This window comes from Microtus oregoni, unplaced genomic scaffold (assembly GCF_018167655.1).
Source record: "Microtus oregoni isolate MIOR12 unplaced genomic scaffold, Mior012 000054F_ref0000373, whole genome shotgun sequence".
NCBI classification, from domain to species: domain Eukaryota; kingdom Metazoa; phylum Chordata; class Mammalia; order Rodentia; family Cricetidae; genus Microtus; species Microtus oregoni.
Window position 1 is genome coordinate 10,687,993 of NW_024543830.1, and position 134,416 is coordinate 10,822,408.

General features: G+C 40.0%; 1 protein-coding gene and 1 non-coding gene across 4 annotated transcripts; both read left to right on the plus strand.

The window, feature by feature from the left end:
* The first annotated feature begins 10,962 nt into the window (after nucleotides 1-10,962).
* Nucleotides 10,963-11,034, plus strand: Trnam-cau. Its single transcript has one exon. It is a non-coding gene; the product is annotated as a tRNA-Met (tRNA).
* Nucleotides 11,035-16,074: 5,040 nt separating this feature from the next.
* Nucleotides 16,075-107,173, plus strand: Trim33 (tripartite motif containing 33). 3 transcript variants are annotated; one of them, XM_041637894.1, is made up of 20 exons: nucleotides 16,075-16,721; nucleotides 50,972-51,090; nucleotides 51,652-51,796; nucleotides 52,127-52,259; nucleotides 64,898-65,014; nucleotides 68,700-68,814; nucleotides 71,322-71,468; nucleotides 71,708-71,825; nucleotides 73,641-73,915; nucleotides 74,669-74,833; nucleotides 78,411-78,608; nucleotides 85,515-85,647; nucleotides 86,931-86,994; nucleotides 90,231-90,387; nucleotides 93,268-93,617; nucleotides 95,256-95,379; nucleotides 97,284-97,358; nucleotides 100,084-100,236; nucleotides 101,756-101,806; nucleotides 101,886-107,173. In XM_041637894.1, the coding sequence occupies exons 1-20, from the start codon at nucleotides 16,196-16,198 to the stop codon at nucleotides 102,096-102,098; spliced, it is 3,378 nt and encodes a 1,125-aa protein (XP_041493828.1). In that variant the 5' UTR covers nucleotides 16,075-16,195; the 3' UTR covers nucleotides 102,099-107,173. The 3 variants fall into 3 exon arrangements, with proteins under 3 accessions (XP_041493828.1, XP_041493829.1, XP_041493830.1); XM_041637895.1 differs by lacking the exon at nucleotides 101,756-101,806; XM_041637896.1 differs by lacking the exon at nucleotides 74,669-74,833.
* Nucleotides 107,174-134,416: the final 27,243 nt, after the last annotated feature.

Below are 134,416 nucleotides of genomic sequence, written 5' to 3' on the forward strand. Positions count from 1 at the left end.
GACACATGGCTAACATAGACAAGAATAATGGGCTAGTTTAAGATGTAAGAATTAATTAACAAAACAATCCTGATCTACTTGGTCAATCAGTTTATGATTAATGTAAAAAAAAAGAAGAAGAAGTTATACTGAAATCTATTTTGTGGGTTTATCTTTTCTCGAGTCTGGTACTGAGGTGATTTGTGTCTAGACTTAGCATCGGCTTTAGGAGAGTGAGGCCTGTGACCTGAACTTTAAACAGAGAGCCAAGAAGGTAGCTGAAGTCTTGGTTCGCAAAGCTATTAGTCATCTCACTGCATCAGAGTTCTTGAGAAAGATGAATTTTACCTGAATCAGAGTTCTTGGAAAGGATGAATTTTACCTGAATTAATGATTAAAAATGATAGAGACTTACTTATTAGCTCCCTAGACAGCCAACCCCCAGATCTTCCATGGTCTGCTGTTAGGTCTGGACCTGTCAGGCTGCAGAAGAGCCTGTGGTGTAGGCAGCTTGAGGCAGTCGATTCCCAATGTCCTGTCGTCTACAATCTGAAGAGAGTCTCAACAGCAGTTGAGGTGAAAGGCAGCTTGCTCAGTGGCTCGTGCTGCCACGGATGAAGCAAGCTCAGGTTAGTTCTTCTGCTCCCATCTTCTTCTTTGGAGGAAACAGGGGTGGTGTCGGGAGCTGACCTGTCTCTCTGTTACAAAGTCTTTTTAATTAAACGTTTTAAATGTTGTACTCTCTAGATCTCTGAACACTCGATGGCTGTCTGTTGAGTGTATCTGAGTTAAGACTACAAAGGCACTAGGACAGCGTCTGCCTGGAGAGCTGGATCCAAGCTGAGAGGTTGTGGAGGAGTATTTTACCCAGAATCCTCCAGCCTGACAATAACTGGTTTTTAACTTAGCAGGTCAGATTTATGCTTGTGAAGGGCAAAGAAGTAAAAAAAAAAAAAATCCCTTTTGCAATAGAAGCTTAACACTAAAAACTGACAACAATGAAGTGAAGAACAGTTTACAGGAAGGGCTGGGTGGTGGAAATCTCTAAGTTAGCTGTTTTGAATCTGAAAGAGATCCATATAACCTTAACTTTTTAAAAAATATTTATTATTTATTATGTATACAATAGCCTATCTGTGTGTATGCCGAAGGCCAGAAGAGGGCACCAGACCTTATTACAGATGGTTGTGAGCCACCATGTGGTTGCTGGGAATTGAACTCAGGACCTTTGGAAGAGCAGGCAATGCTCTTAACCACTGAGCCATCTCTCCAGCCCCTAACCTTAACTTTTTATCACTATATAGAATATATTTTAAAGCAGAGTTAGGTGAAAATCTCTAAGTTAGCTTTTGTTAATCTGAAATAGATCTTTATAACATTAAAATTTTATCACTATATAGAATATGTTTTAAAACAGAGTTAAATCACATATACAGTATGTTGTAATAGAGCTAACCATATATTTTTAACATAAGTACAAACCAGTTTAAAATATTTGAGACGAACCAGGCAATGGTGGCACACGCCTTTAATCCCAGCACTCGGGAGGCAGAGGCAGGCAGATCTCTGTGAGTTCAAGACCAGCCTGGTCTACAGAGCTAGTTCCAGGACAGGCTCTAAAGCCACAGAGAAACCCTGTCTCGAAAAACCAAAAATAAATAAATAAATAAATAAAATATTTGAGACGTTCTTTTTTAGTTTAGATGGAGATACAATGACCAGAGCTTGTTGGAACATTTTTAACACTAATTTTAAAACATTTAACCATAATCATATGAATATACATGCACAGTTGAATTTAAGATGCATACACATATATTAAATAGGAGATGAGTAAAGAAGAACGGAGAACCAGTGAGTATTGAACCAGACAAAGCTGGCTTTTCCATCTCTGTCTTGCACATTGTAACAAGCAGACAGGGCATTTAAAGAGAGAGAGAGAGAGTAGATAGAGTAGACAGACATATGCAGGTCTTTGGAGCATAAAAGAGGATTTGTTGCAGGTGGAAGAGAGCAGATCTGCTATAGAGTGGGTGGGTGGGGGGTGGGGTCCCTGTGTGAACTGGGTGCTCTGGCAGGCCCTGCCAAAAAAGCACATCACTGTGCAAACATGCCACATGCAATAGAGTCAGTGTAAGAGAAATTCCACACAAAAATATAAGTAAGAGGCAAGAGACAAGGTGAAGACAATTCTTAATAAAGATGGCGACTAGGTCATCTGAACTGTCTTGCCCTTAGTCTAGATGGTGGTGGTCACATGGTTGCCCTTAATAAAGATGGCAGTTAGGTCATCTGGTCTGTCCTTTGCCAAGATGGCACCGCCTATGCGTTGTGACTCCTTCCCTTTTTCTGTCCACTGGCAGAAGTTAGAAAGGTCCCATAAAGGGGCCTGGAGAGATGGCTCAGAAGTTAAGAGCATTGCCTGCTCTACCAAAGGTCCTGAGTTCAATTCCCAGCAACCACATGGTGGCTCACAACCATCTGTAATGTGGTCTAGTACCCTCTTCTGGCCAGCAGGCATACACACAGACAGAATATTGTATACATAATAAATAAATAAATATTAAAAAAATATTTTAAAAAAAAAGGTCCCATAAAGTTTTGGGCTATAAAGAGCCGTTAGGTGGTCAAATTGAGTTGTTATTCTACAGAGATGAGTGATTAAAACACATCCCAGAGGAGTGGATGGCCTTATACTTTTTTGTCCGCTTGTTTCCCATGAGGAAAGCAGAAAGATTTTAATGATGATGGCACAAGTCATTTTATGGTTATTCAGCCAAAAAAAAAAAAAAAAGAAAGAAAAGACACCCCCCCCCCCAAAAAAAAAAACAAGGGCCAGGGCGCTGGGGCCCCCAAAGGATGTGAGGCCAAAAGACAAGAAGGCATGAAGGCTGTAGGGCTGAGCCCGAAGGATGGTTAGGTCTGAGAAGGCGGGGACCTGTGTGCAGGGGTCTGAAGCACACTGGGTCTGAGAGACAAAAAGCCTCGATTGTGGGAATTTCCCCAAGGTGATTGTTGGCAAATGCGGACCCGGAGAGGGGATCTCACCGATCGAGCTGATGCTGTGTGGAGAATCCTACTGGATTAGTAGTTAGAAAGTGGGCTGTAGGCGGAGGTCAGGGTCCCTGTTTGCCTCAGGCTGCCTGCCTGTGGGTGGGAGGAACCATGGGGAGAGCCTGGCAGTCCTAGCACCAAATGTAATGATTTGCCTGGGAGAGGGACCTTGATGAGTGAGAGTCAGAGACTTCATGGCAGGCAGGAGACTAATGCCATGCTTAAGTGAAGAGCTTTATTGAGATAAAGGAAATTGGGAAGGGGAGAGAGAGAGAGAGAGAGAGAGAGAGAGAGACCTGCTTGCCTCTTCAGAAGAGCAGTGGGAAAGAGTGGGAATGGGTAGCCTTTGTCTCTTAAAGGGACATTTTGCACCTTCATACAGACTACATAGTGATGTAGCAGTCACAGGACCCTGGGCTGGCCAGGGTACTGCCCGAGGGCATCCTGCCAGGTGACAAGAGGCCAGCATAATGCCAGAATCCTAACACTCTGCCTTCATCCTTCTCACCTCAGGGGAGGTGTGGACAGGTCCATAGTGCTGTGCATGTTCACTGGGAGGACAAAGCTTTGTTAGTGTGATGCTTCCTCTGAGGCAAGTGGATTTTCCTTCTGCTCCCACCCTGAGCGCCTTCTTTTCCATCTCTCTTCTAAAGAGGTAGCCTCTCATTTCCCTGTCCCCCTCTTCTCTCTGGTTCTTTTTCTCGTTCTCTGCCTCTCTCTCTCCTCATCCCCCTTCTCCCTCCCTCTCCCCTTTCCTTCCATAACCCACTAAATAAATATCCAACCTCACTGTGCATGGTGTGCCTATCCGCCTCTATCTCTTACCCGCTGCCCGCAGCTGCCACTCAGGGAATGGCACCATTTCATTTTTACCATTACAGTTAGCAAGTTAAATGTCGACACCTTCTAATTATTTTTGATGGGATTGCTCATACTGACATAGTCAGGTACCAGAACTTGGTTTCATCCAGGGCAGGCCCCTGTTTCTCACTCATCCTTGTGTTGTTCTAATATCACCAGGATCTTGCTGTCTCTTTGATGAACTGAATGTCATCTACTCTTTCTTTGAAGGAGCACTGCAGTTTGAAGGCCTTCAGTAGTAGGGTGTGGGGGTGCCTTGTGTCTCCTGAGCCTGCAGCTGGGTCAGAGGACAGATAGCATGCCAGTGGGGGTGGGCCTGGACCCTCTAAAAGAGTCTTTTGTTTGTTTTCAAGCAGGGTTTCATAACCTGGCCTTGGCTGCTGAAGCTTGCTGTGTAGCCCAGGCTGGCCTCTGAACTCAGAGATCCAGCCTACATCTCCCAAGAACTGGTATTAGAGGTGGGTCCTTGGGCTGGAGAGATGGCTCAGCGGTTAAGAGCATTGCCTGTTCTTCCAAAAGTCCGGAGTTCAATTCCCAGCAATCACATGGTGGCTCACAACCATCTGTAATGAGGTCTGGTGCCCTCTTCTGGCCTGCAGACAGAATATTGTATACATAATAAATAAATATTACAAAAAAAAAAGAAATGTACATATTTAGCTTATCATGGCTGGCTCCTACATTTCCTCCTTCACAAGCACAGATGATAGGACCCAATCTTGGGTCCTGTTTGCCCCTGGTTTCAAGGAGGCATGGAACTATTAAATTAATAAATTTATATAAAAAAAAAGGTGTGTCCTCCATGCTGAGTTAAAGAGGATTTTTTTTCTTTTTAAAGATTAAGTAGCCTTGCTGGGCGGTGGTGGCGCATGCCTTTAATCCCAGCACTCGGGAGGCAGAGGCAGGTGGATCTCTGTGAGTTCGAGGCCAGCCTGGTCTACAAGAGTTAGTTCCAGGACATGAACCAAAAAGCTACAGAGAAACCCTGTCTCGAAATTCAAAAAAAAAAAAAAAAAAAGATTAAGTAGCCTTAAACTTGCCCTGTAGTGAAGGATGACCTTGAATTCTTGATTTTCCTGCTTCTATCTCTAGTCCTGTGATTATTATAGTCATGTGTACCATGTGCCTATTTTCATATGGTCCAGGAAACCGAGCTAGGGTTTTGTGCATATTAGGCAAACTAGTTGGATTTCTGTCCAATAATAGGTTCTCTTACAGAATATGTTTCTCCACCAATGCAATAAACCAGATCAAGCCTAATTGAATGGAAGAGCTGGGCAGTGGTGGCGCACACCTTTAATCCCAGACCTTGGGAGGCAGAGGCAGGCAGATCTCAGTGAGTTCAAGGTCAACCTTATTTACAAAGAGAGTTCCAGGACAGCCAAGAGAAACACCATCTTTTAGAAAAGAAAAAAAAAAAAGCAGAACAGGTTTATTTGAACAAAGCAACTCCTGGCTGGGTTGTCCAGTCTCCAAGGAGAAGCCACACACCCAAACTAAAGCAGGAAGATTATGTAGCTTGTAGGTGAGGAGTGATGACTTGTCTGGGTTTGTGCCCAAGTATGGTAAAAAGTTGAATGCTTAGTTAGGCAGGGACTTGGGCTGCTGGTAGCAACAGGGGAGGGAGTTGCGACTATTGAGTGGCCCAGAATCTGGAACTGGGCTTTTTGGTGCCATTTGTTTGTTGGAGATTCTCCGAGAGGATGGGATTTGGAGAGAGAGGGGGAGAGGGAGAGGAATGGGGCTTTCTGAATCAAGTAGAAGTGAGTTGGAGGTTCCAACCCAACACAACTCTATTAACTAACTTGTTATATCTCCACTATGGGCTTACAATTTTTATTTTTAATTTTTATTCATTTATTGATTTTTTGTTTTTCAAGACAGGGTTTCTCTGTAGCTGTTGGAACCTATCCTGGAACTAGCTCTTGTAGACCAGGCTGGCCTTGAACTCTCAGAGGTCCACCTGCCTCTGCCCCCAGGAGTGCTGGGATTAAAGGCGTGTGCCAACACCACCTGGCTCATGGGCTTACAATTTTTATTTTATTTATTTATTTTTTTAAATTTATTTATTTATTATGTATACAACATTCTGCCTCCATGTATGCCCACACACCAGAAGAGGGCACCAGATTTCATTACAGATGGTTGTGAGCCACCATGTGGTTGCTGGGAATTGAACTCAGAACCTCTGGAAGAGCAGCCAGTGCTCTTAACCACTGAGCCATCTCTCCAGCTCCTACAATTTTTATTTTTTTATTTTTATTTTTTAATATTTATTTATTTATTATGTATACAATATTCTGTCTGTATGTATGTCTGCAGGCCAGAAGAGGACACCAGACCTCATTACAGATGGTTGTGAGCCACCATGTGGTTGCTGGGAATTGGACTCAGGACCTTTGGAAGAGCAGGCAATGCTCTTAACCGCTGAGCCATCTCTCCAGCCCCCGGCTTACAATTTTTAAACTTGTATTTATGTTTATTTAATTACCCATTTATTTATTTATGTGCTGGCGATTGAACCCAGGGCCTCCAAAGGCTAAATATCAAAGCACATCTTGTGTTTTACCACAAAACCACATCCAAATCATTCATTTTTCCCACATTTATTAATTTAGTGTATGATGAGTGTGTGGGATGTATATGTGTGTAGGTGTCGTGTATGTGTGTATGCGTGTGTAAGGCAAAGGATAAATTGTGGGAGTTAGTTCTTTTCTTCTACTATGTGTATTTCAGGGACTGAACTCAGAACTCAGGTTGTCAGTCTTGGCAGAAAATGCTTTTACTCTCTGAGCTATCTCAATAGCTACTTGATGATTTTAAGAAGGGAGGAATAAACCTATTAACTCTATCTTAATATATGCGCATGTGCGTGCATGTGTGTACATGGGCATATGAGTGCCCGTGTGTGGGTGCCTTTGGAGGTCAGAAACGGGTATCAGATCCACTGGACCAGGCTGTACTTGCATGTTTGTTGACCGATCCTGTGGGTGCTAGGAAATAAACTCCAGTCCTCTGCAAGAGCAGCCAGCGCTCCTAACTGCTGAGCCATTTGGCCAGCCTTGACATTTTAGGTACTCAAATCCACTTTTTGTCAAGTTCAGACTTTTCATATCCCAAGTTTACGAAAACTATCTATCTCAATTCTCTTTTTGCATTTTAATGTTCTATCCTCTTACTCTAAACCTTTTTTCCAGAGAGCGGAAGCATTTGGTGAAGCAGTGAGATGGTTAATGTTTTATATATATTTTTGCTGTGTAGAAAAAGCCAGCTGTTTGATCACATATTTTATAATTTAACTCTCCTCATGATCTGACAATAATGTATAGGCAGCTCTCACAGCAAACTATCCTAAAACTTTTATTTTTAATTAATTAATTTTGCATGATCAAGGATCAAACATAGGACCTTAACTCTACCACTGAGTTACATGCCTAGTCCTTTTTATACTTTTTATTTTGAGACAGGGTCTGCCTAAGTTGTTACGCTGGCTTTGAGCCTTGGCTTCTCCCGCCTTAATCTTCTAAGCGCTAGGATTACCAGTGTGCCACCATTCCTAACTTCATGATTTTAGTTTTTTAACTTAATTTTTTTTAAACGTCTACGAGTATTTTGCCTGTGTGCATGTCTGTGTGGCACATGCATGCCTGGCATCAGCTGAGGCCAGAAGAGTACAGAACAGATGTCTGTGAACCATCATGTGGGTGCTGGGAGTAGAGCCTGGGTCCTCTGGAAGGGCAGCAAGTGCTCTGGACGGTTGAGCCATGACTATTTTTCACAAAAGCACAGGCTGCTACCTATCTCTAGGTCGGGTGCTGGCAAACTTCTCTTTGGCAGAGGCCTAAAACAGAAGATACGTTATTCGAAAGACAAAATCAAGATAGGACTGGAGAGAGATGACTCAGTGGTTAGGAGTTCTGGCTGCTCTTCCAGAGGTGCTGAGGTCAAGTTCTAGCAACCACATGGTGGCTCACAATCATCTATAATAGATCTCTCTTCTTGCATGGAGGCGTACATGCATAGCACTCATACATAAAAGAGCACCTGCTGCTTTTCAGAGAACCTAGTTTCAGTTCCAAGCACCCACATGGTGGCTCACAGTTACCCTTAAATCTAGTCCCAGGAGATCTGATGACCTCTTCTGACCTTCATGGACCCATGCAGGCAAAACACTAACATACATTTTTAAAAATGTATATTCTATAGTAAATATATACTAAGTGTATAATGGCTAATCTTGAGTATACCTTGATTGTACTAAACACCGAGGAGGCAAGTGAAGGGAAAGTTTCTGTTGTAGGGCCCATGGGTCTACCCCTCCTCTTGGGGTTCATCTTGAGGACAGTTCTGGCCAGACATCTTGTTGCAATTTCTGGCTAAACATCCTGTTTGTTCCTGTGCTCCCTCTGCCCCCCTGGTTGTTAGCTATAGGGCCATTGTTTATTCCATTTTGGGCTTGGTAATTTCCCACCTGCCTAGGAGGACTTCCATTGTGCAGCAGTTAGGTATATAAGGGATTTCCTAAACTTGAATCAACAGCATTTGACATTATCTCCTCACGAATGACCCATGTCTCTTGTATGTTCTTTTAATCTCCAGGCCCTTGCCCAGCTAGCGAACGGTACAGTAGCGTGAACTGTACCAAAGAGAGTAACGCAGGCGTCACATTCTGTATCCTGATATTAAACCTCTTTGCTGATGCAGCCAATCAAGCCAAGCTGAACTAAGAATGAATAAATCCAGGTTTAATCTGAGCAAGAGCATTCCTGGGAGGCCCCACAAGAAGAGAAACCTACTAAGAGAGAAAAACCAGGAGAGGAAGTCTGTGGGCCAGACCTTAAATACCCTCTGGGGGTGCAGCCGCTGTTTGGCAGGCTTCCTTTGGGTGGAGTTTGGAATGCCCCCTCCCCACCCCGAGCTAGAGATTTCAGAGTGCTGATAAAAAAATGCTTTAATTCATTGATTTATTCCAAATAATATGTTATCGCAGGACAGAGGTAAAAGTCCTTGCATGATTGGAGGAAATAGATTGCTAGCTCATTCAAGTCATCCTTCGGCTATATCTTGTCCTAATCCCCTTCCTTCCTTCCTTCCTTCCTTCCTTCCTTCCTTTTCTGCTTCTTGTCCCAGGTTATAAACCACTTTAACATGCCTACCCCACAGTGATGAAAACCTCCCCAAGGCCAGCCTTGTCTACAAAGTGAGTTCCAGGAAAGACAGGGCTGTTAAACAGAAAAACCTTGTCACACACACACACACACACACACACACACACACACGCAAAAACCAAGATAACAATAATAATAGTAATAATTAATAATAATCCTTTCTCTCTAAAGTTGTGTATGTAGATATTTTGCTTACAGTGACAAGAGCCTGTTTAGCATGAGGAAAATCAAAGGTCCGCCTTTTTATTATGTGTGGTGTTGGGTACTGAAGCATTACAACTTACAAGGATGGAAAGGGATCCTGGCAGTCAGGAGCCAAGGAATACTGAGTGTTACAGCTCAAATGGAAAAGTATTCTGACAATTGGGAGCCAAGGAATAGCCAAGGGTAGCAGCTTACAGTCAAGCTCCAGAGAAAGGTTTTCCCAATATAACAACTCTGCTCCAACAGGGGAGGGGTTCCCCAGCGAAGTTGTAACAGTTCTTTCTGCCCTGGTCGCCCAGAGTATATGAGTCTACTCTGCTAGGGGGAGGTTTCCCCAGCAAAAGTGTTACAGCCTTGCTTGGCTCTGTTCTGCTCCAGTGTAAAGTTGTTACTTCTCTCCTCTGCTCCATTCTGGTGTAAAAAGGTCTCCCCTGAACCTCATTCCAGAGACTTATTGGGAGGGAAGAATCCAGGAGGGCGGCTGCCTCTGCCTCTCTCAAGGCAGATGCAAACGGTACAGGTACATGACTTGGTTTATGTGGGTCTTCTTAGTGGAGAGTTTTTCCAAGGAGATTATCAGGGTGGGAATTGGTCAGATTTCAGTCCCTTGAGCTCAGGTGGGTTAGATCTTGTGCTCAAGGACGGGTTGGTTTTCCACTTAGTTGGTCAGGGGCATATTTGGCTCTAGTTTCTGGATCAAAGTGTGTTTCTTTGTAGGCTTTTGGCTTTAATTTCAAGTTAGGGTATGTTTCACGGGCTCTGGTTCCAGGACCAAAATGTGTTTCTTTGGCTCTGGTTGCGGAACCAAAGTGTGTTTCTTTGGCTGGCTCGTTTTTCCTATAGGCATGGTAGCCTGTGCCTCTAGCATGCTAGGTAACTGCCTTACGAGGAAGTTACAGTCCAAATTCCCATAAAATTGTTATATTGTTATTGACAAATAGTTGTGCGAAATTTTCTGGTTCCCTCCATTTTTTTTCTTTTTCTTTTTTTTTGACCATAAATGGTATGAAGGTTTATTTTTTTTATTGATATTTATTGAGCTCTACATTTTTTCTCTGATTCTCTCCCTGCCTCTCCTCTCCCCCCTTTAGCCCTCCCCCAAGGTCCCCATGCTTCCAATTTACTCAGGAGATCTTCTCTTTTTCTACTTTCTACTTCCCATGTAAAAATTATATCTATGTAAGTCTCTCTTAGTGTCCGCATTGTTGTCTAAATTCTCTGGGATTATGGTTTGTAGGCTGGCTTTATGTTTAAAACCACCTATAAGTGAGTACATGTGATAATTGTCTTTCTGTGTCTGGATTACCTCACTCAAAATAATGTTTTCTAGCTCCATCTATTTTCCAACTGGTGCTGGCATCTTTCTCCTTCAGCTGCTTCGTGGTATCTCTCTGACTCCGCCTACTTTCGCTCTACTTCTCTGTTCGGAATTCCCACCTTGTTCTATTCTGCCCTGACTATAGGCCCAAAGCAGCTTCTTTATTAACCAATGGCAATAAAACATATTCACAGCATACAGAGGGGAGTTCCACATCAGATTGAGTTTAGTGACGTTTGAGAACGAAAGCTAACAAACAAAGTTGATCAAAACAGGAGCGTCTCTGAGGGAACACTGATGGAGACAAGACACCAAGCTTGAGTAGGTGGTGATGGGAATGGTCAGTCCAGCTAAATAAGAAAATGTACAATAGTAGGTAGCAGAGTGGCGCAGCGGAAGCGTGCTGGGCCCATAACCCAGAGGTCGATGGATCGAAACCATCCTCTGCTATCGGAGGCTTTGTTTGGGCTGGAGAGATGGCTCAGTGGTTAAGAGCATTGCCTGCTCTTCCAGAGGTCCTGAGTTCAATTCCCAGCAACCACGTGGTGGCTCACAACCATCTGTAATGGGGTCTGGTGCTCTCTTCTGTCCTGCAGGCAGACACAAAGACAGAATATTGTATACATAATAAATAAATAAATATTTAAAAAAAAAAAGAAAAGAAAATGTACAGATTCTCTATGGCAAGGGGTGTGTGTGTGTGGCACACTGAAGCTGTTGAAGGCCAGTAAAGCTACAGGGAGGGAGCCAGGGGCAAACTGAGTATGGCGGCGTGGCTAGAAAGTCTGGGCCAGATGATACAAGCTCCTGGAAGAATTAACAAGTTTTCTTTTGTATGTTAAGAGGAATGGGAAGACATGGGGATGGTGGTTGGGGAAGTAGAGAGCACTTTCTTTTTTCTTTCTTTCTTGGTTTTTCGAGACTGGATTTCTCTGTAGTTTTTTTGGAGCCTGTCCTGGAACTAGCTCTTGTAGACTAGGCTGGCCTCGAACTCACAGAGAGCCATCTGCCTCTGCCTCCCAAGGGCTGGGATTAAAGGCGTGCACCACCATCACTGGGCTCTTTACTTTTTCTATGGCTGGTTGTATAGCTAGGTGGCTGGTCCCTCGAGTCCTCCTCTCCTCCTTTTCTCTCTCCTTGATCCTTCTTCCCAGATTTCTCCTCCTACTTATTTTTTCTACCTACCAGTCCCTTCTATCCTTTCTCCTGCCTCGCTATTGGCCATTCAGTCTTTAGTAGACCAATCAGGTATTTTGGGAAGGCAAAGTAACACAGATTCACAGAGTTAAACAAATGCAACATAAAAAAATGCAACACATCTTTGCATCATTAAACAAATATTCCACAACACAAACAAATATAACACATCTTCAACTAATATTCCATAACAACTTTCTTCCTAAAGAATTATTTACTCCAGCTTGGACAAGGATTTCAGAGGAGACAACATAAAGAAGAAGCTAGTAGTATCTGAGGGTAGAAAGTTGACTTAAGATGGTGACTGCAGGGGCTAGAGAGATGGCTTAGAGGTTAAAGACAGTGACTGTTCTTCCAGGGGTCCTGAGTCCAATTCCCAGCAACCACATGGTGGCTCACAACCATCTAAAATGAGATCTGGTGCCCTGTTCTGGCATGCAGGCATACATGGAGGCAGAACACTGTATTGTATATGTAATAAATAAAATCTTAAAAAAAAAAAAAGATGGTGACTGCAGAAATGGATACAAACGGAGAGATTTGGACAAATATTTGAGAAGTCAAATTAGAAAGAATCAATACTTTTTTTTTGTCCTAATTGAGATAGGGTTTCTTCTACATTAGCCTCCCAAGTGCTGGAATTACAAGCATTAGCCTGCCATTCCTGCAGGAGATTGGATAAGAGGAGTCAGAAGTTGCATGTTGTAAGCATGACCCATTCTATAGCTAATATAGGAAAAAAGTATCATTTAAATTTTTTAATTTTATTTTTTAAATGTTTATTTATTACATATACAGTGTTTCTGCCTGTATGCCTGCATGCTAGAAGATGGCACCAGATCTTATTAAAGATGGTTGTGAGCCATCATGTGGTTGCTGGGAATTGAACTCGGGACCCCTGGTAGAGCAGGCAGTGCTTTTAACCTCTGAGCCGTCTCTCCAGTCCCATTTAAATTTTTTTTTTTTTTGATTTTCGAGACAGGGTTTCTCCATAGCTTTTTGGTTCCTGTCCTGGAACTAGCTCTTGTAGACCAGGCTGGCCTCGAACTCACAGAGATCCGTCTGCCTCTGCCTCCCGAGTGCTGGGATTAAAGGTTTGTGCCACCACTGCCTGGCCCATTTAAAATTTTTTAAAAGTTTAACAGATGAATGCTTGCTTGAAGGTACACACACACACTGTGTGCATGCTTGTGCCTCCAGAAGTCAGAAGAGGGCCTCATATCCCCTGGAACTTCAGTTAAAGACTACTGGGAGCTGAATCATGGTCCTCTGGAAAAGCATACATGCTCTTAACTGACGAGCCATCTCTCTACTTCCTTTAATTTTTTTTTTTTTTTTTTTTTTGGTTTTTTGAGACAGGGTTTCTCTGTGGTTTTGGAGCCTGTCCTGGAACTAGCTCTTGTAGACCAGGCTGGTCTTGAACTCACAGAGATCCGCCTATCTCTGCCTCCCGAGTGCTGGGATTAAAGGCATGCGCCACCACCGCCCGGCTAAGATTTTTTTTTTTTTTTGTTTGTGTGTGTTTTTCGAGACAAGGTTTCTCTGTAGCTGTGGAGCCTGTCCTGGAACTAACTCCTTGAACTCACAGAGATCTGCCTGCATCTGCTTCCCGATTGCTTTGGCTTTGGTAGCACCCAAAGGCATGCGCCACCCCTGCCCGGGTTCTTCTGAATATTCTTTTTTTTTTTTTAAATAGTAGGGCCATTGTAAAGGTTTTTAATAATAAAATTCAAACCTCTTAAGCCATTAAATAACCATTAGGCTAGGGAAGAACTTTCTGAACAGAACAATAATAGCACAGGACTAGCTCCAAGTTTCAACAGATGGAGATTACATGTAATTAAAAGTTTCTAAACCAGCCAGTGGTGGCACACTCCTTTAATCCCAGCACTCGGGAGGCAGAGGCAGGTGGATCTCTGTGAGTTCGAGGCCAGGCTGGTCTACAATAGCTAGTTCCAGGACAGGAACCAAAGCTACAGAGAAACCCTGTCTTGAAAACCAAAACAAACAAACAAACAAAATATTCAGAATAAATAATTGGAAATATGTAAAGTATAACCCTAGTGCTTATCACTGTATTTTGTTTGGATTGTCTTTCTTTTCCTTCCTTCCTTTCTCTTTCTTTGTCTCTTTCTCTTTTATTCCAAGACAGGGTTTCTCTGTGTAACTGGATGTCCTGGAACTCACTCTGTAGGCAGGCTGGCCTCGAACTCAGAGATCTGTCTGCCTCTGCCTCCTGAGTGCTGGGATTAAAGGTGTGTGCTACCATGGCCCAGCAATTGATGTTTTTTAATATAAATTTAGAAACCACCTTACTGTTTAGAAATAGATAGCCAATGTATTATAATACACTCATAATAAAATCTACTTATTGTCTAAATTAGGACACATCTTACTAATTGCAAGAATTACAGATAATATGTTTGAAAGTACTTTGTAAATTGGAAGTTTCTGCTTAAATACTGTTGTTTTTATTATTGGAATAACCAATGTGCCCCTCAATGATCTTGGAAATATGGAAAAGCTGATAGTAATTAGATGCAGAACTCATACCTGTTCTCATTCTCTTGGTCTTAGTGGTTCTCAAGTTTAGTGTCAGAACTCTGGAAGTACTCTTTGCAAGCAAGCCACAGTGACAAACTTACCCCAATGAGGCCACGGCTCCTAATCCTTTCAAGCAGTTCTGCTCCCTGCGGATCACCCATTCAAATAAATGAGCCCACGGAGGCCATTTCTAGTCAAACCATCACAATAGTGTTATCTCCTGTTCTTCTCCTTTCCTGGCTCAAGCCAGTCCAGCCACACCGACTCCAGGCTGCTCCTCTACGAAACCAGGATTCTCTATTTGCCTCAGGGCCTTTGTATAGGCTACCTGTTCCTCTATCTGGGATACCCTTGAGCAAGCAGGCTCACCTTATCAACAGAGCCACACTTAATCAGCACTAATCCTTCAAACTCCTTATTTTCACTCCACACCACGCATCCACGACACACTACCCATGTCCATCCATTAGATTTGTCAACTTCTTGAAGGCAGAGAGCTTCTTTGTTCTAGTCTTGCAGAAACCCTAGGGTTTATATCTTAACACATAAGGGGTCAGTAGCGATTTTGAAGGGCTTAATGAAGAACGTTAGTCTGTAAACGTAAGGACTCCAACAAAAAATATTTCCTGTAATATTATCTATTGTTCAGGACGGATTTCTGCACCTAACATTAAAACAGCTGTTGCACCTATATACGTTCCCCCTCCACCATTTCTCCCTACGAAGCCAAGCTGGCCTTGAATTCAGCCTGCCTGCAAGTGACTACAGGTGGCCACTATCGTGTTACACCTGTACTGGCAGAACTGGGAAAGTGGAGGTCTGATGCCAGCCTGGGGCTGAGAGGCCCGATCTCAAACAAACAAACAAACAAGCCTTTCAGAAAGCTACGACTGAGACGGTGAGAGGACAGTCAGCCAGCTCACCCGGGGACGCCGAGTGAGCCTCTCAGGATAGAATATTGGTTAGAAACGTGGTCTCCTAAACTGGCACATCAGCCACAGGGACTTTTCAACATCCATCTGCTCTCCAACTTCCTGATTCTGTTCTGGGGTGTGGCCCTGGCATCTCCGTTTAGAAAAAGCTCGTTTGATTGGCTTCCAGGTATGTAGCAACGTTGGAGAATCACCTTAAGAAGCTAAAAATAGCTATTAGGAGACTTCTTTCTCACCGGAGGAAGCCGATACCTTTGGGGTGTGTGTGTGTGGGAGAAGTGGGGGAGTGGGGGTTCTGCCCAGCTGCTCTCCGGAGTCACAGCCTTCTAGAGAACACGGTCCATCAACACCTAGCAGAGACCCAGGTGGTCCGCACCTCGTCGCTGGAGGCCGCCGCGTCCAAGCGCGCGACAGATGAAGCTTCCGCGGAGGCGCGCCCGTCGCTGGGGACGGCGTCGCCCCGGAGACGCTCGTTCGGGGACGAACGCGGGCTAGCCTCCTACCCTTGCACGCTTTCCCTCCCTCCTCCCGCACCGCTGCCCCTTCGGCGCTAGCAGCCAAACGCACGCCACAGAGACCCAGTGCCACTAACTTCAGGCTTTAAAAGCTCCTTACGAGCTCCCGAGCCCCGGCTCTGTCGCAACGCGCCGGCCCGAGGCGCGGACTGGCTTCGCCGACCGTTCCGCGCGCGCGCACGACCGAGTTCCCGCCTCCCTCCGGAGGACGTCGGGGCGTGCGTGCGCGCGTCCGCCCCTCCCGCCGCGCGACGCGAGGGCGGGGGCGCCGCGTGCGCGCGCGCGCCCGTGTGTTCGCTTGCTCGCTACCTCGCTCGCTCTCGGCGGCCGCTCTCGCTGTGGTTGCGGCTGGGGCTGGGGGCGGCGGCGGCGGCGCGAGCGGCGGGCGGCGCGGGGCGGTCCGGCGGGTTCAAAGAGGAAAACATGGCGGAAAACAAAGGCGGCGGTGAGGCAGAGAGCGGCGGCGGGGGCAGCGGCAGCGCGCCGGTAACCGCCGGGGCCGCCGCGGGCCCGGCGCAGGAGGCGGAGCCGCCTCTCGCCGCGGTGCTGGTGGAGGAGGAGGAGGAGGAAGGCGGCAGGACTGGCGCGGAGGGCGGTGCGGCTGGGCCCGACGACGGGGGGGTGACCGCGGCCTCCTCCAGCTCGGCTCCGGCCGCCTCGGCTCCCGCGGCCTCTGTGGGCTCCACGGCTCCCGGGGGCACGGCATCGACGCCGGCCCCAGCTGCAGCGTCGGCTCCGGCCCCGGGTCCCTCGTCGGGGCCGCCGCTCGGGCCACCAGCCTCGCTTCTGGACACCTGCGCCGTGTGTCAGCAGAGCTTGCAGAGCCGGCGTGAGGCGGAGCCCAAGCTGCTCCCCTGCTTGCACTCCTTCTGCCTGCGCTGCCTGCCCGAGCCCGAGCGCCAGCTCAGCGTGCCCATCCCCGGGGGCACCAACGGCGACGTCCAGCAAGGTGAGTAGCAGGCCGCACCCTGGTGCTGGTCTGGTGACGGGGGCGGGGGTCCTGAGGCTGCTCGGACGGTGCAGTGCCGAGAGGTTGCGGAGGCGAAAGCCACGGCCCCGGGGACGGTTACCAGAGAAGCTGCACCGCCGGAGATACGGGGAGGCAGAAGGGAGGGGTGCCGGCCGCGAGGGGCTGGGGGAGGGGATGCTGCGAGGGAGGTTTGAGGCGCTTCTGCAGAGGGTGGACTAACAGAGACAGAGAAGGGGTCTGCAGAAGCCGCCCCGAGAAGTGTTTTTTGGGGGAAAGGGCCTGTACGGGCGAGTTGGACGAGATGGGGTTGGGATGGATTGCTTCCGAGAGGGGAATTGGCCTGCTCTCGGTTAGGAGGAAGAATTACCGATTGAATGATAATAAAAGACATTGGAGACTTTGGGCAAAAAGAGCGCCCCACGCTGACATTGTGACGAGGAGCTCGGTAAGTGATGATAATTGTGAGGGGCCTGCCTGGCTAGGGGAAGTCCTTGGATTTGAGGATGAAGAAATAAACTTGAAAGGGAAGAGAGTGGTAGGAAGAGTTGGGCTTATGTTGTTTGTTATGCATTCTTAGACCCAAGTATTCAGGGCGCTGTGCTATGACTGAATAAAATACTCAGGATTTCATTAAGTCTAGTAGGGGAAACCTTTGTAACCTGCAGCTGTAGAGGTGGGTGCCATGGTTGGGTGTAATGGAGGGAAGGTGTAGGAAGCTCCCCGGTAAAGGAAGTCCTGGAGCATGTTTTTTGCTGGCTTGGATGATATTCCCGGCACAGGGCACTTTCTACAACCCTTTAAAGGACATGTGAAGTGATTGGTGGAAGTTAGATTGTACTAATGGGCTCAGTTGTTAAGGGATCTATCCTTCCAGTTTCTGAAACTGTTAGGTTTAGTTTGTTATGGATTTGAGATGCAGTATTGGAATTTTTCTTTTTCCTAGAAAGATCTCTTGTGTAGTACTCTAGCAGGCTGTAGGTACCCATTATGGAACAATGTTTCTATATAAAAATTAATAAATACATTAATGGGGTAGATACACCCTGCAATTAAGTGAGTTAGGCTTTATGACATGCTTGCTAAAAGCCTTAAAATTTCAAAGCTTTTAAAATTGATTTTGGAATTGCCGGGAAGGAATTGTGGATTATACCAAAGGGTGGATTGGGGTTTATCACATAGACTAGAGGACCTTTCTGAAGGGTCTCTTGTAGGCTGGTCTCAAACTCTAGTGTCTAGAATGGCCTTGAACTTCTGATCCTACTGCTTCTGCCTTCTAAATTCAAGGATTATAGCCATGCGCACCTCTACTCCTAGATTTATGCAGTGCTGGCTGTAGTTGGAATTTTCTTTGGGGTGCCAACCAGTTCCCAAATAAAGACACAGAGACTTCTTAATTATGAACGCTTGGCCTTAGCTTAGACTTGTCCCACTAGCTCTTTTAATTTAACAGTTTCTATTCATCTACATTTTGCCTCGGGGCTTTTTACCTTTCTTTCCTTCTGTATGTCCTACTTGCTTACTTTCTCTGTGTCTGTCTGTCTGGCCCCTATCCACTCCCTCACCCCAGCCTAAATTCCTACTCGTACTTTCTTTCCTTGGAGGGAAGTCTCACCTATGCCTCTTCCTCACTGTTGACTGTTGAGCTATTTATTAGACCTAGTCAGGTGTCTTAAGCAGGCAAGGTAAGACAGCAATGCATCTTTAGGTAGTTAAACAAATACTCTGCAACAGCTGGTGATGGACTCTGGGGTGTTATGCATGTTAGGCAAGCATTTGACAAACTGAACTAGCACAGCTTCTGAAGAGTTTTTGTATCAAGAGGAAAAAACATTCAGATTTGTGATCCAGAAGAATGACTAGGGCACTTGGAGGAACAAGGAGAGGCAAGGCTGCAGGCAGGGAGACCTGATAGAATCTTGACAATGATTTTAGGTGAGAAATTGTTTGGAATAGGTACTAAAGTCTGATACCAGATATTACACAAGGGTACATTTGGTATTAGGGTAGGCATTGGCTTGGTAGATGTTGGCTTTCTGAGAAATGCTGAATTTGGGTTTTTCCCTTGGCCCATTTCCTAAATATTTGGAGAGATAAATCTCCCTCCCTCCCTCCCTCCCTTCCTCTCCTTTCCTTTTTTCCTCCCCCCCCCCTCTCTCTTTGAGAGACAGGGTTTCTGTGTGTAGCCCTGTGTGAACCAGAATGGTCTTAAATTTAGAGGGCCTTCCTCTACCTCCTGAGTGCTGGGATTAAAGGCGTGCACCACTATTGCCTGGCCAAGAATAAAGTTCTGAGCAGAGTGTGATAGCATATATATATAATCCCATCTCTTAGGCTGAGGCACTGGAATTGCTGTTGCATTCAAGATGAGCCGGGTTTACACAGTGAGTTCACAATGAAACCAGATCTACAAATACAACAACAAAACAAACTAAAATTTGAGTTTTGATTGATGGAGATACTAAGTGAAAATAGATGTAAGAGGATAACTGCTTATGATTCTTGAGAGCATAATAGGACACATGAGATTCAGTGGACACATGAGATTCAGTGTTCTTGTGAAAGCTTGTGTTAGGGGAGACATTTAGAGGGAACCAAAGATGCAAATGTATCTGACTGATTAGCTGAGGGACTGAAGTTACAAAGTTGGCTCTCTGAAATATGTTCAGAAGACAGAATAATCTGTAAGTTCTTCAATTCTCTTCTCTCTTGCTTTTGAACTAAAAAAAGTGGAAAGGAATAAACACACTCTCATCTAAGTAATGCTGCTTTCTAAGTAGTTTTGCTGAGAAGTATCTAAAACAAATTGAATACTAAATCAGCCATTTTTAGGCAGACAGCCTAGAAGATATTTTGTCAGTAGTAACTTTAATATGTACCCTTTGCATTTCATAGCACAGTTAAAAATGTGATTTTTTACTTGCTCATCTATTTCCTATTAGACTATTGCAGAATATATGTTCAATAAATATGTCTTTTGAGCAAATAAGAATAATCTAAAAGCCAGGGGGTGATGGTACACGCCTTTAATCTCAGCACTTGAGAGGCAGAGGCAGGTGGATGCCAGCCTGGTCTACAGAGTGAGTTCCAGGACAAACCAGGATTGCAAAGAGAAACCTTGTTCCAAACAAACAAACAAACAAACCATCTTCCTAATGCTTCAGCCTTTTAATACAGTTCCTCATGTTGTGATGACCCATAAAATTATCTTTGTTGCTACTTCATAACTATAATTTTAATATTGTTATGAATTTGTAACATGAATATTTCTGGCGATAGAGATTAATAAAGGTCATGACCCACAGTTTGAGAAACATATTTAGAGGGGCAGGAGAGATGGCTCTGGTTAAGAGTACTGATTACTCTTAGAGATGACCAAAATTGGATTCCCAGCACAATGGGAAGCCATCCGGGCTTACAGCTTCCTGTATTACTGCCTATAGCTCTAGTGTGGACACACAGACACACAACAAATCTTTAAAGATATGAATCATCTGCAGAGCTTTATTAAATGTTGACTTAGGGATTTTTTTTTTTTTTTTTTTTTTTAGAAATGTGTTCCATTTGAGGTATGTAACTGTACCTTTTTAAAAAAGAATTATATGTGGGGTGTTTTGCCTGTATGTGTGTGCCTGGTGCCTTTGGCCAGCAAAGGGCATGAGATCCAATAAAACTGACTGGGAGCTACCATGTGGGTGCTGGAAATTGAATCCAGGTCCTCTTGAAGAGTAGCCAGTGCTTTTACTAGCTAAGCCATCTCTCCATTTCTTTTATTTATTATTATTACTGTTTTTTAATTTTAATTACCTTTTTTATTTTCAAGGGGGGGAGTTTGGATTCAGGGCCTTATCATTTGAGGCAAGCTCTCTACTACTAACTATACCTCCACCTCTTGTATCTGCCCTTTTATTGCTGGTTTTGAAACAGGATCTCATGTAGCCCAGGCTGGCCTCAGACTTGCTATGTAACTGAGTATGGATGGTCTTTAACTCCTGATCTCCCAAGGACTAGAATTATAGGCATGTGTCACCAGATTGGGCTTTGTACACACACTTTTAACATGGTCCTCTTGTGGTTCTAGTGCAGGTAATAATCTACCATACTTGAAGAACTTGGATTTGAAAATTTTAATTTTTATCTTGTGAGTGTTTTATGTGGGTGTGTTCACCATGTGCATGCAGTGCCCATGGAGGTCAGAAGAGGGCATTGGATTCCCTGGAAATGGAGTTACAGAAAGTTATGAGCTGCTAAGTGGATGCTGGGACTTAAACCCGTGTTCTCTACAAGTGCAGTAAGTGCTCTTAACCCTGAGCCATCTTTAATTTAGTGTTAGCGCATTGGAAAATCAAGCCAGCTCATGCTTGTTGAATCTCAGTACTGAGCTTTTAAAAGTGCTTTTGTGGTTTTAAAAATGTTTGGTCTTGGGGCAGGGCAGTGGTGGTGCATACCTTTAATCCTAACACTGGGAAAGCAGAGGCAGGCGGATCTCTGTGAGTTTGAGGCCAGCCTGGTCTACAAGAACCAGTTCCAGGACAGGTTCCAAAGCTACAGAGAAACCCTGTCTGGGGTGGGGGGGGGGCAAAACCAAAATCCGCCCCCTTCTCCCAACAAGGTGTCTTTGTGTAGACTTGGCTGTCTTGGAAGTTGATGTATAGACCAGGCTGCCCTTAAACTCACCTCTGCTTCCCAAATGCTGGGATTAAAGGTGTGTGCCGCCAGATAAACTTGGGTATATTTGTGATAGCACAACGACGGTGCCGCTGATCCCTGAAGTATAGGGAGCCACTTGATGTGGGTGTTGGGAGTTGTACTTGGGTCCTCCAGAGGAAGAGTATGTACACATAACAGCTGAGCCCCTGTTAATTTTTTTAATTTTTTTTTTTTTTTTTTTGATTTTTTGAGACAGGGTTTCTCCGTAGCTTTTTGGTTCCTGTCCTGGAACTAGCTCTTGTAGACTAGGCTGGCCTCGAACTCATAGAGATCCGCCTGCCTCTGCCCCCCCAAGTGAATTTCTTTTTATTTATTTATTTATTTATTTATTTATTTATTTTTTGGTTTTTTGAGACAGGGTTTCTCTGTGGTTTTGGAGCCTGTCCTGGAACTAGCTCTTGTAGACCAGGCTGGTCTCGAACTCACAGAGATCCGCCTGCCTCTGCCTCCCGAGTGCTGGGATTAAAGGCGTGCGCCACCACCGCCCGGCTAATTTTAATATTTTGAGATAGTGTTTTATATATCAGAGCCTTGAATTTAGTTGAGCATGGCTTTGAACTTCTGATCTTCCTGCCTCTAACTCTTGAGTACTGAGATTACAGGTGTATGTTCCTACTCCTGGTTTTTATGGTGCTGAGGATTGAATTTAGGGCTTGATGCTTGTTAGGCAAAAATTTTACCAACTTAGAATTTTAGCCCTGTTTTTGCAGATATGGTCTCGCAACTTTGCCCAGACTGTCCTTGAATGGGCTCTAGGCTCAAGTAATTGATCCTTCTGGTTCAGTTTCTTGGGAAATTGGGATTCTTGCCTGGCTAAACAGTAGTTCTTAAGGGGTGGCCCACAGAATGTGAGTACAGTTATCTTTGAGAACCTCTCATGGTATGCAGGGTTAAAGCATTTTATTGTAAATAACCGCAGTTCCTCATTTGCTTTAATTAGTGTGCTGACACAGTAACGGTAAAAGAGCAGTAATGGGTGAAACTGCTGGTCTATAGCAGAAGGCTTCATGCCTTACTGCTGAGCTGTGCCCCTGCCCAGCCTAAGTCATTGTCTCTGAACTGCCATTTGTTAAGAGTTCTGAGTTAAGTTAGCTGCATTTTTTTAAAATAGAAAATATTTTTTTTTTTAATTAAAAATGACTGACAGACGATGTTTTCAGGCATGTGTGTTTGGCAGCCATTATCTCAAGAATGAATGAATTGAGCCTGTCACTTCCAGGAAAACAAGTTGCAAGTATATGTTTGCCAAGGATAAAAATTGAGTGAGCTTTTAAATAAAAATTGGAATTTGGAAAAACAGTATCTGTTGCTATGAGCCTGACAGTTTTTCATTACTTAAATCCTTTTCTGATGAGATTGGTAGAATGAGTGTGTGAGCATGTATCTATATTGGATAATAAAATGTCAGCATTTGGAAGATCTATAGAACTCAGTGAATGAGTATTATCCAACTGATTACTGTAATGCTGTAATATGCTTAGGAAAGAGATTCAAAACACAACAGGCTACAAGTACGTGGTTTTAATATGAGAGAAGTTAAAGTATACATGTGAGGTTTAGGAGTCCACATTACTACAGACACTTAGGAAATGTGCCTTTGAGATTTTTCTCTCATGTGAAAGAAATGAGAGGTTTTCTACAATTATTTGAAAAGACTACTAAATGTAATCTTCCTTTTTTTTTTTAAAGTATATAGTTATATGTGGTCAGGTTTTTATGTGCTTCAAAGAAAAAAAATTAAAAACAGATTAAATGAGGTTGGCTTGGTGGTGCATTTCTGTAGTCCGTGTTGCTTGAGAAACTGTTAGAAGACTGCCTAAGTCTGCAAGTTTAGGGCCAGTCTGAGTTCAGCCTAGTGGAACTGTGGAAGTTTATATCAGGCCAGCTTCTGCTAGCAGACTTTAGAGGAATTGAAAATAACACACTGCCACTCTTAACTATGTATGTATGTATATGTGTTTGTATTTATTTATTTTGGTGGTAGAGATTGAATCCATAGCCTGGGACATGCTAGGCACATGCTTTATCACTGAGTTATATAGCTCTAGCTTGTGTGCACACATGTGCGCACACACACATACACATGAAAACTTTCTGATAGAATTTTTTTTTTTTGATTTTTCGAGACAGGGTTTCTCCGTAGCTTTTGGTTCCTGTCCTGGAACTCACTCTGTAGACCAGGCTGGCCTCGAACTCACAGAGATCCGCCTGCCTCTGCCTCCCAGGTGCTGGGATTAAAGGCGTGCGCCACCACCGCCCGGCTAGAATTCTTTTTTGTAATGTGTGTGTGTGTGTGTTTGTATGCATGGGTACATGTATATGCAGGTATATGTTCACATGTGGGTGCCTGCCCATGGAAGCTTGAAGTTTATTTTGGATGTCTTCTTTGAATACTCCACTTTACTCAGGCAGGGTTTCTTGCTGAACCTGGAACTTGCCACTTTCAGCCAATCTGACTGGTGGTTCCCCTGTCTCTGACACTGAAGTGTTGAGATTACTTGGCAGCAATCAGGCATACCCTGCTTCCCCCCCTCCCCTTCCCTCCCCCCTCCCTTCCCCTCCTCTCTCTCTTCTCTTCTTTTTTCTTCTCTTCTCAAGACAGGGTTTCTTTGTGTAGTCCTTGCTGTCCTGAAACTCACTGAGATCTTCTTGCCTCTGCCTCCTGAGTGCTGGGATTAAAGGTGTGCACCACCACCACCCTGCTGGATCTTTCTCTGTAGACCAGGCTGCCTCTGCTCTCTTCTTTCTAGCCCTCCAGCACTCTTCCCCTGCCTCTGACTTCCAAGTGCTTGGATTAAAGATATAATAATGTTCAGCACTGCACTGGTCTGATTTTTTAAAATGTTGGTTCTGGGGATCTGAACTCCAGTCCTCATGCTGGTACAGCAAGTACTTTGTATACATTAGCCATCTCCCCATTCCCTAATGAATTGATAAATATTTAAAATTTTTAAAAAAGTTTTATTTATGTGCATTGTTTTGCCTGCATGCGTATCTGTACAAGGGTGTTCGGTACCCTGGAACTGGAGTTGCAGACAGTTGTGGCTGCCATGTGGGTACTGGGAGTTGAACTTCAGTCTTCTGGAAGAGCAGCAGCAGTCAATGCTCTTAACCACTGAGCCATCCCAATATTTAAAATTTTTTAATATTTTATTTAAATAGCTATAACATAGGCAAAAGTGCTTTGAGTTCTTTAAAAACTAGAATACAAGGATTCTGAGATCAAAATAACACCCAGTTTTTTTTTTTTTTTTTTTTGGTTTTTCGAGACAGGGTTTCTCTGTGGCTTTGGAGCCTGTCCTGGAACTAGCTCTGTAGACCAGGCTGGTCTCGAACTCACAGAGATAACACTCAGTTCTTTAAAGGACAATATGAAAATGATAATTACAGTCTTTGGGATAGTGAGAAAGAGTAGGAAGCTACAGGTTTATTCACTTACAGCTTTGAGATTACATAATGTAAAAATGAAGTCAATGCTTCTTTCCTGGAGTTAGCCTTTTCATAAATAGTTCACCATAGACCTACTATCTTGTTCACTTTATGGTTACGACTTTTCTATCACTGTATTTTTGCTAGTGTCAAGTTCAGAGATTAGGCTTAGGGTGATGGATAAATTAACCTCTGTCTCTTCTATGAGTCACAAACTGCCAGTCTGTCCCTAGTCATTAGACTCAAGGGACAGTGGGACAGACTGCAAGGATGAATGAACACAGTTGCATTCTTTGTAGAGAAGTGCTTAGTCTTGGCTTAGCGATGAAAACACGTGCACTACATGGTACTAATGAACAACTCCTAATCCCATGACCTTTACATGTTATGTTAGAGAAATGCTGTACTGCTGAGCGACACCACGGCTCCAGGAATACTTTTTGAATATGACTTATGCTCCTTCTATGAATTGTCTGTATATTTTCTATTTTTCTTCAGACTGCTTTGTTTTTGCAAGAATTCTCAGTGGATTCTGTACATTTTTTTGTTGAATATGTAAATTGAAGATTATTTTGAGCCTATGTATTTTGATATGGTAACCAATCCCTAAGGTAGATCTTTTTGTGGTTTGTCTACAGTTTCTCTACGCTGATCCCTTTGACCATGAGAACAGGACAGTTAACAGTGACAGCACAACCAGCTGGACACCAGGTGTCCCGTGCCGGAACCTAAGGGGGACATTTCTCATTCAGACCACCACATCAACCAAATGGGAAACTCATCAGCTACATAAAGCAGAGTAGTGAGTAGTCATTTAGTGGATAGAGTGCTCAGAATATGTGTAGGGGAAGATGGTGAGAGCAGAATTGTAGTCAGGGAAGGACAAGGAAACAAAGGAAATAGAAAAAGAATAGACCCAGCTGTGGTGGTGTATGCCTGCAATCATCAGTGGTTAGTTGGTTAGTGGCAAGAAGATCAGGTCTTCAACATCTTCCCTAAGTACATAGCAAATTTAAAGGACAGCGTGAGCTATATGACATATGCAACCTTCTCTCAAAAAAGCAAATCCTCTACGTACCTCAAGAATTTGTCAGTTTGGCTCAGTGCTTCTAGTGAGATTGTAGTCAAAATCACTAGGCTACAGTTAACTGAAATTGATTAGGCTAGAAGATGCACAACCTCATATGGCAGGAAACTTCTTTTCTATATTGGCCCCTTTCCAAGAACCGAAAACATAACAACTTTCCCCCAAGAACCAAAGATGCAGAGTATAAGGAAAATAGTTGTGTGCCTTAAGTGACCTGGCCTGAATCACAGCAGAATTTCTTTCTTTTCTTTTTTTTTTTTCGAGATAGGGTTTCTCTGTGGTTTTGTAGACCAGGCTGGTCTCGAACTCACAGAGATCCGCCTGCCTCTGCCTCCCAAGTGCTGGGATTAAAGGCGTGCGCCACCACCGCCCGGCTCACAGCAGAATTTCTTTTTTTTTTTAAATATATTTATTTATTTATTTATTTATTTTTTATGTATACAATATTCTGTCTGTGTCTATGCCTGAAGGCCAGAGGAGGGTGCCAGACCTCATTACAGATGGTTGTGAGCCACCATGTGGTTGCTGGGAATTGAACTCAGGACCTTTGGAAGAGCAGGCAATGCTCTTAACCACTGAGCCATCTCTCCAGCCTCGCAGAATTTCTTAAAAATAAAAAAAATGAAAATGACCTTAAGGTCTACCTTAGAGACTGGTTACCATACCAAAATACATAGGCTCAAAATAATAAACAAAAAAAGGTTGCAAATTATTCTAAAAATGATTCTGTTCTTTTTTGGTTTTGGATTTTTGACATGGTTTCTCTGTATAGCTCTGGCTGTCCTAGAACTCACTCTGTAGACCAGGCTGGCCTCAAGCTCCAAGATCCATCTGCCTCTGCCTTTCGAGTGCTAAAGGTTAAAGGCGTGCATCACCACTGCCAGGCCTCCATTCTTAGTAGAGTATTACAAATAATTTTACTAGGTTATTTAAGAAATTTCTGTCAATAAAAATTATAGAAATTAGTTTTCTTTTGTTACATGAATTCCTTTCATATCTTTGATAATTGCCTTAAGGCCTAAAACTGTACTCCCTGGTACTATGGCCCCATATTTGGATTTGGTGGGAAGTATTAGGTAACAGTTATGAGTCAGGTCGGTGCGGTATGTCATGAGGGATCTGAAAGAGTGCTCAGGTTTTTATTTGAACAGTACAAATGACTGCTGAGTAAAATTTCTGCCTGTTACCCATTTGTGGTTTATTAGTAGGATGCTAATAACCAGATTATACAACATATTTTTAGGAACAAGCCTCATATAATAAGCACTAGTGTACAGGGAGGATGTCATTATATGGAATACAATAGATATGAGGCAGGGTGCTTAGAATTATTTCACTGTGCTTGTACTTATAAATCTGAGGAATCAAAAGTAGCAAAAACACTGCATCTCAGTGTTGTCAGGATATTAAGTTTTCTGTTTTGTACTTAGTATTACCTTCATGTATTGTGAAGCATATTATAGGGGGGTGTGTAGTAAACCTTGAGCCCATTGAAACTTGCTGAAGTGATTATTGATCAGATTATTTTTAAAAATGGTGATATTTTGTGACATTAAGTCAAATATTCACAGAAATGTTCAGAGTAGAGGTTAGTTATAATTGAAATTTGCTGCTTCTGCCCATAGTGTTGGCTTGGAGGTGATCCCTTTTGCTAATATGCATATTGTGATTGATTTTGGTCCTTCTTTCACTTGCAGCTCAGGCTGGTTTTACATCTATCCAACTTTTTCTCTTGTTTGTCCCTTATAAAATAATATGCTTAGCCGGGTAGTGGTGGCACACACCTTTAATCCCAGCACTCGGGAGGCAGAGGCAGGCAGATCTCTGTGAGTTCGAGACCAGCCTGGTCTACAGAGCTAGTTCCAGGACAGGCTCCAAAGCTACAGAGAAACTCTGTCTTGAAAAACAAAAATAAAAAAATTAGATGCTTTTAAGATAGTGTCTGAATTAATAATGGCAGGAAAAATTAACTGTGGACAATCAGTGGATTATTAAAATACTTCCCTTGCATTCATCTAGATCACTTTGTAAATAACATGAAGTCCAAGCCAGATATGGTATTGCTTCTCTCTCTCTCTCTCTCTCTCTCTCTCTCTCTCTCATCTATATGTGTGTGTGTATGTATTGCATTTGGAAATTTGAATGAATTTGATGCCATCTTGGGTTACATAATCAAGTTCTTCTGAAAACAAAACAAGGAAATTTGTCAGTTTCAATGTAAAATATTTTCATGTTACCTTATTGCTTATAAAGATCTTCTCAAAGGTACAATAATGTTATTTTTCTAATGCTAAGAATCAAACCCAGGATTTTTTCCATGTCATGACCATCTCTCCCTATTCACTCATTTATTCCCCCTTGGAAAAAAAATGCCAGGCTTCACTGTAAGCCCACTTACTTTAACAAACAAGGCCACTGAAGTAGACTGATAAAATCATACTTAAATATTGCTCTTACATGTTGGAGATACTAACCTTCAATATATATATTGAAGAAATCCAGCCTGAAATTGAGAAGTGGGTATTGGAGCCCATGGACTGAAGTTGCAGACTGAAGTGAACTGCCATGGCAGGGGGAATTGAATCCAGTTCCTCTGGAACAACAGCCTGGGCTCTTATCCATCTTAGCTATCTCCAGCCCCTCAGTTTAATTTTCTAACTTGGAAGTTTAAGTTAAGTACTTAAGTAAAAATTTCCCTTTAGAGGGTTTTCAGTAGCTGTATTGTAATATATTGGTGCTATTTGTATGTGTGTGTTTATTCTTAGGTGTGTCTGAAGTATGCCTAGAAATTTTTGAGGAAGAAAAATCTTTTTTTTTAAATATTTATTTATTTATTTGTTATGTATACAATATTCTGTCTGTGTATGTCTGTAGGCCAGAAGAGGGCACCAGACCTCATTACAGATGGTTGTGAGCCACCATGTGGTTGCTGGGAATTGAACTCAGGACCTTTGGAAGAGCAGGCAATGCTCTTAACCTCTGAGCCATCTCTCCAGCCCAAGGAAGAAAAATCTTATTGAATCTGATTGAGCTAGACTGGCTGTTCAGCAAAATCCAGAGATTTTTCTCTCTCTGCCTCTCCAGTGTGCGTCACAGTGTTGTGCAGTCCGTCTTTTTATCTGGGTTCTGGAAATTGAACTTAGGTTCTCCAACTTGGTCATAAGCGCTTTACCCAGTGATCCTTTTCCCCAACACTGTAATATGTTATTACCAACAAGCATTGTTATAATCATCAGTGTTTCACTGCAAGAAACAAATGCAAATGTGTTTTCAAATTAATATTTGAATCTTGTAGTCATATTTGGAAAGTGATTGGAATGCCATACTAGTTGTGTTTGGGTCTCAGAATTCACATAAGCACTTTTAATTATGATAATAGGTATCTTTAGAATGACACTAAATCTTTGTGTTGGGTATGTGATAGAATAATAAAAATTTAAAATGTTATATGTGTATGGGTTCAGATGACAGGCAGTTTGTGGGAGTCTGTTCTCTCCTTCCCATGTGTAGGTTCTGGTTATTGAACTCAGGTCATTAGGTTTGACAGGTTTCTTTGCCTAGTCATTTCTTGTCCTAGGTATTTTGGTTTGCAGTTTTCTTGAGAACTTTTAAAGTTTAGCACCATTTGGTATGTTGTCCCCTTCTATTTTCTCCCTCTTGTTTGTTGTTTTGCAATACTGGGGATTGAACTTAGGGCCTCATGTTTTCTCCCACTGAGCTACATTCCCCCCAACCCTATGTGCCCACATTCTTAGTGGATTTTCTGCCTCTTTTTTCAGTGCTTCTGTATATGTATTTATGTATATATATAATTTCCACATATATAGCCTGGTTTGTGACTTGCCTTATACGTGCGTTTTATAATTGAAATTATTTTTCGCTCTTTGTGTATATGTGATTTAGGGAGGTGATGCATGTGTGTCATAGCATGTGAATGGAGGTCAGTGGTGTTGGTCCTCACCTTCCATCTTTATATGGGTTCTGGGGATGCGCCTCAGGTTATCAGGCTTGTGTGGCAGGTGTGGCATTGAGCTACCTTGCTTGGCACATACTTTTCATTTTTTAAAACTTTATTTTGCTTTTTATTTGCTCAAACATTAAATAAGTATACAAAACTATACAAGGAAAAGGTTCCTCACATTTCTTGTCTTCATGAAGTTCCTGACTCCTCAATCATAGCTTGTATTGAGTTTATTTTGACTGTCAGTGTATTCAGGTCATTTTCTACTAGGGCGACAAGTAGAGTGGTAGAAAAGGTAGTCTCTTCAGGAAAACAGTATTAGGAAAATGGGTTTTTAAGAACAGATGAAATTATATCTCTGTCAGACACCATGGGCAGAAATGAACTTCAGATGGACCAACAGCCTAAGTATAAATGATAAAGTCATAAAACTCTTTGAAGAAAATAGGAGTAAGTCTTCATGACCTTGGGGTTGACAGTGGATCCTTATATATGATACTAAAAGTATGAGCAACAAAAAGAAGGCAGAAAACTGGGCTTTATCAAAAATATATACTTACAGTGATATTATTAAGAATGTGTAGAAGACTAGGGAGATAAAATAGCAGATGGGGGCTCTTGCTGCCAAGCTTGTTGACTCAAGTTTGATTCCCTGGGACCTGCATTGTGGAAGAAGAGAACTCACACCCGCAGGTTGTCCTCTTATATCCACATGCATGCCTTGGCATAAGTGAAACCCCCCTCCCCCAAATACACACACAAACTATATAACTGTATTTAAAAAAGAAAGCGAAAAGACTATTTTAAAAGCAATATATTGAACAATGGTATAGTAAGCAGAAAGTTATATAGCCCATAAACACATGAAAAGATGTTCAGTATTCTTTGATAGAGCAGTATAGTCCTGAGCTGAAGATGCAGCTCAGTGGAAAAGCATATGAAGCAGAAGGCTGTGTGTATCATTGGGGGCAGGGTGTAAACAAAACCATACTGCTTCACACTTAGTAGGATGTCTATAATAAGAAATAAACAGGAAGTAGTAACCAGAATGAGGGGAAATTAGATCGCTTGTATTTTGTTGGTGAGCTGCCACTGTGATGTTTATTGAACTCAGGGCTTTGCCATAAAAAGTAAGTGCTTGGCCAGTGAGCTATACTCAGTTTCAGGATTTTCTATTTTAAAATATATTAAATCAGTGAAATGTACTTGTATTTTATTTTATTTTTGTTTATTTTTTGGGTTTTTTTTTCGAGACAGGGTTTCTCTGTGGCTTTGGAGCCTGTCCTGGAACTAGCTCTGTAGACCAGGCTGGTCTCGAACTCACAGAGATCTGCCTGCCTCTGCCTCCCAAGTGCTGGGATTAAAGGCGTGCACCACCACCGCCCGGCTGAAATGTACTTGTAAACCCAATATCAATATCAATGGCCCAATATCAATGCTTTGGACAGAGTGACAAGATATTTTACCTGACTTAAGTACTTTCAGCTGAGGTTGAGCTAGGAAGGTAGTATTCCTCCCCTTCTCTCCAGGGTTTCTCTGTGTAACAGCCCTAAATGTCCTGGAACTCGCTTTGTGGACCAGACTGGCCTCGAACCCACAGAGATCTGCCCGTCTCTGCCTCCTGAGTACTGAGGTAAAAGACATGCACCTCTGTCACCCAGCTAAGATTTCACTGTTGTAAAAATGGCCCCAAGTGCTTTCTAGTATTTCACTCACATGAGTGCTCTATCTGCATGTATGCCTGCATGGCAAAAGGGCATCAGATCCCACTATAGATGGCCGTGTGCATGGGTGTGTGTGTGTGTTTAGAAAGTAGTAGAGGCTCTTTGTTCAGGCAAGAAGACTAAAGCTTGGAGGGGGTGACTCATCTGTTAAAGCACTTGCTACTCTTCCAGAGGACCCAGGTTTGATTCTAGCACCTACATGGTAGTTTACAGCTGTCTGTAATTACAGTTCTTGGGGACCCAAACCCTCTTCTGGCCTGTGGTTAAAAATGAGACACATTGGAGGTACGCAGGCATCCAGGCAAAACATCCATACACATAAAATAAAATAGGAAAAAAGACACCCCACATCTTAAAAAAATAATAAAAAGGAAAAGACACTCCACATCTTAAAGTTTCAGAATTCTGTGGATTCAGTGTCATTGGGCCAACAGTACATATTAAGAAGTGTCTTCAACAGAAGATTGCGTAGCGTAATACTGTAATGAACAGTTGATGAAGATGTGACCAGAACTTTGCAGAAACCTATGTCGCATTTCTTACAGGGTAGTAGTTCAGTATTTGTTAATTTTTATAGAGAGAACTTTCCTACTTAATGAGTTGTCTGTCAATGCAGATAAAGTCAGGGTAAATGGAAATACTTCTGAAGACTGTTTGGTGTGATATTAATAGAGTGACTCTCAAATCTTTATTAATTAATTAATTAATTAATTTTTTTATTAGAGATGAAGCTCATTGGAAGGGGACATGCCTCGCTGACCACAAGAGCCTGGATGTTAATCCCCAGCACTGTAAAAACAAACCTTACTTGCAGACTCGGAGGTTGTGAGTCCCCATGTTGTCACCAGGAACTGACCCCAGTTCCTTTGTAAGAATTTTGATGCAGGGCTGGAGAGATGGCTCAGAGGTTAAGAGCACTAGCTGATTTTCCAGAGGTCCTGAGTTCAATTCCCAGCAACCGCATCTGGCTCACAACCATCTGTAATGAGATCTGGTGCCCTCTTCTGGCGTGCAGGGATACATGCAGACAGAACACTGTACACAATAAATAAATAAATCTTTTTTTTTTTAAAGAATTTTGATGCAGAGTCACCCCCCCCCCCAACACTACCTTGTTTTTAAAGGATTTTCTGGGTTCCTTAACTTTTTTTCCACTATATATAGATATATGTTGGTATCTGTATGTCAGTGCCTCTGACCCACAATCTTGTCTGTCCAGCCATTCTGGGGACTGAACCTTTGGGTTCATGTGTGCTAAATATGTGCTCAACCCCCAGCTTACTGCATTAAAATTAATGTATTGATATTTACACTGGAATAGATATTTTTGTATATCTTTAGAGAGTTTTTATTTCTATCTTATATTCTTTTTTAAAAATATTTATTTATTTATTTATTTATTCATTCATTATGGATACAATTGTCTGTCTGTGTGTATGTCTGTGGGCCAGAAGAGGACACCAGGCCTCATTACAGATGGTTGTGAGCCACCATGTGGTTGCCGGGAATTGAACTCAGGACCTTTGGAAGAGCAGGCAATGCTCTTAACCACTGAGCCATCTCTCCAGCCCTTATTATTCCTATCTTAATATAGCTACTCCAGCTTTCTTTTTAAATTTTATGGGCATGTGTGTTTTGTGTCTCTCTAATCTGTGAACCAGTTGTGTGCTTGGTGTTCACAGATTACAGAAGAGTGTGTCAAATCTGAAAATGGAGTTATGGAGTCGTGAGCCACCACGTAGGTACTGGGACTTAGACCCAGGTCCTCTGGAAGAGCAGATAGCTCTTAGTTACTGAACCATCTCTCTAGGCATGTGTACACCTTTCTCCCCTTGTTGCTTGCATGATATTCTTTTCCCACCCTTCTGCTTTGATTGTATTTGCATATCTGAATGTAAACTGTCTTTCATTTACAACATACAGTCAGATCTATTCTTGTTTTTAATCTAATTTTTAAAAATCTTTGTCCGTCTGTCCGTCCATCCATCCTGGGACTTGAATTGAGCTTGTTTTAAGTTACCACTGAATTGTGACCCAAGTACCACTGTCCGTGTTTTGTTGTTTAATCCATTCATACTTAATGCTCTTATTGGTACAGTTGGATGTATACCTACCATTTTGGTTTATCTTATTTCTCATGAATCGGTATGTTCCTCTTCTAACATTGCTACCTTCATTTATTTGCTTTGGTTAAAATTTTTGGGACACGGACTCATGTAGCCCCCAGTTGGCCTAAAACTGGCTCTGTAGCCAAGGATGACCTTGAACTTTGCTGCCTTCCCAAGTACTGACGTTCCCACTCTAGTGCTGGCAGTTGTTGTTTGCTGACTTTTGTGTAGTGACTTCAGGAAGTCGTTTTAGCAAAGTCTTGTCATCCCCACCTGTGCTCGAGCTATAGTTTTTAGGTTAATCTCAGAGACAGTGTTCTGCCCAGAGGAGGAGTATGCTTTATAGTGACTTGTCTTGTCAACTTTGGTTTCATTTGTCCTGTAGAGTTGCCATCTTCATCTTAACTGTTTGCTACCAGAATTTCTTGTTTTTAGGCTTGAAATTTTCTTTGTTTAGTTCCAAATGAAGTCAGTTTCTTGGGGAAGAGCTTGGTAGCTCTATGTTCTTACGGCCTTCCCTTTCCCTGAGCAGATCTCTGTGTATGTGCACATTGGTTTTTACAGGCCCCACTGCATGTGCATGAAGATCAGAGGACAAGGACTAGCCTGGAAATCTGTCCTTGCTTTCCACCTTTTTGTGACTAGTGTCTGTCTGTTTTGTCACTGAATGAATATGCAAGTCTAGCTGGCCAACAGATTTTCGGGGATTCTTCCGTCTCTGCCTCCCATCTTGCTGTAGTAACACTGTGATTGTTACATACCTGGTTTTAACGTGTTCTGGAAATTTGAATAAAGGTCTTCACATTTGAGCAGTAAGTACTTTACCCACTGAGCCATCTCAGCCACCTGGGCAGATTCTTTGAGCCCTTGCTCTGGAGTGCGAGACAGGAATGGTGGCTTAGTTCTGAGATGACATGAGCAGGATGTTGAAGAGAAGAGGGGGAGCTTGACTTTCCTGGAATGAATTCTTCATCCTACCAGTGAGCTGTCTCATTATCTTTTGGTCTGCAGTGCTTGGGACAGAATCTTTGCACTGGGAGTTGGGATTGGGGCAAGAAGGAAGCTCTAGACCTCTGGCTACACTGCCTTGGCTTTGGATTTGAAATTCAAACATGGGTGGGATAAGAAATACTTGTGGCTGTTCCTTCTTGGGGATGATAATGTATGTAGTCCTTGACCTGCATTTGACCAAAACCACCAAAAATGTCTTTTGGCTGTTTGACCTTGACCAAAAACACAAAAATGTCTGGGTGTGTTCACCTAGAATGTTGCTTTCATTATTTTGATAGTAGGAGAGGTTTTTTTTTAGATTATATTTTTTATTTATGATTTTATGATTTATTATGATTTTAAGTAGTGTTTTGGCTAGTTTCTTTGGAACAGAGTCTCACATTGTAGCCCTATCTGGCCTGGAACTTATAGAGATACGCCTGTTTCTGCCTTCTGAGTTAAAGATTTGTTTTTTAAATTAATGTGTGTGTCTGTGTGTCTGTGTATGCGTGTGTGCACATAGTGCACATAGAGACCAGAGGTATCAGATTTCCCTAGAGCTTTAGTTGCAGGTGGTTGTGGAAATGGAGCTTTGCAAATTCATTAGGCACTCTTAACTGAGCATTTTCTCCACCTCAACTAGTTTCTTAATGTTTGCTCTAGATAAAATATCATCTGCAACTTTTAATTTGTTTTTGCTGATGCTTTGCTATGTGGAGCAAGTAATAGAAATTTTAGGCTGAATATGATGGCATACCTGTGATTCCATGTAAGGATGAGGTAGAAGGATTGACAATTTCTATGCCAGACTGGGCTATATAGTGAGACCATCTCAAAAACTAGTTCTTTCTGAAGACATTACTTGTTAGCTATTGATTTTGATCTCAGCTGTCCTTCGTCACTGAAATTAGACGTGTTTAGGTCAGTGAGAGACCTTGTGTCATAGAAATAAGGTAGAACGGCCGGTCAGTGGTGGTGCATGTCTTTAATCCCAGCACCTGGGAGGCAGAGGCAGTCGGATCTCTGTGAGTTCGAGGCCAGCCTGGTCTACAAGAGCTAGTTCCAGGACAGGCTCCAATAACTACAGAGAAACCCTCTCTCAAATCAAAGAAAGAAAGAAGGTAGAACGTAATTAAGGAAAACATTTGATGTTGACCTCTGGTCTCCACATACCCACGCATAGGCAAGCTCAACTCCACATGCATGCATACAATTTTGGGCACTTGTTCCCTTGTGCATGCATATGTACACAGACCTCAGCCTAAGCAAAAATTTAAGAGTGTGGTATGTGTGTGCATATGTGTGTGTACTGGTACCTAAAGAGGCAAAAGATGTCTTATCTCAGGAACTGGAGTTAGAAGCAGTTATAAGCTGCCTGACATAAGTGCTGGGAACCAAACTCAAAGTCGTTTGCAAGAGCAATACTTGCTTTTAATTGCAAACTGATTTTTAGTCTTTAAACAGAAATTTAACTGAGCTCCAATTCTGTTAAAAGCATGACGAAATCTGACAAGAAAAAAAACACTTAATTTTTGTCTTTCAAGCTTAGTCTTTTAAAAATTTTATTAAAAGTAGAGTAACATTTTGAGAAAGTCTAGTTGCTTTGATAATAAAGTATGAAAGTCCATATAAGCATTTCAGTTATATTCCACCTTATTTTGTATAAATTATGTAAGACTTATTTTCTGTAACTCTCATAAATTTACCTCTATACCCTGAAGAAATTACAACATTTGTAGATGTTGCATTTTTCATATATGTGTACCATTATATTGCAGATATAACATTTTTTTGTAAACATGGAGTCTAGTGATCTAATGAACAGATTTTTGTTTCTTTTTTTTTTTTTTTTTTTTCGAGACAGGGTTTCTCCGTAGCTTTTGGTTCCTGTCCTGGAACTAGCTCTTGTAGACCAGGCTGGCCTCGAACTCACAGAGATCCGCCTGCCTCTGCCTCCCGAGTGCTGGGATTAAAGGCGTGCGCCACCACCGCCCGGCTAATGAACAGATTTTAAATGTAGTCTTGCCTTTTTTATGACAATACTGATTTTAGCTTGATAGCCTTATAGTATACTCACTAAATGTTAAAATTTCAAACTCCATAGCATTTATAACAAAATATGTTATTAGCAGTGATCTAATGTTGAGCAAAATTAGCCTGTCTCAACATTGACAAAGTATATGAAAATATAATCTTTAAATTTATTTTTTTTACCTTTTATGTGTATGGGTGTTCTGCCTATGTGCATGTCTGCACTATGTGCAGGCAGTACATGTGGAGGCCAGAACATCATACTGGATGTACTTGGACTGGAGTTAGACAGTTCTGAGCTGCTGTGTGAGCTGGGAATTGAACCTGAATCTTTTGGAAGAACAACTGCTGATCCATTTTCAGTTTCTTTGTTTGTTTGTTTTTTGTTTTAGTTTAGTTTAATTTTGTTTGTTTGAGACAAGTTCTCTAAGTAGTCCTGACTATTCTGGAATGACTTTGTAGATGAGGCTGGCCTTGAACGCTCAGAGGTCTGTCTACACCTGTCTCTTGTGTTCTGGGATTAAAGGCTTGTACCTCCATACCCGATTTGGACTTAACTTTTTAAATTTACAGTATAGTTTGTCCAGCTACAAAGCAATTAAGAATTTTTCAAGACACAAGAGACTGGATAGCTACATAGCTCTTCTGATACACAGAGTAAAACTTACCCATATCCCAAATGTTACTGTTTGTTAGTGATGATGGAATTCTTCTGCAATTCTCATGAAAAATAAACTTGGTATAACAAACATATCCTTCATTATATTTATATGACAGCCTTAATAAAAACAATCTCACATTTACCACTTATATATTAAGACATTCTGGAAAAGAAATCTATATTCATATTCTTTTTTTTTTCTTTTTTGGTCTTTCGAGACAGGGTTTCTCTGTGGTTTTGGAGCCTGTCCTGGAACTAGCTCTTGTAGACCAGGCTGGTCTCGAACTCACAGAGATCCGCCTGCCTCTGCCTCCCGAGTGCTGGGATTAAAGGCTTGCGCCACCACTGCCCGGCCTATATTCATATTCTAATAAAAGTCCCCTATCATCTTCATTTGTTTGTTTTCTTGATGGTGGTCAGTTATACTTGAGGTGAGATGGAATGTCAGTGTAGGTCTTTATTTCTTTTTTTTTTTTCTCCATGTTTGAGTAGGACTACACATGCATATGGGTGTCCAAGATTGATGTCAGAAATCCTTGATGGCTCTTCCACCTTATTCATTGAAGCAGGGTCTCTCAGTCCAACCCAGAACTCACTAGTCTTGCTAGCCAGCTTGCTTTGGGGATCCTTGAGAGGCTGGAATTAGAGACAGCTTCAGTGTCCACCTCACCACCTGGCATTTACACAGGTTCAAGGGATTTAAACTTCAGTCTTCACGCTACAGGATAAACACTTTAGTCACTGTCTTCCCAGCCTTTGGATATAATTTTGTTTATTTTAATTTTCCCAAGACAGGATTTTATTATGTAGCCCCAACTGTCCCGAAACTCTGTAGGACAGACTGGTCTCAAACTCAGAAGTCTGAGTGCTGGGAATAAAGGTGTACACCACCACTGCTCCAGTCTTTTGCTATAATTCTGATTTGTATTTCCCTGATTGTTAAAGATGCTGAAAAATTTATTTTAAGTATATTATAGGCTACTTTTTAAAAATTTATTATGTATACAGTATTCTCAGTATTCTGTCTGCATGTATGCCTGCAGACCAGAAGAGGACACCAGATCTCATTACAGATGGTTGTGAGCCACCATGTGGTTGCTGGGAACTGAACTCAGAACCTTCGGAAGAGCAGGCAGTACTCTTAACCGCTGAGCCATCTCTCCAGCCCTAAAGGCTACTTTTATTTCTTTTGAGAGCTGTCTGTTCAGTGCACTTGGTTATTGTGATTTTATTTTGGACATTTAATTTTCTGAGTTCTTTATATATACTAGTATTTTAAAAATGCTTACATTCTGTGTAAGTGTGGGTTCAGTGGGTCAAATTCAGGGCTGGTTTGCACAGCAAGTACCTTTATCAGCTGAACTACCTTGTATAATTTAATTAATTTATATGGATGAATAATGTTTTCTGTTGTTTGAATGTGCATGATATGTGTTTATTTGTATTTACCACATTTTAAAAATCTATTCACTTATTGATGGATACGTTGTTTTACTCTATATGTTGGTTACTACTGATACAGTAGACAAAGGGAATTTTCATATATCTCTAGAAGCATGCTGATTTCATTTCCTTTGAATATATACCCAATGATGGGATAACTGAATTATAAAGAACTGTTTAGTTTTTCAGAACCTCCATACTGTTGTATAATTGCTGTGCTAATTCTACATTCTCACCAACAGTGCGTAAGACTCTTTGCTTCCCCAACAGCATTTGTATTCTATTGTCTTTTTAATAATGGCTGTTCCAACTGGAGTAAGAGCATAACTCATTGTAGTGGTGTTGGTTTGTATTTCTTTGTTATCAGTGATGGAAAATTGTCATGATATTTTGCACACGTGTACAAATGTGGCCACAGGGATTGAATTCAGGCCTTTGGGCTTGCAGCAAATATTTTTACATGCTGAACCATCTTGCCCATCCTTGAACAGTTTTTATATAGTTGCTGACCATCTGTATGTCTTGAGAAGTATCCAGATCACTTTTCCATTTCATTTGTTGTGATGGGGACTGATTACACACTAGGCTATTGCTCTGTTTCTGAGCTTCATTCTTATCTATTTGCCCATTTTTAGATTGGATTATAACTACTACTGGTGTTTGCTATTGTTTTGTGTATATCCTGAGTAGTAATTCCTACTCAAATGATTAATTTGCAGATCTTTTTCTCATCTTGAAGATTGTTTTTTTTTACTTTGTTTCCTTAATTATATAGTTTATTTTTCTGTTTTTGATGCCTTTGCTTTTGAGTCTTCTATAGTTGTGTTTTGTAATTTGACCTTCCTGAGTAGTTTTACTTCTCTTGCTTTTCTATTTTAATGACATCCAGGTTTTAAAATGTAGAAATCATTTATTTCATTCTTGCAGAACTTTTCCTTTTAATTGAATTTCTCTGAATGTTTTTTTTTTTTTTTTTTTTGTTTTTTGAGACAGGGTTTCTCTGTGGCTTTGGAGCCTGTCCTGGAGCTAGCTCTGTAGACCAGGCTGGACTCGAACTCACAGAGATCTGCCTGCCTCTGCCTCCGGAGTGCTGGGATTAAAGGCGTGCGCCATCACCGCCTGGCTCTCTGAGTGTTTTTAATTATGCTGCTGCCACCACTGTAGTCTCTCCCTCCTTTTTTGATTTTTAAAAAAGCTCTTCCCTTCTGTTTCCTCCTCCACTACCCCCCCCCCCCCCAAACTCAGGTTTTCTTTTGTTTCTTCCATTGCCTTAGTAGGAATTTCCTCGCCTATTCAGATTGTTCAGCTTGACTTCCCTCAAGTTACCGAATCTCCTTAAATGGGATATACTTGTTCTTTGCTTATTCATGAGTATGACTCCCTTTACAGGATCAAGTTGGTGCATGACTTTGTAGTTATTGGTCAGTGGTGAGCCAGCAGACCATGGTAGACAGGATACTTTTTTTTCATTTGCCCTATACTGACTACATTTTCAAATTAAATGTTGTATTCCAGAATAACAGATCCTCACTATTCCTGGTTGGCTAGTACAAATGGGGTTAGGATAGGCCTCTCTTGATCTTTTTTTTTTTTTAAATTTATGATCTTCTCTTAATTAAGTCTCTTAGTACAAGATTTAGATGACCTAAAGGGGAGTCAGTGACTAAGCAGATGCATTGGATCCTAGCAGTCATAGACTCCCCAGTCTTCATGGTTATGGGTCCACAGTTCATTGGGTCTGTACAGCTCAATACCTTCTTCTTACATAAAGAGAAAAAAATATAATTGTTTATATATGTTTATAAGTTTATATATGCAAGCAAACAACAGCCCTGTGTCCTGTGACTATATTGTTAGACTCTGGATTTCTGTACTTTGGAATTGAATATTTTAAGAGCTATCTTGAAATTTCTTGCTATGAGATACAGTTTCTGCCTACATTAGTGAAAAATTACACTAAACTTTATGTGAAGGACTATATAGTAAACGTTTTTGTAGAAATAAATCATTTAAAAATAAACATTAACAGTTTTCCACTATTTTGTACATACACAATGTATTTCTATGGAATTTTCTCCCATATTTATACCCCCTTCCACTGAACACTTGACCAAATCCATCATTCTTGGGTTAGTAGCTGAAATATTTTACTGTTGGTTTGGTTTTGCTTTTGGGTTGAGATAGAATCTTTTTGTTGTCTTATTGCTCTAGCTAGGACCTCAAGAACTATATTGAATAGATATGGAGAGAGTGGACAACCTTGTCTTGTTCCTGATTTCAGTTTCTCTCCATTTAGTTTGATGTTGGCTGTTGGCTTGCTGTATATTGCCTTAATTATGTTTAGGTATGTTTTTTGTATCCCTGCTCTCTCCAAGACCTTTATCATGAAGGGATGTTGTATTTTGTCAAATGGTTTTTTGGCATCTAATGAGATGATCATATGGTTTTTATTTTTCAGCTTATCTGTATGGTAGATTACATTGACAGATTTTCGTATGTTGAACCATCCCTGCACCTGTCAGATGAAGCCGACTTGGTCATAGTGGATGATGGTTCTGATTTTTTTTAAAATTTTATTTATTACGTACACAGTGTTCTGTCTCCATGTATGCCTGAATGCCAGAAGGGGGCACCAGATTTCATTGTAGATGGCTGTGAGCCACCATGTGGTTGCTGGGACTTGAACTCAGGACCTCTGGAAGAGCAGTCAGCATTCTTAACCTCTGAGCCATCTCTCCGGCCCTAGTTCTGATGTTTTCTTGGATTCAATTTGCTAGTGCTTTATTGAGTATTTTTGCATCAGTGTTCATGAGTGAGACTCTCTGTAATTCTTTTTCTTAGTATTGTCTTTCTGTGGTTTGGGTATCAGGGTAATTGTAGCCTCATAAAAAGAGTTTGGCAATGTTCCCTTTGTTTCTATTGTGTGGAATAATTTGAGGAGTATTGGTATTAGTTCTTCTTTGATAGTCTTTTAGAATTCTGAGTTGAAAGCATCTGGTCCTGGGCTTTTTTTGGTTGTGAGACTTTTTATGACTGTTTCTATTTCTTTTCTTTTCTTTTTTTTTATAAATATTTATTTATTTATTATGTATACAATATTCTGTCTGTGTGTATGCCTGCAGGCCAGAAGAGGGCACCAGACCTCACTACAGATGGTTGTGAGCCACCATGTGGTTGCTGGGAATTGAACTCAGGACCTTTGGAAGAACAGGCAATGCTCTTAACCTCTGAGCCATCTCTCCAGCCCCTGTTTCTATTTCTTAAGCAGTTATATGTCTGTTTAATTTGCTTATCTGGTCTTAATTTAATTTTGGTAATATTTATCCAGAAATTGCCCATTTCCTTTAAGTTTTCCAATTTTGTAGAGTATTGGTTTTCAAAATATGACCTGATGATCATCTATATTTTCTCTGTATCTGTTGTCATGTCCCCCTTTTCATTTCTGATTTTGTTAATTTGGGTATTCTCTCTCTGCCTTTTGGTTAGTTTGGATAAAGGTTTGTTTATTTTGTTTTTTTTTTTCCAAGAACCAACTCTTTGTCTCATTGATTATTCGTATTTTTTTTTGTTTTTATTTTGTTGATTTTAGCTATCAATTTGATTATTTCCTGCCATCTAGTTCTTTTAGGTGGGTTTGCTTCTTTCTGTTCTAAAGTTTTCAAATGTCCTGTTAATTCACTAGTGTGGGATTTTTCCAGCTTCTTTATGTTGGCATTTAGTGCTATGAACTTGCCTTTTAACACTGCTTTCATTGTGTCCCATAAATTTGGGTATGTTGTGTGATCATTTTCATTGAATTTTAGGAAGTCTTTAATTTCCCCCTTTATTTCTTCCGTGACCCATTAATGATTCAGGTGAGCATTGTTTAATTTCCATGTGTTTGTGGGTTTTCTGGAATTGGTATTGCTGTTGACTTCTAGTTTTAAAGCATGGTGATCTGATAAGGTACATTGGGTTATCCTTTTTTTTTCTTTTGTATTTGTTGAGCTTTGTTTTGTTACCTAGTATGTGGTCAATTTTTGAGAAGGTTCCATGAGGTGCTGAGAAGAAGTTATATTCTTTTATGTTTGGATGGAATATTCTATGGATGTCTGTTAAGTCCATTTGAGTCATAACATCTATTCTTTTATTTCTCTGTTAATTTTTTGTTTGACTGACTTGTCCAGTGGTGAGAGGGGAGTGTTGGAAGTCTCCCACTGTTAGTGTGTGGGGTTTAATATATGGTTTCAGCTTTAGAAGTGTTTCTTTGACCTATGAGGGTGCCTTTGTATTTGGGGCATAGATGTTCAGTTTTGAAATTTCCTCTTGATGGATTTTTCCTCTGACTAATATGAAATGTCCTTCTTTTGTCTCTTTTGACTGGTTTTAGCTTGAAGTCTATTTTGTTAGATATTAAGATAGCTATACCCACTTGTTTCTTAGGTCCATTTGATTGGTATATTTCCCCCAACCCTGTACTTTGAGACGATGTCTGTCTTTGAGGTTGAGATGCGTTTTTTTTTTTTTTATGCAGAAGAGGGATGGATTCTGTTTTCTTATCCAGTCTGTTAGCTTGTGCCTTTTTATAGGTGAGTTGAGTTTGTTTACATTAAGGGATATTAATGACCAGTGGTTGCTGTCTCCTGTTAATTTAGTTTTCATTGTTGGTGATGTTAATTTGTGCATTTTTTTCTTCTGGATTTGTTGTAATGAGATCATCACCTGTCATTTTGTTGGTGTAGCCATCTTTCTTGGGTTGGAGTTTTCCTTCTAGTATTTTTTTGTAGGGCTGGGTTTGTGGCTAGGTATTGGTGAGATCTAGATTTGTCATGTTTTGTCCTTCTATGGTGGGGTTGAGATAGAATCTTCCTGCCTCACTGTCCCAAAAGACTAGACTTATGACTTTATTTTACATAAACATTTTTTAAAAATGTTCATTTGTTTTGTGTGTGAGCATGCGTGAGTGTGTATTTGAACATGTGGACATCATAGCATTCTTTTAAAAATGTTATTTATGGGGGCTGGAGAGATGGCTCAGAGGTTAAGAGCACTGACTGCTCTTCCAGAGGTCCTGAGTTCAATTCCCAGCATCCACATGGTGGCTCACAACCATCTGTAATGAGGTCTGGTGCCCCCTTCTGGCTTGCAGGCATACACACAGACAGAATATTGTATACATAATAAATAAATAAATATTTTAAAAAAAGAAACAGCTGAATATTTGAAAAAAATGTTATTTATGTATATGCTTTATTTGTATGTATATGTACCACATGTGTGCCTATTACCCATGGAGAACTGAAGAGGGCATTGGATCCCCTGGAATTGGAGTTTCAGACAGTTGTGGCCCACCATGTTGGTGCTGGGAATTGAGCCTGGGTTTTTCAGAAGAGCAGCCAGTGCTCTTAACTGTTGAGCCATCTTGCCTGTCATATCATGGCATTCTTGAGGTCAGGACAAGTATAAGAGTCAGTTTTCTCTCTCCAACATGTGAGTCCTAGTGTTTAGAATAATGTTTTTGGTTTTTCAAGACAGGGTTTCTCTCAGTGTAACAGTCTTGGTTGCCCTGGAACTCCTTCGTAGACCAGGCTGGCCTAGAACTCACAGAGATCTTCCTTCCTCTGCCTCCTAAGTGCTGGGATTAAAAGTGTGCACTACCACTGCCTGGCTCCGAACAACGGGTTTGTTGGTCCTACTTTATTTTTTATTTATTTTTTCTTTTTTTTTCTTTTTTTTCTTTTTTTTTAATTTATTTATTTATTAAGGATTTCTGCCTCGTCCCCACAACCGCTTCCCATTTCCCTCCCCCTCCCCCGATCAAGTCTCCCCCCCTCATCTGCTCGAAGAGCAATCAGGGTTCCCTGACCTGTGCTACTTTATTTTTTAAACTTGCACTTTTGAAAAACATAGTTAACAATCTATAATTACCTTAATTTTATGCATCACTGTTTGAAAAGTGTGAGTGTATGTGTGTCTATAGGCGTCTGCCATGTTGAAAAAACTTCTAGTGTATTTTAAATGATGGCGAATATTAATTTTATTGTATATTGACTTATTTTCTGGTTTCATAAGATTTTAAAATTTTAATTTGAAGATGTATAGATCCTTAAGGATATATGAAATTTAGCCAGGTGATTGATCGCACACCTTTAATTCCAGCATTTGGTAGGCAGGCAAATCTTGAGGTTAGCCTAGTCTACAGAGTGAGTTCTGGGACAGCCAGGGCTACACACAGAGACCCTGCCTGTCTCAAAACAACCACACACATTCAAAAAGAACATATGAAACTAAGAATATTAGTAATTATTTACTGTAATATCTAATTATATTTCATTATATTTGATATCAGAATTGGGCTCAATATGATAATGTGTGTACATATCTTACCATAGAACTAATGCAGTAGATATTTTCATGAATAGTGCTAAAACTGATTTGTGGGAATTTGCTGGATATTTTTTTTAAAAAATTTATTTATTATGTATACAACATTCTGCCTCCATGTGTGCCCGCACGCCAGAAGAGGGCACCAGATCTCAGTACAGATGGTTGTGAGCCACCATGTGGTTGCTGCAAATTGAACTCAGGACCTCTGGAAGAGCAGCCAGTGCTCTTAACCACTGAGCCATCTCTCCAGCCCCAATTTGCTGAATATTTATGATCATAATCTAAACATATGTTGCTATATGGTATTATATAGGTGTGAGCCAGTTCATAAATAGTTTTCTATATTATACCTCTAATTTTCTTTTCTCTATTTAGATTTATTTTATGTGTAAGAGTATCTGCATATATGTTTTTGTACCATGTGCATACAATTCCCTCAGAGGCCGGGAGAGAGCATCAGAGATTATGAAACTAGAACCACAGATGGTTGTGGGGTACCATAAGGATGCTGGAAATTGAATCTGGGTCCTCTGGAAGAGTAAGCCTGTGGTCTTAACCACTGAGCCATCTCTCCAGCCCTCATCCAATTTCACCTGAATCAAGTAATGGTTCTTTATTTGGCTTCTCTTAGCTATATTGTCTGTCTTTCTTTTTTTTCCCAATTGTTTTGTCATAGTTTTCAACACTCCTCATCTTATAGCTCTCCATATGACTCTTAAAATCTGTCTGCTGTTATCTCTGTCTTCTGTTATTTTGTGGGACAAGCAGTTGAACCCAGGGCTTACAAATGTAGGGGGGAATAACTACTCAAAGATATCAGAAGGAAAATTTAGCATTGAGTAAAGATTTTTAGGTCATGCAAAGAACTGCTGGTCAAGTATGGTACATATTTAAAAATAAATTGCTGCAGTGATGAGAAGCTAATTATAACTGATTAATGGGAAAGCAGTTTGCTATATGTTTATACACTTCAGTTTGAAAATGTTGGAAAGCTGCTTTTTGTGTCTTAGAGCTCCTTTTCTTCTCTTAGATGTGTAAATATTGACATGTTTAAAGGTCCCGTGTCTAAGCTGGGGCCCTAACCTAAGTCCTTATGTATACTAGGTAAGCTTTCTACTGCTGAGTTACATCCTTGCCCAGCCCAAGTTCTATCCTTTGCTTCTTTAGTAGTTATTGTTGCTTGTTAGAATTGGCTTAGTTGAGAAGCTGGCGGCTCAGTTGAGAAGCTATTTAAACAGTATTTACCTAAATCATACTTTGTTACATTCAACTAAAACACCTTTCTCTCATTTTGAATAATTATGTAGTTTTCCATTAAAATTAACCATTTAGAAACTTCTAATTTCTTTCTTAATTATAAATATTGTATTCTCATCATAAAGTCATTTATTTATGTTTTTGTGTATATGTGAACCTCCTGTGAGTCCTTCAGGAGCTGTATAGTCTGTCTTTTTTAAAAAAGAAAGTGTGTGTGTGTGTATCTTTGTGTGTGCATGTGCCCGCACCATGAAGAACTATTTATCTGTTGAGATGGGGGAAGACAGAAGGAGAATAGCTAGATCCTGAAGCAAGAGGCTGCTGATCTTTTCTACAGAAATTGTTTAGCATGAAGGTAACAGCAGACAGATGTTACAAGAATGATAATTTTTCCTCGTCACCTGGAAATCACCAGGTAGGCCAATCTGGCTAGCCAGCGAACCCCAGGGATCATCTTACTCTCTTCTTCTCCACCAAACTACCACCGGGCCTGACTTTTAAAGCATGTGATCAGGTTCTCAAGCAAGCATTTTACTTACACTGTATCCCTTGCTAGAGAGTCCATTTGATTCTGCTGCATTTTTTCTTTATTTTTTAAAAAGATTATTTAAAGTGTGTGGGTGTTTTGTTTGTGCAACATGTGTATGATGTGCCTACAGAGGCCAGAATGAGGAATCAGGTTACCTGAAACTGGAATTACAGGTGGTTCTGACATGCCCTGCGGGTGAGTTGAACACGTTTTATCGGAGACAAGCCAGCGCTTTTAACCTCTGAGCCATCTAGCCCTAGCACGGTTCTTTTTAATTTAGCTAGTTAATTTATCTTTAAACATTTATTTTACTTTTTAAATGAAGAGCATATGTGTGTGGATATGTGCAGGTGTATGCAGGTGCCCAAGGAGACCAAAGGCATTGGATTTCCCAGAACGAGTTGTGGGTGCTGGCAACCAAATTCATGTCCTCTGTAATAGCAACAAATCCTCTTTACCACTGTTCCATCTATCTCTTCAACCTCTTAGTTTAATTTTCAGAAACATCTGTTTAGGTGTGTGAGTGTATATATACACACATAGTTGTCTGCTCTGTAGAAAACAGAATAGGACATTGGATCTCTGGGGCTGGAGTTGCAGGCACTTGTGAGCACTTGTTCTCTGAAGAGTCCTGTCATTTCCAAGAGCAGCAAGCACTTTTAACCTCTAATTGAATTCACAGAAATTCTTCTGCTGCTGTTTCCCAACTGCTGGGATTAATGAAGGTGCTGCTACCATGTCTGGCAACTTACTTTTTAGGTTTTTTTTTTTTTTAAGTTATAAACTGATTGGCCTAGTTGCCCAGACTTCTTAACTCTTGTAACTTATATTAGCCCATTATTCTTGTCTATGTTAGCCACGTGGCTTGGTACCTTATTGGGTGAGGCAGTCACATCTTGCTTCTTCTGTGGCTTGGTCACAACTGCAGACTAGGACTTTTTTTCTTCTCAGAATTCTCCTGTTCTTCATTGACCCACCTCCACCTCCTGTCTGGTTGTCCTGCCTATACTTCCTGCCTGGCTACTGGCCAATCAGTGTTAATTTAAAATATAATTGACAGGATACAGACCATACAGACCCACAGCACTTCCTCCTCTTTTTTCTTTTTTAAAAATAAAACAAGAACTCTGAATCTAATAATCTTTGTTTAGCTTTTCTTCTGACTTATTTATAACAACTTGTAACCATCATTCTAAGCAAAGGAAAATATTCATAGTGCATTTTTTTTTTTTGGAATATGGGCACAGTTTTCCAGGCTACTTCTGCTGGTTGGGGGCACTGATAATCTTATGGGGACCTTAAGAAAATTTAGGATTGTGATCAAGTCATGACTGGAGTATCCTGTGAGGCTTGATCATCTCAGGCAGCAGTCTTGAATCTGTTCTGGATGGGATGTAGAACTTAGACATCTGGGACATCTATTTCTACCAGAGATTTCTCAGGTGATCTTCCTTGATCAAACCTGATTTTTCTTAATTCAGAATGAATCCACAGCCTCTTATTTCCTGTGGAAACAAAAACAAAACCAAAGTAACATACCTTTTGACTTCAATTTTGAAGTCAAGGTTTGTTTGTTTGTTTGTTTATTTATTTATTTATTTATTGGTTTTTTGAGACAGGGTTTCTCTGTGGCTTTGGAGTCTGTCCTGGAACTAGCTCTGTAGACCAGGCTGGTCTCGAACTCACAGAGATCCGCCTGCCTCTGCCTCCCGAGTGCTGGGATTAAAGGCATACGCCACCATCGCCCGGCGTCAAGGCATTTTAAAAATACCCATCTTGGAATAATTCAGCAGCATTTATAAACAAATATCTTTTGGCAGTTGTTGCTTATTCCTCAGCATTCAAACAATTTATAGATAACATAATAACATACAGTATCCAGACTCTTTGTATTTTTTCATCTTTACGTGGCTTTATTTTAACTTCTATTTCTTTTACTTGTATTTTAAATTTTTGGCTTTTTGAGACAGGGTTTCTCTGTATCTTTGGCTGTCCTGGAACTCACTCTGTAAACCAAGCTGTCCTTAAACTCACAGAGATCCACCTGCCTCTGCCTCACAAGTTCTGGGATTAAAAGTGTGTGCTACCACACCTTGAATTCATGGAAGTCTGCCTGTCTGTGTCTCCCACATGTTGGAATTAAGGTGTGTGCCACCACACCCAACTACTCCCAACTACTCTCTTTATTTTAAAGACTTTAACCTTTTTTCCCCTTTCCCAAGCCTGCATATATTTTTAACACATTGTAAACCATTGAGAGGTTTTCTTTGTCTTTGAATCTCTCTTTACTGTATGTATATCTCTCTTTTTCTGACCACATGAGTCTTTAATTTGCTAAGCAATATGACTAGGATTAAAGCCGTGGCTTTGGCTGGATCCGGCCCATTCCTTAGGTTTCTGAGGATTTCAGCCTCATGGCGGACGTATACTAGCGGAGCCATTTTTATTGCCACAACTCTGTGGTGTTTCAAGGTCTCTGCCACCAAGCAAGCTGCAGCAGTCTGCTCACAAACCCCACTCAAATGCTCTGTAGTTGGACCTCCTGTCTGAAAGAGTCAAAGAGTTTGCGCTGGTAGGACGGCCCAGAAAGCCAGCATTTTAAAATGGCACACCCTTTTCCTTGCTATGACTGGAAACCAAAAAGCACGTGGTCAGCTTTTCATCAACACCTTTTAAGTGTTGTGGCAGAGCCTCTTAAAAGGGCTATAAAGCTTTTGCAGCTAAAGCTGAGTCAGGAAGCCTTTCTTTCTTTTTTTAATATTTATTTATTATGTATACAATATTCTGTCTGTGTGTCTGCCTGCAGGCCAGAAGAGGGTGCCAGATCTCATTACAGATGGTTGTGAGCCACCATGTGGTTGCTGGGAATTGAACTCAGGACCTTTGGAAGAGCAGGCAATGCTCTTAACCTCTGAGCCATCTCTCCAGCCCCAGGAAGCCTTTCTTAAAAGAGAGTTTTTGCTTGCCTCTAGCAAGCAGAACAGACCTGGGAAATTGCTGCTACCAATAAACTATGTGTAATGCTGTTATTTTGTGTCTAGAGTTACTTCTCAAGCTCTTTCAGGCTTTATGTGGATGCAGTTGTCCACACATTGGGCACCATTCTGTTGTCTGAGTTTTCTGTCCTTCCCGGTTCCCGCAGTCATTACGTCCCAAAGAAATCACACAGAGGTCTGCATCAGTTATAACCTGATTGGTCTAGTGACCCAGACTTATTAACTCTTATAACTTATATTAGCCCATTATTCTTGTCTATGTTAGCCACGTGGCTCAGTACCTTATTCAGCGAGGCAGTTACATCTTGCTTCTTCTGTGGCTGGGTCAGGCATTTTGCTTGCATATGTGTATGAGTACTTGTTTCTCATGGCCTTTTTCATGCATCCATAGTTTTGGTTAACCCTTTCTTACCTTCTTTCCTGTATCCTTGCTTAATTTTCCATACCTTCTATTCTCATTTCTAATTTTATTGCATATGTGTTGTGCTATTACTGCCAAAACTTCCTTATTCCCCCTCTTGTGGGCTCCTTTTTAGTTACTTGACCTCTACATATACTCCCATGTAAACTAACTATCTCTCTCTCTCTCCCTCTCCCTCTCTCTCTCTCTCTCTCTCTCACACACACACACACACACACACACACACACACACACACACACACCTGCCTCACTCTTGTAGGGTCCCTCAGATAATTCAAAAATAACATGCATCTTAAGCACCTTGGTGACATCTTCCTTACCCCTACCTCCTTTTAGACTAGGTCCTTCTACATAGTTCTGACTGTCCTGGAACTCATTAAACTGGCCTTAAACACAGAGATCTCTGCCTCCCTAGTGCAGGGATTAAAGGTGACATGCACCACCACCACCTGATTCAGAATTCTCTTCTTCCCATTTTGAAAAATATTATCCACTATTAACACTTGTCTCTTTTTTCAGTTGGTGTAATACGGTGTCCAGTATGTCGTCAAGAATGCAGACAGATAGATCTTGTGGATAATTATTTTGTGAAAGACACATCTGAAGCTCCTAGCAGTTCTGATGAGAAGTCAGAACAGGTATGCACCTCAATTTTTCTGTATATTTTCTGTTATTAAAATGTAAATCATAGGAAAAATATTTGATTAAGTTATTTAGGCACTTTTGTAGTTCTGTATTTCCTGTTAGCAATAAACAATAACTCTTCCATACCCTCAGACTTGGTGAAATAAAGTACTTATTTGTTTATTGATTTTTCAACATAGGGTTTCTGTGTAACAGCCTTAGCTGTCCTAGAGCTAGCTCTGTAGTCCAGGCTGGCCTTGAACTCAAAATAATCTGCCTGCCTCTTCTCCTCGAGTGCTGGGATTAAAGTTGTGTGCCACCATCGCCCAACAAATATTTATTATTTCAAAAGATAAGTTTTGCATAGAGTTTTATGTTCTGAGTATTGGATTTTTACATATGTTTTACCTAGGGTTATTGGTTAAGGAATTTTGTTGAAGATAAATGAGTATCATGATGATTTTATTCTTTGTATAATGAATTAGTGTTTGTTGAGAACAAGTTGCAAAGTTTTTCTTTTTTTTGTGGGTCTACATTTGGCAAATATAATGTAGACTGGTGCTTTTCCCTTTTAGGTCTGTACAAGTTGTGAAGACAATGCAAGCGCAGTTGGTTTTTGTGTAGAATGTGGAGAGTGGCTATGTAAGACATGCATTGAAGCACATCAGAGAGTAAAATTCACTAAAGATCATCTAATCAGGAAAAAAGAAGATGTTTCAGGTACGGTGCATATAGTTGCAATTTAAAAAAAAGTGTGTGTAAGTGTATGTGTGTACTCATGCCACAGTGCTTACTTGTGGAAGTCAGAGGACATCCTTCAGGAGTTAGATTTCTATAGCATTTGAGTCCAGGGATTGGATTGTGACCATCAGGTTTGCCAGCATCTGCCTTTATTACTGACCTGTCTTGCTTGTCCCAATACACATAGTTTGAATGCTCACATTTAACCTTTAGTATGGTCTACTTACTTATGATTTTTTGATTGCTACCACCAATAAAAATAAAGTTAGTAAAAAATTTTATTATTTAAAAATATTTTATTTGTTACAGAGGCTGTTGGAGCATCTGGTCAGCGCCCTGTGTTTTGTCCTGTACATAAACAAGAACAGTTGAAATTGTTCTGTGAAACATGTGATAGACTGACATGTAGAGACTGTCAGCTGTTGGAGCACAAAGAACATAGGTACAGAAGTCAGTTGTTTACTGAAAAATATTAGAAATAGTACTGATAAATTTGTTTTTAGACAACTATTGGTACCATAATTTTGTTTTTACAGTATTTAAGCCCAGATTTTATTTCTTGAAGCAATCTATGTTTGATAAGATGTCTTTCATGTTCATATCTAATTATATTATGAATATTTGTTATGGTATATCATTAATGTGGGTTTGAGTTTGTAAGATTTGAGTTAGGTTACTTCCTTCTTCATTAGTCCTATGGTTCAAATAAGCTTTTTCCAAATGTAATGTATTTTGGTCGGAAGCTATATGTGAAGTAGTATTTGTATGGAGGTAACTGATGCAACTGATACCATGTTTTAATATATAAGCATAAATATGCTGGTTTCACGTTAAATATATCATTTGCAGGAAAAATAGGATTCTATAAACAAACATTGTTACTTAGTATAGTTTTAATACATAACTTTATTAGCCATATTTTAACTGAATCAGCAATACTTACACATGTCTGTTTCACCTGAACTGTTTCAGGACTGTAATAGAATTTTTAGTTAGGCATATAACATAATTTTTGCAAGCTTCCTCACTTTCCATGGCATTTGTTTTAGAAATAGTAGGTGATATGACCCGTCTACAAACTAGAGAAGTATCTAGGATATTTTTGAAGATAGATTTCTAAATGGATGAAAGTAAGTTTTATCAGTCTACTCTCAAGAAAGAGTAGTAATGAGTTACTGCCCCAAACCCCAACTAACCTATATTTTCCATCTCTTGCTTTCTTACTTTCTTTCTCAAATGAAGTCTGGTTGAGTTGCCCAAGTTGGTTTCCAGTTTATGATCTTCCCGCCTCTCTCACACTCCAGTGCACAACTGTTCCTGGAGCAAATGTTTTCTGACTGTATGTTTGCGTCAGTGGATTTATTGATGTCACTGATGCTGTCATCTAATTGCTGACAGTTCTTGTACTTTATTTAATTCATGAAGTATGAGTGTTGATGTTAAGACTGTTTGAAAGGTGAGAGAGCCTACTCTTAGGAGGCTTTAGTAATTTGTACAAGTGGTAGAGCCATGATTTGAGGACCAGTGTTTGTGCTCTACATCTCTTTAGTTTACATGTTCATTTCTCCCCATATTATGTAGAAACTATAGAATATAGTGTACAATACATAAAGCAGCTCACATTCGATTTTACAGGTAATGCCTTTTTGGGAAAAAAAAACCCCTCTCACTCTTAGCACTCTTTTTAGCCTTAATTGTTACATTCAGAAATGTTGCATGTCTCTTATCTGCAGCTTGGCCATGTTATTTATACCTGAAGTGACTAATCTTATAGAAGACTTCACCTTCAGGGCCAAATCACAGTGTTACTTTCCTCCAGTTGTCTCAGACATTAAATTATCTTTGTCAGAGCTTCAGCCAGATACTTTGATCCCTCAGATTTCTTTGATAGTATTTAAATTTTCATAGTATGTAAATTATATAATAAGTTAATTATTTGGAGAGAGGAGTGCCAAAATTCAGCGTGAAGACCAGAGTATAACTTTCAGAATTGGTTCTATCTTTCCATCATAGGACTCCCAGGAACTGAGCTTAGGTTGTTAGACCTGACAGTGTCTTTTCCTTGCTGAGCCATCTCTCAGGCTACTTGGTGAGAAGGAAGATGGTATACTTTTTCTTGTGACAAGATAGTTTCTTTGGTCTTAAAGAAGTAGAGGGTTCATAGGTAACGAGTAACAGAAGAGTAGTTTCAACTAACTTCCCACCTTGAAGTTTTTTAAAAGTTTAACTTTTTTTCTTTATCATTTACATCTTAGTCCTGATTATATTAATCTGTTCCTGTCTTCTGTTGTTCCCCCTCTTTCTCTGTTTGAGGCAGTCTGGAACTTGCTATGTAGACCATGCTGGCCTTAACACTTTCAAGGATCCTTCTGCCCTGTCTCCTAAGTGCTGAGATTATTAAGTATGCTTACCCTACCCAGCCCTAACGTATGGTGTTGAAGATATGGGGGTGAGCGGGGATTTCCTTCTCCTGTATTCAGGACATTTCTTCAGAACATTTATGTATGTTTGTTTGTTTTTATTCTTAATGTTAACATTCTGACATCAACTAAATGTCCTTTAATTCACTTAGAACACCTGTGTACCTCGAGTTCGTTTGGTCCTTTGGGGTGTTCCTTCTTGAGGTACCAGTTGTAAATTGGGTTATGGTCCATAGACTAGGACCTCTTTAATATACAATTTAATAAACAGTTGTGTTTATTATGAAGATGTTTTAAATACAAATAGATAGCCATTGGATGAGATACATAGGGCAAGCTATAGGAGAAAGGGGAATATATCAGTAGGTTTCTTATTATCCATATGTCCCGTAACCTAGAAGCTTCCCAGATTCTGCCTTTTGTATTTTTTTTTTATTTTTTTTAATAATTTTTTTTATTAAGAAAAGAAGAAAAAAAAACATAAACAAAAAACAAGTTTCCACCTCCTCCCAGCCTCCCATTTCCCTCCCCCGCCTTTTGTATTTTTTAATGTAGGTTCATTATGTAGGCATTATTGTAAAGTCACTGATGTTTTGTGATCAGCTCAAGTTTCAGACCATTTCTTTTAAGTTTAGAGGCACAGTGATGAAATTTCCTAATGACATAGCGCTTAGTGTGTATCCCCCATTAAGAGGCATATGCCATATATCGTAGTATCACATCTTTCTCCTGTGTTTGTACTTCCATTTTGTTTTAGTGAATGTTTGTGTTTTGATGTCTTTTTTTAAAAAAATATTTATTTATTTATTATGTATACAATATTCTGTCTATGTGTATGCATGAAGGCCAGAAGAGGACCAGACCTCATTACAGATGGTTGTGAGCCACCATGTGGTTGCCGGGAATTGAACTCAGGACCTTTGGAAGAACAGGCAATGCTCTTAAGTGCTGAGCCATCTCTCCAGCCTCCATATTTTGATGTCTTGATGTGTAATCTAGGCTGTCCTCAAATATGCTGTCGTGCCGTGGCCTCTCAGATTACAAAGATGACATTATGCCCAGAAATGCATTTGCATTATGCTCTGCCTGGCTGTATGATTGTAGAACTACTAAAATGTGTTGTTTACCCCATTCTCTCTCCCTCTTCCCTCCAGGTCTCCAGATTGTATCATGCTGTCATCTATACCAGTTATTGTTGCTATTCTCTAAGTGCTCTTATCATTATGTTCATCTCTTAAAGATTTTAGTTCTTAACTCAATGACTAACTGTATAATGCCTTAATGTCCGACATTTATAATACACAACAGTTTGCTCTCTCAACTCCCCTTAGTTTTTTTTTTTTTTTTTTTTCGAGACAGGGTTTCTCTGTGGCTTTGGAGCCTATCCTGGAACTAGCTCTGTAGACCAGGCTGGTCTTGAACTCACAGAAATCCGCCCGCCTCTGCCTCCCGAGTGCTGGGATTAAAGGCGTGCCCCACCATCGCCCGGCTTCCCCTTAGTTTTTGTAGGTTTTCGGTTTGTTGTGTTCTGTTCTGTTAACTCCCTCCTCCCCTTGCTTCTCTGAGATAGGGTGTATAGCTCAGGCTGGCCTTGAAGTCACTGTGTAGTTTCCCAAATACAGCAAATAATATCACATTGAAAGATGAAAGTCTTAAACTCTGTAAGACACCACAAATAGAATTTGCAGGCCTGAAAGTTGCTCTGGATGAGTAAGTCAATTTGAAGGCCTAGAAACTCAAACTATTACGATGTTCATAAGCACTTTATACTTGGGTTGCACTAAAGTTTAAAACATTAAAAAAAAAGACCCTTTGTCTTAGTTAAGGTTGTTATTGCTATGAAGATACACTATGGCCATGGTAACTTTTATAAAGAAAACATTTAGTGTGACTTCCTTACAGTTTCAGGGGTTCAGTTTATTATCATCACAGTGGGAGCATGGCAGCTTGCAGGCAGATGTGATACTAGAGCTGAGAAGGCTATATCTTGAAGGCAACAGGAAGTCAGCTGACAGTTACACTGAGGGAAGCTTGAATAAAAGAGACCTCAAAGCCTGCTCTCACTGTGTGACACTTCCTTGAACAAGGCCACACCTCCTTGTAGTGCCACTCCCTTTGGAGTCTATTTTGTTTCAAACCACCATAACCTTAAAACATTTTTAATAATAAGACTTGAGTTGTAAACATATATAGTATAGGAATTTTTCCATTATAGTCTGATGAAAATAGTCTGTTATTGACCAAAACATTATGTGTAGTATATTTTTATAGAAAAATTTTAAGTTGCATAAGTAGCCTTGCTTTATCTTTAAATTGGAGGCCTCATCTCTGTCTTGTGTGTGTAGTATATGAGTGCATGTAATTTGTATAGGCCAAAGGCCGGTGTCGGCTGTCGTCCTTGGTTACTTTTTGCCTAATTTTTTTGAGACAAGTCCTTTGCTAAACTTTGAGCATACAGATTGGCTAGACTAGCTAGCTAGCAAACCTCAGAGATCTTCTTTCCTCTCCACTACCTCAGCTCTGAGGTTACAGTCATGTACCACACACCTGGCTTTGTAGTAGGGGCTGGGCTTCTACACTCAGGCCCTCATCCTTACACAGCAAGTACTTTACCATTGGAGCACTTCCTTCTGAGATATTATTGTCTGTCTTTTGTGGTACTGCTTATTGAAGCTAGGACCTTGTACATGCTAAACACGCACTCTACAATTGAACTATACATCTCTGGCCTTGCTTTTTGTTTTTTATTTTACTCCTTTTTGTTTTATTCCTGAGTTATTTTTGTTAGGTTTATAAATCTTTTTTCTTTACTTTTGGCCTTTAAAGCTGTACTTCTTCATTCTTTTGTCTTAGTGATGGCTTTAGATGATGATATGTAACTCTACTGACTTAATGTCTATAAAGTATCTTTACTATTTCTCACTACACAAATTTAGTGACTTTGTAGAATAAGTCATTATTAAAAAACTAACTTGACTGCACATTATTCAGTCTTATATACAGTTGCTTAGGGTTTTTTTTTTTTAATTGTGTAGCTGCATGGGAGTAGAGGTCGGTGGACAACTTTGGAAGCAGTTCCCTCCGTAGTTTTAAATGGGTTGTGGGAGATTGAACTCACGTCTCACTTGTGAAGTGAGAAGCAGTGATTAAAAAAAAAAGCTGTTGGTTTGGAGAGATGACTAGCTCTTTAGAATGTTTTCTGTATATGCATGAGAACTTAGTGCCATCCTCAGAAAAAGTAAAAATGCCACTCCTGGTGGCACACGCTTGAATTCCCAGTGGTGGGGAGGAAGAGATAGGTGGGTCCTTGGGGGCTTGCTGGTCATCCAGTTTAGTTAGCCTGATCTGTGAGTTTCAGGCCGAAAGTCTGACAAAAACAAATAAAATCAGGGGTGGATGGCTGGCTCACTTTACGTAGGTTCTGGGCACTGAACTCTGGTCATCAGGCTTCTGCAACAAGTACCTCTGACTGCTGAGCCCTCTCTCTGGCCCTTCAGCATTTCTTGAAAGTCTACTGGCAATGACTTCTTTTAGCTTGTGTTCATATGAAAATTCTTAATGTGGAAAAGGGTGCTTTAAACGTCTGAATTGACCTTTTTTCTTTAGCTCTTAAAATGTGTTAATACTGTACATTGTTATCCCATTCCCCATTTGATGTTGTTAGAACCAGCACTTTGTATGTGCTAGGAATATCATTAATACATTTCTGAATGGTATATGACCTTTGTTATCCCATTCCCTGCACTTTGTATGTGCTAGGAATATCATTAATACATTAGAACCTGCACTTTGTATGTGCTAGGAATATCATTAATACATTAGAACCTGCACTTTGTATGTGCTAGGAATATCATTAATACATTTCTGAATGTTATATGACCTTTCCTTGGTTGCTTTCAACTTTTCCTCTTTTTCTTAGATATTTCGCTTAGTAGTCCCCCCCCCCCGAATACGTATTTCAATTCATTCTGTGTGAGATTCACTTAGCTTTTTATCTGCAAGTGGACATACATGTATGTGTTTAGTTTTTGTTGTTTTTTAAATATCAAATGTAACTTCTTTGTAGCTACCCAGGAACTCTAAGATTTCTGCCTGTGTTCTAGTTGATTTTTAGCTCTATGTCCCAGTTTTTATAATACTGTCTTTTGGGGAAAGGGGATGTGGCTCAGTAGTAAAAGTACTCACCATGTACAAAGTCTTGGGATTGAGCCTTGGCAAGCCCCAAAGAATGAAATAAATTGTCTATAGACAGAAATGCAGGGTGATTGTGATTATCTTTTCCTGTCAGCAGTTCCTGAATATAATTATTGCCTTTTATTTATTTTTATAGACTATTAAATATTGGCTATTCCGTCATGTTTTAAAAGGGAATATCTTTAACTTTAGTGGTTTTTATGCTTTATTGAAATTTTGTGTTACTGAGAATTTATATGATTGCTTAAAACGTGTATATATGTGTCTTTTATGTATATGTTAAAAGATAATGTATAAAGATCACTTGAGTGGAACTTTGTAAGTGAAGTTTCTTTACAGTCATTCTAAAGAAATCATTTTTCTTGGTATTTGGTTGGCTTTGACATTTTTGTATAGATAGGTCTTATGGCCGAAATTTAGAATCTTAGGTGTGTATTCAGTTTTACAGTGACTTAAAAGAAGGGGTACCCAGGGCTAAGTTCAGATTTATAAACAAACACACAATAATAAGAAACAAACTGATCCTAATCCAGGCTGGTTAAGAATCTTCTTTGGTTTTCTCTGTAACTTCGGATCCTGTCCTTGAACCCGCTCTGTAGATCAGGCTGCCTCTGCCTCCTGAGTGCTGGGATTAAAGGCGTGCGCCACCACTGCCCGGCAAGAATCTTAACATTATGGCAAGAGCAGCAAATTCTTTGAACCCTGGCCATCTCTCCAACCTTCTCTTCTGTGATTATTTTACCACTCTATGTTTCATTTTGTTTGCCATCATTTTCTAATCCTTAAGAAAGTTATCTTTGCTGTAAAGATCACCATCTACTTCATTAATTGTGTCTATAACTGTTTTTGTGGGCTTCTGCTCAAGATGCCTTTGTTGCTACAGTTCTAATCACTGTCAGATAGAGGAAGGCTCTGAATTCCGAATCTGCTTTTCCATTAGTTCACTGCCATGTTGCAAATGCAGCCAGTTTCCAAGATAAAACCCATTCAGTTTGTTCACTTCGCATGTTTCAGTAAGGAGACACAAAGAACCTAGTTCCTTTCACAGAATGTCTGAACCCTTTCTCTCAAGGTCTCTGTGCATATCCCTTTTTGCTGTCGCAGCTGTGAGATTTTATATTGTAACACTAAATCATTTCAAGTTATTGAAAAGAGGCCTGAGGAGATTCTTCAGTTTGTAAAGTGCTTGCCTTGCAAGAATGAGGACTTGAGTTCAATCTCCAATATTCATATTAAAAAGCCAGGTGTGGTATTGTACACTTAAAACCCCTGCTAGGCATGGGGAGGCAATTGGGTCCTTGGGGCTTGCTGACCAGTGAGCATATCCTAGTCCGTGAACCCTAGATCTTGTTGGGAGATGGCTCCTAAAATCCAATATCCTATGTTGACCTTTTGCCTCTACGTATGAATGTGAATACATATAAAATAAAAAATTAACAGTGGCTGAGACATGGTTTTGAAGTTAAGAGCATGGCTACTTTTCCAGAGGAGCTGGATTCAGTTTGTGGCACTTACATGGTGGTTCACAAACATCTGTCACGACATTCTGGAGGGATCTTCAGGTCTCCAAGAGCATCAGGCATACACATAGTGCTTAAGTACAGGTAGGCAAAACATTCATACATATGAAATGGTAATAGTAGTGCATTTTCTTTTTGCTTCTTTTGTTTTGTTTTTGAGACAGGGCTCTCTGTAGTAACAGTCCTGGATCTCCCTGTATAGACCAGGCTAGCCTTGAATTCATAGAGATCTGCCTGCCTCTGCCCCCCCGCCCCCCGAGTGCTGGGATCAAAGGCATGCACCATGCCTTTTAAAAAGAAAAATGTTACAAAGAATAACAATGACTAGCTATAAATCTTTAATGTGTCCACAATTTCTTTTTGTGTTTTGACAAATGTAATTTTTAGGACAGTCTGATAAAGTTAAATATCATTATGTATCTTACTGAAGAGAATTAGGATGTAGAGTCATCCAACTCTTGACTGTGAAGCATAATATATCTAAGTCATGTCAGAATGATAAAATGCTTTATCTAAAATGTGGAAGCCCCCTCCATCGCAACTGGAACTTGCTCTGTAGTGCAGGCTGGCCCTAAACTTAAAAAGGAGAAACCCTTACCCCACCCCCCAACCAAATGGTTTTCTCAAAATGGTTTCTTAAAAGTGGTTACACTGGAGTTGGACGTAGTGGTAATCCCGTATGGAGGCTAGCCTGGTTCTTCTACATAGTGAGTTTTAGGATAGGCAGAGCAAATGGTGAGACCCCTCTCAGAAACAAACAAAATGGTTAAACTGTGACTTACATATCCTTGGGACACCTCACAATCAGTTCTCTGCATTTTGGATAGCCTGTTGCTATTGTAGACACAGAAGATCCCTAAGAAAGAGTAATTGACCAATATTAACTATCCTAGGAAGTGGAAAATTACAATGCAGGAAGTAAAGATGATTTAGAGAAGTATTAGCTTGAGGCCTGGCCAGGAGTTGACTAGACCAGAACTGTGTAACCTGGAGATAGATAGATATGTCAGACACTGAATTGCTACAGCCCAAGTGGAAGAGAGCTGGAAAAGGGCAAGGCGCAAATTCAGCTTGACCTTTCTATGTGTGGGACCTGGCCTGAGGAATACATCTCTGTGTGTTGTACTTTTCCTTATGCAGTCATGTTAGAAATCTATTAAAATAAAGCTTTTTAATTAAAAAATATCTTTTTGTAAGATAACTGAGTAGCGATCTCAAACTGAGAATAGAGGATGCTGTTGGCATTAGGATTTCTGACTCAGACACCAAAACGTATGAAAAGACAATTAGTTTTTATTAAGAAGTGCAGAAGAGAAACTTTCAGAATGGTCTGAGTTTAAGGTATAGAATAATTTCTAGTTCTTTGATTTTTTTTTCATGCTATCTATGAATTTTGAAGGTGGTTCCCACTGTATGCTTAAAACGACTAATAGAAATATCTGTGACAAAAAAAAAAAGAAATATCTGTGACAATGGTTTTTTCCATCTCTAGTGAATATCAAGAGGGAAAGTATAGATTCAATCAATCCATTAGATTCTTTTAAAAATAGCAAGGGTGGGTGAATAACAGCCTTTTACCCAAAAATTCTTTTACTTCATCAAAAAATTGAATCATACAGCTTGTATTTAATTGGGTATGGTTTCATTAGTTATGCATAATGTTTGTGAGATTTATGTTGTTATAATAACATGATAGATTTATATAATGTTAAGTGCCCCCCCAGCATCCTCTACTACTTACTTATTCTTTGTATTGAGAAATAGCAGTCAGTTGTTGGAATTAAAATGCCATATGAACATTGGACTCCTAAAAATTGGTTAAGCTGGTAGATTTTATTGTATTTTATATAGAGACTTTATTATATATGTATATATATTTTACCACAAATAAAGCTAGCACCTTTCCAGCTATTTTTTGTAATACAGAGATCCATGCTCTACTTTGTTGAAGCCAACCTTGGCTTTAGTCTCCTAATTCTCCTGCCTCTTCCTCACTTTCCCTTCTGTTGTCCTCCATTCTTCCTTTTTTCAAATCCCACTATTAAAAAACTTTTTGGTAACAAGTGTTCTTTTATGTTAATTTTACAGCTTTTTCTTTAAATATTTTAGCTCAGGCACCAACTCTTGAGTTTACAGTTTTCTTGCTCATTTAAATTCTTGCCTTTCCATTTGTGATTTCAGTATCCGGTAAATACACAGCGGTAATTTTGTTATTATCTTTAATTCCTCATCCCCATTGACCCACTTTTCTTCCTCTTCCCTTTTGCTTTTTGGAGACAGGGTCTCACCTTATCCTAAGCTGCTATAGACACATTTTATAGCCCAAACTGACCTCAAAACTTGAACCGGGCTGATGGGAGTTCTTCATCAACCTCCCAAGTGTTAAGATGGTAGAGGGAGAAGGTCTGGTTCTGCTTTGGTTAGGCATTCAACTCTCTTTCTCTCCCCTCCCCTGTAAAGGATAGCTTGTATTTATTCTTTGATAGTTTGATACATGTAAATAATGCATCTTGAACATATGTACCCCAGTTTGTATTCTACTCCCAGGAATCCCTTCTCTTTCCCACATGCCCACATGCTTAACACTGCCAATACCCCCTTTTTGTGATCTCTTTTTGTCCTATTTCCCACTCAGTCAAGTTAGTGCTACTAGCTGTGGAATACTGACTGGTCTTGCTGACTTGATCTTATGTGGGTGGATCATAACTGTAGTGAGTCCATGGATGGAATGACCATTTCATATTCCCTTCCTGTCCTCTGGCTCTTATATTCTTAAGCCCTTCTGTGATATTCTGTCAGCTGGGGCAGGGGTGGGTGGGGTGGTATTGTTGATACAGGTGTCCCATTTAGTTAGACCTGAGAACTCAGTGGAGACTTATTCTTATCACTTTGACCTGTTGTAGGCCTGCATTAACTGCTGGGTATTGCAGAGAGAAGTTTCTCTGGTTAGGATTGAAGACAGGCCTAATCTATAGATCTGAGCATAAATATTTAGAAGGCAATTTGACAACTTGTTTAGCAGAAGAACAGTAGTAGGATTCCTGTCTAGGGCCCATGACCTCTCAAGCCTTGGACTTTAGGCCAGATTTACAGTATGGTGCCCAAATCTTATTCTGTGTAATTAAATCCAAAGTAATTGATCACCCCCATAACTTTCATGCCATTATTATACATACCATTGGGCTCATCTGATTTCATTGCTGTACTCTTAACATTGCCTTAATTGACTTCTCACATCACTAAAACGTCTAATCTCTCATAAAATCAATTATTTTATCTGGTTTGGCTATAACAACCAGCAAAAGTACCCTGATCTCTTGCCTGTGCTTCTGTCTGAGTTTAAACTACTCTTATACTGTCTCATTTAGGTTTTGTGTAGTTTTTAGTCTTACATTTCTGTTGGATGATCTTCCTAGAGTGGTCTGAATTTTCATATTCTACTTAGATCCCCCCACCCCCAGGGGTTTCTCTATGTATCTCTGGCTGTCCTGAAACTCACTCTGTAGACCAAATTGGCTTCGAACTCACAGAGATCTGCCTGGCTCTGCTTAGAATTCTTCAATGGCTTCTTGTTACTTAGAAAACAAAACAAAGAAATGACATAGTATACCTGGCCCTTGATACTCAGTTTATTTTAAATTAGGTTTTGTCTCATGTTATGGCAATTTGCATATTCTTTGACTCTGTAGAAAATGCACTAAGCAGTGCACTGAACATTTGTCTGAAGGACTTCTCTGTGAAGCTTCCCTAGGTATTGAAGCTATTTTCAGACACCTGGTTTTGGTACATATTATATTTTGTCACAGTGTGGTATCGGTGCATATTTGTGCCTGCTTATTACTATACTGTGAACCACACGAGTCTTTTTACTTAAATAGAAAGTACACTAAAGAACAACAAAGAAGCTGGACGGTGGTGTACACCTTTAATTTCAGCACTCGGGAGGCAGAGGCAGGCAGATCTCTGAGTTTGAGGCCAGTCTGGTCTACAAGAGCTAGTTCCAGAGTAAGCTCCAAAACTACAGAGAACCCTGTCTCGAAAACCAGAAAAAGAGAAAAAGAGACATATAAAAATTAATTTGTTGAGTTAATAATTTATAAAAATGAAATAAAAGTATCCTAGTAGCCAAGGATTTGAACATTAAATCTAAATTTCTAGTGTTATAATTAGAAAATTTGAGCATGTATAATTATTGATATTTTTAGAGTAAAAACTTCATTGATGTCTTTATTTGATACAACTTCTTTGGAAAGCCTCATAAAACATAGTTGATAGTTAAAAATCAAATGCAAAATTGCATGTGTATTATGACTGTAGTTCTATTTCAAAATGCTTAAGTAGGTTTGTGGGTGTAGATCTGTTTTAGAGTACTTGCCTAGCATGTGAATTTGATTTACAGAACTCAGTCACTGAGTAGATAAGCACAGACTGATAGCAGTTATTTTGGAACTTTAGTGATTTTGATAGTATTTGTATAGTATGTTGTATTTTATGATTTCAATTGTATGCACCTTATTCAGATAGTTGGATTAAAAAAAAATAGACGTCTTCAATTAAAACTCTGATGTAACAGTACTCACAGTTTTCTGAGGAAGTTTTTCCAGACAGGAGCTATTTAATTGCCAGTTAAAAGTTGCTGTGGTAACGCCGGGCGGTGGTGGCGCACGCCTTTAATCCCAGCACTTGGGAGGCAGAGGCAGGCGGATCTTTGTGAGTTCGAGACCAGCCTGGTCTACAAGAGCTAGTTCCAGGACAGGCTCCAAAACCACAGAGAAACCCTGTCTCGAAAAACCAAAAAAAAAAAAAAAAAAAAAAGTTGCTGTGGTAGTGATATACAAGTGACCAGCAGCAGATAGTTACTTCAAAATTGACTCATAACTATTATTTCCTATGTATTAATTACAAATTCTCTGTTTTGAATATAGTCTTTGTTTATTTGTTTTAAGGTATCAGTTTTTGGAAGAAGCGTTTCAAAATCAGAAAGGTGCAATTGAAAATCTGTTGGCTAAGCTTCTTGAAAAGAAGAATTACGTTCATTTTGCAGCTACACAAGTTCAAAATAGGTAAGTTTGTTGCATAAAAAACAATTTTGCTTTAAGGATTATTAAGGAAGACTACATCTACATTAGATTTATTTTCCTACTACATTAAACATTCATAGAGATGTAATTTTTAATAGACCGTGATAAAATTTGAGCTTGATGTATTTGTTAATTAAAGTTTGTCAAAAACATTTAAAATTTTTAAGGATACATCTTTGAATTTTTATAATTAATAAGACTTCAGTGTACATGAGCTTTGAACTTGGAAAATAAGTTAGTATGGAGAGAACTGAATTATAAAATTAAAGGTAGAAATTGTATGGAAGATGTAAAGAGAATATTGATAATGGACAAAGGCTTTAGTGGGTAAGAATTTTTGATGTGGAAGCATGAGGACCTAATAGCCCAGCACCCATATAGAAAGCTAAGTATGGGTTGGCTGTACACCCACCGTAAGCCCAGAGCAGTGAAAGGTAGAAGAGACAGGAGGATGACTGGGCCTTGCTGCCCACCAGCCTAGCTCCAGGTGCAGTGACATCATTTCAAGGAAATGAGGGGAACTGATACAGAGCAGGGCATCCAGCATCTTCTCTGGACTGTACCCTGTGCTCTCACCCACACATAATGTATGCAGGCGCAGCACAACTAACTTACAGAAAATATAACAAAATAACCCACAGGAGTGAAGAGATTTATTTTCCCACCAAACATTCCAAACCACTTACTTTACTAGTAGCATTACAAGGTAAATCTATAATACAGATTTTTGTCATCATGTATCTCAATTCCATTCATTTCCCCATCCTTTTGTTTCCACCCTCCGCCCTTTCATCCTTTCCCCAAAATAAAAGAAAATTTAAGAGGAAAAAAAATGAAGGAAAAATCAATCTCTTGGAAGTAGTGTGACATGGTAAATTCTTTATCCACATATCTTTACTTGCAAGTGTTCATTGTAAAGAGGCTTTAGTATTGTTTGAGGCCTCTGGTTTCTGCTACACTGTTGATGCTGGGCTCTAACTGGGACTCCTTGAATATCCAGTTGTTGTCCTGTGTTGTGGAGATCCTGCAGCTTTGGACATGCAGGACTGGCTAGGTATATTTATAAACAAACTCGATTATTTATAGGGATAGTGGTAATAAGTCCTAAAGAGGGCAAATTAATAAGGTTAGGACTCTTGTCACTGGAAAAGCACATACTTGGAACTGGATGGAACACTTTAAACCTAGAAATTCCTGAGAGTATGAATTAGATTGTAGTTAATTGAGTAGACTCAATGATCTTGAAACTTTGTCTTGAATATTGAAACCACTAGTTAGTTCATGATGGTAAAATGACACATAATAAGACATACAAAGTATTAAATATTTGAGTGAATAAAATTAATGGTTTATGATTGAAATTTTCATCTTCAGTGAGACCAAAAGAAAATAAAAGGCAAGGCTGGAAAGATGGCTCAGCAGTTGAGTACTCACTGCCCTGCCAGAGGATTCAGTATTGATACTAGACTCCTTGAGTCTGGCTTGTATGGTTTCTGGGATCTGAACTTCAGTCTTTAATTTTGCAGCGAGTTCTGTTAATCAACTTTTCTCCAACTCCGCTCCATATTATTTTAAAATTTTATTCAATGTTTTTCCATTTGCAAAGTACTTTTTAAAAAATATCTGTATGTGTGTTTGCTTGTTTATCTGTAAATGCAGCAGTGCGTACCCACAGATTCCAGAATAAGGGATTTGAACCTCTGGAACTGGAGTTACAAATGGTTATGAGTACTGAAAATGAACCTAAGACCTCTGCAAGAGCAGCAAGTGCTTTTAACCACAAAGTCATCTCCAGCCCACATCATTTTAAAATTTTATTTTATTTTTTATATGTGTGAATGTTTTGCCTGTGTGTATATCTGTACCACTGCATGCCTGGAGGTAGAAGATTCCAGAGGGTGTTATATCCCTTCAAACTGGTGGTGTAAACGGTTGTGAGTTGCCACATGGGTTCTGGGAATCAACCTTGGAACCTCTGAAAAAGCTCCAAATCTCTGAGCCAGCTCTCCAGCTCCTCCCATCCCCAGTAGTTTATAATGGATACGTTTTAAAGTACAGTAAGTCTGAGACTTGTTTGTTTTGTTTTATGTTGGAGGTCTGAATATAATACTATCCATGGGGTGTGTTTGTTGTGTGGGTGTGTGTTCATGCGTGCGCACACTTAGTATTTGGGGGGGTAGCATTTCAAGACTGGCTTTCTCTGTGTAATAGTACTGGCTGTTCTGGAACTCACCTTGTTGACCAGGCTGGTCTCAAACTCACGAAGGTCTGCCTGCCTCTTCCCCGCAAGTGCTGGGATTAAAGGTATGTGCCACTACCTCTCAGCAGTAACTTTTTATTTTTTATTTATTGTTTTCCATTTACTTTAGTAAGGACAGAATTCAATAAAAGTTGCAAATAAGTATCTAAACAAGCAGTGATACAGAACAAAGGAGGAAAATTGTATTAAATTGATGAGAATGTGTGAAAAATTGTAATGTATTTGGCTGCTGAAAGTGTATACATTAGTAGAATACATAAAAGATAAAGACTAGATATTATGGTTGGGTAGTGATATTTTACTTTTATTAATGAGATGACTTCTCATTTTATAAATATGAAAGCAATCTAACATTTTATATTTGTTGCCAGAACTTTAATATGTGTAATTGTAATAGGTAGATATATTTATTTATGAAATATGTAGGAGCTATTTTTAAAAATGGATTGTTTTATAATCTTTGGGGATAAAACACATTCTTAGCAATAAAACAGACCCTGGGTCACTGCTAACGGGTGTACTCCCTGCCCACAATGATTTAATGTTTTACTCTCTGAGGTATTAGTATTAAGCCAGTTTGAGAGGAAATTATGAGACAATCTTAACTAGAACCCATTTTTGAAGTGATAAACCTTAAAATGAAAATAGATGCTGCTTTTAAGTGAAATTTCCGCCGTTTCAAAAGGTTGTAACTAATCATTGTGATATTCTTTTGTATTTTGTTTTCAGAAAGCATCTTAGGTGGAATTTTCAAATATGATTAGACAATATATGTAGCAAATTTGATTGACAGTCAGTAGTGCTAGGTATTTGTATCACGTTCATGCCATAGTATTTGATATTCTACAGATAAATAAACTGGCCTTCATAATCTTAATTTAAATCACTAAATATTGAATTTATTCTTTGTGTGACTTTGAATCTAATTAAATGGTTAGGTCTGCTACAACATAAGTTGTGTGTAGTCGGAAGCTGCTTGTTTGTTTCCTGCTGCCCAAACCTGAAGTAATCACACAGAATCTGTGTTAATTAAAACACTGCCTGGCCTATTAGTTTAGGCATATTCCTGGCTAACTCTTATATAGGCTCGTGGTTTACTGGTAAGGTTCCATCTGGTGTCTCTCTCCTTCAGTGGCTACATGGCTCTTCTTTGATTCCACCTACTCTCTCCTCTGATTCCACCTACTCTCTCCTCTATCTGTTTGGAATTCCCACTTTGTCCTATTCTGCACTGCAATAAGCCCAAAGCAGCTTCTTTATTATGGTATTCACAACATACAGAGGGGAATTCCACATCACCTGTGCATGCTGACAAATATTTAACTTTAATTACTTGGAAAAGTGCCTAGTTGAATGATTCAGACACAAGTTGTGTTGATAACCTAATGATGCATTTTTCTTATTCAGGATCAAAGAAGTAAATGAGACTAATAAACGAGTAGAACAAGAAATTAAAGTGGCCATTTTCACCCTTATCAATGAAATTAATAAGAAAGGAAAATCTCTCTTACAGCAGCTAGAGGTATGGTTAAAACAAAAGTAAAACAAAAACTACTTCTCTTGCTCTTCCGCTGTTCTCAATGTTTATTCAAACCTCCTTTTTTTTTTTTTTTTTTTTTGGTTTTTCGAGACAGGGTTTCTCTGTGGTTTTGGAGCCTGTCCTGGAACTAGCTCTGTAGACCAGGCTGGTCTCGAACTCACAGAGATCCGCCTGCCTCTGCCTCCCAAGTGCTGGGATTAAAGGTGTGCGCCACCACCACCCGGCTCAAACCTCTTTTAAATGGGTGGGGGGTGTTCTTCCTTGCAACATTTTTCTGAGAATCCAGGATTGTTACCATGGGATAGAGAACTAGGTTTTGTTTTACAATTACTTTGTTGTTAATTTTAATAACAGTTTGATTTTTGGTTTTTGGCCGACTTGGAAATCACTATGTTAGTCTTGAACCTATAGAGCTTAGCTCTGTCTCCCGAGAACTGGGATGGGAGTCATGTACTGCCATGCCTGACAAAAAACATTTTTTTCTTTTTTCAAGCCATGTAACTAGATAATTGTGATATTGTCTTAGGAAAGAATTATTACTAAAGCATGATGTAAATGAAGACAAAGCAAGCTCTTTGAATTTCTTTTCTTCCTTTATAGCAAGAAGCCTCAATTTAACTTTTTTATATGAATGCAGTTGGGCTTATGTTTGAGCCATGTATGTATTTCTGTAATTTGCCAAAAATGTTTCATAGTTTGAAATACATAAACCTTAAACTTAGTTACTAATTTTATAGTATTAGGTCTCTGTGTTTCATATTTTGTGATTAATATGTAGTAATCCAAATGAAGTTTTTTGTGTTTCGGTTTTTTCTAGACAGGGTTACTTAGTGTAGGCCTGGCTGACCTGGAACTCAGAGAGTTCTACCTACCTCTGCCTCTCAAGTGTTGAGATTAAAGGCATATGTCACTACTGTCTGGTCCCAGATAAAGTTTTAATCTAAATCTTTACTACCCAACGTTGATGTGTTCTCAGAAAATTTCAAATGTGAATTTTTATTTATTTATTTTTCTCTTTTTTTTAGGCTGGGTTTCTCTGTGTGGTCTTGGCTGTCCTAGAACTAATTGTGTAGACCAGGCTGATCTTAAACTCACAGAAATCCTCCCGCCTCTGCTTCCCAAATTCTGGGATTAAAGGCGTGTGCCATCACTGCCCGTCCAAATGTGAATGTTATCGAAGTTGAGGTGTTTTTTTTGTTTGTTTTTGTTTTGTTTAAAAAACTAATTAGATTATCCTTAGATGGTTGTTTCTATTTCATTTATCCATAGAACCTTTTAAAGGTATGAGAGACAGGTAGTTATATGCAAATGAAAGAAATCTTGTGTACAAGATATTTGAATTTTGTGTTTTAAATACATTTTGCATTGAAAATTAGTGATGTTAAAAATCTTGAACATATCGCTAAAGTTTGGAGTGTCTTTCCTATTGTACTTGTATTCAGTGTGTTTTAACTCTAATATGTTTTTTTTCTTTAGGATAACCGTATGAATCTAGAGCAGTTAGTATTAACTACTTTTAATATATTTTCATGTATTATAAATACATTTCATACATTTAAAAGTGATTGTTGTAAATCTATTTCAAGAGCTTCAGAATTTAAAAATGCATATTAAAATTAAGGTGTATAAAAGAATATTTTTGAGACAGGGTTTCTCTGTGTAGCTGTGGCTGTCCTGTAACTTGCTCTATAGATGAGAATGGCCTCGAATCTAGAGATCTGCCTGCCTCTGCCTCCCGAATACTAGATTAAAGGTGTGCAGCTTTATTGCCTGGCAGAGTTGATGATTTCTAGTGAGGCTGCAAATCAACATTCTGTCTATTGAACACTTTCATTTACTTATATATAAACTTGTTTCCTTTTGAAAAATACTGTTTAGTAAATTAAGTTATATAATTTGGGGGGAGAGAAAATGTTTAAGAAAGAAGTGGATAGGTTCTTTTTGGCAAGATGTATAGGACATTGCCACACCTCCTTGGGTAGTGATTCATTTTGGGCAGTTTATTCTTCCTGCAGCATTTTCCTGAAACTAGTTTTTGTTTGAACTTTGTTATACCAATTTGCTTAATCTCACCCTTAGACCTTTGGAATTTATCATTTTCCCCTTTGTTTGAGAAAAATTTTAACCTTCTCAAGTTATAACAGTAGGTGGCACTAGTAACTCAAATTTTCTTTAACCTAGAAAGTATAGTTAAGATTGTATAAAATGACTCTTCAAGGTCAACTCAGACTGTATTGAATTAACCTAAAAACAGGAAGACACTGTATTTGATGAAAGAAAAATCATTAACTACTGCTGATGTCCTGAATGGAATGGATTAACTTAGAGCAGGAATATTTGGTCTCACTTTTGTTTGTTACTTTCCTTCCTATTGTTCATAGAGTCACCAAATAGTTCTAGGCTTCCTTTGTACCATTTCTTGAAGGAAATATAGGTATTTATGTATGTGACTTTTAAAATTCTTCAGTGAAACTCTTGTTCTATTTTAGAATGTTACAAAAGAAAGACAAATGAAGCTACTCCAGCAGCAGAATGATATCACAGGCCTTTCCCGGCAGGTGAAGCATGTTATGAACTTTACAAACTGGGCCATTGCAAGTGGCAGCAGCACGGCACTACTGTACAGCAAACGGCTGGTGAGACCTATTATTTACAAGTGTAGAATGTTTATATTGTAAAAACAAAAACATGTTTAAAGTATTAATATGCATTTTGGCTATTGTAACCATCTGTATATAAGGATAGAGTAGCTGAGCTTGGTGACTTAACTAATTTGAGCCGGCACTTGGGAAGTTGAGGCCAGAGAATTGTGTGTTCAAGGCTAACCTTAACTACATTTAATTTTAAGACTAACGTGAATTTTTTTTCCTTGAAGATTACTTTTCAGTTACGTCATATTTTGAAAGCACGATGTGATCCTGTTCCTGCTGCCAATGGAGCAATTCGTTTCCATTGTGATCCTACCTTCTGGGCCAAAAATGTAGTCAATTTAGGTGAGAAATCATTTCTTGGATATGGTTTGGGCTATTAAGTTGAGAAGAGAAACCATTTAAGCAAATTGTCTATGTTTTTAAACTTTAAAATGTGAGTGACATAAGGAATGTAATGTGTTGGAAACTGTTTAGTTGCAGGCTGATTTTTGCTTTTCGTGCTTGGGGTTTGAACCCTGGCCTCTTGCACACTGAGCATGCTCTCTACTCTTCAGTCCTTGTAGGGTGTGGTCCCTTTGTAGTCTTTCCTTTTCAAAATTCACGTTGATTGTTTCATATAGAGATGATTATTGTCTGATAATTCTTATATTAGTTTATGTCAAGTGGTGCAGTGGAGGAGGAACTTGAGGACACTGTAGTGTTTATAGTCACATCCCAAAGAGTATTTGACAAGAGGAACTCTTTTCACTTGGTAAAAATATAAACTTTGCTTTTCTTGCTCCATATTGTTGGTCTAAAGACCTTGGGTGAAAGTTGTGTGGGTAGGTGATAAAAACAAGAAACAAAACAAACTTGAGAGTGAAAAAGCCAAGCAAGTAGTGCAGATTGTAATTTTAGCTGTTTAGGAGATGGAGGCACAAGGATCACTTTGAGCCTAGGAGTTTGAAGCCAGTGTAGGTGACACAGTGTAAGATACTGTCTCTTAAAGAAAAGTAAAATGAAACAAAATGACTCAAAATGAAATCTGCCATCTGTTGGAATATTCTCAGTTTCAAAATAATGATGTCCTTGAGATATGAATTGCACTATTTAAAGTTAGGCATCTTTGGGTAAACAAAAGAAAGCGGACTCTCAGTTTTGCCTTCAGTGCTGTACCAGAAAATCACTCTTGTAAGTGTGTGTGTGGTGTTCTTCATTTTCAAAAAGTGTAAAGGAAATTGACTGTTAGCAGAGTTCTTTGTGGCCTGCCAACAGCCACCTTAAATCATACCTTTTGAGAACTTATTCTCTATTCTCAGAAAGCAACAACTGTATAAAAAGGGAGGGAAATGACTGAATGTATAAATGCTTCAAAGCATTCAGGATTTCCATAGAAAATTATTTGTTAGCAGGTTATTCTTTTGCTCTTAACAATGGCAATTGGAAAGTAAATGGGAAGATGGGGCGATGGCTCAGTGGTTAAAGGCACTGGCTGCCCTTTCAGAGGACACAAATTTGATTCCCAGCATCCACATGGCTGTTCACAACTGTTTGTAACTCCAGTTCCAAGGGATCTGATACCCTCTTTTGATCTCTTCAGGCACCCAGGCATATACAGTAGTTGGTTCACAAACATATATGCAGCCAAAACACTCGTACACATTTGATCACACTCATACACATAGAATCAGTATAGCAACCATCATGAGTATCCTGGAGTCTTTCATGGAAGAATTGATTCACACCTACTGGATCCTTCCTCTAATGATGTCTCTTTCAGTCTCCGGCCAGCTAGCTTGGGTTATGCAGCAGCAAAGACACTGTGCCTTAAGCTAGCTGGAAAGGTGAGGACTAATATCCAAAGCTTGTCCTCTGACCTCCACCAGCCCAAAACCATGCACACACAAAACATGCACACGCATACACATGTCATGCGCACATAGGTGTAAGAACAGATAGTCTATTTTAAATAATGAGCTTATTTGGGGGAGGGTTCAAGGGGCTTTGGAATCTATTTAATTTTTAATTGCCGTCTTCAGCCTTAGTGCTCATTTATGCTTTGCTATTGGATGCTCTGAGGTGCTAGTTGTTAGGAGGAGGAAAAGATAGTGATTCATCTTTAAAGTGGACAGTTTAGTCGATTATTTGTAAATCCTTCTTATGTTTTTAAACCCTCAGGTAATCTAGTAATAGAGAGTAAGCCAGCTCCTGGTTATACTCCTAATGTTGTAGTTGGGCAAGTTCCTCCAGGTACAAACCACATTAGTAAAACCCCAGGACAGATTAATTTAGCACAGCTTCGACTCCAGCACATGCAGCAACAAGTGTATGCACAAAAACATCAACAGTTACAACAGATGAGAATGCAGCAACCGCCAGCTCCTGTACCAACAACAACAGCAACAACACAACAGCATCCTCGGCAAACAGCCCCACAGATGTTACAACAACAGGTAAGCATTGTGTCCCTCCAATATTGATAGAAATTAGAAAAAAAACCATACGACTACACTTCATTCTGTGTATATGAATTACACATTCAGAGTTATTAGATGGAGTTCAAAGTTCAGAGATGTGGGGAAAGTTTGAGGAATATAGGTATTACGTAAGAACAGAGGAAGTAGTGACATTTTTGCCCCTCCATACCACGTTACCCCCTCCCCCATACAAATAAAATCAAGAGCCAAAGAATCAGATTGTTTCTAAGATCTGTTGCATTCTTTAGGCATTTGCTCAAATTTTTCTTATTGTTGGTCTTTTGTTTGTGTACTTTTTCACAATCAAGTGTTATCTCCATGCTGAGATGAATTGATGTTAACCCGCCCACCCACCTTCTCTTTCTTTTTCTTTCCCTCTCTCCCAGAAACGATAGATAGAGAAAATTTGGAGTGACCAATTTTTTTATAGTTATTACCAGACCTATAAATTATTGGGGCTAGAAAAAAGAGCTTATTCTATTGCTTTATACTATTTTGTTATAATTGAATTACTTTTACATTTTATGATTCAAAAACAGATTTGTAGAAATATATGAACTGGATGTGGTGGCACATGCCCTTAATCCCTGTACCTGGGAAGTTCAAGGCCAGCCTGGTCTATAGAGTGAGTTCCAGACAGCCAGAGCTACACAGAGAAACCCTGTCTTGAAAAAGAAACAAACAAAAACTAAAGTGGAAAATATGAATTGCAATTTTTACTTTTTATAGCCTCCAAGATTGATCAGTGTGCAAACAATGCAAAGAGGCAACATGAACTGTGGAGCATTTCAAGCCCATCAAATGAGACTGGCTCAGAATGCTGCCAGAATACCAGGGATACCAAGGCACAGCGGCCCTCAGTATTCCATGATGCAGCCTCACCTCCAAAGACAAGTATGCCTAGAGTTACATTTGTAAGAATCATACAATTTTAAAACTAAAAGACATTATTTTTCATAATTAGTTGTTGGTGTGGGTCTTTGATATTTCTGACAATTTGTTTTATATCTGCTTGTCCCAGAAAAAAATATGTGCACAGGAAAATTTGTTTCTTTAAGCCTATTATAATATGAATTAAGGTAGTCTTGTGTAACTAAACTCATCTATAGAGTGAAAAAGAAGGAACTTTTGACTTATCCTTTAGTTCCAAATGATAATTCTGAAAATCAAGGTTAGAGCTTTAATTTTCTCATATTTTATTGTGCTTTTTAACATTACATTTTAATACTGATATCAAAGAAATTTTTAAGTTTAAGGCTAGTTGTATGTATGTATGTAGATGTGTTTATATACTTTTTTTCTGCAGAGTATAGATATGCTTAATCTTAAAAATTATTGTGGTTTAGGATCTAGCTCAGTTGTAGAATGCTTGAAGCCCCAGGCTTGGTCTCTATTACTGTCAGGAAACTCTATTACTGTCAAGAGAACAATAATAAAGTAAATTAAGCCAGATTTAGTAACTATGACTGTAATCCTAGTGCTAGAGAGGTAGAGGTAGGAGGATCATAAATTCAAAGTTACCCTTAGCTTCATGGAGATTTCAAGGCCAGCCTATGCTACATTAGCCCTTCTCTTAAAAGGGCAACTGTCTTAGATAGAGATGGAGAAATGGCATAGTGGTTAGAGGCACTTTCTGTTCTTACATAGGACTTATGTGTGCTTTTTAGGACTCACCTGGCAGCCCCAAACCATCTATAACTCCAGTTCCCGGAGATATAGCAGCGCCTTCTGGCTCTTGAAGTCAATGCACACATGTGTTGCACAGAAACTCATGGAGGTATCACACAAGCACCTAGATAGATAGATAGATGAATAAAATTTTTAAATGAAATAAAATACGAAAAATAAAGCGATTTAGAGGCAAAATTGTAACCCTTAAATTACATAATTATGTAAACTCAGCATGAACTATGATTATAAAATGAAGTGTTTTAAACAGTATTTCAAGTTAAAAATATATTCTTTTTTTTCAAAAAAAAAAATAAAACAGTGCTTTCTCAAAACATGAACATGCTGTGGCTGAGTATGGTAATGCATACCTGTAATTTCAGAACTCAGGAGATAGAGTAGACGTAGCGGGAGTTGGAAGCCAGGCTGGTCTATAGAGATCTTGTCTCAAAAATTAAACAAACATGCTGTAGAGGCTCTTAATCACCGGTTAATTTAAAAGTGCAATGGTGATGTTACTATTAACAGATTTTGAGCCATAACCAACGAGGCTCAAATTTGGGGAATAGGGAGTTTGTCAGTGGCTCAGGCTATGAACCCTTCCTTTACTTCATAGCACTCGCGTGGCAGCACCCTCTCTTACGTACATGGAGTGTGTTTACATCAGCTAGACATGCACACATACGCAGAAACTAATTCTCCTTAAGTAGAATCAAATAATTTCCAAATCAAAGAAAGACTAGGATAAACTTCTAAGTTTGCTTGTTTAGTCTACATGTTAAACACTTAAAGCAATGATTCTGTAGCTCTTTACCAAAATTACACCCAGAAAGATTTCTGAAAAATGTTTGATTACCTTATATTTAAAATTTTTATATATTTGTAACTAGTGGTGAAAATCTTCTAGGATATTGTAAATATTGACTTGAAAGCCAAAAGTGGGATGTAAGATAGCTCAGACAGACAGTGAGAAAGTGGGACTTAGAGATGGTTCAGTGGTTAGAACAAAGGCTGCCCTTCTAGATTCGATTTCCAGTGCTTGCTTGATGACTCATAACCATCTGCAACTCCAGGTTCAGGGGATATGAATACTTCCGGACACAGTGCATGCGGTGCACAGATGTACCTGCTAGGAAAACATTCATATACATAAAAATAAATTTTTAAAAAAGATAAAGTTATTTTTAACAAAAATTTTTTTTTAACAAAAATTATTGGTTAAATCGAGTGATAGCAAAGGCTTTTCCTAAGATTTAAATCCTTTCTGTTGAAAAGTTATCATTGTATTATTTGTACACAGTTATGGAAACAAAATAGGTTTATGTGGTTTAAGACAGATGAGGCTGGAGAGATGGTTCAGCAGTTAAGAGCACTTCTACTCTTGCAGAGGACCTGGCTTTGGTTCCCAGTGTCCACGTGGTGTTCAAACTGTCTGTAACTCCCTTTCCAAGGTATCTGATGGCCTCTACTGACCTCTCTGGGCACTGCACACGTGTAATGCACACATATACATGTAGGCGCTCATATACATAAAAAAGAATACTAATCAAATGATGTAAAAATTTTTAAAGTATATATTTCTTAAGTGTAGTCTTGTAACCTCCTTTTCAGTTATATCCTTTTTACTATTTATTGTTAAAATAAGAATAATTGATTCTTACTGTGTTTTGTTTTTATGCAATGCTCAAGAAAATTGATAAAAATTAATGTAATTGGAGAGTAGAAATTTTATTACAAAAATATTTTCTCACTTTTTTTGAATGTTTTCTAATGGAGCTTTTCACAGTTGTGTTTCATTAGTCGGGTTTATTGGCTCTTCCTTTTTGTTGATTTGCAGTATCAGCCCCTTTGATACCCAAGTCCTTTTTCAATTGTGCCTTTGTTTAACTTTGTAATTTGGTTTTAGCTTTTTCCCCCATATTTTTCAGCAGTATGCCATTACTTTGTCAAGTGAGAGAAGGACAGTTGTGAAAAGACCATTCATGACACAGTCTTAGGCAAATACGTTTTTAAAATAATACCTAGGAAGACTGAAGATGCTAGTTTCCTTGTAACTATTGATATACTCGTGTACCCCTTAGTTCTTGGTGTACTTTTAAATATTGTGAGTACCAAGGTTTAACATTTGAAAGGGTACCAAGAATCAGACCATTAGGTTTTAGAGTTTTCCCTTCAGAAGTCACTGTCAGCATTTTTAGTTTTTTAATATTTGATTGATTTAATTTTGTATGTTTAGTGATTTCCCAAAGACCTGCACATATATTAACTTAAATAATCCTCATAGCAGCCCAGTCTATGAAACCATTAAGGGATCATTTATCTATATATCACAATTACTGAGATTATGTGACTGTTTAAAACTTCATAGTATTAGAACTAGGAATCACTGTCATAATTTCTTTCTTAAATTCATTCTTTATACCATATTGTTAAATTTGTAGTTTTTTTTTATTAGATAGGCGACTAACGGATCACAGAATAGTGCCTTCAGAACTGTGCCTTCCATGGCTGACTATTTGTAAACTTGGTGCCTTCTACATCTTTATATCCTTGTTCTGAAGATCATATCAGTAGGCTGACAAGTTGACAATTAGTTGCAAATCTGTTTACCCTAGATAGTACATAAAAAGGAAAGATTAGTTCAAACTCTTCTCTTGTATAAGTTTGAGAGGCTCCATTTCTTTGTCAATTGCAGATACTTTTAGTTTGGAAAGGATACACTAAAGATAGTTATATTGTTCTAAGGTATGGTTCAGAGATGGTGGCAAGAGCACATAATTATAATACCTTCTTTCTTAAACAGCACTCAAACCCAGGGCATGCTGGACCCTTTCCTGTTGTATCAGCACACAACCCAATCAATCCAACAAGCCCCACTACAGCAACTATGGCAAATGCAAATCGAGGTCCCACCAGCCCATCTGTTACAGCAATAGAACTAATTCCCTCAGTCACCAATCCAGAAAACCTTCCATCATTGCCAGATATTCCACCTATACAGGTTTGTATTTAAGTTAAACAAATTGTTTAAAATCTCATACTAATTGAAAAAGATATATTTCGGAATTTTTTTAGTTTCAGGACCAATAATTTACTTGAACGAACCTTCTGAAAAGTAAAGGACACATATTTAAAGTTTAAAGTTCCTGTGTTGAAACTGGTATTCCTCCATGTTTTAAAGTTAGAAGAGTCTATTTAAACAAGTACAGTAATGGTTGTCCACTCCTTAAAACCAGTTGAGCAGAGAGTGGCTTGTGTTGAAAGGGTTAGATATCAGGCACTTTGGGGGACATAGTAAAAGAGAAGAAATAATGAAGAAAAGGAGAAGATGAATCATAAAGTGCTGAGGTTTCTCATTTCTTCAGCTTTTATAAATAAAATATTTGAGGATTATACTATTTTCCCCCTACTTGTATGACTTTTGTTTGGGGGTCACCAGGGCGTCAAGGAGCAGTGAAGCTGCTGAACTAGTAGGACTGTGAAACAGGTTCTTACTGTGTATTCCTGGCTGGCCTCAAAGTCACTGAGATCATCTGCTTCTGACTTCTGAGCCAGGATCGAAGGCATGAGCCTCCGTTGCCTGGCTGTGTTAGAGTTTTAAATGATGCTTTTTATAACTTCAAAGTTATTTGAAAACCACTGGCTTCTTGTGATTCTGTCAGTCTACTACAGTTTCTTGATATTTGAAGAGATTGGGGTCTCCCGACCAAGGAAACAGTAACCGGATTGGTACTGTAAGGATTAGACTATATAATAGAATGTAATTAAATTTTTGGAATGTAAGTTAAAAGGTTACATTTGTAAGTTATCTTATAATTAACAAAATGCTTTCTTGGGCAATTTGTGAATTTTGATGCTTGAAATCATCTGGAATATGTAACGTTGATATTTATAATGAAATAATGGTGAGTGACTTTTCTATGTATGTAGTTGGTAAAAATGTTAGAAATTTTTAAAGATTTATTTATTTATTATACATACAGTGTTCTGACTGCACACCAGAAGATGGCACCAGATCTTATTATAGATGGTTGGGGAGCCACCATGTGGTTGCTGGGAATTGAACTCAGATCCTCTGGAAGAGCAGCAGCCAGTGCTCTTAACCTCTGAGCCATCTCTCCAGCCCCCAAAAATGTTAGAATTTGATTCAAACTCTTGATTATAAATTTAGACTCTCTTCATTATTCATAGCGACACCAAGAAAGTAGTAGACCTGAAAAGTTAGTTTCAAGTATTGTTCAGCTGTCACCTGTGGTTTTAGGTTTCAAAACTGTAGCATTGGCATCATTATCTGTTTCCTTCTTTTCTTGCTCCTAGAAGCTACTGATAGTTCTTCTGTTTCTGTTATGCACATTTTTTGAAGATAAAATTTGTGGGCTTTTATGTCTTTCATTTCTTTATACCTTTTATTTCTTTCACTTAGTGTAATGTTTACCAAGTCTATAGAATAACAATTTGTTCTTAGGGTTGAAAAATACTGTGTTGTGTAGAATGTTCTTTCTCTTTTCTTCTTTTGAAGATAAGGTCTTTAAATGTAGAACAGTATGGCCTGGAATCCACTATGTACCACATGCTAATCTCAATCTGACTTTTCATTTCATTCTCTCATATGGTAGGTTTATAGGCATGTATCCGTGTCTCTTCCTTGCTTTGGATCTTTCACAGTGTGTTCATGCAGTAGATGATGGATATTTTGGTTTCTACTGTTTGCTTCTAAGGACATACTAGTACTGTGGGCTTTTGTCTATAACAGTGGTTCTCTTCCTAATGCTGTGCCCATTCATTAGTAGAGTTCCTCATGTTGTAGTGACTCCCACCATAAAATTATTTTTGTTGCTACTTTGTCACTAATTTTTCTACTGTTATGAATTATAATGTAAATACCTTTTATGAAGGCTATCTAATATGACCTTGTGAAAGGGTCATTTGACCCCCAAAAGGGGTTGTGATTCACAGATTGAGAACCACTGGTCTATAAGCTTGTGTATGTGTGTGTGTGTAAGTTATTTCTTTAGTATAAAATAAAAATAACTTCAATAGGGCAAAACAAATGGACAGGAAGAAAAAAGGAGCCAAATGAACACATATAGATATGGATGCAGAAATCCCATAGAGATACAAATTTGGAAGCCGTAATATATAAACAAAAGACAAGTAAGCTTTTCTTTTGTTTGTTTTTTAAGCCAAGACAAAAAAACAAAAAAACCTCCAAAAAATACCATGTTTTTTTTTTTTTTTACCAGATTTTGTTTTGTGTTGGCCACCTGCTGATGAGCATGGTACTTCCCTTCAGCATTCAATTTATGCAGCTGTTGCCATCATAACACGGAAAGCAAACATTTTTAAGAGTAAACTTTGTGTTGGGGCATGTGGCTTGGTGGTATAGTGCTTATCTGTATCATGTATAAGAAACCAACCTACCTACCTTCCTTCATTTATTTTGAAAGACAGATTCTCAGTTTATAGTCCTGGCTACCCTAGAGTTCACCATATGGACTAAGGTGGCCTCCCAACTCAGAGACCCACTTGCCTCTGCCTCCCAAGTGTCAGAATTAAAGCCGTGCGTCACTATGCCAGGTTGTGAAGTCTTCTTATAACTGCAAGGACTATAACAACCAGAAAAGTATAATAAATACACCCATCAATAGTAGTCATTATTTTCATTTTTAAGTTTTATATGCTGTATTTTTACATAATTTTTCATAGGGCAGGTTTCCTTGCATCACCAACATTACTGAGTGCTGAATGAGTAATGGCTTTGTGTTGTGAATGGCATTATTAAGCAACAGGGATTTAGAAGAATTGTTTAACACAAAGTATAGTCGTGCATTCCAAAAGACTGATTTTGTCTGGCAGTCACAATAATAATATTCCAAGAAATTATGTAATGGAGCTGAAATTAGGCCAAATTAGGAATTCGCATAGAGAAATCCAACATTGACATTAATCAAAGTAAATGAATATTGCAAATAATAAGTTTAATATGAAATACAGAGATAAACTCTCAGACTTAACTATTTTGCACAATCCAGAAAATAGCTGATTTGTACTTGAATATGTTAATGTAATGTGTGGTTTGGTTGTCAGCATAATGATTTTGTTTTAGATGTTAAAATACTATTAGCAATGGCTTGAAAAAGTGCTCACTACTGGGAGATAATAAAATATTGAAGAGATAGATGATATGAAATTGGTTGGGAATTACTACCATTAGCCTTTTTCCTAAGATGTTATAATTTGACAATTAGATAGCCAGAAAGAAATGAGGTGAGGGGTACTCGAGAGATGGCTCAGAGGTGTTAAGAGCACTGGCTGCTCTTCCAGAGGTTCTGAGTTCAATTCTCAGCAACCGCACGATGGCTCACAACCATCTGTAATGAGATCTGATGCCCTCTTCTGGCCTGCAGACATATATACAGACAGAACACTGCATACATAATAAATAAATAAATAAATAAATAAATAAACAAACAAATAAGTAAATCTTTTTTTTAAAAAATGAGGTGAGACCTTAAAAAAAAATTCAGTTATTGGCTGGAGAGATGGCTCAGAGGTTAAGAATGCTGGCTGTTCTTCCAGAGATTCTGAGTTCAATTCCCAGCAACCACGTGGCGGCTCATGACCATCTATAATGAGAACTGGTGCCCTCTTCTTTTGGTTTTTTGAGACAGGGTTTCTCTGTGGTTTTGGAGCCTGTCCTGGAACTAGCTCTTGTAGACCAGGCTGGTCTCGAGCTCACAGAGATCCGCCTGCCTCTGCCTCCCGAGTGCTGGGATTAAAGGCGTGCGCTGCCACGGCCCGGCCTGGTGCCCTCTTCTATTGTGCATGCATGTATACGGTAGAACACTGTATATATAAAAAATAAATAAATTTTAAAAAATAAATTATTGTGGGGTGTGTACATCATTATATATACCCACATGAGGAATAACTTCATGATTAGAACATGCCTAAAAAAACTATATCCTTATTACATGGTAAGACCTTTGAGATCAAAGATTGTTTCTCTTTGATCTTTAGACAACCAGAACCTAGAGCCCAATATGTGACAAGTTCCCAAATATTTGAAGGAAATGCAGCTATAGTCTAAATGATCCATGTTTCCAGGAATATGTTGCTTTTAGACCTCAGTATACTGAAATCCTGACCTTGAACCTAATTAAAACTATTTTACCAGTCAGAAGGAAAATATTACAATCTGCCAATGCGCCTATTGTATTAATCAATCAAGCACATACACTATTACTGTAAGTGAAACATTAAAATATGAAGCATTCTGCTATTCATTTACAACTTCCTATCACCTTCTCATGAAAGCAGACTGCATTTTCCGACCACCAGGAGGCTCAGCAGGCAGAAGCCCTTGTTTACAAGTCTAACATCTGCATTCATCCCTAGAAACCTTGCAAGGTTGACTGAAGAGAACGTGACTCTGCAGACTGCTCCAATGGCTTCCACATGCCTGTGTGCAGCTCAAAGGATCAACACTTGCTTGTAATGCAGCAGGCGGTGTAGGAAAGTGAGATTAGAGTTTGTAGTTTCTGTTTGTTTGTTTTTGTTTTTTGAGACAGGGTCTCCCTGTATAGCCCAATCTATTGATAACGGGCTGGCGTCATACTAAGAGAAGAGATCTACTTGCCTCTGCCTCCTAAGTGCTGGGATTAAAGGTGTGTGCCACCACACCCAACCAACCATTCTTTAATTTCTTAAATGGTTGAGTCTAATTGAATTTGCCTTTTAAGTTTACTAGGAAAATTAAATAATTTATGTAAGTTGGTGTCTGTAATGTATATATTTAATAAATATTAGTTATAATTAGCTTGCCTCCACTATAATTTTTATAAAATAACTTTAGGGGAAGAACCAAGAGATTTTTATATTTAAAAGGAAACATAATATTTACTTGACAGATATGTTAAGCACTTACTTGAGGAACACTGGAGACGAGAGGCTTCTTGGCAGAGAGTATACATATTTAAAATCCTAATCATGATTGTTTCTTAAAGAGGAAAGCACAGAGTAAATCTAGTAAGGAGTTAAACTTCCTTGAAACCTGTAGGGTGAGTAGGAATTAGGACAGCAGTGATTGGCAATAAACTACATGAAGTAAAATTAACAATTTAAAAACTCAATGAGGTAGAAAAGATCTTTTGAACAGCAAAAATAAGGCCAGTGAGGAAACGAAAAGGAGACAGGGATGGCATGAAAGCAGTCTAGAGAAAGTAGGAAGGGGTGCTGGACTCCTGTGAGCTTCATAAAGGGTTTCTAATTTGATCATGTGTTCAACAAGGTCCTTGTGCTTGGGCTACGTGGTAGGTGAGGAGGGATGAGAAGAATATTCTAACAGATCCTTCCTTCCTTCCTTCCTTCCTTCCTTCCTTCCTTCCTTTCTTCCTTTCTTCCTTTCTTCCTTCCCCTTTTTTTAGTTCAGAAGGTCTCTGTAGACTGTATAAAAGAAACCGTTTTAGATTTTTTTTTTTAGTTAATCAGAAAAAAATGAAACTACCCCCTTTTTCTTGTCAGTTCCTATAGCTTTCTTGCTTTTAAAACTACATGATTCTTTCTTTTGTTGGTCACGGCATATATGTCACATGCATATGTACATATATACATGCAGGCAGAACAACCATAAACAAACAAATCTTAAAATTTAAATTAAAAACATAACAGTCTGTTCACTTAAATCAATTCTAGTCACTATGGAAATGATGACTGAAACATTACATATTGACTATAGTGTTGGTGAGAAAGTAGAGGAATTAGGTTCCTCACATACCGTTGGTGGGAATGTAAAATAAAACGACCACCTGGAAAAAAGAGTTCAGCAGTTTCAGGACAAGTCAAATATATGTATCTACCACTGGACAAGCTCACTTTTTTGATCAATTGTTTGTACATTTGATGATGCTGGAGATTGCTGTAAAACTTAGTTCACTTTTAGGGAGAAAAGAGAACAGGCACTAAGTGCACAGTTTTTTCTTAAGCCAGAAATAGATTTGTATAAGAAATAATTTGGCCTTTGTCTGGGGAACAGATTGAATTGTGGGAATAAATAGAATCAAGCAAGATTGACAATTAATAGTGTGGATTTTCATATAGTTTCCGCAGTGTCTTTTTACTTGTGTAAAAATTTCCTCACTGAATCATCACATTCTGCAGGATAGATGACATATTTTAGGATCAGGAAACTGATGCTCTTTTTTTGGAGAACTGTCCCAAAATTGCAATGGTTTATCCTCTAACTTTATCCTGCTGCCTCTTAAGTATGAAATGAGTTCAGATTTCCTGCTTTTTCTTTCTTTTGTATACAGTGATGCACCTTGCTCAGGCTGGATGCTGATGTAAAAACTGCTCAGTGCTTAAAGTTGGGTTTTGACTTGTATTTATCCTTGTATGAATGATTCTGATGGGACACTACAGAAGGGGAGAATTAGGACAAGGGTACTCCAGCAACTTTGAGAAAAGAAAGTGAACTGTTAGTATGTCAGAGTTTTTTTTCTTTTTTTCCGAGATAGGGTTTCTCTGTAGCTTTGGAGCCTGTCTTGGAACTAGCTCTTGTAGACCAGGCTGGTCTCAAACTCACAGAGATCCGCCTGCCTCTGCCTCCCGAGTGCTGGGATTAAAGGTGTGCACCACCACTGCCGGGCCTGTCAGAACTATTTTTGTAGTTAGACAGGGCTTAATGAATTATTAAGTTTGTCTTAGCAGCTGGGTATCTGTTGTATAGTATAAATTACATTTTCAGTAACATAAACTTCATACTGTGTTTGTTCTCAGGAGAGCCTAAGGAAGCAGCAGTTAGGTTGAACTTGATATTGCATAATCTGTTTTATTAAAGTACAAACAGTGACATTAATTTATTCATCCTCAGTTTAATCAAAGCAAATTTATTTTTATCTCTTTTTAGTTGGAAGATGCTGGCTCAAGTAGTTTAGATAATCTACTGAGTAGATATATCTCAGGCAGTCATCTACCCCCACAGCCTACAAGTACCATGAATCCTTCCCCAGGACCCTCTGCTTTATCACCCGGATCTTCAGGTAAAACAAACAGGGATATTGCTTCATTGCTCTTAACACCTTCAGGTAGGGGTGGAGGAGTGAAGGCTGCCTCCTGGTATCTGTATTTAGGTAAAAACAGCAACAAAAGGGAGGTGTGTGTGTGGAGATACATCATATGTATATACACTTTACACACATGATGTGGTACAGAGGATGGAAAAGAAATCCTCTTAAGGAATTGGCTCTCCTGATTATTTTTCCGTGCATTGGCAAGCCCAAAATCTGCAGGGCACTTTTGCAGGCTAGAGACTCAGGGAAGAGTTACTTTACAGTCTAGTGTACAGTGTAAAACTCAGAAGTGGACTGAAAGGAAGGAATAGTTCCAACTTTTCAAGGGCTTCAACTGGTTAAATGAGGATCACTTGGATTATGATGGATAATTTGCTTTTCTCAAGGTTTGTTGACTTTTCTTTCGTTTTTCAAATACGCATGCATATATGGTGGGTTTTATTTCATTTTGATGTTTTTTTGCTTTTTGTTTTGCAAGACAGGGTTTCCTTGTGTAATAGCCCTAGCTGTCCTGGGACTCGCTCTTGTAGACCAGGCTGACCTCAAACTCATAGAGATCTGCCTGTCTCTGCCTCCCCAGTGCTTGGGATTAAAGGTATACATCACTACTCCCTGGCTGAGGTAAAAATTTTTACATAAGGTATATTAACATTTTTTTGAATTATATCGTTGAGTTTTAGTGAGATTTGTTTTTCAGGATGTTGAAAAGGGATGAATGCCTGATTGGTGTGTGTGTCACTGCAGTGTCAGCGCTCAGACGGAGGCAGTGGACAGCTGAGGATGTAAGGCCAGTCTGGGCTATAGAATGGAACACTGTCTCAATTTTTTTTTTTTTTTTTTGGTTTTTCGAGACAGGGTTTCTCTGTGGTTTTGGAGCCTGTCCTGGAACTAGCTCTTGTAGACCAGGCTGGTCTCGAACTCACAGAGATCCGCCTGCCTCTGCCTCCCGAGTGCTGGGATTAAAGGCGTGCGCCACCACGGCCCGGCTCTCAATTTTTTAAGAGTAAAGGACTATATATAGTCTATTGTGATGTGAAGAAATGATAACTTTCTCAATCTACTACTTCTTGCTCTTGGGCAATACTTATAAGATACTGGGGTGAGTCTGGATTCAGGTGGAAGAAGCTGGTCGGTGTCTGCTAATCATATTTGCCATCTCTGACTTTACAGCTGTCTGTGATTTACAAGAGTCTCTGAGTCATTCAGTATTGTCTGAATCTTCTGATCCTCAATCTGACTTTTGTTTTTTTTAGGCTTACCCAATTCTCACACACCCGTGAGACCTCCTAGTACATCTAGCACCGGCAGTCGAGGCAGGTGAGGTTTTTTTTTGTTGTTATTGTTTTTATGGTGTTATGTTACTTAAAACTTTTTTCTTAAGAAAAATTTCAAATGTAGTTAATAAAAGTAAACTCATTTTTATATACTAAGTTTCAGCAGTCAGTACATTTATTATACCCAGTCTTCTTTGTACTCTTTTTCCATTTCCTTTTCTGGTTTATTTGAAACAAAACTCAGAAATTATGTCATTTTACTTGTGGACTATTCAGTATTGTTTAGGTCCAGTTGATTAAGTTACCAATTTATCCACATAAATGCTTTATTTAAAACAAGTATTTCTTTGAACCACATTTAAATAAATCCTATACCTATCATCAACAGATTGGTTTGTATAGGTGATCAGTTTAATTTTTTTCCAGATGTAGAATTTTCTCTTGTAAATTTCTAATTCTCTCATTGTTTTTAATTTGCTTCCCTTTTTGTCAGTGTGGGCAGTTTAGAGCATAGGTTTGCAGGTGTGGCGACTTGTTGGAGAGGTAACTCTGAATTTAAGAGCCATTTGACTCTTACATCCATGTCAGGTGACTCCAGCTCTAGCCATATCTACCACTTCTAGCTTTTGAAGGCACCTAAGTTGGGTGTATGCGTGCACACATACACAGAGTTGCACACACACTTAAAAATAAGCCTTAGAAATAAGAAATTTAATAGAGCATGTTTAATTAGGAAGCAAGAATACTTCATTTGTAGTATTGTGTGCTTCCATTGGGAGCACTTTTTTTTTTTTTTTTTTGGTATGTGTGGTTTGAGTTCATATGGGCAGTGTATGTGTGTGGAGGCCAGAGGTCATGTAAGGTGTCTTGTTCACATCTTCACCTTACATTTTGAGACAATCACTGGACCTGGAGCTCAGATTTGGTTACTGGCTGACCAATGAGCTCTTCAAATTTTCCTGTTATTTGTGTGGAGGGGCGTGTTTATGGGAATAACTTCTTCTGCCATGTGGGTTCTGGAGTTCAAATTGAGGTTGTTGAGCTCTGTGTCAAGTATCTTTACTGGTTGAAAAATATTATTTTGATAATTACTGCTTTAGAATGCTTCTGTAAAGAAACCTTGTCAGTTATTGAATTAAGGGGCAGCAAGATAAATTTTCTTTATTGACTTTTTTTTTTTTTTTTTTGATTTTTCGAGACAGGGTTTCTCCGTAGCTTTTGGTTCCTGTCCTGGAACTAGCTCTTGTAGACCAGGCTGGCCTCGAACTCACAGAGATCCGCCTGTCTCTGCCTCCCGAGTGCTGGGATTAAAGGCGTGTGCCACCACCGCCCGGCTCTTTATTGACTTTTGTAATGAATTGATTTCCAGGTTCCTTCAGTAGTGTTCCAGGAGTTTGACTATTGTACTTTTATGAATTTACTTATTCCAACACAATTTTAATGTTTACTTGGTATTAAGAGCATTCATTACTTCTAAACTGTTCGTTTTTTTTTTCCTTCAGCCTTTGAATAGAGCTAAGAAATAGGTTTTTAAGATTAAACAGTGAATACATTGTAGAAGGAGCAGCGGGCTGCCTTCCTGCCACCCGGCTCCCAGCCACCTGGCTAGCTTATGCCCCAAAATAACAACACACAAATTGTATTCTTTTAAACACTGCCTGGCCCATTATATCTAGCCTCTTCTCGGCAAACTCTCATATCTTGCTTAACCCATATTTAGTAATCTGTGTAGCACCAGTCTTACCGGGAGAGGTTCAGCATGTCTGACCTGGTGGCTTGCTTCATCGCGTCTGCCCCAGAGAGGAGCGGCATGGCATTTGCCTCACTTCCTCTTCCTCCCAGCATTCTGTTCTGTTTACTCCACCCACCTACGTTCTAACCTATCAGGCCAAGCAGTTTCATTATTAACCAATGACCTTCCTCCATCAATACATTCTTTTCACTGTTTTGTACTTTGTTTAATTTAATACAATATGAAGTTTTAACTAAGATATTAGAGAATTGGGGTTTTATATGTGTATCTATTCTGAAAGCTGTTCCTATTAAACTACTTGGTTGACTTTTTAGTACTTTGAATAACCAGTGCTTTCAGAAGAAAGATAAACAGTGAAAACTTCACTCTGAGTAGCTACACTAGTCTTTTGGATTTTCAAGACAGGGTTTCTCTAGCTTTTTGGTTCCTGTCCTGGAACTAGCTCTTGTAGACCAGGCTGGTCTCGAACTCACCAGAGATCCACCTGCCTCTGCCTCGCGAGTGTTGGGATTAAAGGCATGTGCCACCACAGCCCGGTTTTAGTCTTTTCTTTTTTAATTTAATTTAATTTAGTTTTATGTGCATTGATGTTTTGCCTGCGTGAATGTCTGTTTGAGGGTATTGGATTACTTGGGATTGGAGTTATAGATAGTTGTCGCTGCTGCGAATTGAACCTGGTCCTCTGGAAGAGAAGCCAGTTCGTTAACCACTGAGCCATCTCTACAGCCCCTAGCTATACTAGTCTTATTTACTTTGCTCAGTGGTGAATTGTTTTCGTTGTTTGTGCTTTATGTAAAACCTTTAACCACATATCTATATTCTCCACTTTCATTTATATTGATTCTAGTAAGTTTGTACCAGGTTGTTTATTATTTATTGTTCTGTTCTTCCAGTCATCCCCAAAAATCTGAAATAATCTTTCTTTGTGAGGCTTTCTTTACCGCTTGTGCTGATGTTGTATTCTTTAGATGTTTGAGATGCTAGTGTTGGAATCTTTATATAAAGAGGCAAAATCATTGATGTTTTATGCTACAGGTTGAGCATCCCTAACACGGAATTTGAAATACTCCCAAAATGCAAGCACTAGCATGATGCTCCATGTAGAAAATTCCATAGCTAATCTCACATTACAATAGGTTGCAATCAAGTTGCCGAGTATACTTAAAATATTGTATGAAACTACTTTCAGGTTGTATATGTAAGAACCATAAATGGATTTCATGTTTATACTTGAGTCATATCCCAACTCATCCCACTCTGTATTTGTAAATATTTCAGAGTAGGAAAACATGTCTCAAAACTCTAATCTCAGGTGTTTCAGATATGGATGTTCAAATTGTAGTGGCATGGAAGTGTAATCACTTACTAGGATCCTTAAATGGATTTTGGATCATGAAATGTACTTTTAAGGTCTGGGCTTATGTCTTTTACAATTCCTTTTTGAGGTAATTGTCTACAATCTTTAATAATAGTACTTTCCTTTTATTTATGCTTTACGATCAAATGTGACTTTTGTTTCTTACTAGCTGTGGATCTTCAGGAAGAACTGCTGAGAAAAGTCATAGTTTCAAATCTGATCAGGTGAAGGTCAAGCAAGAACCTGGGACTGAAGAAGAGATCTGCAGCTTTTCAGGAGCTGTGAAACAAGAGAAGACAGAGGATGGCAGAAGGAGTGCCTGTATGGTAAGCTCCCCTAGGCTCTAAAAAGACGTAGGAGGTCACATTGCTTATCTTCCGTCGTACTAGGCATATCTATTTGTCTTTAAATTCTTACGTCTGACACAAGCTAAGCATCTCTTTTTCTCTTTCTGCTCTTAAGAGTCAGCTATAATTAATCAGAAAAGACTTGATTGCATTAAGTATCACTTGATATTATCTTGAAGTTTATATTTATGCTAATGCCACGATGCGAAATTATGTTCTAATAATGGTCTCCTTTTACACATAGGATCTTAGGGCCACAAGAGAACCTTAACTGTGGTCTGTAACCTAGGAGCTCAGCACTAAGATAGTTAATATAAAAGAAGATTGTTGATCAAAGTCTTTGTATTAGATTTTCTTTTTGTCTCATAGTAACCATTCTAGAGTTTCTTAGATGAAATAGTTTATGCAGTTTATAAAACAGTGGAGGAAAGTTCAAACCTATCTTCATTTATTTCATGCTTTATTATTCTTCTTGCCCAGGCTTTTTATTTTTCTATCTGTGTTATTGACACATAGGAATCTCAATGTATTATGTTCACTGCAATGTATAGATTAAAAAGCTACAACCTTAGTTAGATGTCTATAACAATGTCATCATCTTCTCAGCTAAAACTCTTAATTTAGAAAGTTCCCAAATGATATATTAATACTCACTGATAAAACTTCCTAGATTCTCCCCATGTTACTGTCCTTAACTTTAGGTAACCAGCATTCTTTTCCATGACATCAACTTCTCCTTTATCCCACATGTAAGCGACTGTCTCTGCTCACTCACCTCCACCCTGCTGTCATAATGGTCAGGGTTTATTCCGTTGTACAGGTGTGCATTACTTTCATCCCCTCAGCCACCATTCACATGTAGATTTCTCTGATTCTTAGCCACTGTGATTATGATAACGTATGCATGGCAGTGCAGATGCTTCCTCAAAATATGAATATGATTGCTAGGTCATATAGCCATATAGTCGTTGATTTCTACTTCAGAGAGTTCCTCATGGCAGCGATATTTTTCACTACTTTTCAGATGTTCTATCATTTTTATTAATTTTGAATATTTTGATAGAGTCTGGGAAATTTTCTATATATATAAGATCGTGTCACCTGTAAATAGTGACATTATGAATTCTATTCCACTTTGCACGTCTTTTGGCTGATTGTCATGGCTAAGAATTCCAGAAGTATGTTGACTTAAGGTAGTTGAAGTGAACATTTCTTTATTTTTTCTCTTTTAGGAACAAGCTTTTAGCTTTTCCCCATGAAACATACAGCCTATTAGATTATCATGAATTTCTTTTCTTTTGTTGGAATGCGTTTCTGCTATACTTTACTTGCTCACTACTTTCCGTTCATCATGCGATATTGAACTTTATTTTTTTGATGTTTTAAAGGTGAACCTATGGACTTTATGTTCGTTACTTTAACAGGGAGTATCTTGTTTACTGAGTTGTATATTAGACAATTATTGCCTTCCTGTGATGAATCCTAACTGAAGATTCTCAAAGGCATTGTTAAGTTCAGTTCGCAGTGTTTTATTTGAGGATTTTTACATATGCTCACCATGGTTTTCCTCCTTTTGTTGACACTGAGTTTTGTTTTCAGGGTTATGCTGTCATTTTGAGAGTGTTTGAAAGATCATTTCCTTTTCTACTTTTTGGTAACTTGAGCATAATTAGTATTATTTCTGTATTTGCTCACTTGAACCACATAGTGGAGACACACACACACACACTATGATAATAGCTTAATAAATTTAGAAATGCTATGGAACAATCTTTGTACAGTGTAAATATGTATTGGTCTCAATGTTGGTAAAAAGCTGATTGGCTAGTAGCTAGGTATGATTTTTGGAGCAGAGAGTGCTGGGAAGGAGGGTGGAGTTGGGAATGTCATCAGGAGATGCACCGGGAGGAAGACATACTGGAGGATAGGTAAAGCTACAAGTCACATGACATAAATTAATAGAAATGGGTTAATTTAAGTTGTAAGAGCTAGTTAGTAATAACCCTGAGCTATTGGTCAAGCATTTATAATTTAAAAAAGGAAAAAAAAGTGCCCCCACTGAAGAGCATGGTCTGGTAAAAGATCTATTTTACATTGCCATAATCTTGCATTAATTGAATAATATGTGTGCCAAAGAAAAGTACAAAATACTTCTCAAATGCTATATAACTGATTTTGATTAGTAAATTGTAATAAGCTCTCTGTAAGAAAAAGTATGATTGTTAGTTAATTTCTCAATCATTGGGCTGGAGAGGTGGCTCAGAAGTTAAGGGCATTACCTGCTTTTCCGAAGGTCCTGAGTTCAATTTCCAGCAACCACATGGTGGCTCACAACCATCTGTAATGAGGTCTGGTGCCTTCTTCTGGCCTGTAGGCATACACACAGACAGAATATTGTATACATAATAAATAAATAAATAAAATATTTAAAAAAATTTCTCAATCACTTTGTATAATGGTTAAATTTCCAAATTACCTGAGTGAACCAATATTAGAGGGACCAAACCTTGAAAAATCATGTTAGCATATGTCAGCAATTTTTTTATATTCTTTTGTTTCACTAATGTGATTTCCAGAATAATTTTTTTTTTTTTGGTTTTTCGAGACAGGGTTTCTCTGTGGTTTTGGAGCCTGTCCTGGAACTAGCTCTTGTAGACCAGGTTGGTCTCGAACTCACAGAGATCCACCTGCCTCTGCCTCCCGAGTGCTGGGATTAAAGGCGTGCGCCACCACCGCCCGGCTTCCAGAATAATTTTTATGTATGTTTTTTAATTTAACCTTAATGTATATACATATGTGCTGTATTATAAGTAAGGATTAAGTGATTTTCTAAAAATATTTGTCTTTGTTTTCTCGTAGTTGAGCAGTCCTGAGAGTAGTTTGACACCACCTCTTTCAACTAACCTCCATCTAGAGAGTGAGCTGGATACATTAGCAGGCCTGGAGAACCACGTGAAAACAGAACCTACAGATACGAATGAAAGCTGCAGACAGTCAGGACTCAGTAGCCTGGTCAATGGGAAGTCTCCAGTGCGAAACCTCATGCACAGGTCGGCAAGGATTGGAGGAGATGGCACTAGCAAAGATGATGACCCGAATGAAGACTGGTGCGCGGTCTGCCAGAATGGAGGGGATCTGTTATGCTGTGAAAAATGTCCGAAGGTCTTTCATCTTACTTGTCATGTTCCAACGCTTCTCAGCTTTCCAAGGTACCAGGGAAAGAATTGATTTGTAATCCTGTTATTCTCTCATCTTAAAGTCTAGTGGAAAGTTATTCGGGCTTTTCTCATAAAAACCCATTTTAAAGATCGAACTTTTTCACTGCAAAACCAGCAGATAATGAGGCTGAGAATATGTAGCCCAGTGGTGGAGCATGTGCCTAGTATACATAAGACACCCTGGGTTCAATCTCAAGCATTAAGATGGAGGAAAAATAGCTAAACAGTGCCAGGATAGTTTTTTGGTTGTTCTTGGTTTTGGTTTTTTTGTTTTGTTTTGTTTTTTTATTGTATTACGTACCTAAATTTTATCAGATATGATTTGGTAATGAACTAATAAAGAAGGTGGTTTTTAAAAATTATTACATGTTTATGTGTATGTCTGTACACACGTGCATATATACACACGTGTACACAGATGTTGTGGAACATGTATGGGGGTCAGAGAACAACTTACAGAAGTCAGTCTTTCCACTGTATGGGTTCTGGGAAATTGAACTAATGATCAAGCTTGGTGGCAAGGACCCTTAGGTTCTAAGCCATCTTACCAGTTCCCCCTCCCTCTCTCCCCCTCTCTCTTTGTCCCTCTCTCCCCCTCTCCCTCTCTCCCTCTCCTGTCCTGGAACTTACTATGTAAACCAGGCTGGCCTCGAACTCACAGGGCTCTACCTCTTCTGTCTCCCTGATGCTGGGATTAAGCTAAGATTCTGCCAGTTTTAAAAGGCAGACACTTATGGGGGGAATATAAACTATTGACATAGATTCTATATAAAACTCCCTAGTATTAGGTTTTGTTTATCTACTTATTTTAATATACCTCTATTTATCTCTGTATATTTATTTATAGACAGGGAATAAAACATATGAACAAATAATTTGTGAAATTTATAATTCAATAGAAATCCTGATTTTAAAAACTATGCTTTATTTGAGTTAAAAGTTACAGGAATATATATGTTTGTGCGTACCTGTATGTGTCTGTATATCCAGGTTTTTGAGTGGCTCTGAAAAAGACTGTTCGTTATCTGTGTGTGTTTAATGCACTATATTACTTATAGTGTATTAATTTATAGTATATTTATGTGTATTTAGAATATTTTAAAACACATACTCTATACGGTTTCTTTGTATGTATGCCGTTGTATGGGGAGGTGCATGTATAGGCCAGAGGACAGCTTTGGGTGTTGTTTCTTCTTGGCTATTTGACCTACTCAAAAAGCTAGGCTTACTAGCCAGTATGCTCCAGGGTTCCTCCATCTCTGTCCCCCTGTGATGGGAGTTACAGGTGCCAACTAGGTCTTTGTGCTTGCAAGAAAGTAATTCTTCATGTCCCAGAATTAGAACTATCAGGTATTTTTATGTAAGAACTGATCATTGACTTTGTGACATGAACAGACTAGTGTTTAATGTTTAATTTTCTAGATTTCCAGAAGGAAATCAATTGATGTGTCATTGGGAGAAGTTTTTGGAGAATTTATTGTACAAGTTAAGAGATTTAACAAATACATAAACTTCTTTTCTCTACAAAATTGGAAATTAGGGAAACTAGAGACTTACAGCTAAGGACTTATCTTCTCCAGAATAGACTTTGTTGTGATTCGTGGAGTAATTGCCTTTTTCCTTGTTCAGTGGGGACTGGATATGCACATTTTGCAGAGATATTGGGAAGCCAGAAGTTGAATACGATTGTGATAATATGCAACACAGTAAGAAGGGGAAAACGGCACAGGGCTTAAGCCCTGTGGACCAAAGGGTAAGTGTCGAAGCTGACTTGTTAATAGTCATTTTGTGGTTGCTAGCCTATGTGTGTAGGTGTTCCCTCTCTCACCCATGCAGTGTACAGTCCCTACCCCTGGGTATTGTGCATATTACCTGGTACGTTTTGTATCATTTGGTGTACCAAATTTTTTTTAAATGTAGCAGTCTATGACTATACTGCCCTGGCTGGGCTTAAATTTGCAGTAGCTCTCCTTTGTGAGTGCTCAGGTTACAGGTTTATACCATCAGGTCAGACTTCATACTTAGTATATTTCAACTAAGATCCTGATTTCTGATCCTCTCCCTCCAAAATGATAGCAAATGCCAGGCGAATAATTCCTTTCTCAGTGTTCCCAGTCACTAAATGGGAATACTGTTCACCTCTATTGTTGGGACCAGAAGCCTGTGAGATAAAAAGTCAAACATGATTATAATGCCATTTTGCTTAGCTCCCCACTATTACCACCCTAACACATTCATAATTTCTTACGTGGACTGTAGCACAGATAATAAAAAGCAAAGAGACAGATGTTGGGGTTCAAGCTAAAAGATGAGAGAAGCAAAGCAGCCAACCACTAAAAAGCTCTTTTCTCTGCTAACTCTTCAGACTGAAGAGAGTTCCTGTCTCATCCCGTCTTTATTCTTCCCTAGTGCTGTTATTAAAAGCGTGCACTATACTGCCCGGCCTCTATGAGTGCAGTGTGGCTGCTGGGATTAAAGGTGTGTGCCACCACTGTATGAAACTAGTAGACTAGCTTTTTACTCTGATCTTCAGGCAAGCTTTATTTGTTAGATCATAAACAAAATATCACTATATTTCACTTTTTTTTGTTGGGGAACAGATGTAGCATGAATAATAAAACCCAGAGACAGATATTGGGGTTCAAGCTGAAAGATCTGAGAAGCAAAGCAGTTATCCACCAGAAAGCTCTTACCTCAATGAAATCTTCAGACTGAAGAGAGAGAGAGTTGTGATAATTTTGTGATAATTTCCTTGTTTCTTCTTCTTGCCCTTTTAATATGTTTTTCTGTATTTAAGTAATGTTCTTTTTCTTTTTTTAAAAAAAAGGTAAATTTATCACTTCGTTGTTAATAGCTTCCCATGTTAAAAATGAAACTCAAAGTCTTTTCATTCAAATTTTTGAATCTCAGCCTGATTTCTATTGACCAAATACCTCTTATGTAGTTCTGTGGTCATCACAATTAAATTTGGTTCTAATCTAATACTTGAATATCTAATACTTAGAAAATCCTCTGTGAAGAGAAGGAATGTGTTTGTAATATAGAAACTAATGCTAGACAAAGCTTAAGTAAGTATAAAACTACTAATATAACACATTTTAGTATAATAGTTTATATTATAAATCTTGTAAGTCAGCAGAGGTAAGAGAGTGGTCACAAATTTTAGGTCAAGTCTGGTCTACATGGAAGTTCTAAACCAGCCAGAGCTACATAGTAAAACTGTTTCTCAGAAAAGATAAAAGATGAATGAAAAGAGAAGATTTTTTAAAATTGGATTGCAGATAGTTTTTGTTCATTTTGAACTGAGTGGAATCTTTGACAAACAGGAATTCTTGTTTTTGCCTGCCTTAGAGAATTGCACTAGGTACCAATGGTGAAAATTTTTACTCATTTACTGTAAGTTGTTTTCATGACTCATATTTCTGTAAATATGAATAATAGATAAATTGCCTTAGTTCTATTAAGGATATATACTTACTTAAAGTAGAATAGAACATAGTTTCAAAATTTAATGGAAAGCAAAATTATTGTGATCTATTATATAGAAGGCACTGTTCAGCTTGTTGTAATACTTTGTAGCTATATCCTCTAACATATCTTGCCAGACCCCCCCCCCCCCCCAAAAAAAATTGTCTCTGTTTTTCTTTTGGGGATCAGAAATGTGAACGTCTCCTACTTTACCTCTACTGTCATGAATTAAGTATTGAATTCCAGGAGCCTGTTCCTGTTTCGGTGAGTTGCATGCTTAGTATTATCCTGGTAAAGAAATCTAACACAGAGTATGGGCTGTGGCTTAGACAGATCTTCTTCAGTAAGTTGCTTAACTACTCTGTGACTCAATAACTTCTGATAACTTCTCCAACTTTTAGAACTCAATTGTTAAGTTATGTATATTTGTAGGTCATAATATGATGTTTTGATCTCCATACAAATTGAAAGAGTTAATCAAATTAACACACCCATCATTACCTTAACTTTTTTGTGATGAGAATGGAATGTCAAAACTCCTTTAAAGAATTTTGAACTATGCAGTGTATCATTAATGTGATTTACATGTAAGTCAGGCAGTAGATCAATAGAACTTTTACATCAGCCTAACTGAAGTTTTCTGTTCTTTGGGCAATGTCTTCTTTTCTTGTCTTTCATCCTAGACTCTAATCACCTTTTTCCTTTTTTGAGGTGGTGGTGGGGGATGGGGATGGGGGACATTAAAACTGGCTGTCCTGGAATTTGTAGATGTCTTTCTCTGCCCTCCTCCCCGCTGCTGGGGTTAAATACTTTGTAAACACCTTTTTAAAAAATAAAACAAATATTTTAAAAATTAAAAAAATTACTATTCTGTTAAATTTATTTTTATGTATATGGATGTTTTGTCTGCATGTATATTTGTACAGTATGTGCATGCCTGGTGCTTGGGGAAACCAGAAGAGGGCATTGTATCCCTTAGGACTATAGTTAGCAACAGTTATGAGCTGTTTTGTTCCTGGGAATGGAACTCGGGTCCTCTGGAAGAGTAACCAGTGTTCTTAACTCCTGAGCCATCTCTCCAGCTCCTAAAAAACTGTTTTTACAATTTAAAAAAATTATGTATATGAGATCCACTGGGCCTCTGCCTCTGGAGTGCTGGGATTAAAGATGTGTGCCACTATTATTCTTAACCTTATTGAAATATTTAGAAGATTATATAAAACAATCAGTATAAAATGTTTATATAAATAGTATATAACATTGCTAACGGTCTATTGTTTAATTAATATATGTGTGTATTGGTTTGGGAAATTGAATCTAGACTTCGTGTTAAACAAGTTTTCCACTACTAAACTATGTCCTCATTCGAAAATTAGAACCTTATTAGAGTTAAATGGCTATAACTTTTCATTTGTTAAAATTACAGTTAGTTAGATGGGTTTATTTGTTGCTAGTGCTTGGGTAGCTAGTACTACCTAAGGGTAGGAAGATAGCAATTTTGAGGCCAGCCTGGCCTTATGCAAGACACTTTACCCTGTCTTTTAAAACAATAAAAATAAAAAATATTGTGTGTATGTTGCTCTGATAGAAACTTTTTTATTTCTACATTCTCCTTTTAAGGTTGACATAAGGGAAATAATTTTGACGAGAAGAACATTGAACCGGGGAGGAGGGGGCAGACAGCTTGTTCTTTTAGTTCCTTCCTCTCCTCCTCTTCTATTTTTCTTTTCTCTACAGGATCCTGCCTCTAACTCTAGAGAGTTGGGATTACAAGTGTGAACTACCACATTCCATATCAGCTAAAATTATAACTGAGAACACAATTTTCTGCCTTTCGTTTCTAATTATATAGTAGAAATACTATTTTATTTATGAGTCTATGTCTGCTATGTTCCAGTGTTGCTCAGAGAGAAAATAAATGTATAAATGTTAGTTGAATAAAAGTGTATGGATGAATTTTTCGCAGTGACTTTGCCATTTGAAAGTCCTCTTGATGCAGATAGTTAAGATTGAAAAAAGACACAATATTTTGCATGTTAGTGGTTTTGTGTTGATTCTACTGGAGACTTGGAATAAAGACTTTAAAATACTACAATTTAGAAAACAGGCTAGAGATCCTCACTGCCTTAGTAATATAAAATGTGCTATCTGCACTTGTTAGCTACTTGTTGTTGAATGTCACCATGGTAACAGACTATTAAATAGTAGTTGACCTGTTTACTAAATAGGCTAAGAAATGAATTTTAAAAGCACAAAAGATTTAACAAATGGAAAGTGTCTTTTACAGGTACTAATCATCAATTCTAGAAAGCCCCTTTATTTTAAGTTTAGGGATTTCACAATAGAAAATAATTCTGTAGTCTTTTCATGATGTATTCAGATAGCTTTTAGCTCAGTATGGTACTGCTGCCAATGTGGTAGATGCTCCGGAGACTGAGGCAGAGGATCTTCAATTTGAGGCCAGCATGAACTAACTGCATAGTAGACTGTCTCAAAAGAGTAGCCGAAACCCTAAAGCAGTCTTACAGTGTACACTTATATCTCATGAGTAGAAAACTTGCGGCCAAAGGTGGAGTCAGAACACTAAATGCAAACCTTCCTTCACTGTTCCTGAAATTCTTTAAGCGGTGAGGATGTCTTCTGCAACACTGTGCTCTAAACCACAACATTAATATACTTTAATTTTCGTTCTCCTTTAAAAATTTTAAATAAGTACCTAATGAGCTAGATATGACTAAGTTTTGAAGGAGGCAGTTTCTGCTAGTTGCTTTGTCTCGTTCATATTTATTAATGATAGGACCTTTGGAACTTCCAGTAGCCATGGAAACCAGCACATGTTTTGCAGTAAGATTTGTTATTCAAGATTCAATTGGGTAGAAAACTTGAAATATATTTGCTGTACCTCAAATATAATCAATATGCTGTACATTTTCAAATTAAATAGTTTGATATTTTGGAGAATTCTGACCTGCCACGATTTATTTTATAGATACCAAACTACTATAAAATTATAAAGAAACCAATGGATTTATCGACGGTGAAAAAGAAGCTTCAGAAAAAACATTCCCAGCACTACCAAATCCCAGATGATTTTGTGGCTGATGTCCGTTTGATCTTCAAGAACTGTGCAAGGTTTAATGAAGTATGTTAGCTTCCAACTTATAGAGTATTTATGGCTTGTTAGTTTTCCTTTGCCTGGTTATTTGGTTTTTGAGTTTTTTTTTTCCTGATGAAAGAATATCCTGTTTTGTTTTTTTGTTTCTTGTTTGTTTTTATTTCTTGTTTTTACTTTTTTTTACTTTATAAAAAACAAAGCTTCATTCTATAAGAGTGAAATTTGATTTTATTTTCCGCTCCAGAGAAGAAAGTTTATTATTTAAAATTTGGAGTGTATTCTTAAATATGAGACACTAAGAGTGTTCTTTGAATATCCTTTCCTAAGGGAATTGTGGTTGAATATAGAATGTAGTCTGAAGTAATTTGGTGGGATATGATTATGTATACCCACATTTGTGGCACTTATGGGAAACCTAACAGTGCCCATGTTTAGTTCCATCACTGGCCACATAAACAGATTGTTAAGACTAAACTGAATACCCATTGAATAATTGCTCCAATATGTAATCACGAGGGTTTGGTTTCTGCAATGAGACTTTCGTTAACTTTATCTATTTCTTGGAAGCTAAAGGTACCCATACCTTAAGAACAGAAATGTAACAGATAATCTCAGTCAAGGGCATACTTTTTGTTGTCTTTGGAATAAAGTCAAGTTTGTTATTGTTATTGAGGATTTTTATTATAGGAGGAGAAAATGGTCTTAGATGAGAATCCAATTCCGACAGCTGTCTCTAGAGGCGTCCAGGCGGTGCCTTAATACTCAAGCCAAAGTCCCTATGAGTTTTGCCTCAAAACAAATCAGTAAAATCTTACTTCATATTATAAGCTATAAAATCTAGATTTTTTTTGTCTTTTTTAAAAAATAGGTTATTTTGAAATGGATATATTATTGTGTACTATCATTGACAAAAAGACACATTCTGCTTATTTTATTAAGAGTTAATTTGTAGGCCAGGCATGGTGGCACACACCATAATTCTAGCACTTGGGGAGGCAGAGGCAGGCCGATATATGCTAGTTCTGGGCCAACCTGGCCTATGTAGAGAGCAGTTCCAGGACAGCCAGGACTGTGTAGGGAGACCCTGTCTCAAAACAAAACAAAAAAAAATTTGTGATAATGTATTGCCATAAAGATAAAATTCTGATTATCCTGACAAAAAATTAATTTGTGATAATGTATTACCATAAAGATAAAATTTTGATTATCTTGTGGAAAGTTTGGCTGTTTTTAAAATAGCATTTCTTTTAATATTTGTTTTGCAAATACTTTCGCAAATAAGTAGATTGATGTCTTCAGATCAGTTCCTACTAAAATTGACCTCAATAATGTGGAATGGAATTGTTATTGAGGTTTCAAAGTAACTTTATTAACAATTTTGTAAAGAGTTTCCATGTTCTATAGAGTTTTAGGTAGCACTTAACCTGGTTTTAGCAATTTGTTCTCCCTAGTATGGCTGACTTTCGTCACCAATCCTATACAGTTTCTTAACTTTAGAAAGGATTATAATTTCCCTTTTTTTTTTTGACTCTGGTATCCTTTTTAGATGATGAAAGTTGTTCAAGTTTATGCAGACACACAAGAGATTAATTTGAAGGTAAGCTTTTCAGACCATGCAAACTTGGTGAAGGAATATGCATTATCAGTAGGTGACTATTCCTGTCTTTTGCTTGCAGGCTGATTCAGAAGTAGCTCAGGCAGGGAAAGCAGTTGCGTTGTACTTTGAAGATAAACTCTCAGAGATCTACTCAGACAGGACCTTCGCTCCTTTGCCAGAGTTTGAGCAGGAAGAGGATGATGGTGAAGTAACGGAAGACTCTGATGAAGACTTTATACAACCTCGCAGAAAACGCCTAAAGTCAGATGAGAGACCGGTGCATATAAAATAAAATGACGTGGACTTAAATCAGTTGTTTTTTAAAAAAAAAGGAAAGAAATAACAGAAGAAGGAAACAAAACAAAACGCCCTTTTATTTAAGTGTTACTGGAATATCCTGTGTACAGTGGGTACCTCCTTAAAGAAGCTGGTAGCTTTCATACAGTATTAGATTGAAATAATGGACACAGAAAACATTCTTGTCAAGAAGTGGGGAGAGAGCTCTGCAACTTTTAAGTAAGAGCAAATTCAGACATGAAAGAGTTTGACGATTTGTTACAAATGAAGATGGTTCTCTGACTGTTAGAAACTTAAATGATCATGTGTGTTAATTGGTGCAGGATGCTGCGTCAGGCGAGGCTCATGTTGCATCATTGTGTCTCTGCTAGAGCACACAGTTACTCAAACAACTTATAAGTCTCTTCCTACACAGACACAAATGGGTTGTTTTCTGGTTAAAAATCGAGTAGATCATATTCCACTTGAATGTCACTAAAGATGCATTGAATCATGCCACTGTATTTTTTCTCATTTTGATCTATTGGGCCTTAGTTTTTAAATTGGTTTAAAGAACTCAAATGTAGTTTTATTTTCTACTTAGATATAGGGTCAAGGAACATAACTATTGATATCTGATAGTCAGCTTCAGTGGTGTTCTGAAATGAATATGGTAACTTCAGTAGTGGATCATACAGATTTTATGGAAGTCATTTCCAGAAAACCCTTCTAAACAATTACACATACTGGTCAGATCATCTGATCATGCGGTTAGTTATTCCCTCAAAAGGCAGAACATTTATTTCAAAATTTTCTGTACATGTAAATTAGATTGAGAAGGTGACAACTGACTCTCACCCAGTCTTTCTTTGTACCAGTTTCCAGTAGACCACTATTGGTAAACAGAAATCTGTCAGCTACCAAATGTGTACAATTTTCTGTATTTCACTTTGTCTTATTTGTAAATAGTGAGCTCAGACTTCTGGCAGATCAGCAACATTTGCTGAGCCTGTTTTTTAAGCTAATGTGTATTCTTACTAATGTTCCTATCAAGAATGGATTTGTAATATATGCTGTCTATTTCTAATGTTCACATTCATATTTTGAGGTTCTATCTTATTTTAATAGAGAACAGACTTCTCAAAAAATCTTCAGAAGCAGCTTATTATTGAAATATCAAAATATTGAAATAAACCCGGTGGGGTTAGATTACTCATCTGTCCACCAAGTGGGACATGTGCATGGACTGGGGGCTTTAAATGACTTAGAAGATACTTGTAAGTAAATCCTGAGAACGAGCCAATCCCCATGTGAATGGTAGTTGGAGTGCACCCACCTTTGTTTACTGCCTGATGACAGGAGTAATACCTGAAGCAGATAGACCAACTCGATCTGGTTTATTTTCTCCTCTTCGTTGTGATGCTCAAATCAAGTGTGCTCTAGACTGTGTGCGCATCTCCGTTGGATTAAACGTTGTAGTCCTACTTCTGTATGGACACAGTAGAATTACAAAGTGACCAAAGTAGAATCAACATCAGAAGCGCTTCAGGTGTCAGCAGATGTGTGGCAAATCACTTGCCTCTTAAAAAAATCAGTTTAAGCAGTTCAGACTGTAGATGTACTCAGAAAACTATTTGACTTAATTGTCGAAGAAGTGAATATTTTTAGTGTGCATTGAATCAAATAAAGTGCTCTAAAGAAATTATTATACAGATTCCTTTGGGTTTTTCTTTTCTTAACAAGGGATGTGGGTAAAGAGGAGTATGATTTAGGCCTTCTTATACTGCGCTTAAACAATATTGATCACACCACTGGCTTCATCCCTTGGCTTCTTTCTAGCTTTTCTTTCCTTATAAATTAAGGTTCATTTAAAAAAAATGCTCCAGACTGATTTATTATTTTATTGAAGTTTCAAGTTGGTTTTTTTTTTTATGAAGGGACGAAAATTTATTTTAAGATGTTTTATTTATACCTATTTTTCTCTTTTCTTTGATATCCATGATTCTGATTTGCAAGTAGATGTATATCTAAGGGCATATTTTTGGCAAGTGGGAGAATAGGGGCCTAACTTAATTTTGTGATGCTTCTGAGCCAGTGTTTTGTATTTGTTTTTCATATTAATTCTTTACAAAATTCTTAGTAATGTTATAAATAAGCTCTGCCAAGTGGGCGCAGATTTTAAGCAAATGTTCCTCACTAAAGCCATTCTCGTGTTACATGGGAGTTTTGTTTTCTCTTTGCTTGTTTTAATTCAAGACCATCCATTTAGAAGCTTCCATTTCTGTTAGCAGAGATACCCCTACTGCTGAGGAATTAATTTGTTATCAACAAGCCACTCTTAAGTGATATTCACACTAACTTTCATAAAGCGCTTCTGCACACTAATCATTGTGTTTCCAGGCTGTTTAGCTTTAACATATGTATGGTTTAAAAGTATAAAAAACTTAAATTCTTACTCAAATTATCTCATATTTCCCTGTATATATATAATTTTTTTTTTTTTTTTTTGATTTTCGAGACAGGGTTTCTCCGTCGTTTTTGGTTCCTGTCCTGGAACTAGCTCTTGTAGACCAGGCTGGCCTCGAACTCACAGAGATCCGCCTGCTTCTGCCTCCCGAGTGCTGGGATTAAAGGCGTGCGCCACCACCGCCCGGCCCCTGTTTATATTTTTAAAAGACAAATGTAGAGCGTCTTTTAAGTCCTAGGTGCAGATGCAATAACTGTATTTTTTGATAGAGCCTCTGTCTCAGATATGGAAAAGAGTTCACACGTTGATTCCTTTAAATCCTTCAAAGCTCTTGATGAATTTAGGTTTACTTTTCCCATGAGAGAACTAAGCATAAGTGTTTCTCAACCCCGTTGTACTGGCCTTAACTTACCTGTCTCAGCACTAACTCTCCACTGCTTAGCTGAACGAAGGAAATGCTTTATCAGGGTGGTGTGCGAGGGCTCTAGAGTCTGGTCAGATTATCAACCTTGCTCTGAACAAACTGTTACCATGGAGCTATGCTAAAACATTAGCTCACCTGCTGAAATTGCCCTCTTTGGAATCAACAGGTTGTGAGTTTTTGTTGTCTCCCCCCCCCACACACTTTTGTTTCTTACTCGGAATTTTTAGGTTATTAAAAAGTCAGTTCTCATTCTTTGTTATAATAGGTTTTGGAATTTTTTAGTTAATCCAAAGACATAATGCTTTAAAGTGTGCAAATTACAGATTTATCGATTACCTCAGCAGGTATCCTGCCATGTAATTATTAAACCAACAGATTCAGAGGTCTTCCGACTATGCCCTTGGCTTGTGGTTTACCACGATGTAATTAAACAGTTTGCTCTATCCAAAATGGGGAGTAGATGCTGTAGGCCTTCCCCCTTAGCCTTTACATCTGGTACCCAGCCTCATTCACATATAGTGCATTAGGTACAAAAATTCATTTCTTGTAGCCAGAATTAAGTTGAATCATTAAGTACTTTAATAAAAATGTAAAAAAATAAACACGCTAAGTCCCTGAATTAAAACAGCTTCTTTGGCTGGAGAGATGGTTGGTAAGTAGAAAATACTTGTTCCCCAAGTATGAGGTTCTGGGTTTGCATCCACAGTTTGTGGCCACAGTAGTGTGCACCTGGAAGCCCAGTGCCGCTACAGCAAGTGGGAGGTGGAAGGTGAGGACTAATACCTGGAGCTGTCCTGACTGCCACACACACCCTACACACCTCCACATATACCCTCATACACAACCTGCGAGCTTACACACCTCCCGCACGCATGTACCCTAGGGTGTGCCCTCACACAACATGAGCGTATACACCTCCACACATGTCCTCACACACAGTAGTCAAGCATACACACCCTATTTGCCTCTACCAATTATCTGCTGAAGGTGATTAAGAGTTTCAAGATGTATTGCAGTTGGATTGTACACCTGACCTGGATTAACTTACTTCTTCCAGTTAATGCTTCCTTGATAAAGCAATAACGCTGCTTTGAGTCTGTTGCCTAATAGCATGTCATAACCCTCCCCTGGATGGTGATTTTATAGGAAAGTTTGTATGCATATCACCCAATCTATCTTTTAAAAAAATTAAGAAATTTAAATGTATGCTGGAAGTAATGACAATATATTGTGGCATTTTATTTTAAAAAATTGGGGAAAGTTGCATATTTTTTTAAAAGTAGCTGTTTGAGTAAAAAAAATTGATGGTACTTTTTTAAGGAAAAAAATTTATATGCCACAGTTTACATAGACATTTCCAATGTCAGCATTTACTCTTGGGTATAACAGCTTCTTTACTGGCTAAATGCATGGTTTACTTGGTCAGAAGTGTATCTCTCCCATCTTAGTTACTTCTGTTTCCTTACATGACCCTTTATATATTTTTATTGTAAGTAAATTATCTTCAAAAGTAAGTTGGGTATATTTGTTAAAACTACAGAATGTATAGTCGAGGTTCTCCCTTTTCTAGTGTTATTTAAAAACTGAAAACGATACTGTGTGACATTGAACAGATCCCAATGGAGGCACCAGAACGATCTTGGAGTGCCACAATACTCCCTTCAGTTGTGGCCTAAATTTCATTCGTAAGAATGAAATGCATGTCTACTCCTGACCTGAGAAATGTAGGCGTTTACTATGTTTTAGAGCAGTGAAACATGGATGTAAGCCTATAACACAAGGTGTGTGCAGTTGGAAAGCCTGCACACACAAAAGGATTCAAGTCACAGCCTTACTAGTTCCTTCCAGTATTTGAACTGGTCCTCCCCTCATTACTACTATTTTTGCACATAGTTAACTATCCTTCAGAATGATTCTTAAAAAGTGCTGTTTCTGTGGTATTGTATTCTCTAAATGGTCATATTTAATTTTTTAAACAAGGTTACAATTTCTTATTGTTCTGTTCCTGTGTTTTTGCTGCCGTGTAATAAAAGCAAGTTTTTTTCTTTTCGTGGTTATTTAATACATTAGCTGCTTGTAAATAATTCTTGTTACAATGCTCTGGAATGTGTTGTAGAAGTTGTATTAGATTAGTTTGAAGCCTTGTTTAAAAACCACATTGTTTTGGTTATTTCTATTAAATTAGAAAATTGCAAAAGTTTTCATATGAATTTCTTTTCTTTTTGATACTTAATTGCAATTCACTAGACACAGATGCTTAAAAGATACAGCCCTACCTTCAACTGTGAAGGTTTTCGACTTAGAATAATGGTGTTGTGATCCGTATTGGTGCACAAGACCTATGAGTGAGTCGCATAAGTAGTTTTCAAGAAAGGGAGAGGTGGTGGTGGTTTGGCAAGAGATAAGGACAAACTGAGTTTAATCTTCAGGAAGCCATAGGCAGCATGAGTGGTTCAAGATTTAGTGGCGTGAACTCTGCTGGCAAAGTGAATAAGGTGGATGGAAACTCTTGCTTCTGGAAGTTGTCATCTTTAAACTTAAGTACATGAATCGCCAAGTAAAAAATCAACAGGAAGTGGTTATCCTCTGTAGCTGGTCTTTTTGTAGTATAGATGGATTTTGTTTATTCGTTGTGCAGACTTTGTTTTGAGCCCCAGTTTTGCCATTTGCTTTTGTGGACCTTTCCTAGTCACGTGACTGGTGAGATGATAAGTGTATCTGGCGCCTTTCCTAGTCACATGGCTGGTTGGTGCAATGATGATGATGATGATGATGAGTGTATCTGGCATGGGTGGGGCTCGTCTGTGGGCATCAGGTACATCAATTTCAGTACCCATGGAAAGTTTTAGCTTGGGACCAACCTGGGCCACATAGTGGGATCCTGTCTCAAAAAGCTTTTTGAAAGAGAAATAAAATTCTCTTCTAGAGATGAAAAAGGCCTTCCACACTAGATATATCCTAAATTCTTTTACAAATTTATATTAATTTAGTTGATCTGTTGATTTTGAGAGTTTTTGGGTTTTTAAGAGTCTAAGAACACAGAAGTAAAAAGATAATGGTAGTTTTTGTCTCTAGTTTTCCATTTTTCATATTACACAGCCTCAGATGGTGATAAACACCCTACCGTTTGGCATTTGTGTGTGAGTTTCTCACTTGTAAAGATGTTACTGTTAGCCGGGCGGTGGTGGCGCACGCCTTTAATCCCAGCACTCGGGAGGCAGAGGCAGGCGGATCTCTGTGAGTTCGAGACCAGCCTGGTCTACAGAGCTAGTTCCAGGACAGGCTCCAAAGCCACAGAGAAACCCTGTCTCGAAAAACCAAAAAAAAAAAAAAAAAAAAAAGATGTTACTGTTAGTGATCTGGAAAGTAGTAGTACTTAGGGACGTTTGTTTCTGACAGTACCCAAAGGAGCCTTCTTTATGGTGTGAAGTGCCTCAAATGTTGGGTAAGATTGATTTCAAAAAACAACAGCTTTATTTAAAAATATTTAGATTAATTATAAATACACTCAAAGCTCTACTACTCCACTGGGGTAGGTAGTGTTTGATCTCAGTCTAAGTATGTGGGATAGTAAAATAAAAGTGGAAAGGGGGGCAGTTGTGAGACCTAAGAACAAAGTCAGTGACTGAAAGGATCGAGTGCAGGGTGTGAACTGGGTGGTTTTTTTTTAAAAAATATTTATAATGTATAAAATATTTTGTCTGTGTGTCTGCCTGCAGGCCAGAAGAGGGCATCAGATCTCATTTCAGATGGTTGTGAGCCATCATGTGATTGCTGGGAATTGAACTCACGACCTTTTGAAGAGCAGGCTCTTAACCGCTGAGCCATCTCTCCAGGCCTCCGGTTTTGGGGTGGTTTTTTTTTTTTCTGTTTGGTTTTTTGCTTGCTTTTGATTGATTGATTTTGAGTTCTTAAGCTAGATTTTAACTTCTAGGGACAAATGATTCTCTCATCTGACTCCTGAGGAGCTGGGACTGCGAGCCTATGTGCTTGACCATGGCCACTAAAGACATTTGAGGGACATTTCAGAAAGTTGTGGTATGGACTCTATATGATCTGGAGTAATGTTTGATTTTCTAAGTTGTGACAGAATATAACTTTTCCCTTTGGAAAGACAAGTTAAAGTTACTGGAGATATGATGTCATCGTTTTGCTCATTTTAGTAAAGTGACCTGTGTGCAGAATATCATACTTGATGAAGTAGCAGATAACATTTGTGAGTCTTGATGGAAGCCAGATGAATATGGTAGTGGTTCAGGCCCCACCCCCCATAGCCTTGCAAATGTGTATTTTTTGAGAATATTTATTCTTTGATAATGTCATACATGAATATCTGTATCATACTCAACCCAGTCCCCCCTCCCATTCTCCAGAACTTCACCCTGCCTCCTTCATTTTTAATTTTTTATATTTTTGGTTGTGAGCCTAGCCTTTAACGGCTGAGCCATCCCTCCAGGCCTCATTTTTAATTTTTTAACTAACCTACTGATTTCACTTAGTGCTACCTGCATGTGCTTGGGGGTTGGGCTATCCACCAGTGATCTGAAGAAAACTGGCTCATCTACTCCCTCCCCGGCAGCCATCAGTTGCCCATAGCTCCTCAAGTAAGTGTGGGCAAATCCTGAGTCCTCCCATCCAGGCTAGAATGTCAGCTGGCTTGCTCTTGTGCGGGTTCATGAGTGTGAGCCACAGCACATCCAGAAGAAGGTAGTATTTCACAGCACTCCTTCCTATCTCTGGCTCTTACCATTCTTTCTGCCATTGCCTCACTGTTGCCTGAGCTTTGGAGGAGTTGATATAGATGTCCCATTCAGGACTGAGCACTCCTTCAGCCAAGTCATTCTCAGCACTTTTGACCAGCTATGAGCATTAATTGGTGCCCATTGGCCAAGACTGAAAGTAGTACTAAGCTTCAGTAGAAACGTAAATATTTAGAAGGCAATTTGGTAACGTCCATTTAACAAAACAATAGTAGTAGTATGTTCCCCTGTAGGGCTCATGACCTCTCTCGCGATGGGCCTTTGACTACTTTCATAGTACCGGATGTGAATTCCCTTCTAAGGAATTCCCCATGTTCATCATCGAAGGAAGTCTGGCAGGAGCTTAAGCAGAATCTTGAAGAAAAACCATGGAGGAGTTCTGCTGGCTCACTCACAAGCTCATGCTTAGCGAGCTTTCGTACACAGCCCAGAACCTCATGCATAAGGGGTGCTACCACCACCTTGGGCTGTGAACAATCTACAGCTTGATAAAGGCTGTTTCTCAACTAAAGCCCAGACGGACTCTAGACCACAACTAGTCCCCTAACAGTCATGCCACTACGCACAGTAGGCACATCTTACCTGGCAGGTTGTCAATCAGACCCTGAATGCTGCATGACAACCTGCCAGGTACAGACTTGAGTTCTTGTTTAGCATGCGTGATGGCCTGGGTTCAAACCTTAGCACCATATGAACTGGCTGTGGTGGTACATGCCTCTGATCCTAGCACTCAGCAAGTAGAGACAGAAGGATCAGAAGTTTAAGGTCATCCCGGCCACTTAGGTTTGTTCATAAGACCCTGTTTGAAAAATATTTTAACAGCTTAAGCTCACAGGCTTGTTCATGATCTGCTCAGCTTGGTTTTTGTTTTTTGTTTTTTTTTTTTATACAACCCGGGACCACCTGTCCAGAGGTAGCTGGGCCTTCCCACATCCCCAAACACTCATCAAGAAAATGCCCAACAAATGTGACTACAGGCCAATCTGGTGAATTTTCTCAACCAAGGTTTCTACCCAGATGCTATGTCAGGTTTAAAAAAAAAAAAAAAAAAAAAAAGCAAACAAACAAAAAAAAAAAAACAAAAAAACAAAAAAAACCCCCAAAACCTAGCCCAAAATGAAAGCTAGTAAATAGCAAACCTTTGAAAACTATCATTGAGAACAGCTTGGTACTACCATTACCCGCCCCCCCCACCCACACACACACAAGTTGTTGCATGCTTGCTTGCAAGGCGCTGCAAAAAGCAACAAACTCAGAACTTGCTGTGCACAGTAGCATGGCCACGTGAAGTCCTAGCTAGTGCTGCTGCTAGGAGCCAACCTGTCTCTTTTGTTATGAAAAATCTTTTAAAAATTAAATATTTAAATACCATATTCCCCAGATCTCAGAGCAGCTGAGGGCTGTTACCAGGTATAGATGAGTTATAACTACAGTATAGAATCTGCCTGGAGAGTTGGGTCTGAGCTTGATTGTGCTGGCTCTTAAAAGGTAAGATTTGCAGTTGTAAAAGACAGAAGAAAAAAGTGCTTGCAGAGGAAAGTTAACAGCAGAACTGACAATAGCAGAGAACAGCTCAAAATATTTTAAAGCACGGTTGGATTAAATATAAAGTATTTTTGTAGGAGACTTAAAAGTACATACCAGTTTAAAACATGAGAATGTGTTTGTAGTCTGGAATGAGATACAATGAACAGACTATTATAACATTTAACAGTAAACATAGGTGTATTTAAGTTACATTTATACACACACACACACACACACACACACACACACACACACACACAGAATGAACAGGAATTAGGCGAAATAGATGCTTTTGGTGGACCTTACCAAAGGCATGCCATTCACAAAACACATAAGTAACAGAGTCAGCATTAGGGGACCAGGCAGGGAATATCTCAGTAAAGATGGCGTAACTTGGTCACCTGACCTGACTCTCAGTAAAGTTGGCAGTTAAGTCACCTGACCTCAGTCAAAATGTCAGCGGTCACATGTTGTATGGAGAAGCCATGTTTTTTGAGCCACAGGAGTTTTAAATACAAGAACAAGAGAGACCTAGAAGCATGATCTGCCCTGTTGCTGAGCTGCCACACCACAAGCCATGGCTGGAATTGAAAACAGCTGCCTCGCCAGTCCGGCTAATCTTGTCGGTTTCTGGGGGACCAGCAGTAGCGGTGACAGGGATGGCGGGACAACAGCAGAGCGTTTACAGGCAGATGGCTGATAGTTTTCAGGGTTTATATTCCATAGCTGAAAACGTGAAAACCTTTCAAAACAGCAAACAAACACAGCAAGGCCTGTAGAAGAATGTCTTCTCTGTACAGGCGGGTTTGTTGTTAAAGCCGACTGGCCCCAGTCCGGGAGACTGGGAAACCAGAGGCTACACAACAAAGCCTTTAAGAAAATGTCTTCTCTCTACAGGCGGGGTGTTGATGAAGCCTGACTGGCCCCGGTCTGGGCGAATCGGAAGCCAGGGAGGCTAGAAGCCGCTCTGAGCAGACTCTTATGGCAGGGACCACTTACAAGTGGTCCAAAAGAAAAGAGAAAGGAAAGAGAAAGAAAAATCCGAGAGACCCCGAGCCCCAAAATGAACGCACTGCTCACCGTGTGCATTGCTAGTGCGGGTGGACTACCCTGGGTTGTCACATCACACTTTTAGATGTGGGAAGCAACCAGAAATGAATGTCAGCGAAGGTCTCAACTGTAGCCGTGAAGGGTGAAGGCTGTGGTTGGGGGCAATATTTTTAAGCTGACAGGAAGGGGAAGTGCCTAGAGGTCAGCGTTTAGGCAGGTAGAATGTGTTGCTGTTGTAAAGAAACCCAGTACCTGAGCCCAGGGTTCCATGTGTCCTCAGCTGGCTCGCCTGTGAGTCGGAGGGATCGTGGAGAGAGCCTGGCTGAGTCATGAGCACCAATATAATCGTAAAAATAAAATGGTACCATTCCCCTAGGGGCGGCAGTGGGCAGTGGGCCACGAGGGGCAGTGGGTCCCAGGCAGGGAGCTGTGCAGTGGGTGAGAGATCTTGGCAGGCTAGCTGGTCCCATGAGGCGGGTGAGAGACAGACATGGATAGACACGCCATGCAGAGTGAGGTTAAATATTTATTTAGTGGGTTATGGAGGGAAAAGGGAAAGGGCAGAAGGGGAGAAGGGGGAAGAAGAGAGAGACAGAGAGAGGGGGGAAGAAAGAGGGGGAAATAGAGGTAAAGAGAGTGTGAACAAGAGAAATGGGGGGGGGAGAGGAGAAGCTACCTCTGGGGGGGGGAGGGAGGGAGAGAGAGAGAGAGAGAGAGAGGAGAGCTCAGACTGGAAGCGGGAAGGAAGATCTGCTTGCCTCTGTGGATGGGGGAGAGAGTGGGCTGGTCTTGTCCCTTAAAGGGACAGGACAGACCATTACAAGTACAACCTCATTCAGATTGAACACTGTTGTACATCATGTGGCTTTAGAACGGTGTGCATTCCAGAAACAACAGAATATACATTCTTTTCAGGGGCTAAACATGCTCTAAGAGACTGTATCTCTATAAAAGAAAGCTCAATGAATGTAAATCATACACATATAAGCATATGCACATATACATGAACATACAAACATGCAAACACGTATACATACAAACATGCACACACACATATACTCATACACATAATGTGCAGGCCCACTTGGCTTTACTCTTTCATATTTTTGTTTTGTCTTACACAGTCTTATTATACATAGCCTTAACTTGTCAGGAACTCAGAGAGAGATCCTCCTGCGTCTGTTTCCAAAGAGCCAGGATTAAAGGCATGCACATGACACTGGGCATGCTCTTTTTTTTCTAAGTTCCACTACTGAGCTGCACCCCCCACCAGCCTAGCTTCATTGCTGAATTCCATCAAACACGAGAGTTAATAATAATTCCTCATAAATACTTTGTTTTTTATAAATATTGAAGAAAATATCTTTATGTTTATTGATTTAGAAGGGCTAATACGATTATGATGGCGGTAGAAGAAAAAATGCTTTAATTCATTGTATGAGATTGCCACTTTCCTGCTGAAAAACAAAACAAACCAAGACTTCTCGAGGAAGACAGTACCAGTGTGTCTCGTGTACGTACACAACGTCTGAAGGAAACACTACCAAACAGATCCAGACACATAAAGTTCTTTTTTTTTTTTTAAGTTTTTCGAGACAGGGTTTCTCTGTAGCTTTTTGGAGCCTGTCCTGGCACTAGCTCTTGTAGACCAGGCTGGCCTCGAACTCACAGAGATTCGCCTGCCTCTGCCTCCCAAGTGCTGGGATTAAAGGCGTGCGCCACCACTGCCCGGCAAGTTCTTTTTTTTTTTTAATATTTATTTATTTATTATGTATACAATATTCTGTCTGTGTGCATGTCTGCAGGCCAGAAGAGGGCACCAGACCTCTTTACAGATGGTTGTGAGCCACCATGTGGTTGCTGGGAATTGAACTCAGGACCTTTGGAAGAGCAGGCAATGCTCTTAACCACTGAGCCTTCTCTCCAGCCCCACATAAAAGTTCTGTACCAGGAACGTGATGGTTAATGTCCTCAACCTGACAGGCTCCAGCATCACTAAGGAGACAAAGCTCTGGACCAGTCTGAGGGATGCTCTAGATTCAGATAACTGAGGTGGGGAGATCCATCCTAACGGCCAGACTAAATAAGAAGGAGAAAGTGATCTAAGCAAGCTCCTTGCTTCCTGACTGCAGGTGCAGTGTAACCAGCTGCCTCAAACCGCTGCCCCATCACTGACCTCCCTCCCCTTCCCCCAAACGCTGAGCCCACAGGTATTTTGCCTCTACTTGTAGCAAAGAAATAATTTAATGCAGACGAAGTAGGATTTATCCTGCGGTGCAAAGTCTTTCATCATCTGAAAGTCAATATAATATATTATGACAAGTATAAAAATGACATTTCAGTAAATAGACAGCCTCTGACAAAATCCAGAACCTTTTCATGATCAAACATTCAATACACTAGGAACAGCAGCCCAACGTTTTCTGAGGGATCATCCACTTTAATGTGACATACTAAACACTTCCTTTAGTAAACAGGATGCCTGCTCTCACTACTTGTGTTCAGCCTTGTACTAGAAGTTTTGAATAGTGATATGAAGATAGAAACTGGAGGGCCTGGAGAGATGGCTCAGGGGTTAAGAGCAGTGACTGCTCTTCCAGAGGACCTGGGTTCAATTCCCAGCACCCACATGGCAGCTCACAACTGTCTGAAAATGCAGTTCTGACACCTTCACACCAATGCACATAAAATAAAGTTAAATAAATCGTTAAAAAAAAAGAAGATAGAAACTGGAGCAAAATCTATCTACAGTAGAAATGAGGGCACAAAGCTATTTACAACAGGAATAGATGATCCTTAGGAACTCTCACAAATAAATAAAATGGAAAAAAATATCAAGGTTGCAAGACATTGCATGAAAGTCATTTGTATTCTTTGCACTTGCAATGGATGAACATCTGGAAAGGAGATGAAGTGGGTTGGTTTTGTTAATGGAACAGGGACATACGTATTGATCAGACTGGCTGTGATCAATCTCTCGGGGCTGACAGTTTCCAGCCAGAAAGACAGTAGAGATTAGCACTAGGTCATGAGATGAAGATGGGTTGTGTTTGATTGGCAGGTTTGATAAAGTTATTCCTTAGCCTGCACCTACCAAAGCAGGCGATGGCTGGGACTGACCAGCCAGCAGGAGCCTTAGTTCATGCCAGGCATGTTCCTTGTTAAAGGAGCTTGGTTCATTAACCCGTTCATTAACCACAGCCGTCCTAAATGCTGTGAAGGGGTGAAGACTCCACCAGGCCTTGGCCTGTCCACTGGCCATGTGCCCGTGTTTCCACGAGCCCACTGCTGCCCTGCCTCCCTGGCGTTTCTCTAGATGTACCATCTGTGGTAGTGCTGCAGTAACCTTCCTGTCTCTGGGCTTAAACCTTCTTCTGCGCTGTCCTTCACAACTGGAGAACAAAAGAAAATGTACATCCAGTCTCAAAGACATCAGCGCAAGATGAAGAAAGACAGGAAAAAGGAACCAGAGATGGGTGTTGTCTGAGTATGTGTAACAGAGCAAGTCAGGAGGCCCGTGGGTTTGGGGAAAGGTGGATGGGAAGTGGGATCACAGTACAGTGGTGGGATTTCTTTCTTTGCAATTTCTGTTTTGGAGAAGTCTTTTCTTAAGCAAACCAAAGTAAAGAAAACCAAGAGAGTTGCCGGAGCCTCTCACTATGACTGTCCAAGCTCCCCACTCAGTTTGATTGCTGCTGCCTTCACCCCCAAGCTTTCCCACAGGATTGCTCCTCCAGTTTCATGTCCCCTCCTTGTAGCGCCTGCACTACAGGGCAGTAAGTGAGCCGGGAAAGGGGTTGGAGATTTAAACACAATGCACACAGAGACACAGGCACACGGGTCGTCCTTGAAACAAGAATGCCACTTTATTGTGCTCCAGGGAAGCTTATATAGGGAGATCCTTAACTGATAGTCACACCCCAGCTTCTGGGATTTTCAGCTATAAAACCCACCAGAAACCACTCCCCTGCCACCAGTAATCTCGTGCTCAGAGCAGCTGCAGGCACCGGAAAACAAGTTGTTTATTCCGGTCAGTCCAGCAGGCAAAGGGTCTGAGGCAGGCAAAGAAAGTCAAGGGGCCAGGGGTCTGCAGCCCCCAACATGTCCTCTTTGCTGCCCTAGGCTAGGCCCACTCCCTACCTTTACTGTGACATGGTCTTCTGGAGCCGAGGTCTTGCCAGCTCTCCTTTCGGACTAAACTTTCTCCGTGGGGCAGAACACTCCTCACCTACCATCCTACTGAGGGCCTGCCACTCAGAGAATGAGTCCAATTCTGATGAAAACAAATCTTATCCAAAAACGTTACTGATTTCTTTCTTTCTTTTTTGGTTCCCATACCAGGAGTCGAACTCGGCTGATTTCTTTTGTGTTTAAAAACTGTCTTTATTAGTGTGCACATGTGTGTGTGCATGTGTATGTACGTGTCTGCCTTGTGAGACACTCAGAGGACAACTTGCAGGAGTTGATTTTCTCCTTCCAAGTGTTGGTCCCAGAGATCAAACTTCAGTCATCAGGCTTGGCTGTAAGCACCTTACTGTTTGGTCAAAAGCGAGACCCCAGTCCTCTGACACCCCTATATCCAAAGAGGCTGGAAAATAAAATTGAGAGGAAGAGAGATGGCTCAGAGGTTGAGATCAGTGACTGTTCTTCCAGAGGTCCTGAGTTCAATTCCCAGCAACCACATGGTGGCTCACAACCATCTGTAATGACATCTGGTGCCCTCTTCTGGCCTGCAGACATACATGGAGGCTGAACACTGTGTACATGCCTGTTGCAATTTATAATAAAACAGTCCCACTCTAGCCGAGAAGGAGTATAATAAAGGTTTATTTAATAGGGGGTGAACTCACAGAAAGGGTAGCGATCTGCAGTCCTTTGCATGTGCTGGGAACGGGAACCGAATCCAGCAGCCAAGAGGGCCGTGTATGCTTTATGTCTGCATTTCTAGTACACTAGACCATGTCCAAAGTGGGCTGGTATCTTAAAGGCTATTGGCTGAAGGAGTTCCCACAGCACATGCTTCAGGTGTCCACGTGCCTTTTGTCATGGTGGGTTTTCTTTTAATTAATTAATTAAATTAATTAATTTTGAGGCAAGATCTCTCTACGCAGTAGTCCTGACTGTACTGCAAGTTGATCTGCAGAACCAGCTGCCTCTGTTCTTCTCTCTTCCTCTCCTATGAGTTCTGATCTATCTTCAAATTCTTTCCTTATTACACTATCAAACCTTCTGCAATTAGTGGCCAGAAAGATGGCTCAGCGGTCGGGAGTGTACAGATCCTGAGAGGACCTAAGTTTGGTTCCCAGCAACCATGTCAGGCAGTCCACAACCTCCTCCGATTCCAGTTGCAGGAGATCCAATGCTTCTGGCCTGGAGTGGAGGGGAGGGCACCCGCATTCACATGCATATGCTTGCTCACAGACACGCTTGTATACATAATTAAAAAGAAAATAAAATTTAAAATCTATGATCACACGATGCTTTGGAGACTTGCAGCTGTCCCCTTAAACATGCCCACTGTGATTCTGCAGGGCCTGTGAAGTATATATATCCACAGAACAAAGAAAGGTATAAATTACGGTATTTTAAAAGCACATTGGTGTAAACATTAAGCTGGCAGCTATAGCAGGCAGGTGGCTCTCCAGCATAGGCCCCACAGGCTGACTGATGGCAGCCTTAGCCCTTGTGATTTTGTAACTTAATACATTCTAAAGGTTTTTACCTGCTTACCAGGGTGCTAGTCAGATGCAGAGGTGGAAAAGGAATGACTGTTGAGGGGGCTAAGGAAATTATAATAAGGCTATCAGATCAGCAACATTCCGACTCTCCAAAGTCACCGAAGTTTTTCTCAGTAGATCAGCCTGCACAAACAGGAAGGAATTCGAGTTCACAGGTCGGTGCATTGGAGGTGTGTGTGTGTGTGTTTGCGTGTGTGTTGTGTGCCTGTGTGTGTTTGTGTGTGTGCGCGCATGCATATTGCGTGCATGTGTGTGTGTGTGTGTGTGTGCATGTGTGTGTGTCTCTCTGTGTGTGAGGCCACTCAACAGCAGGGCTTTGGACAGATTTATTTTGTCCCCCAATGAGTGACCTAGTGGCTAACAAGTACCTGAAGTCATTTTGTTCCAAGTCAGAACGTAGGAAATGCAAATGCCCCCAGCTCTGTACGAGGGAACACTTGCCCCGGCAGGTGTCCTGTCAGATAGCCCCTTCTCACTTCTTATCACTTGAAAACAATTCTCAGCCAATGCTATCGGCAATGGGGTTCTGACCATAATCTGATAACTTAGTCCCTACTCCATTTCTGAGTCAATTAGATTTTCCTTATAATTTTTTCCCTTTAAAAAAGTAAACATTTGCCGGCCGATGGTGGCGCACGCCTTTAATCCCAGCACTCGGGAGGCAGAGGCACGCGGATCTCTGTGAGTTCGAGACCAGCCTGGTCTACAGAGCTAGTTCCAGGACAGGCTCCAAAGCCACAGAGAAACCCTGTCTCGAAAAACAAAAAAAAAAAAAACAAAAAAAAAGTAAACATTTATTTTTTATGTAAGGGTTTTTATATATATATAAATATATTATATAATGTATAATGTAAATATTATATATAACATAATATATAACACATATTATATGTTATATATAATTGACTATATATTGAATACATTGAATTTATATTATATTCAATAATGTAATATAAATATATATACTATAAAAATATAAGTATAATATATAATATTTATATTTTAGGTGTGAGTGTTTTGCCTGCATGTGTATGTGCCCATGTGTATGCCTGTTGAGGCCAGAAGGGGGCACCAGATCCCCTGAAGATACAGATGGTTGTAAGCCACCTTGTGGCTGCTGGGAAGCAATCCTGGGTCCCCTGAAAGAGCAGCCACTTAAGCCATCTCTCCATCCCCTGTCGAAACATGTTTATTAATTGAAAGGACACCTGTTGGGATGGGATGGCTTCAATAACTGTATATGGGGGGGTACTCATTAGTTCCCACTCCCTGTTGCGGGAGGTCTTCCCCTTCCTCCAGCCTATAGCTGCTGAGATACCAGCCCATTGGGGCGTGGTCTCTCTCTCTTTAAAAAAGCGGCCACTTCCCTCTCCTCTCTCTCTCTTCACTTCCTGCTCTGCCGGCGACTAGACTCCCTTCCTGGTTGCACAGAGGGCTGACGGTGATCTGTAAGTTTTTTCCCCTTTAAATAAGTACCACCCCATTAATCATAATTCCAAACTGGTGTGGCATTGTTTATGACTTACGCCTCCAACTCCCCTCGGTCTGTTGAGAGCTGGGATAGTATCTGCCACATCAAGGACCCATCCTCTGTAGCCTCCCAGGCCCTCTGTGTGCTGCTGCTAGCCTTGTGGCCAGTCTGGGAAGCTGGTGTAGCCTGGAGCTCATGGCTACTTGAGATACATGGGCTGTGCTTGCAGAATTTGGGCTCCACCCTGCCTTCTGTCACCTTGCCTACCCTGTCCCTGAGCCGAGAGTGACACAGATGGGTGGGACAGCCTGGGAGTTAGGCATGGAAACCTGCACTGTCTCAATGTCTACTACCACCTGTCCCACAGGGCCCTGTGAGAGCAGGGAGAGAACAAACTGTTCACAGAACAGACTTCCCGGGAGGCTTGGAAAAGCCTTGGAGATGCCCGTTGCCCTCCGGGTGCTCCAGTGCTCCCCGGCAACCCGGGGCCATGCCTGTTCTGCCCACTGAAGCTTTACTGGGCAGATATCCAGTTTCAAAACCGGAAGCCAGTGACATGGATGGCCATGGGGTTGGGCAGCAAGGGATGGTGGATATGGTGATGGAGGTTGTGTGTGTGGTGGGGGGGACGTGATTCTGGTGGACAATTCTAGAAAGAGTCTCTTCTTAGGACCAGCATTGAGACCATTGGTGCTGAAGTCACTTGAGAACAGTGGAAGGAGCAGAGTTAATCATTTTTATTTAATTTTATTATGTGAGTGTGCATGCATGTTTGTGAACATCAGGTGTCTTGGAGTTGGAGTTAGTGTTTGTGAACCACCTGATGTGTGTGTGTAACTCAAACTTCAGTCTTCGTAACAGAGAAGGTTAGAACCACTGAGTTCTCACTCCACCCCTGGAAGAAATGAATTCTATCCATAAACATGAAATTTCACCTGGATTAAAGGTGCTTTAATCCCAGCGCTCGGGAGGCAGAGGCAGGCAGATTTCTGAGTTTGAGATCAGCCTGGTTTACAGAATGAGTTTCAGGACAGTCAGGGCTACACGGAGAAACCTTGTCTCAAAAAACAAAAACAACTACAAAAAGAATGAGATTTTTCCCTTGTTGCTCGGAGGCTCGACTTCTCTGACACAGGTGTGTTAGGTTACTGATGCTGTGGTAAATCATCGACCAAGAGCAGCTGGGGAGGAAAATCTTTATTTCATCTTCCAGTTGTATTTCATCCTCCAGGGAAGGGGTGGTGAGTACTGACTTGCTCAGATGGCTTGCTCGGCTGCTTTCTTATACTAGGGTAGCACCTTTGCCCCATGGGATTGGCCTCCCTACATCCATCATTAATCCAGAAACTACTACGGGCCAGGAGGTGGTGGTGCGTACCTTCAATCCCGGCACTTCGGAGGCAGAGGCAGGCAGATCTCTGAGTTCAAGGCCAGCCTGAACTACAGAGTTCTGGGATAGCCAGGTCTTCTGCACAGAGAAACACTGACCCACCCCCCAACACTCAAAACTACTACAGACTCGCTTTACAGGCAATATGACGGAACAATTTTTCAACTGAGGTTCCTCTTCCCAGATAGCTGTAGCTTGTATAAAGTTAAGAGAAAAACCCGCCAAGACCACAGGCATCGGCCTCCATCACAAGCAGGGAGCTTTGGATTGGGGTGGGCTGTGTGCAGCCCACCTTCTAGATCCAGCCTTCTTTGCAGAGTCCCAGGTGAGAGGACCTTGGGCTCACTTCTCGACCCAGACCTCACACTGATCCCTTTACACTCTGCTTTACTGAAAGCCTCGTGAGACCCCGACCCATTTAAATGTCACCTCCACACCACTGTTCCTGACATCCTATAATAATCCTGGGTGAGGGACTTCCCAGGGTTCCTTTGGGATATGAATCTCTCACAGCAGGTCAACAATCCTGGCTTTGTTGGGACACCCTGTTTGTCTCTGCCATTGACTTAGACACTTCGTTTGAGACTGTGGGGAAAAACACCATGCAGCCCAGGACTCTAGCCGGAGTCTCACAAGGAGGTGGGACAATGGCAGTGGGGGCTCTCGTGTGCAAGCGGAGACTAGGGATGTTCTGGGCTTCATGAATCTTCAGACCACTGAGTTCTGTTGATCTGACCCATGACAAACTCCATGAAGGATGTTCAACAAGTCTGGGGCTAAGGTGCAGGCTCCGCAGGGGATCCTCTGTGGAGGTCTGGGATAAGATTGGAGGTTTGTAGAAGTCAGCATTTGCTTGATTCAGCAGGCTTGGGTGCCGGGTGCTAAGAGTGGGGGTTGTCCCTGTGGTCCCGGACCTCGGGAGTCTGAGTGGCGACATAAATCTCCTTTGGCCAGGTTCCCTGTGCTCAGCCTGTATGGCTTTCTTCTCAGGTAGTCAGGCATGCCTGGAGTACCAGAATGTTTCCCTGAAGCCTTTGGCAGCTCTGCCCAGAGCCTTAACAGTCTGAGGAGTGGCTGGCTGACCAACTATGCGCTTGACTAACCCGTCTGTCTGCCAGCCTGTGTGTTGGCCATGCTCCCCTCCCCCCCCCCCCCCCCCCCCAGTTTTCTTCGCACTGAGTTTCTAAGAGTAAAGTTTTAGGGATGGGGTAGAGGAACTAACCCTGGAAGGCAAGCCTGAGTGGTTTGGATGAAGAGCACTTGAGATGGTACGGATGGGAGGCTCCGTGGAAATGCTTCACAGCTGAGTGGGTTACCCCTGGCAGGTGAACGATAACGTCTTCTTGGGAAACCAGCTGATTTAAGCTTCGGCCCTACAGCCAGTGCAGAAATACTCAAATCTGCGTTATCTTGGATGAGGTCACCTTTGTGAAACAGTTGTTAGGCTCCCTGAAATCCCAGTATCTTCTCTATGTTAAAAATTATTACTATTTATTATTATTATTATTATTATTATTATTACTTTGCTGCTGGGAGGTGGGGATACATAGATTTAATCCCAGCACTCAGGAGGCAGAGGCAGGTAGGTGGATCTCTGCGAGTTCGAGGCCAGCCTGGTCTACAGAGTGAGCTCTAGGATGGCCAAGGCGACACATAGAAATGCTGTCTTAAAAAGAAAAGAAAAAATAGTATATTTTTATTTTTATTTTATGGATATGTTTTGCCTGCATGTATTTTTGCTGTGACTTGCCATGTGGGTGCTGGGAAGAGAGCCAGGTCCTCTGGAAGAACAGCCAGTGTTTTAACCACTGAGCCATGTCTCCAGCCCTATATTAAAAATGTATTATTGTTATTATAGGGCGCACACATGCATTTCAGCACATGTGGAGGCCAGAGAAGAACTCTGGGAAGACAGGTCTTTCTTTCTGCCCTGGGATCTGGGGCTACAGCTCTGGCTGTCAGTGCCTTTTTGCTGCTGAGTCATCTTACTGGCCTGTTTTTTTCCATGTCTTTAATACAAAGATTTTTTTTTTCTAAATGTATTTTGTGTTATGAGAATGAGAGGTTTTTGTTGTTGTTGTTGTTGTTTGTTTTTGTTTTTCGAGACAGGATTTCTCTGTAGTTTTGGAGCTTGCCCTGGAACTAGCTCTTGTAGACCAGGCTAGCCTTGAACTCACAGAGGTCCCCCCTGCCTCTGCCTCCTGAGTGCTGGGATTAAAGGTGTGTGCCACCATCACCTGGCTGTGAACGAGTGTTTTGCCTGCTTATCTGTGTGTGCAGCATGTGTGCACAGTGCCTGCAGAGGGAGAACATTAGGGCCCCTGGGACTGGAGAGGAGAGACCTCTCTCAGGAGAGCGCTGAGAACTGAATCAGGGCCCTCTGCAAGAGCAGCCAGTGCACTTAACCTCTCCAGGCCCTGGCCTTGGCTTTATTGAGACAGTCTCCCGATGTAGCCCCAGCTGTCTTTGAGTTCATGATGCTCCTGCCTCAATCGCTCAATCTCTTGAATGATTAGATACCCACATGGCTCAACACACCTGGCTACAAAGGCTTTCTTCTTCTTCTTCTTTCCCTTCCTCCTCCTCCTCCTCCTCCTCCTCCTCCTCCTCCTCCTTCTCCTCCTCCTCCTCTTCCTCCTCCTTCTCCTTTTTAATCTGATAGCTACAACGGTTTCACTTACTGTATTTTCAAGTCCTCAGGTGTGCTATCCAGGAAGAAGTAAAACAAAAGAAGCCAGGAGATGGAGGTCAATGTAATATAATTTTAATACTAGCGGTTGGTTCCTTAAATATAATCAAAGGGCCTGAAGAGGCTTTCTGTGGGTCCTGCTGCCCCAGGACTCTCTAATGGCAGGGGCTCTGCCATCTCAACCTGGTCTCCAATTCCCAATTCTCACGCCTCAGCCACCCCCAAATGCTGGGATTACAGGCATGCTTCACTGTTCTGCCTACAAAAATATATATTTCTTTTCTTTTCTTTTCTTTCTTTCTTTCTTTCTTTTTCCCTCCCTCCCTTCCTTCTCTCCCTTCTTTCCTTTCTTTCTGGCTTAAATGATAGGTTTTTGAACAACACTTTGAAAAGTGCAAGCCAAGTGTGTAATGGAAGATACTATTTTTTAAAAAATATTTATTTATTTGTTATGTATACAATATTCTATCTATGTGTATGCCTGCAGAAGAGGGTACCAGACCTTATTATAGATGGTTGTGAGACACCATGTGGTTGCTGGGAATTGAACTCAGGACCTTTAGGAAGAGCAGGCAATGCTCTTAAACACTGAGCCATCTCTCCAGCCCGGAAGATACTATTAAACCCTTGAAAATACCAGAAAAGATAGTTCAGTGGATAAAGGCACCTGTTGCTAAGTCTAACAAACCAAGTTCAAGTCTCAGGCCCCACAAGGTGGAAAGCAGAGACCTGACTCCTTCAAGTTGTCTTTTATCTACATGCACGGTGGGACCTCTGACATTTTCCTGGGAATAAATCAAAATTATAAAGTCCCTGAGGGAGAGGTTATTTTTTTTTCGAGACAGGGTTTCTCTGTGGCTTTGGTTCCTGTCCTGGAACTAGCTCTGTAGACCAGGCTGGTCTCGAACTCACAGAGATCTGCCTGCCTCTGCCTCCCGAGTGCTGGGATTAAAGGCGTGCGTCACCATCGCCCTGCCGGGAGAGGTAATTTGAAGAGCCTTCAAATAACCTGTGAGAAACAGCCAAGACAAGATTATTCTGGGCCAGAAACCCGTAGGGGGCTGGAGACCATTACAATTACACCACAACCATCATTACGGTTGTTTATTGTCATTTTGATGATGATGATAGCGATGAGGACTTTAAGGGACTGCCACAAGGGATATGAAATAGTTTCAATGTGAAAATCCTTAGGCTACATGTATAGGTAAATTTATGCTATTGAAGGAAGCTGCACTTGTAAAATTATGGCTGCCTCCTGCTTTAGCCTCCTTGAAATTCAGGGTTGCTTTCTTGCAGACGTGGCTACGTCCTTCTTCAGAGGAGCACGGGCACCCTCTGGTGGACAAAATTGAGCGGAACGCCAGTGCCCTGCAAAGGAGCGATGGCTGGGAGGCCGCTAGGGGAGCTGCGGAGGGTTTGCTGGAGAGCCCAGAAGGGGTTGCAAGTGTTTGGACAGTCTTTAGAGCAGGCACTTGGGCTTATTTCGGTCTGCCACGTGTTTAAACTGCGGCGGGGAAGTCTTACCGCGCAGGTGAAGCTCGCTGGACAAAATTTGGTTTTGTTTTCGGTCTGTTGCTTTCCCCATAGTATCAAAAAACATTTGCTAAACAACCTAACCCCCTTGCTTTTTCATGCTTTAAAAATCCATGACTACCTAGCCAGAGAATTTGGAAAAAGGAGGCAGAGAAGGACAGGAGGATGCAGAGAGTCAGGAGCGGTGCTTGCCCTCTCTTCATGGCCTGATGTCCTGGTGGCACTGGGAATGGGTGAGGTAATTACAGGGTGGGATAGGAGTTGAGGTTTACCCTTGCAAAGTCACCCTCATGCAGAGAGAAAGAGAGAGAGAGAGAGAGAGAGAGAGAGAGAGAGAGAGAGAGAGATTGAGAGAGAGAGATTGAGAGAGAGAGATTGAGAGAGAGAGAGAGATTGAGAGAGAGAGATTGAGAGAGAGATTGAGAGAGATTGAGAGAGAGAGAGAGATTGAGAGAGAGACAGAGAGAGATTGAGAGAGAGAGAGAGAAAGAGAGAGAGAGAGAGAGATAGAGAGAGAGAGAGAGAGAGAGAGAGATTGAGATTGTTTCAGGCAAGGAGTGCCCTTGGTGAAGAACCTCCTGGGGTCCAGAACCCAGGAATCTTCCCTGACACAAGGCCAGTCTTATCCATGTCAGTCTTGTCTCTGCTTCTCTCTGTACACCTCCATAATGGGTTTTCTCTGTAATGGGATTAAAGTCTTGTGCCACCACTGCCCTGTGTTCCTAATTTCTCAAGGGCTTACCAGGAAGCAAAAAACCCGGAGAGCTGTTTTAGAGATTAAGAACACTGGTTGCTCTTCCAGAGGACCCGAGTTCAATTCCCAGCACTTACATGACAGCTCACAACTGTCTATAACTCCATTCTAGGGGATCTGGCTCCCTCACATGGACAAACCTGCAGGCAAAAACTCAATGCACATAAGACCATAATAAATAAATTATTTTTTAAAAAATCAGACTGTAAGCCGGGTGGTGGTGGTGCACGCCTTTAATCCCAGCACTTGGGAGGCAGAGGCAGGCGGATCTCTGTGAGTTCGAGACCAGCCTGGTCTACAAGAGCTAGTTCCAGGACAGGCTCCAAAGCTACAGAGAAACCCTGTCTCAAAAAATCCAAAAATAAATAAATAAATAAATAAATAAATATAAAATAAAATCAGAGTGTACCCAAATTGTTTTAAAGATCGTTAAATGAAACTGACAATGGGGAAATTGTACTTGATAAAATCTGTCAGACTGAAAACTAACTGAAGAAAAATTTTGCATCACCAAATACAGACAATCTCATTAGAAACAATGGTAACAAAAGGAAACTCCCAGCTGCAGATCTGTAGTTGCTAGAATAGAAGGACCTGGCTCATGGTCAATATTTTCTGATGAAGAATTTAACTAGAAAGGATAATTGCTAATGAAAAGAGTTTCAAGACTATGATGGATAATGGGAAAAAGTGGAAGATTTCCGTTGCACAGTAAACAGATCAAGAAATAAAGTTGAAGCCAGGCAGTGGTGGTGCACACCTTTAATCCCAGCACTTGGGAGGCAGAGGCAGGCGGATCTCTGTGAGTTCGAGGCCAGCCTGGTCTGCAGGTGGGCTGGAGAGATGGCTCAGAGGTTAAGAACACTTATCTTCGTGGGTCACACTGGCATCTGAGGGTCTTTAGGCCTCTATAGGCCCTGAGTGATGATGGAGCAGACACGCCCTTCCGCAATGACGCATGCGCAGGGAGTGACGGCACCGTCCAGCAAGTCAGTCACAAGCACTGACGACGACACAGGCTTCTAGCAGTTTTCAATGTTCAGGATGTTCAAGTTCTTCATATCTTGCCAAATGTCCTCCTCCTATAGACTCTGGCGTCACAGTCTTTCCTGAAACATGCCCTCGCTGGCGTGCACGTACCATGGTGGGGATCGATTCAACAGATGTTCAAGTTTGGCGCCGGAGGTGTGCTGGAAAATGCAGTTTTAGCACAGTACTGGAAAATCTCGGGGTTGGAACCTAGAGATTTAAGCTTACCATTTCTGTTTTCAACTCTCGAGTCTCTGTAGGAGAAGCCACACTCACAGGTTTGTACGATTCATGCCTTTCATTTTGCTCGGTGTGAGTAGCAATATGGCTTTCAAAGTTTCGCCTTAATGAGTGAGGTTTTTTTTTTTTTTTTTTTTTTTTTTATTCCAGGAGACTCTAAGTGATAATTTAATTTTCGTAGTTCACCACCAGGGGCCAGCAGGTGCCAGGTTCCTTGATCATTAGCTGGATTTTATTGCCCTGTTCTCTAAAATCCACCCTTCCAGTTAGCCCTCTACTACCCCACACCTTTGTCTTGCTGATTTCTGTACCATCTGGGTCCTTGAGTACAAACTTCAGAGAACAGCCTTGGCTGACTTCATCAAAAGAGAAACTGACTTAGGGAGGACCCTGGGGCCGAGGCAGGCTTAGACAATGATCAGGAGCTGGGGTAGGATGCTGAGGGATGCGTCCACCATCCCTGCTGAGAGGCTGTGAGGCTCACTATGGTTACTGAAGCCATCTGGATGAAGTGCCTAATACCTTCTGATATTTTTGTCACATATTTTTCTTTTTTAAAAAAATATTTATTTATTTATTAAGTATACAATATTTTGTCCGCGAGTATGCCTGCAGGCTAGAAAAGGGCACCAGACCTCATTACAGATGGTTGTGAGCCACCCTGTGGTTGCTGGGAATTGAACTCAGGACCTTTAGGAAGAGCAGGCAATGCTCTTAACCACTGAGCCATCTCTCCAGCCCCATATTTTTCATTAATATGAGAAGTATTGAAGAGAATTAGTGTAGGGGGTCACACTTGGGTCAGGTGACCTCTGACCCCAGATGTCCACTTGTGTGAATACTGTTTGTTTTTGGGACAGAGTTTACCTGGAAAGCCCTGACTTTTCTGGCCTCAAACTCCCAGAGATCTGCCTGCTTCTGTCTCTTGAGTGCTGGGATTAAAGATGTGTGCCATGACGCTCGGGTGGTATGAATTCTTGAGTCTGAAGTTCTGAGAACTGTTAGATCACCAGTTCCAAGGACCAAACCTAGATAGATAGATAGATAGATAGATAGATAGATAGATAGATAGAAAATAAATACACACACACATATGACAGATAGATAGACACATATCACAATGTGTATATGATAGATGGGTAGATAGGTAGCCAGAGCACATACTCCCCTCCTCTGTCCTTTGGTTGCATTGGGTCTTTAATGGATGGCATGATGATTAATCTTTGTTGTCCACTTTTCTTTATCTGGAATTGACTGAAACCCAAGCTGCTGAGGGATTTTCTTTTCTTTCTTTTTATTTTATTTTATTTTATTTTATTTTGGGTTTTTGAGACAGGGTTTTTCAATAGCTATGGAGCCAGTCCTGGAACTTGATCTGTAGACCAGGCTGGCCTCGAACTCACAGAGATCCGCCTGCCTCTACCTCCTGAGTGCTGGGATTAAAGGCGTGTGCCACCACAGCCCAAAGAGGGATTTTCTTGTTTTCTTGATCAGATTATTTGAAGTTGGAAGAGCTACCTAAATGGGCCACACCTTCTGGTTGCATCTTGGATAAAAGGACATGGAAGAAAGAAATTTTGCTTCTTGACTGCTTGCCCTAACTGGTTAGCAAGTTGGTCTATTTGCTTACTGTCAGTTTCTTCAGGATTCTAAGATGGAGAGAAGAGTAGCAGCTCTTCAGGGTTGATGTGGGAGTCTCCTCTGTATGCTATGAATATATTTTATAACCATTGGCTAGTAAAGAAGCTGCTTTGGCCTATGGCAGGGCAGAATAGAGATAGGCAGGAAAACTAAACTGAATACAGGGAGAAAGAAAGGAGAGTCAGAGAGACACCATGTAGCTGCCAAAGGAGAAGGATACTGGAACCCTACTGGTAGGCCAGTGGATTAATTTAAGAATTGAATGCTGGGAGGAAGAAGGGCAGAGGAGAGACACCATGGAGCCGCCAGAGACAGACATACCAAATATTTCCTGGTAGGCAACTGCCACGTGGTGATACACAGATTAACAGAAATGGGTTAAATCAAGATGCGAGAGTTAGCCAATAAGAAGTTAGAGCTAATGGGCCAAGCAGTAATTTAATTAATACTGTTTCTGTGTGGTTATTTCAGGTGTAAGCTAGCTGGGTGGCCAGGACAAACAAGAGGCTCTCTCTTTTACAATGTATCTCCCGTTTTTTTTTAAATTGACTGTGACCACTAAACATTTATAATCAACCCTTTTAAATGAAAATAAACCTTTATAAACAATCATTTTGGGAATTTGGGCATTGTTTTCTCCAAACTGCTTCCTACTGTTTATTGGGCAAAGTAGTTTTTAGGGTTCATGGAGACCTTTTGGTGAGTCTTGTTCCATCAAACCACATTAACCAGGAAGGAACCCACAGGTTCTCATCTTCAGTGGAAACAAAAGCAGAACCTCTTCTCCAAAATAACGTATCTTTAGACTCAAATTTTGAAGACAAGATAACTGTAAAATATCTATGTTGGTTTGGCTTAGCAGTTCCCGGAATCAATTATCCCTCTGCAGTTAGCTCATTAACAGTCAAACATTCAAAGAAAACACAATAATATACATAATCCAGACTCTGTGTATTTTCCATCTTTATGTGACTTTTTAACTCTATTACTTTTTAATATTTAATTATGTTTTCTCCTTTAATCTATGACTTTCTTTCTGTACTCTTTCTTCTCTCTCATAAGCCCACATACATTTATCTAACACCGTGACTCATTTAGAGGACTTTTTCATCAGAATCTGTCTTTATTGCTTATCTGCAATCATTTTCTGACCAGGAGTGTCTTTTTTTTTTTTTTTAAATGCTAAGCCAGAGTGGCTAGGACCAACTCCACAGTCCTGCCTGTTAGCTCTACCCAATCCAACATGGCAGAGGTATGTTCACTGCCTCTGTGAGCCATGCTCACTACCCCAGCTCCAGGAATGCCGTGGTCTATGTTACTGTTAAGCAACTAGTAGCACACTGCTCATAAACCCCGTTAAAGTGCAGGACCTCCTAAAAGAACAAGAGTTCATGCTGCCAGCACAAACTAGGAAGCCATCTCTTAAAGAAGCCATGCAGCTTTTGCTGCTAATGCTGAGTCCCAAAGCCTTCTATCTTAAATGAATCACGCCTCTGGTTGCCTCTAGCAAACAGAGCCCACCCCATAAAATGCTGCTACCAAGAAGCTGTGCTTAACTCTGCTCTTTTGTGTCTGGAATTCCTTTCCAAGCTCTCTCAGGTTTTATGTGGATGTAGTTGGCCCATGTTGGTGCCATTATGTATCAAGACTCTTAATCTCAGGGTTGTGGGTTTGGGCCCCATGTTGAGCGCCACTTGTAAATGGAGACTGCTGCTTTATTCCTGGCTGCCTAGACTGAATAATCACACCGAAACTATATTAATTACAACACTGTTTGGCCAATAGCTTAGACATATTCCTAGTTAGTCTGTTTTCTCCGCCTACCTAAGTTCTGCCCTATCAACTAGGCCAAGGCAGTTTATTTATTTATTAACCAATGAAAGCAACACACAAACAGAAGGAACTCCTACACTAGAGATATAATATAGAAATAAATACTTTATATTGGTATGGATCTTGGTCTATTGATAAAAATTTAAGGTTATTTTATTGCACTGTGTATATGTATTTCTGCTTTTGTTTAAGGTATTATGTTTATGCAGCTCATTTAAAAATGTAATTATAGTTATGAAATGCAAATTAATACATAGTCATCTATACTAATCAAATTTTTAATTACATTAGTTAGGTTTTCTAGATATATAGAGATATATTTCAATTAGATAAATAATCTTCGGGGGCTGGAGAGATGGCTCAGTGGTTAAGAGCATTGCCTGCTCTTCCAAAGATCCTGAGTTCAATTTCCGGCAACCACATGGTGGCTCACAACCATCTGGAATGAGGTCTGGTGCCCTATTCTGGCCTACAGACATACACACAGACAGAATATTGTATACATAATGAATAAATAAATATTTTAAAAAAAAGATAATCTTCAACATTTCAAAGACCTACAAAATATGGCATTTAAAAGGTTTCAAGAGCTTAGACTTTTCTTGACAATGAGACATGTCTGCTTCTGGCAACACCAACTACTTCAGAGAGGTTGATGTGTGTTGGAGAAACTCATATGGAATTTGCCTTCAGTGTGACAAGGCTAGTCACTTGGGCAAGAAACTGCTCTTGCCGGGACTGCTTGATGGTGTGCTGTGTAAACTGGACAGGCAGGACCCACAGAAAAATGACTGCTAAACTTGCCAACAGAAGGTGAGATGGTCCTTCAGGGTTCCTGTTTCATGAAAGAACTGCCAGACATTCTTCAGGACACAGAAGAAAGCAACTGATAAACTTTGTCAGTAAAAGTCAAAACAGATCTTCAAATTTCCTGTTTCACTGAAAAGTCTGCCAGATACTATGGGCCTGTAGGCTGAAGATGGATGTCCCAATGTTACAAAAGAACTTTGGTCACTGTCTAGGCAGTGAGATGTCTCTGTCAATTCTAGAGTTTTGGAAGTTGCTTACAATGTACTTCTTGTTTACTTAGGTAATATTATATCCTTCTGGGGTCTTTGATGGATTGAAGACATATAGTTTTATAGTTTTCCTTAGTTATTATAAAAGGTAGATTAGATATAAATATTGTAACTATAAGTATTTCTTGATAACTGTTTTGTTATATGTAATTTTTACTATGTTAAAGTTAAAACTTTCCTTTTTATTTAGACAGAAAAGGAGAGATGATGTGGGATGTCCTTCTGTACAAGTATTGCTCTTATTGGTTAATGAATAAAACTGTTTTGGCCAATGGCTTAGCAGAGTAAAGCCAGGCAGCAAATAGGGAGAGAGTAGACAGAGTCAAGGAGTCATCATGCTGAAGGAGAAGGACATACCAGAACATTACTGTTAGGCGACAGCCTCGTGGCAATACACAGATTAATAGAAATGGGTTAATTTAAGATGTAAGAGCTAGCTAGAAATATGCCTGAGACACTGGGCAAATGTTGTTGCAATTAGTATGGTTTCTGTGTGATTATTCGGATCTGGGTGACTGGGAAACGAATGAACAGTCTCCATTTACAGGGATCCACCAGACGTCCAGATTGGGGCTGCTGAGACCTCAGCTTCCTGGGCTGCACAACTCCCAGATTCTTGGCATTCCTGTCGGGAGGCAGTCATTGTTGCACTGCCTGGACCATAGCCTGCGAGACACAATGATGCACATAAGTTCATTCTGTCAGTTCTGCTCCCTGACTACGACAGACGGGTGATTACCCACTCATAACCGGCACGTGGGGCCTTATATTAAAGTGCTAGTCTCCTCTGGAAACACTCTCACAGACAAACCCAGGAATAATGTCTTACTAGGCATTTGGGCATCCCACGGCCTAATCAAATTGACACAGGGAATTGGGCAGTGCGGTCAGATTTTATTTTATTTAATCGGAGACCAGTGGGGATGACCAGGATCAGCGAGGGAAATGTGTTATTCGGACAGACAGGTGATAGCTGGAGCTGTGTGGAGATTTGACATCTTCTGTTTTGGTTAATAATAGAAAACAATTAGAGGTATCTAGAAAGAGCAAGGGACCAAGGGAGGGGGATTTGCCATGTAATAGAGACCAAAGTCTAATGCCGTTAAACGACTAAACACACATGTTCCAGTGTGGCGTGAATTTTAGTGTCACACACGTAGAGGTGGCCTGGAGCCCTTTGAAGAAAATTCCTCGAGGGAATCGGGGAGAGCTGCTACTGTTTCAGGCCTTTTGTGACTCTCTGATTCCATCCATGTAACTGCTCAAGCAGCATTCATGGAGATGCCAACAATAGTAGGTTATGAGGTCTAAGGTCCAAGTATTTATTGTTGTTTGAGACAGGGTGCCATATAGTTCAGGTTGCCCCCCGGGCTTGCTATGTAGCTGAAGCTAGCCTTGAACTTCTGATCCTCCTGCCTCTCCCTTCTGAGTGCTGGATTTGGTGGTATGTATTAATACACTTGTCTGGATCATAAACATCCAGTATGGGGTTTGGAGATTTCCAAAAAACTGACAGCGATCTAAAGCTTGTAAGAAGCTCCTCCAGCAATTAAACCACGGCAATTTAGAAGCAACCGCTCTCTAACTTTTAACATCAACATTCAGGGGAATCCCTGTGTATTGTCTACGCTGCAGTTTATAAAAATCTATATTGCCAGCTATTTCCCCAGCACGAATAGAAAGATGTTCAAAAGGGCTTGATCAGAAGAAAAAAAAAAAAAACCACAGCTCAGCTGATGCCTGATTTCCTCAGACTGCTATGAGCTTCTCCCCTGAACCTCTGCTAGATGGGGAAGCTCGCCAAAGCCTCATTGGTTGTGTTCACAGGTAAGCGCTCGTCAAAAAGTCTCTTCCAGCCTGCTTTATCAGCCATGAAACCACTCTCCTTCCCACGCATTATTGAAAGTCCTGAGTTTGGTAGAATCAGAAGCATAAAATGTCGGAAATGGGTGGAACTGCTTTCAGAACAAAGCCCGGAGAGCGCGCAGGCTGCGCAGCTTGGCCCTTTGGGGACAGATCACCGGAGCAGAGACAGAAGTGGGGGATGGACCAGCCTTTTGAGTGCCCCTCTCTTGTCTGCACTAGGGGAAATAATCTCTTTGGTTCTTGCTGCTTTTGTGGTCAGTTCAGCTTTGTGCTGAGATGAGAGAGCAGGAGAGCACCGTGGAGCATAGGAAAGTTTAAAGGAGGCCACTTCGCCTCCCCTGTGAGAGGCGCCGACAGAGAAGACCGACTTCAAGACAAAAAACACTATCAGAGACAAAGGCAAGAGCTTTCATAATGAGGAGATGATCAAAGCACCATTAAAACAGTAAACATAAGTGTGTACCTCCTAAAGCTTCAAACACCAGGAGACATCAATCTCCCCTTTCAGGAACCAAAAGGGAAACTAGAAAAAAAAATCAAGATTTAAAGAATCTGAGCAATGCTGTCAACTACTTTGTCCTAATTAATTGGAACATCACACCTTCTCCAATTTTTTTTTTTTTTTTTTTTTTTTTTTTTTTGGTTTTCGACACAGGTTTTGCTGTAGTTTTAGAGCCTGGAACTAGTTCTTGTAGACCAGGATGACCTTGAACTCACAGAGATCCGCCCCGTCTCTGCCTTCCAAGTGCTGGGATTAAAGGTGTGTGCCACCACTGCCTGGTCCTATCTTTAGAATTTGAATGCTTTCTAGATGGGTATGCTGTGATCCCACAAGATAGA

Bases quoted from the DNA above. Each gene is read 5' to 3' on its own strand.
- Trim33 (XM_041637894.1), top strand. From the start codon at position 16,196: ATGGCGGAAAACAAAGGCGGCGGTGAGGCAGAGAGCGGCGGCGGGGGC. The intron at 51,091-51,651 runs GTATGCACCTCA...TTTCCCTTTTAG, and splicing joins CTGATGAGAAGTCAGAACAG to GTCTGTACAAGTTGTGAAGA. The intron at 68,815-71,321 runs GTATGGTTAAAA...GTTCTATTTTAG, and splicing joins CTCTCTTACAGCAGCTAGAG to AATGTTACAAAAGAAAGACA.